The 144179-nt window shown below is 39.2% G+C and overlaps 1 protein-coding gene and 2 pseudogenes across 1 annotated transcript; 2 read left to right on the top strand and 1 right to left on the bottom strand.

Annotated features, from left to right (window-relative positions):
- The first annotated feature begins 21255 nt into the window (after positions 1–21255).
- Positions 21256–23036, top strand: LOC136328691 (microfibrillar-associated protein 1 pseudogene; annotated as a pseudogene).
- A 2856-nt stretch (positions 23037–25892) lies between these two features.
- On the bottom strand, positions 25893–139021 carry ACYP2 (acylphosphatase 2). The gene is made up of 4 exons (XM_066267133.1): positions 138355–139021; positions 128965–128981; positions 127407–127516; positions 25893–26718 (listed from the first exon to the last, which is right to left on the bottom strand). The coding sequence occupies exons 1-4, from the start codon at positions 138491–138493 to the stop codon at positions 26604–26606; spliced, it is 381 nt and encodes a 126-aa protein (XP_066123230.1). The 5' UTR covers positions 138494–139021; the 3' UTR covers positions 25893–26603.
- On the top strand, positions 37492–58145 carry LOC136328618 (small ribosomal subunit protein eS24 pseudogene; annotated as a pseudogene).
- Positions 139022–144179: the final 5158 nt, after the last annotated feature.

The following is a 144179-nucleotide window of genomic DNA, read 5'->3' as shown; positions in this document are numbered from 1 at the left end:
GTCTGCCTCCCCGTTTCCAACTACAGAGAAATACAAAAAAGAAAAAAAAAAACCCCGCTGCTCAGTGCAGAGAGAGACAGATCAGATTTGACTTTGTTGTGACAGATGACATGGAGCCTTAGCAAGAGCACATACAGGAAGTCATTGATCCTCTGAAAGTCTTCATTTCAACCTTGTTCTTCTTATGACAACAGCAATAAGGAAATTGGAGACTGCTATTTATGGACTGAATGTTCACTCCCACCAAAATGTCCTATGTAGAAGCCCTAACCCTCTGTGTGACAATATTTGGCGACAGGGACTTTGGGAGGTACTTAGGTTTAAATGAGGTCATGAGGGTGGGGCCACCATGGTGGGATTGTTGTCTTTATAAGAAAAGGAGCAGAGACCAGAGCTCACTCCCTCCTGCCCCGTGAGGACACAGCGAAATGGTGGGTGTCCTTGGAGAGGCCTTGCCAGGAACTGAAGGTGCCAGCACCTTGACCTTGGAGTTCCCACCTTCAGAACTGTGACAAATCAGTTTCTGTTTAAACCAGTGGTCCCCAACCCCTGGGCCATGGACCGATACCGGTCTGTGGGTCATTTGGTACCGGTCCGCAGAGAAAGAATAAATAACTTACATTATTTCCGTTTTATTTATATTTAAGTCTGAACGATGTTTTATTTTTAAAAAATGACCAGATTCCCTCTGTTACATCCATCTAAGACTCACTCTTGACGCTTGTCTCAGTCACATGATACATTTATCTGTCCCATCCTAAAGGCCGGTCTGTGAAAATATTTTCTGACATTAAACTGGTCCGTGGCCCAAAACAGGTTGGGGACCACTGGATTAGAGCATACATTTTAAACATTTTATTATGGAAAATATAAACAAGAGTAGGAAGTGGTCTAATGAGCTCATATGTACCCACTTTAGGAGTTGTCAAAGTGTGTTTTAATCTTCATTTATTTATACATCCATCCACTTTCTGCCATTCCCTTCCTCCCACTGGATTATTTTTAAGCAAATTCTGGATATTTGAAGGTAACAGGGCGTGAACACCAGAGAAAAGTCAAAGATGAACTTTTTTTTCCCCTGAGCATCTCAAAATGTGCTGCTCTCAGTGTAGGTGCAGAAGTCTGTAGGAGAAGCCATCAGCTGAAGTAGGGGAAATCTGTGGGAGGACCAAGTTTGGACCCAAGCAGCAGATGAACTCAGTTTGAGACATTAAAATTTGAGAGGCCTAATAGAAGTCTAATTGAAAACATCGAGAAGGCTGTTGGTTATATGAACCTGGAGTTGAGGGAATAAGCCTTGGTGGGAGATATAAAATTTGGAGTTGTCAACATGTATATAATATTTAAAGTTATGAGACTGGATAATATTGTCAAAGGGATGAGTATAGCTTAAGAAAAGAAGATGTCTGCAGCCTGTGCTCTGGGACCTTTTAATGTTAGGAGGGTAAGAGATGAATCATCAACCAAGACTGAGAAGGTATGAATAATGAGGTAGGAGGAAAATCAAGAGTGTGATGTCCGGGAAGCGAAGTGAAAAACGTGTTAATCCGTTAAAGTAAGAGGAAGACAGAGAATTGGCTGGTGTAGTTAACAGCAATAAAATGAAATCGTTAGGAATAGTAAGAGAGACAGGTCAGAGAGCAAAAACAATGAAATAGATTCAAGAAGAATGGAGCAATTGGATTACAGCACACATAGACAACTTTTTTGGAGAAGTTTATTCATCAAAGGAAGAGATTTGTGGTGGTAGCTGGAGGAATCAAGAGAGGGAGAAATTAATAGCATATTTGTAGACTGATGGAAAAGATAAATTCAATAGGAAACAGAAATTGATGATGTAAGAATGAGAATTGAGGATATGGGATCCAGGCACAGCCTTAATTGGAATCATAGATGGCTCATCTATGGTAATAGGCAGGAAGGTAGAGGAAATTCTTGGGCACAAATGTAGGCAGGTAGGTAGATGCAGTGTTGGAAGCTTGTGGAAGTTCTCTTCTGCTAGAAATAGGAGCCAAAATCCGGGCTGAGTGAAGAGGAATTAGTATGAAATGGTTATCTAGGAGGGTGGGGGAGTGAATGGATTAGTGAAACTAGAGTTGCTGGCCAGCCATTAGGTTCTTCTAGGTGAACGCTAGAGGGTTTCTTTTCTTGATAACTTATTTTTTAGCCAAGCTTTATATAAGAGCCTCTTTTCAGTAATTTTTGTTTAAAACTTAAGTCCTTCTTAGCTGTGTAACTTTATACTACATATTTATAGCTATATATTGTTTTAACTCAAGAAAGTTTTCTTCTATCATAACTGATTTTTCCTTCTGTTTCTATTATGGGTCCCCCCCCCCCCCAATGAACTTCTATTATTGATTTTTTAAAATTATTTTTATTTATTCATTTTAGAGGAGAGAGAGAGAGAGAGAGAGAGATAAAGAGAGAGAGAGAGAGACAGAGAGAGAGAGAGAAGGGAGGAGCAGGAAGCTTCAACTCCCATGTGTGCCTTGACCATGCAAGCCCAGGGTTTTGAACTGGCGACTTCAGAGTTCCAGGTCGACGCTTTATCCACTGCGCCACCACAGGTCAGGCCTATTATTAATTTATTGATGGTTTAGATATGTGTCCTCAATCCCCTAAATTAATCATTTTCTCACTCACATTTTCATTTCCTTGTTGTTCTACTTTCTTGATAAACTTTTTAATTTATTCTTTACCCTAGAGTTTCCTGAGCTTTGCAGATGTCAGAATCACCGGGGATATTTTTAAACATGCAGATTCAGGGACAGAAACCATGGAATATCTTATATCTTAGGTCTGGGGTGGGGCCTCCTCATAAGTATATTGAAAATGCTCTGTGGGTGATTCTCATGATCACCTGGATTTGTCAGCCACAGCTCTGCATCCCAGTTACCAACTGCGAAATGGGTTACAACTTTCCTATTGCCTTTTGAGTTTCCTATAACCTGTCCATAGCTAAGTGTGTGATGGTGTGTGTATGTTTGCTCCTCAGAATGTGATTATTCCGTATCTCAAATCATTTCCCTCAATCCATATATTTTATTTTAATCTGCTCATATTCTCCCCTGTGGCTCCCTGCTCTTCTTTCAAAGATCAACTTTTTTTTTTTTTTTTTCATTTTTCTGAAGCTGGAAACAGGGAGAGACAGTCAGACAGACTCCCGCATGCGCCCAACCGGGATCCACCCGGCACGCCCACCAGGGGCGACGCTCTGCCCATCCTGGGCGTCGCCATGTTGCGACCAGAGCCACTCTAGCGCCTGAGGCAGAGGCCACAGAGCCATCCCCAGCGCCCGGGCCATCTTTGCTCCAGTGGAGCCTTGGCTGCGGGAGGGGAAGAGAGAGACAGAGAGGAAAGCGCGGCGGAGGGGTGGAGAAGCAAATGGGCGCTTCTACTGTGTGCCCTGGCCGGGAATCGAACCCGGGTCCTCCGCACGCTAGGCCGACGCTCTACCGCTGAGCCAACCGGCCAGGGCCTCAAAGATCAACTTTTATTGCATGTTGTTGAGGACATAGCATGTTTTCTGAAATTTAATTTTTTCTTGCAACTTTTAGAGATATGTGCTTCCCCAGATTCTAAATCAAGGACAGTGTTTTATTATATTAGCTGTAGTGCCTTTTAATATATTTTTTTGCTTGTAGTGTCAACATAGATAAATAAATAAAATTAATACAAGAAAACTGTAGTTTGAGGATGAAAGAGGTATCTTGGACATCCAACCAAGAGTGCATACTGACCTTCAAGCAGAGGAGAAAGCACAAAGCATGCTCTTTAGAAGAAAAACTCACTTTCTATAGAAAAGCTTGCAAATGAGAATAAGCAGTAATTAGACTTTTTAATTCTAAATTTCAAAATTCTTGTCAGACTTCAGTTTTATTTAAAATCATTTGAGGCCCTGGCTGGTTGGCTCAGTGGTAGAGCGTCGGCCTGGCGTGCAGAAGTCCCAGTTTCGATTCCCGGCCAGGGCACACAGGAGAAGCGCCCATCTGCTTCTCCACCCCTCCCCCTCTCCTTCCTCTCTGTCTCTCTCTTCTCCTCCCGCAGCCAAGGCTCCATTGGAGAAAAGATGGCCCGGGCGCTGGGGATGGCTCCTTGGCCTCTGCCCCAGGCGCTAGAGTGGCTCTGGTCACGACAGAGTGACGCCCCGGAGGGGCAGAGCATCGCCCCCTGGTGGGCAGAGCGTAGCCCCTGGTGGGCGTGCCGGGTGGATCCCGGTAGGGCGCATGCAGGAGTCTGTCTGACTGTCTCTCCCCGTTTCCAGCTTCAGAAAAATACCAAAAAAACAAAAAAATAAAAAAATAAAATAAAATCATTTGAACCTGACCTGGTGGTGGTGCAGTGGACAGAGCATTGGACTGGGATGTGGAGGACCCAGGTTCGAGACCCTGAGCTCGCCAGCTTGAGCGCGGGTTCATCTGGTTTGAGCAAAGCTCACCAGCTTGAGCCCAAGGTCACTGGGTTGAGCAAGAGGTTATTCAGTCTGCTGTAGCCCCATGGTCAAGGCACATATGAGAAAGCAATCAATGAACTAAAGTGCCGCAACAAAGAATTGATGCTTCTCATCTCTCCCCCTTCCTGTCTGTCTGTCCCTGCCTATCCCTCTCTCTGTTAAAAAATAAAAAAAATAAAAAAATAAAATCATTTGAACCAGGTTTTTAAAGAAGGAAAATGGACTCTAACACATAATACCAAATGTTAGGTTCAAATCTGCAAGATATACTTATAAAATTTTTTGTCACTGATTATATATTTATATTTTGTTTTGCATATTTTTCATTTTGATAACATAAAAATAGAAACAAAAGAAAACAGAAAATCAATTTCAGAAAATTTTAGTTACCATGGACTCTTATAGAGACCACTATGAAAAATAAGAATCTATTTCCAATAGTACTTTTCACAAAGAATGCATGTTTCAATGCAAATGGCTAGAGGTAAAGTAGACATACTACACTGGCTTGACAGAAGTAATTAAGAGAACAGGAAATACATTTGAGTTTCACATATATAGAAATTTAGAGGTCTCCAGATACTAATTCAGTGTCTTTTGTTTTTCTTTGAGGCAGAGTTCATCTTAAAAGATGTCTTACAAAGTGTCCTAATATATGAAAGAGATGAGAGGAGGACTGTTCTGATTGGAGCAGGTGTTAGGGCCCTCGATTGTGCATCTTACTCATGGCCTTTCTGCAGCTGTCCTGGTGCCACTTCCTGGGAGGCCTCTGGCTTACTGGAATCCTGCAAAAGTCCCAATTTAATCCAAATTCTTGACTTTGCAATTCAGGGCACCTAAGCATACCGCAAATTAATGGATGGGCTGGGCCCAGAATGCAGAAAATATTCCTAGACCAGAATATTTTCTACCATACTGTGCAGCCTATTTTCAGTTCCCGAAATTAGTTCCAGACATGAAAATCTTTCCCTTTTAACCAATTAGTGTACATTCTCTATTAATGGAAGTCAGGGAGAGCTACTGTTTGAAATATATTTGCGGACTATATATTTTCAAATATGAACTCATTTTTGGAAGTGGATTCTGTTTTTCTTTCATCTCTAATTGTGAATATAGAGATACACGCTTCTGCAAAAAGCCTTTGGCAGACAAAGTTCAAAATATTTAATTGTAAAAATGGTGATCAGTTTCGAGCAGTCACATTCATGGTTCCTCACCCACCCTCACCTGTCAGATTTCTCCTTCAGAGCTTTCCTGCTTTTAGTTAACACAGCAGCTACCTTGGAAGCACAAGCATTTTTCGGGCTGCAGGGTATTCCTGGAAATTCCCAGTCTCAGATGAAATTTGGACTATGTCTGTAGAGCTCTGAAGCCCCTACCCATCCTAATAGAAAAACCTTATGTTTCTCCCACACCCCTGTTGCTTCTATGTACCCCACCTTGTAAACAGTCTGTCATTTGTATATTCCCTGCAGCCAAGAAAATTCTCCTGAGCTTTACTTCTTCAATTAGCTTTTTAAAGAGACAGGCTTTTTTATTTTTCATTTCATTGAAAAAAAGATTTTAATTAAAAAGATCTTTCAATACAGTTGATATACAATATCATGTTGGTGTCAGGTATACAACATACTAATTAGACATCTATATAACTATTAAGTGATCGCCCTGGTAAATCTAATACCCACCTGGCACCATTCATAGTTATTACAACACTATTGCCTATATTCCCTATGCTGGACTTTACATCTCATGACTGTTTTTATAACGGCAATTTACATTTCTTCATCCCTTCACCTTTCCCCCCATCCTCTAATCTCCTACCATCTATTTATTCTCTGTGTCTATGAGTCTGTTTGTTTTGTCTGTTCATTTATTTTGTTTTTGAGGTTCCATCTGTAAATGAAACCTTATGGTATTTGGCTTTCTCTGACATTTCATTTAGCATAATACCCTCTAGTCTAGGTACAGCCGTGCTGTTACAATGGCAAGATTTCATTCTTTCTTCTGGTGGAGTAGTATTCCACTATGTAAATGTACCACAGCTTCTTTATCCAATTGTCTGTCAGTGGGCACGCAGGTGACTTCCATATCTTGGCTATTGTAAATAATGCTGCAGTGAACTTAGGGGTATATAGATATATCTTTTGAATTCATGTTTAGGCCCTTTAAAAATAAATACCCAAAAGTGGAATCACTGGGTCCTAATAGTTCTATTTTTAAGTTTTTGAGAAAGCTCTACACCAGGGGTAGTCAATCATTTTATACCTACCACCCACTTTTGTATCTCTGTTAGTAGTAAAATTTTCTAACCGCCCACCGGTTCCACAGTAATGATGATTTATAAAGTAGGGAAGTAACTTTACTTTATAAAATTTATAAAGCAGAGTTACAGCAAGTTAAAGCATATAATAATAATTACTTGGATAAAGCATCGACCTGGAAATGCTGAGGTTGCCTGTTCGAAACCCTGGGCTTGCCTGGTCAAGGCACATATGGGAGTTGATACTTCCAGCTCCTCCCCCCTGTCTCTCTCTCCTCTCTCTTTCTCTCTCTCCTTCTCTCTCTCCTCTCTAAAATGAAGAAATAAAAAAAAAAGCCTGACCTGTGGTGGCGCAGTGGATAAAGCGTCGACCTGGAAATGCTGAGGTCGCCTGTTCGAAACCCTGGGCTTGCCTGGTCAAGGCACATATGGGAGTTGATGCTTCCAGCTCCTCCCCACCTTCTCTCTCTGTCTCTCTTTCCTCTCTCTCTCCCTCTCTGTCTCTCTCTCTTCCTTTTTTCTCTCCTCTCTAAAATGAATAAATAAAGTAAAATTAAAAATTAAAAAAAAAATTACTTACCAAGTACTTTATGTCGGATTTTCGCTGTTTGGCAGAATAAATCTTTATAAAAACAACTTACTATAGTTAAATCTATCTTTTTATTTATACTTTGGTTGCTCTGCTACCTCCCATCATGAAAGCTGGAATGCCCACTAGTGGGCTGTAGGGACCAGGTTGACTACCACTGCTCTGCACAGTTCTTAGCTTTTTCTGATTTACTTATTACACTCAGTATAATGTTCTCAAGATCCATCCATGTTGTCATAAATGTCATCATTTTTTATGGCTGAGTAGTATTCTCTTATATATATGTACCACATTATCTTTATCCAGTCCTCTATTGAAGGACACTTTTGTTGTTTCCATATCTTGGCCACTATGAATAATGCTGTGATGAACATAAGGGTGCATGTGTCCTTACGTACCCATATTTTCGAATTTTGGGGGTAGATACTAGTAGAAGGAATGCTGGGTCATATGGTAATTCTATTCTTAATTTTTTGTGGAACCACCATATTTTCTTCCATAATGGTTGTACTAAGGTGCATTCCCAACAGCAGTGGATGAGGGTTCCTTTTTCTCTACAGCCTCTACAACACTTGTTATTATGTGTCTTATTGATAATAGCCAATCTAACAGGTGTAGTTTTGATTTGCATTTCTCGAATAGCTAGTGAAGATGAGCATCTTTTCATATATCTGTTGGCCATTTGTATGTCCTCTTAGGAGAAGTGTCTGTTCAGGTCCTCTTCCCACTTTTAATTGGATTGTTTGCTTGTTTGTTGCTGAGCTTTGTGAGTTCTTTATAATTTTGGACATTAACCTCTTATCGGAGCTGTTGTTAGCAAATATCTCCCATTTGGTTGGCTGCCTATTTGTTTTGTTGCCAGTTTATTTTGCTGTGCAGAAGCCTTTTAGTTTGGTATAGTCCCATTCATTTATTTTTGCCTTTATTTCCCTTGCTTTTGGGGACAAACTCATAAATTGTTCTTTATGGGCAAGGCCCATGAGTTTAGTACCTATGTTTTCTTCTATGTAATTTATACTTTCAGGTCTTATATTTAGGTCCTTGATTCGTTTTGAATTAATTTTTGTGCTGGGGGACAAACTGTAATCAAGTTTTATTCTTTTGCATGTGGCTTTCCAATTTTCCCAGCACAATTTATTGAAGAGGCTCTCTTTTCTTCATTGTGTGTTTTTGGCTCCTTTGTCAAAGATGATCTGTCCATATACATGTGGTTTTATTTCTGGGCTCTCAATTCTGTTCCATTGGTCTGTGTGTCTGTTATCTTGTCAATACCGTGCTCTTTTGTTTATATTGGCTGTATAATATAATTTGAAGTTAGATAGTCTGGCTTCATTCTTTTTCCTCAGGATTCCTTTGGCCATTCAGGGTTTTTTATAGTTTCATACAAACCTGATAATTTTTTGTTCCATTTCTTTAAAAAAATGACATTGGGATTTCGATAGGGATTGCATTAAATTTGTATATTACTTTGGGTAAAATGATCATTTTAACTATGTTGATTCTTCCAATCCATGAACATAAAATATTTTTTCATTTCATTGTGTCTTTTTAAATTTCTTTCAGTAATGTTTTGTATTTTTCAGTATATAGGTCCTTCATATCCTTTGTTAAGTTTATTCCTAGGCACTTTATCATTTTAGTTGCAACTGTAAAAGGAATTGTTTTTTTGGGTTCATTTCCAAAGTTACACTATTGGCATATAGGAAAGCAGTGGACTTTTGTATATTGATTTTGTATCCTGTGACTTTACTGCATTGGTTTATTGTTTCTAATAGTTTTTTGGTGGAGTCTTTGGGGTTTTCTGTTGTGTATACAGGATCATGCCATCTGCAAAAAGTGATACTTTTACTTCTTATTTCCTGATATAAATGTCTTTTCTTTCTTCCTCTTACCGATCACTCTGGCTAAAACTTCCAGAACTATGTTGAATAAGTGTGGAGAGAATAGGCAGCCTTGTCTCATTTCTGATTTTAGAAGAGCCTTTATTTTTTCACCATTTAGTATATGATATTAGCTGATGGTTTGCCATATATGACCTTTATGTTATTGAGGTACTTTCCTTCTATTCTGATTTTATTGAGTGTTTTAAACATAAAGGGATGTTGTATCTTATCAAATGCCTTTTTCTGCATCTATTGATAGGATCATATGATTTTTGTTCTTTGTTTTGTTGATGAGGTGTATTATGTTGATTGATTTCCATATGTTGAACCATGTGCTCCTGGAATGAATCCCACTTGATTGTAATGTAATATTTTTTTAATGTGTTGTTGTATTTGATTTGCTAGTATTTTGTTTAGGATTTTTGCATCTGTATTCCTTAGAGGTACTGGTCTGTAGTTTTCTTTTTTTGTGTTGTTTTTCCAGGTTTTGGTATGAGGGTCATGTTGGCCTCATAAAATGTGTTGGGAAGTATTGCTTCTATTTTTTGAAAGACTTTGAGAAGGATAGATATCAAATCTTTGAATGTTTGGTAGAATTCACTAGAGTAACTATGTGGTCCTGGACTTTTGTTGTTGGGGAGGTGTTTTTTTTTTTTTTTAATATTAATATTTTTTTATTAAATTTAATGCAGTGACATTGATAAATCAGGGTACATATGTTGAGAGAAAATATCTCTAGATTATTTTGACATTTGATTGTGCTGTATACCCCTCCCGCAAAGTTAAATTGTCTTCTGTCACCTTCTATCTGGTTTTCTTTGTGCCCCTCCCCTCCCCTAACCCCTCTCTCCTTCTTCACCCCCTCCCCCCTCCCCCAACCCCCCCGCCCCTGTTGCCATCACATTCTTGTTCATGTCTCTGAGTCTCATTTTTATGTCCCTTCTATGTATGGATTCATCTCAGTTTTTTTTCTGATTTACTTATTTTACTCCGTATAATGTTATCAAGGTCCATCCATGTTATTGTAAATGATCCGATGTCATCATTTCTTATGGCTGAGTAGTATTCCATAGTATATATGTACCAAAGTTTTTTAATCCACTCGTCCTCTGACGGACACTTGGGCTGTTTCCAGATCTTCGCTATTGTGAACAATGCTGCCACAAACATGCGGGTGCATTTCTCCTTTTCGAGCCGTTCTATGGTGTCCTTGGGGTATATTCCTAAAAGTGGGATAGCTGGGTCAAAAGGCGGTTCGATTTTCAGTTTTTTGAGGAATCTCCATACTGTTTTCCACAGTGGCTGCACCAGTCTGCATTCCCACCAGCAGTGCAGGAGGGTTCGCTTTTCTCCACATCCTCGCCAGCACTTATTCTGTGTTGTTTTGTTGATAAGCGCCATTCTGACTGGTGTAAGGTGATATCTCATTGTGGTTTTAATTTGCATTTCTCTAATGATTAGTGATGTTGAGCATTTTTTCATATGCCTATTGGCCATCTGTATGTCCTCTTTGGAGAAGTGTCTATTCATCTCTTTTGTCCATTTTTGGATTGGGTTGTCTTACTGGTGTTGAGTTTTGCAAGTTCTTTATAAATTTTGGTTATTAACCCCTTATCAGACGTATTGTCAAATATGTTCTCCCATTGTGTAGTTTGTCTTTTTATTCTGTTCTTGTTGTCTTTAGCTGTGCAAAAGCTTTTTAGTTTGATATAGTCCCATTTGTTTATCCTGTCTTTTATTTCACTTCCCCGTGGAGATAAATCAGCAAATATATTGCTCCGAGAGATGTCGGAGAGCTTACTGCCTATGTTTTCTTCTAAGATGCTTATGGTTTCACGGCCTACATTCAAGTCTTTTATCCATTTTGAGTTTATTTTTGTGAGTGGTGTAAGCTGGTGATCTAGTTTCATTTTTTTGCAGGTAGCTGTCCAATTTTCCCAACACCATTTGTTAAAGAGGCTGTCTTTACTCCATTGTATTTCCTTACCTCCTTTGTCAAATATCAGTTGTCCATAGAACTGTGGGTTTATTTCTGGGTTCTCTGTTCTATTCCATTGATCTATATGCCTGTTCTTATGCCAGTACCAGGCTGTTTTGAGTACAATGGCCTTGTAGTATAACTTGATATCAGGAAGTGTGATACCTCCCACTTTATTCTTCTTTTTTAAGATTGCTGAGGCTATTCGTGTCCTTTTTTGGTTCCATATACATTTTTGGAATATGTGTTCTATATCTTTGAAGTATGTCATTGGTATTTTAATTGGTATTGCATTGAATTTATAAATTGCTTTGGGTAATATAGACATTTTAATGATGTTTATTCTTCCTAACCATGAGCACGGTATATGCTTCCACTTGTTAGTATCTTCCTTGATTTCTTTTATCAATGTTTTGTAATTTTCCGAGTACAAGTCTTTAGTCTCCTTGGTTAAGTTTACTCCTAGGTACTTTATTTTTTTAGTTGTAATTGTGAAGGGGATTGTTTCCTTAATTTCTCTTTCTGACTGTTCATTGTTGGTGTATAAAAATGCTTCTGATTTCTGAGTATTGATTTTATATCCTGCCACTTTGCTGAATTTATTTATCAGGTCCAGTAGTTTTTTGACTGAGACTTTAGGGTTTTCTATATACAATATCATATCATCTGCAAATAATGATAGTTTTACTTCTTCTTTTCCAACTTGAATGCCTTTTATTTCTTCTTCTTGTCTGATTGCTGTGGCTAGGACTTCCAGGACTATGTTAAATAAGAGTGGTGAAAGGGGGCACCCCTGCCTTGTTCCTGATCTTAAGTGTATTGCTTTTAATTTTTGCCCATTGAGTATGATGTTGGCTGTGGGTTTCTCATAGATGGCTTTTATCATGTTGAGGTATGTTCCCTGTATTCCCACTTTGCTGAGAGTTTTGATCATGAAAGGGTGCTGGATTTTATCAAATGCTTTTTCTGCATCTATTAAAATTATCATATGGTTTTTCTCCTTCTTTTTGTTTATGTGATGAATCACATTGATTGATTTACGAATATTGTACCAGCCTTGCCTCCCCAGAATAAATCCCACTTGATCATGGTGTATGATTTTTTCCATATATTGTTGGATCCGGTTTGCTAATATTTTGTTGAGGATTTTAGCATCTATATTCATCAGAGATATTGGCCTATAATTTTCTTTCTTTGTGTGGTCTTTGCCTGGTTTTGGAATCAGAATTATGCTCGCCTCATAAAAGGAGTTTGGAAGTCTTCCTTCCTCTTGAATTTTTTGAAATAGTTTGAGAAGGATAGGAGTTAGTTCTTCTTTGAATATTTGGTAGAATTCCGTTGTGAAGCCATTGAGCCCCGGACTTTTCTTTGTTGGGAGTTTTTTGATAACTGTTTCGATCTCCTTTGGTGTAATTGGTCTGTTTAAGTTTTCTGATTCTTCCAGATTGATTTTTGGAAGATTGTACGTTTCAAGGAATTTGTCCATTTCATCTAGGTTGTCTAGTTTTTTGGCATACAGTTCTTCATAGTATTTTCTTACAATATTTTGTATTTCTGTTGTGTCAGTTGTTATTTCTCCTCTCTCATTTCTAATTTTATTTATTTGAGTCCTCTCTCTCTTTTTCTTGGTGAGTCTACTTAAAGGTTCATCAATCTTGTTTACCTTTTCAAAGAACCAGCTCCTAGTTTCATTGATCCTCTGTATTGTTTCTTTAGCCTCTATGTCATTTATTTCTGCTCTGATCTTTATTATTTCCTTCCTTCTACTACATTTGGGCTTTACTTGCTGTTCTTTTTCTAATTCTTTTAGATGCAGGGTTAAGTTGTTTATTTGAGCTTTTTCTAGCTTCTGAAAGTGTGCCTGTAGTGCTATGAACTTCCCTCTCAGCACTGCTTTCGCTGTGTCCCATAAATTTTGAGTTGTTGTATGCTCATTGTCATTCGTTTCTAGGAATTTCTTTATTTCTTCTTTGATCTCATTCTTAATCCATTCATTATTTAACACCCTGCTATTTAGTTTCCATGTGTTTGAGAATTTTTGAGCTTTTCTGCTGTGATTCATTTCTAGTTTCATGCTGTTGTGATCGGAGAAAGTGCTTGATATGATTTCAGTCTTCTTAAATTTGTTGAGAGCACTTTTGTGCCCTAACATGTGGTCTATCCTAGAGAATGTACCATGAGCACTTGAAAAGAATGTATATTCTGCTGCTTTAGGGTGAAAGGTTCTGAAGATATCTATTAAATCGAGTTGATCTAGTGTTTCCAATAAGTCTGCTGTTTCTTTGTTAATTTTCTTTCTTGAGGATCTATCTAGTGATGTTAGTGGGGTATTGAAATCCCCTACTATTATAGTATTGCTGTTGATCTCGCCCTTTAAATCCATCAAAATCTGTTTTATATATTTGGGTGCTCCTATATTAGGTGCATAGATATTTATAATAGTTATATCTTCCTGTTGGATTACTCCCTTTATCATTATGTAGTGGCCTTCTTTATCTCTTACTATATCCTTTGTTTTAAAGTCCAATTTGTCTGATATAAGTATTGCTACCCCAGCTTTTTTTTCATTTCCATTTGCATGAAACATTTTTTTCCATCCTTTTACCTTCAATCTGTGTGTGTCTTTTGTTCTAAGGTGTGTCTCTTGTAGACAACATATGTATGGGTCCTGTTTTCTTATCCACGCAGCTACCCTATGTCTTTTGATTGGATCATTTAATCCATTTACATTTAAGGTTATTATTGATATGTAGTTGTTTATTGCCATTTTCTTCTTTAAAGGTGTATTCCTTTTTCTTTTTTTTTTTTCTGTATTCTTTTCCCACTTTATCTGTTTACACCAGGCCCCTTAATATTTCCTGCAGCATTGGTTTGGTTGTAATGAATTCCTTGAGTTGTTTTTTGTCTGGGAAGCTTTTTATTTCTCCTTCAATTTTAAACGATAGCCTTGCTGGATAAAGTAGTCTTGGTTGTAGGTTCTTGTTCTGCATTACTTTGAATATTTCTTGCCATTCCCTTCTGGCCTCAAGTGTTTCTGTTGAGAAGTCAGATGTCATCCTTATGGGGGCTCCTTTGTAGGTGATAACTTTTTTTTCTCTTGCAGCTTTTAATATTTTCTCTTTATCGCTTAGCTTTGGTATTTTAATTATGATGTGTCTTGGTGTAGGTTTCTTTGGGTTTCTCTTTAATGGAGTCCTCTGTGCTTCTTGGATTTGTGAGAGTTTCTCTTGCATTAATTTAGGGAAGTTTTCAGCTATGATATGATTGAACAAAGTCTCTATCCCTTGTTCTTTTTCTTCTTCTTCAGGAACCCCTATGATGCGGATGTTATTTCTCTTCATGTTGTCACAGAGCTCTCTAAGAGTTTCCTCTGACTTTTTGAGTCTTTTTTCTCTTTTCTTCTCTGCTTTCATGCCTTCATTCCAGTTGTCTTCTAACTCGCTGATTCGATCCTCTGCTCTATCTATCCTGTTTTTAATTCCTTCCATTGTGGTCTTTATTTCTGATATTGTATTTGTCGTCTCCAACTGATTCTTTTTTATACTTGCTATTTCTTTATTTAGGTTTTCAAACTCCCCCTCCATTGTTGTTCTAAGATCCCTAAACATCCTTACAATCATTATTTTGAACTCCGCATCTGGAAGTTTGATTATTTCCATATCACTCAGTTCATCTCTCGAAAGTGTCTCTTGTGGTTTCATTTGGATTGCACTCCTTTGTTTTCTCATCTTCTTCTTCTTTTTTTTTTTATTTGTAGAGTTGATTGAGTCTAGGCTTGGTGTTGTCTGCCTCCAGTTTTCAGTTGTGTTATTTTTAGGTCTTTGTGGGTTGGTATCAGCTATTATTTGTAATCCACTTTCGGATTTGGGCAGCTTTGAAGTCTTGATTTGTTTGTTTTCTTAACAGGTGATAGTCTTGTTAACTGATCTCAGCAGGGGGCTTCCTTGAAACTGTATCCAGGAATGCTGTGGGTGTAACCTGAGACGCTGAAGGTCTCTTCCTCCAACTAATCTCACTGGGGGCAGGGTTTTTTCTCTCAGCTTCAGTAGGGGGAGGGGTGTATCTCAGATCTCCATGGAGACCTGAGTTACTGCCCCTCCTCCCCACTTCTTGTTTTCAGCTGTGTCTTGTTGTGCTGATTGGAGCTGGATAGATGTCCGGAGATCTCTGATCTGGAAGCACTTCAACTCTGTTTTGTGAAAGGTTCAGTCCCTCCCCCAGCTATGGCCGCCTCCAGCACAAATGAGTCAGCTTTTTTATTTTGTTTCTTGCATACCTTAGCCCCTCACAGTCTGTCCCTCTCCCTGTCTTTTCCACTTGGGAGATAAGCTGGTCTTTTCAACCCACCTTGCTCCCTGGCCGCCAGGTAAGTGGCTGTGAGCAGTAGTTTCTGCTCTTTTTCCTCTGTGAAATCCTCTCTGGGCTCTCAGCCTCACCCCCCTCCTTCCCTTCCTGTAAGCAGAGGAGATTCAGGCACTCCTTACCAGGATTATTGTGGCTTCCTCTTTGCTCCTTGGTTTTTGAGAGCTGTTCTTGCAGTTCAGTGTTGGTTTTTCATGCTGATTTTTTCTAAATTGATTTGTATTCCAGTTTGGTGTTGAGAGCTGGGTGTCTGTGCATCCGCCTATGCCGCTGCCATCTTCCACCCATGTTGGGGAGGTTTTTAATAGCTGTTTCTATTTCCTCCATGCTTATAGTTCTACTTAGGGTTTTCACTTCTTCGTGGCTCAGTCTAGGAAGATTGTATAGTTCTAGGAATTTATCTATTTCCTCTAGGTTGTTGAATTTAGTGGCATGTAATCTTTCATAATATTCTACTATGATCCTTTGCATAATCTATGATATCTATAGTAATTTCTCCTCTTTCATTTTGAATTTTGTTTATATGAGTCCTTCCTCTTTTTTCCTTAGTGAGTCTAGCCAGTAGTTTGTGGATTTTATTGATCTTTTCAAAGAACCAGCTCTTTATATTAATTTTTTCTATAATTTTTATGTTCTCTATTTCATTTAGTTCTGCTCTAATTTTTACTATTTCCTTTCTTCTGCTGGCTTTGGTTTGCTTTGTTCTTCTGTATCTAGTTCCTTAAGTTGTGCTGTTAGGTTGTTTACTTGGGCTCTCTCGTTTCTTGATATAAACCTGTAATGATATAAACTTCCTTCTTATTACTACTTTTGCTGCATCCCAGAAATTTTGATATGTCATTTTCATTTGTCTATATATATCTTTTCATCTCTTCTTTTATTTCTTCTTTGACCCAGTCATTCTTTAGAATTTTTTAAATTTTGTTTAATTTCCACATTTTTGTGGATTTCTTTACTTCCTTTTTACAGTTGAATTCTAATTTCAAAGGCTTATGATCAGAAAATATGCTTAGAATAATTTCAATCTTCTTGAATTTGTTTATGTTAGGTTTGTGGCCCAACATATGGTTTATCCTTGAGAATGTTCCATGCACCCTGGAGGAGAATGTATAATCTGATGTTTTGGGATGAAATGTCCTATAAATGTCTATTAGGCCCATTTGGTCCAGAGTGTCATTTAAGGCTGATATTTCTTTATTGATTTTCTGTTTGGATGATTGATCTAGAGCCATCAATGGTGTGTTGAAATCTCCAAGTATGATTGTGTGTTTGTCTGCTTCAATTTTTAATCAGTTAGTAGATGTCTTATATATTTTGGTGCTCCCTGGTTTGGTGCATATATCTTAAGAAGTATCTTCTTGATCTAATGTTCTGTTTATCATTATGAAATGTTCATCTTTGTTTCTGGTTACTTTTATTGTCTTGAAGTCAGCATTGTCAGACATGAATATGGCTACACCTGCTTTTCTTGGGATATTATTTGCTTGGAGAATCATTTTCCAACCTTTCACTTTGAATCTACTTTTGTCCTTGCAGCTTAGATGTGTCACTTGAAGGCAGCATATGGTTGGGTTTTGCTTTTTGATCTAATCTGTGACTCTGTGCCTCTTTATTGGTGAGCTCAGTCCATTTATTTTAGGGTAATTATTGATACTTGAGGATTTCCTATAGCCATTTTATATTTTGTTTTCTGGTAGCTCTGTGTCTTATTTGGTTCTTCCCTTTTTTGTTTGTCAATTTCTGTTTGGTAGTTATCCATACTTCTTCCCCGTTTCTTCCTTTTTAAACTGTTTCTGTAGTGGCTTTTTTGTGTGTGGTTACCATTAGTTAAGAAAAAAAATGTTCATATATACAAGAGTCCTTTGTCATATGAATGCTCTTCTACATTCCATCCTCCTTTGCTACTGCAGATCTTTTTAAAATGTCTAATTCTGACAATCCTGACTGTATCACAGTTATCTAAAATATGATATATAAATTAAATTTTTTTGTGTAAGTTCCATATGAAATTTGACATATTAAATTTAATGTTATAATGCATCTGGCCTCCCTAACACATTTTAAAAATTGCTTTACCTTTTTTCTCTTACTTTCTACCCATTCATGAATACCTACTTTTAATCATTACTTACATTTTTTGTCCAGTAATAGAATTTAATTATATATTAATCATTAAGCAACCTTGACTAATGTGATTCAGTTTGTGCAGTTACAAGATTGTACCAGCAAAGTATGGTTTCCTTATAGTGAGAGCTGGAAAGGGAACTGTCAGAGGACAGCAGTATAATACAGACTGACAGATTGGTGTCACATATGAAATCATATTTTTTCTAAAATCACTTAGCCTTTTTATGTACAAAGGGATACAAAGTTTTCTCAAACTTGAGGGTGCAATAAGACTATTTTCTCTAAATCTAGTTGAGGCTGCTTCAAGCCCCACCTGTCTGGGAGGTGGGAAGTTAAACCTGTCATCCTGACTTTGCACCCTCTCTCAGAAGGACCATGTAAAGGTCCTTATGAAGAGAAAACATTCAGGAAAGACTTCTCTGTTCCCCAGTCCATATCAGCTACTATGACTGCTGTCCAAATCACCAGAGTCCTTTGTAACCAGGATACTTTGCAGCACTTTGGGGACAGGAATCTTGCTGGGGTTGGGATCGAGCTTCTCTGGATGCACCCCAGGTGCTTGCTTCTCAGGTTTAATCATCCCCCCGAGGTGCCACTGAGGAGAAAGGGACAGGCTTGCATCTCTTGGAAAATTCACAGCCTTTGGTTCCTTTCCAAAGTATTAGATAATCTCCTTGTCCCCTTGGCTGTTGTCACTTCTGCTCCTCTTTTACCTGCTAAAGGCCTACGCTTGTCTTTCTCCTCCATGTACAATGCAATGCCCTCTTAAAAGTGAAACCTTGGAAGGAAAGTTGTCTTCAGGGTATCTGGCACCAAAACCCTCCCTGAGGGAAGGGAACACAAAGACCTGTCTACCATCCTTGAAGCAGAGTGGGGAAATACAAGGAGAGCAAAACTCAAGTGCCTATCACAATAGATTCTCCTGTATAATGCTCGACACATAGAATACTTAACATGATGATGCTATGAAAATAATAGGAAAATTCTTTAATCCTTTAAGGTATGTGGAAAGTTTTTTAAAAAAATATATGTCATTCATTGATGTCACCCCATTAAAATAAAAATTTATTTATTAAAAAAAAATATATGTCATTCCCTGGTGTTGTGTTGTATTGTATATATTTGATATCAGTATTATCATTATCCATAGAGTTAATCTTTCAAGTGACCCAGGTCAGTCCACCTTTGATCTCCTTCCTTTAGTTCTCATCTGGCAGCAGGTGGAGGAGAGAGGCCTGACTGCTTGCTTCTTCCTGACCTGTAGTGCAGCGATGGAGATTTCTTCCATAGATAGAATGGAATTTTCTAACCTATATATTCAAGGTACTTAGAATTGGCCAAGGAGGGCAAGATGCACAAGGTGAAGTGAGACCAAGTGTGCAGGGTTCCAGGGACCCCACCCCCAGCTCAGTCATGCTGGTTGCGCTTTTCCACTTACTCTATGTATTAAATTCCAAGTAAGTTCTTGTTTTAATGAAGGATTTCATTGTTTTAAACATTTAGAAGTCATTGAAGGATATATGCTAGGTTATACCTACAATATTTGAAATTCCCCAGTGTTTTGAGTTAAAGTTTTTTTCAATAGTGTAATTCTAGAATATAGAAACTTCTCCCTTAAAATACACTGTTGCTTAAAAATCATTTACATGTAAAAATCCCCAAGTGATAGGCCAAGTTTAGGGGATAGTATGATTTATTTAGACTCACAGTTCCTTTTCAAGTTAAAGGGATGGTTGTTGATACATATCTTGCTGCTTTCTCTACTGAAACTGTGGGTTCTTATCAGTTGCCATCACTCATTTGTTCACTATACAGAACAATATATTACACAGAATGCATTAAGGAGCTCCAATCTAAGTCCTGAATCATGTTCTCACCTAATCAGAACTTTAAATTTTAACTCTTCATTGATATTATTTTATGTTTATACTAATCATCATATATATTCATATCTACTGGTTCTTTTTGAGTAATTAAAATTCTCAACTTTAATAAATTATTATCTGGAAGGTTTAGAATTCAATTCTGAAAATATTACATAAAAATATTTTAAATGAGAAGATGGTGATGGAATAGGCGGATGTTCTAACTACCACCTCCCAGGACCAAATTGAATTACAATTTAAGAACAATCATCTTGAAAAACCAACGTTGGACTAAATGAAGAGAAGTCTATAACCCTGGGTCACAGAAGAAACCACACCGAGACTGACAGGAAGGGTGGAGATGTGGAAAGGGCTGCCCTGCTCCCAGAAGCAAGTGGCTTTGGAGAGTCCACAGGGACTCTCGCTGTGGGGAGGGTCACCCTGAGAGGTGTGGATCCTCAGCGCCAGGCCTGGCACCCCAGCCTAGAGCCCCAGAGCCTAGCAGAGGTGCCCACACAGCATTTGGAGGTGAAAAGAGCCAAAGTTTCTGTCTGTGAGAAAGAGATGGAGCTCTCAGAGATACAGGCTACATCTTAAAGGGCCAGCACAGAAAATCTCATTCACAGACATTTACCTGGGGCTCCAGCAGAGGGAGGACTAGAGTTGTGTAAGGAGAGTGTGAAGTTGGTGACCTGAAGGGGACTGCCACCAGAACCCCTCTGCTGAGTCATTCTCCAATACTGCAGTCGCCATCCTTCTTGGGTAGAGCTGTCCCCTCTGTGTAGCATCAGCCTTGGGAAAGCAACTTTCCACCCTTGAGAATCCTTCTTGCCCCACTCTATAGGGACTGGGCTGTGCTGAGAAGTCAGCCAGGAAGCAGGGGGGATATCAGTGACTCAGTTTTCTGATGTTGAGGCCGGAGCTTTCCCCCACATGCTCCCAAGTCTATGACTGGTGCTTCCGCCTCACGGGAGACTCAGTAGAAACTGTCTTCACTGCCGGCAGACCACATCTCTGGGTCTCAGAGGCCACCCCCACTGGACTCCTGGGGGCACACCATCCTGCTGTCTGTGAGAAAAGTCTGAACAGACTGATACCTGGGGGTGAGGGGCAGAGCCACACCCACCATCCTTCCTAGTCCCTGAATTGCTGCAGGCTCTAGACTCTACCAGAGGCTTTTTTCAGTGGTCAAGCCTAACAAGCAGCCAACAGACAGAGGCTGCAGGAGGCAGAGCTCAGGGAACCTTGGCATTTTGTGGACCTTCCCCCAGGCTCAAAGTAGGTAAAAGCCAGCCTAGGAGGGTGGCTTGGTATTTCCATGAGCACCTGGGCCCAGCAGAGGCAACCACAAACTCTGGAGTGCTTGTAGCTCCAAGAAGGTTGCTGAGGGCCAGTCACGGGCAGTGTCTCCCACTGGTCTACTTCAGGTTCCCTCCAGAGAGGCCCAGGGCTGGCAAATCCAGTGGCCAGCTAAAGAGAGCATAGGTTCAGGATCTAATGACCCTTGCTGGCAGTGTGTCCTATGGGAGGGCTCATCAGACACAGGGCACAATTGAGGCGAGGTCTACTTTTTGTGATCAACACCAACACAGCAGCTCATGTCCATTGAGTAGTGTGGAGCTTTATAATCAGCCACCCTGGGTGCTGGATATCCTGCCCTGCTGGGCTAGATTCCACAGAGGGAAGGGAGAGAGGCTTGCAACACAGACATTTAAAGTGTGGGTCCCTTACAAGAGGATTTTCTGTTCTTCGACGTTGTAGCTGTTTACTATTTGGAATCAGTGAAGTTTCGGGAGTACCGCCGTGGCCATGAACATGTCAGTCCCAAGCGCACTCATGGAACAACCGCCCATTCAGTCCACGGCCAGTGCTGTCCCTGTTCGCAATGAGAAAGGTGAGATTTCGATGGAAAACGTGAAGGTAAAACGTTATGTATCTGGAAAGAGGCCAGACTATGCCCCTATGGAGTCCTCAGATGAGGAGGATGAAGAATTTCAGTTCATTAAGAAAGCCAAAGAACAAGAAGCAGAACCTGAGGAACAGGAGGAGGATTCCTAGCGACCCTCGGCTCCGGCGTTTACAGAACCGTATTAGTGAAGATGTGGAAGAGAGATTGGCTCGACATCGGAAAATAGTGGAACCTGAAGTGGTAGGAGAAAGTAACTCAGAAGTAGAAGGAGATGCTTGGCGCGTGGAGCGAGAAGACAGCAGTGAAGAAGAAGAGGAAGAAATTGATGATGAGGAAATAGAGCGGCGGCGTGGCATGATGCGTCAGCGAGCACAAGAGAGAAAAATGAAGAGATGGAAGTCATGGAAGTGGAAGATGAAGGACGGTCTGGGGAGGAATCAGAATCCGAGTCCGAGTATGAAGAGTACACAGACAGTGAAGATGAGATGTAGCCTCGTCTTAAGCCAGTCTTCATTCGAAAGAAGGATCGAGTAACAGTTCAAGAACGTGAAGCTAAAGCATTGAAACAGAAGGAGCTGGAGCAGTAGGCAAAACGCATGGCTGAGGAGAGGCGCAAGTACACACTCAAGACTGTAGAAGAGGATACCAAGAAAGAGCTGGAGGAAAACAAGCGATCCCTGGCTGCACTGGATGCACTGAATACTGATGATGAAATGATGAGGGGGAATACGAGGCATGGAAAGTTCGGGAGCTAAAGAGAATCAAGAGGGACAGAGAAGATAGAGAAGCGCTTGAGAAGGAGAGGCAGAAATCGAACGTGTGCGAAACCTAACCGAGGAAGAGAGGCGAGCTGAGCTTTGGGCGAATGGCAAAGTTATTACCAACAAAGCTGTTAAGGGCAAATACAAGTTCTTACAGAAGTATTATCACCGGGATGCTTTCTTCATGGATGAGGATGAAGAAGTATACAAGAGAGATTTCAGTGCACCTACCCTGGAGGATCATCTCAACAAAACCATTCTTCCCAAAGTCATGCAGGTCAAGAACTTTGGGCGCTCTGGTCGTACCAAATACACCCACCTTGTGGATCAAGACACCACCTCCTCTGACTCAGCATGGGGTCAAGAGAGTGCCCAGAACACGAAGTTCTTTAAACAAAAGGCAGCTGAGGTACAAGATGTATTTGAATGGCCATCTGCCATGAAGCGGAAAACTACTTAAAGTTCAACTACTAATTCTTCCAGTTGTGGGACACAAGGGGATGTCTCAGTGGCTAGCCCTTGATTTTTTTATTCACATGACCCATGTATCCTGTCTATTGGACTGCCAACTGTAACACTTGGGGAACCAAATTTTGGAAGGTGCTTTGTAAAGTTGGGACTCATGCTGATAAACCCACAGAAAAGCACTTTGAATCTAGGTAATTGAGAGAATATTCGTCCTATTTTGTTGTTATTAATTGATACTAGAGACAGGAAGGGAGAGCAAAGACATTGATATCAACTTCCAGGTAGGACTATCTTCACTTAAAACTATTTCTGAGAAATCTTAGGTTTCATCATTGATCTAGTTTCCCAAATTCACTTGGGACTATTCAAAGTTTCTTTTTCCAGCCTCTTAGCTTGTGTCAGAAACATGGGCATGTAAGTGTACAATACATTACTTCTACCGTATAGAAATCTACACTCATAAAACCTGTTTCTCAAAATAAATAAATAAATAAATAATAAATAAATAAATAAATAAATAAAGTGTGGGTCCCTGTGAGCTTATTGTTGGGTCCAGTTGAGAGGCTTAGCCACTCTGGGAGAGGGCACAGTCAGCCCCAGGGGAGGACTCTCTCAGTCTTCTTACCTGAGACCAGGGGCTCACCAGCTAGAAGGACTTCTGCAGAGGGAATGGTTAGCCTCATTCAGTCTGAACCTGCTAGTCATCTCACTAGGGAGAAATAGAATGGAATGTCCAGCAGTGTCTGAGGGATTAGGCTCTGGAGTAGGGGCCACTTTCCCTGTACTGAGATCCTGACCAAGAGACCCCTGAAGTAGGGGGTCCCACAAACATTGTATTCCCAACCTCAGCTGCCCTAACCCATCAAGCTTGCAACAAATGAAATTGAAACAGTTATCAATAACCTCCCAGCCAACAAAAGTCCTAGACCAGATGGCTTCACAGGCAAATTTTATCAAACATTCAAAGAACTAACTCCTATCCTTCTCAAGCTATTCCAAAAAATTCAAGAGCAGGGAAGACTTCCAAACTCATTTTGTGAGGCAAGCATTATCCTCATTCCAAAACCAGGTAAAGACACTACAAAGAAAGAAAACTATAGGCCAATATCCCTCACGAACATAGATGCTAAAATTCTCAACAAACATATACAAACCAGATACAGCCATACATTAAAAAGATCATACATCATGATCAAGAGGGATTTATTTAGGGGAGGCAAAGCTGATACAATATTTGCAAGTCAATAAATGTGATTCATCACATAAACAAAATGAAGGATAAAAATAACATGATTATATTAATAGATGCAGAAAAAGCTTTTGATAAAATCCAGCACCCATTCATGATCAAAACTCTCAGCAAAGTGGGAATACAGGGAACATATCTCAACATAATACAGACCATATATGACAAATCAACTGCCAACATCATACTCAATGGGCAAAAATGAAAAGCAATCCCTTTAAAATCAGGAACAAGACAGGGGTGCCCCCTTTCCCCACTATTATTCAACATAGTTCTGGAAGTCCTAGCCACAGCAATCAGACAAGAAGAAGAAATAAAAGGCATCCAAATTGGAAAATAAGAAGTAAAACTGTTATTTGCTAATGATATGATACTGTACATAGAAAATCCTAAAGTCTCAGTCAAAAATCTACTAGACTTGATAAATGAATTCGGCAAGGTGGCAGGGTATAAAATCAATATTCAGAAATCAGTTGCATTTTTATACACCAACAACAGACTGTCAGAGAAATTAAGGAAACAATCCCCTTAACTATTGCAACAAAAAAATATAAAGTACTTAAGAATAAATTTAACCAAGGAGGTAAAAGACCTGTACTCAGAAAATTATAAGACATTGTAAAAAGAAATTAAGGAAGATACAAACAAGTGGAAGCATATACTGTATTTATGGATAGGAAGAATAAACATCATTAAAATGTCTATACTACTCAAAGCAATCTATTTATTCAATGCAATTCCTATTAAAATACCAATGGCATACTTTACAGATCTAGAACCTATATTGCAAAAAATTTATATGGTATCAAAAGAGAACCTGAATAGCCTCAGCAGTCTTGAAAATGAAGAACAAAGTGAGGGGTACCACACTTCCTGATATCAAGTTATACTCCAAGGCCATTGTAATCAAAACAGCTTGGTACTGGCATAAGAACAGGCATATAGATCAATGGAACAGAACAGAGAACCCAGAAATAAACCCATGCCTTTATGGTCAATTGATATTTGACAAAGGAGGCAAGAGTATACAATGGAGTAAAGACAGTCTCTTTAATAAATGGTGTTGGGAAAATTGGACAGGTACATGCAAAAAAAAAACAACAACGCAACTAGATCACCAACTTACACCATTCACAAAAATAAACAAAATGGATAAAAGACTTAAATGTAAGTCACAAAACCATAAACATCTTGGAAGAAAACATAGGCAGTAAATTCTCTGATATCTCTCGTCGCAATATTTTTACCAGTATATCTCCTTAGGCAAGTGAAATAAAGGACAAAATAAACAAATGGGACTATATCAAACTAAAAAGCTTTTGCATAGAAAAAGATACCAATAACAGAATAAAAAGACAACCCACACAATGGGAAAACATATTTGCCAATACATCTAATAAGGGGTTAATAACCATAATTTATAAAGAACTTCTAAAACTCAACACCAGGAAGCTAAACAATCCAATTAAAAAATGGGCAAAGCACCTGAATAGACACTTCTCTAAAAAGGACTTACAGATGGCTAATAGGCATATGAAAAAAATATTCAAAGTCACTAATCATCAGAGAAATGCAAATTAAAACCACAGTGAGATACCACTTCACACCTGTCAGAATAGTGCTTATTAACAAATCAACCCACAATAAGTGTGAGAAAAGGGAACCCTCCTGCATTGCTGGTGGGAATGCAGACTGGTGCAGCCACTGTGGAAAACAGTAAGGTGTTTCTTCAAAAAATTAAAAATGGAACTGCCTTTTGACCCAGCTATCCCACTTTTAGGAATATATCCTAAGAATATGAAAACACTGGTTCAAAAGAAGATATACACCCCCATGTTTATTGCAGCATTGTTTACAATAGCCAAGACCTGGAAACAGCCCACGTGTCCATCAGTGGATGAGTGGATAAAGAAGCTGTGGTACATATACACAATGGAATACTATGCAGCCATGAAAAAGGAAGAGATCTTAGCTTTTGTGATGGCATGGATAGACCTGGTAATTATTATGAGTGAAATAAGCCAAGCAGAGAAAGACAAGTATCATATGATCTCACTTATATGTGGAATCTAATGAACAAAGAGAACTGAGGAACAGAATAGAGGCAGAGGTGGGGTCACAGGGAGCAGAGGGACAGCTGTCAGAGGGAAGGGGGATGAGGGGATGGGATCAGAGAAGGTGGAGGGATTAGTGAAATTCTATATACATAACACATAGATACAGATAACAGGACAGCAAATTCCAGAGGCAAGGCAGTAAGAGAGGGGGAGGGGGTGTAATGGGGAGCACCTTGTTGGGGGGGTGAGGTTGTTATATTGAGTGGGACACTTGAATCCATGTTAACATAATCAATTTTAAAAATTAAAAATATTTTTAATGGTTAACTTTATTATTTTATATCTAGCCTCGCCAAATAACATGTATGCTATAACATTTATTAAAATTAGTTTCTATGAGACCAGTTTAAATCAAATATTCATATTAAATATCTTATAGTGACATTTTTATTTTGGGATACTAATTTTTATCTGTTAAAATTTTAGTTCAGTAAAACTATTTCAGTGTAGACAGTTTTAGCAATACAGCTTTCAAGACAAAGTTCCTTTTTTCACCCCATTCTGCTACTATTAGCCTAGTACATAGACATAAGACTATATACTGTCTATCATGCAGTATAAACATTACACTTTTTATTTCTATTAGTATCGAATGCTAAAATTAGAATATTCAAGTTTAGAAATGGTTTTTTCATTAGAAAAGTCCGTGCGGTCAATGCGAGAACTAGGACTTCCAACCTTGCTCAGCCAGGACTTCCTGCAAAAAATAAACACAAACACAAAAATTAGCATGTATAGTATATATGGACTAGCTAAAAGGATCCCACAATGGAGTTTACTTTTACTAAGTAACTTGCATATAATGAAAATATAAATGTTTTTACATTGTATATATCACGTATATATCAAAATACCACAGTACATAATTAAATATGGACTGAGAAAAGTTAATAACAACTTATGCACAGTCAACTACTGATGATTTCATATTCAGGTTATTTTCTCCCTCTTAAAACATCCAAGGCCATTGTTACCTAGCTCTTGAGCAATACAAAAGGATTAAAATATTTTTATAAAGAGGAAAATAATAAAAACAATTCACCATTCTTTTTTGTCATTACTTAGCACATGGTAGATATGGTAGGTGATATATATATATATATGGAGAAAGAGGGAGAATGGGAGGATAGGGAAGTTGGGGAGGGAGAGAAGGGGAGAGAAAATGGATGAAAGAATAAATGTGATTCTCCACAAACATTAAAATTAGATGAACATTTTTTCTTCTTACCATATATATTAGCAAACTGGCTGCATTAAAGGGATGACTTAAATGTTCTAAAGTTATTTCTCTGTTAATATAATGCAATGGTCTTTCTTAATTTATTAGTGATATCCATGTGTCTCCTTATGCATTTGGGTACTTGCCCGAGGTGCTTCCTGTATAATTAAGACTTATTGTAATATAGGTAACAACTCAGATAATTAATACTGTTAGAGATTTTCCAGAAACTTTCTACCTATTAATAATTAGTTGGGATGACAGATTAAGTGGGACTAGGGGTTAATAACATGAAGCCGTTTTATACAAGTGATGGTGGTCATCCCAGCTTTTCTGGAAACATGCCATAACCTGCCTCATATCTCCAAAGTTCCTTCAAGTTGTGAAACTAGTGCTGTGTTAACACGCACATTAACAATCTCATATAACCTTGAATTAAAAAACATTTTTCTAGGCTAACGTTGTCTTTTTGGCTAAAAATTACTGCCCGGCAAGGGAAGAATTCCAATGCTTCAAATTGCCATTGTGTGATGCAACGCTTTTTTGGTTATTTGTGACAGTTTTCCTGGGAAAGGTGAATTTTCACTTTTCTTCTTTTTCAAAAGCTAAGCCATGAGCACGGCAGCACATTTTCTTCAACTCGTTTAAATTGAAATCTCAAAAATGGAAATTGCATGTGTTGAAGAATAAAATGTAGTTATTATGAAAAAGAGCTGATGATTCAATTTTATAAGTCAAATCTCCTTGAAACCTGCTAGAAAAGAACAGCCAGAAATAATAGAAGCTAACATTCATTGAGCATATCTGTGCTCAGTTCTTTCCATATGTAATTTCCTTTAGTCCACACATTAACCCTGTAAGTTAAGAGTCCATTACTACTCCTAAATCCTTGATAAGCAAAGAGACACACAGAAAAGTAACTGGTCCAGGGTAGTAGCAGTGGGGGTGACGAGTGATCAGATTCTGGATATATTTTGAAGGTAGAGTCAGATGTGCTGACAGACTGGATGTAGGTGAGAAAGAGAGGACTGAAGGATGATGACATCAGGGGTACTGGTTGGAAAAACTACTTGGATGGTGTTGTCCTTTACTGAATGGAGAGGCTGTGAGAAGAGCAGATTTGGGGGAAAGAGCAGAGGTTTAGTTTTGGAATGAAGTTTGAGATGTCTAGTAGAGCTACATGAGATGCTGACTAGGCTGTTGGATCTATGAGTCTGGCTGGAGGACATAAAATTTGGAATTTGCAGATATAATTGAAAGCCATAGATTGGATGGAGTCATCAAGAAAATGAATATAGACAGAAAAGGGGAGAGGTCCAAGGACTGTTCCTTAGGTCTACCCGGTGTCAAGAGCCCAGGAAGAAGAGGAAAAACCAGCCAGGGAGGAGAGGAAGGCATCCAGGGAGGCAAGAGAGAAGCTGGGAGAGCATCGTGTCCCGAGAGTCAAACGGAGCCCTCCGGGAGCAGGTAGGTCAGGGCTGCTCCCAGGTCAAGCAAGGCAAGGACTGAGAATTGACCGCTGCAGTTAGCAACCCAGGGGTCACTGATGGCCCTGACAAGAGCAGCTTTGATGGGTTGAAAGCCATATTTGAATGGGCTCAAGAGAGAATGAAGAGAGAGGAAATGAAAGCAGGAGTAGACAGGAGGCATAGAATCTGCAATGGACTAATTCACCTGAGCTGATAATGCAGTATATTTAACTAGCTGAGAACCTGTCTACCTAGCCGTAACTGGTCTTCAACACCATCAAGAACTTCACTGTCCAGACCTATGACCAAGGCAAAATCTATGCCACTGGTGGGGGCCGAATTGTGGTGTGTGTGTATGTGCGTGTGTTTGGGGGGGGCACCTCGTGCTATGGCTCCACACGTGCCAGCCCTGGTGCCAGGAACCATCTTGTCTGACCTGCCTCCTCGGGAGTGCTCTGGTCACCAGGCACTTCAAGCTCTAAGACCTCAGACTTCATGTGCTGCTCTTGCCGTCAGCCCTTGGTAGGTGTGGCGCCGGTCTGGACACGGCACCACAGTTCTTCTAAGCAAAAAATAACTAGTCACAAATTTCCACAAAATTTATATCTAATTAGTGAGGATTGGATATATAATATATAGAGATATATATACACATGTGCACATTCACCCTGAGTGTGAAAAAGAATCATATAATCAAAGAGTATCACCTAATTCAATTACATAAATATTTAAGCCCTGCATGCAAGACATATTCTAGATGCTGGAGTACGTACAAGATATTTGTAATGGGTTTTCTTCCCTCAGTTACTTACAATCTGTTTGTAAAACAGTTTGGAGAATAATAACTAATAATAAGGCAGGATGTGATGTGCAATGTGATTTTTATATAAAGGAAGAGAGGAATTGGGGGCTAACTTCTCAGTCAAGGTATTTAGGGACATCTTTGTGATAGCAAAGGCATTTGAGCCAAATTTATTTATTTGTTTGTTTTTAGTGAGAGGAAGGGAGGCAGACAGACTCCCACATATGCCCCAACCAGGATCCACCCAGGAAGCCCACAAGGGAAGGATGCTCTGCCCATCTGGGGCATTATTCCTTTGCAACCTGAGCCTTTTTTTTTTTTAGCGCCTGATGCAGAGGCCATGGAGCCATCCTCAGTGCCCAAAGCCAACTCACTTGAGCCAGTTGAGCCACGGCTACAGTAGGGGAAGAGAGAGAGAAAGAAGGAGGAGGGGTGGAGAAGCAATTCGCCTCTCCCGTGTGCCCTGACCGGTAGTCGAACCCAGGACGACCACACACTGGGCCTACGCTCTACTGCTGAGCCAACCGGCCAGGACCTTAAGCCAAGCTTTATAGAAAACACTACTGAATTTTTCAAATCTTAGAATGGGGAATGCTAATTTAAGCATGACAGGAAACCAAGAAACATATGAAGAATACTGATAACATTAACTAAAAATGTAAACCTTTTACATAGTCAAAAATGTCTTAAGGAGAGATGAAACAAATAACAAACTGGAAAACTTATTTGTAGTTTTCTTATTTTACAAAGCACTCAAGCATCAGGATGTAAAGATAGCCATCAATAGAAAAATGGGCAAAAAAACATAAGCAGATGAAAGGGAATTTTAAAAGGCTAATACGTGAAAATATTCTCACTCTTACTCATAATTTTAAAAATATGAAAAAGCAAGGAGACACCATCTGTTACTTATGACAGCAAGGATTTGAAAGTTTGATAATACCACATCTAGCAGGGCAGTTAGGGTGTTTGGGAAAACGAGGCACTTTTCTATATTTTTGATGGGAATGCAAATTTGTACAGTTTTTAGAAGGGCAACTTTAAAATTGTAAATGTCCCTAGCTTACAGACAGTCTGTCTCTGGAAGGGTGCCCTGGGGCACAGGCTCTGAGATAGAGATCGGCCTGCAGTGAGCCTTCCTGGGTAAACTGTGGGAGGCAAGGACAGGAGACAGGATTGGACCGAGGGCGAGGCGGGCAGAGAGGCAGCCTCAGGGTAGACCTCGGCCAGCGCAGGAGCTCTGCAGAAGTGGTCCAGAGCTGAGGTGAGAGGGCTGGGGCCGCATAGCCCCACATGAACCAGTCAGCAGAGAAAAGCTGCCCGGAGAAAAAGGTGTGACCTTTAGTGAGGTGACATCCTTCTACTGAGGCGATTCTGAACTGAGGGCCACCTTCCAGCAGCACTCCCAGCATCTGGGAAAGAAACGCTTCTGTCCTGAAAGGGAATGTGAGTGCACATCACTGAGCCCAGGGCACATGCTCTCACAGTGGGCAAAGGCAATGAGTGGAAGATGCAAGACAGAGGAATGGGAACGGTGTGACAAGGCCCCAGGGCAGGCTAGAGGAGACAGGATAAGACATAGGTAGACTCATTAGGTTTGGAAGAGGAAGAGGATGCACCTAATCTTTACAGAAGAGAAGACAATGGGGCCAAAAAAATTGGAGAGCAATTTGGATATGAAGAGGCATTCACATGAGATAGCCTCCATTTTCTGAATACAGGAAGAGGTCAGGTAAATTACTGAGGATAAGGGAGGTGGAGGTAGAGTTCAGTGATTAAAGAAAAGGAAAAGGATGTTAATAATTGCTGTAAGAGTTAACAAATGTTGACTGAAGTGAAAGAATTGATAAAGATCAATGAGGGACCTAAGGTTAGACTAGAGGGCCCTGGGGGTGGGGTGGGGGGTGGGGGGGTGGGGGTGGGGAGCTGCAAGCTTGCCTGCCTGCAGCAGTGTGCTTTCTTAGACGCCTGTCCTGCAAGTCTGGTCCAAACTCCTGGGGTAGGAGGTCAGTGCCCGGGCCAGTGGCTTCTCAATAGGGACAATCCATCTGAAGGATTCAATCATGTGTTTCCTGGCGTGAACAATGGAATGTGGGAGTCTCTGTCTGGAACGGACTTTTCTTTGGCCAGCTAACCAACCATGGTCTTACATTTACTAGGATGAGTTGAATGAACCATGTCATTGGGGACCCTCTGATTTTGGTATCTTCCTATCTTTCTCTTGAACTGGTCAGATCCTCCAGAGCAGACACACCCAACACCCTGCCTAGAATTGTACAAATCGGGCTGTGCATTTTCTAGGGCTGTGGGAGGTTAGGCCCTCAACATTCAGGGTGTAACTTGCACTGAATCCCTCTGCTTTCACCAGTGTAGCGTGTGCCTAAAAGGTCTCTCCAGAGCCTGAAACCCAGGCCTGCGGGACCGCTGCTCTCCAGTGTGGGATGGGGGAGTAACTGCTTATTTAACAGATTGCGAATCAGTTCACCTATTTTTAACCCCCTCTTTTTACCCACTTCCACCGCCTGGGCCTCGAGGGGTTTCCACTGTGTTAAATGGGCCATGTCTCTGCTCCCCCCCCCCCAGACCCCCGGCTTACAATTCAGGATTCCTTACCACTAGCTCAGCTGCTTTCCCATTTCCAAAACTAGCTTTCTTACCCATTCTTCTCGTAGATGTTTAAACAGCTTTTTAAAAAAGAATATTTATTCTTTTTTTACATTCTTTTACTGAGTCATCCAGCCAGGGTCTTATTTATTCATTTTAGAGAGGAGAGAGAGAGAAAAAAAAGGGGGGAGGAGCAGGAAGCATCAACTCCCATATGTGCCTTGACCGGCAAGCCCAGAGTTTCAAACTGGCGACCTCAGCGTTCCAGGTTGACACTTTATCCACTGCGCCACACCATCAGTTTTTAAAATAAATCCTTTTTACTCATACTTAGGTGGAGTTTATGAGGAGACAGGCTAACGCATATGATTCAAAATGGTAACATCTTTAACTGAAAGTATGGTTTTATCCTTTTTATTTAATCCATCTGGAATTATGTAATTACATTTATGAAACAGATGTTTTAATTTGAATGGACAGACATTTTCACCAGCACAACTATTACCGTGTACTAAATCTGTGTAGTTTTCTAGACATTCTATTTGGGTCCATTGAGAACTTTGGTTAATCCTTAAAACAGTACCAAACTATTTTAATTATAGCCTTAGCCTATAATTAAAGTGGTCCCTATACTCTCCCTCCACCCAACCACATTAGTATTTTATTTCTAAATTTCTCTGTTTGTCTCATATAGTCTATTAGATTTTGGTTTAATTTTTTCCAATCCCTTCAAATCCCCTTTTAAATCTTAAACTAATTCAGAGAAATCACACATTCTAACAAACATTTAATCTGGTCATTGAGAGTAACCATTTTCTCTACTTCTTTTAAGTTTAATATGTTCCTTATTAAAATTTTGTACTTTGCTTGGTCCTGTAGATTTCCTGATAAGTTTATATTTAGATATATTATATTTTTCTTGCTATTTTAAACAAGGTGCTTTTTATCATGTTCTTAAGCTTGTATATAGGAAAACTTGTGATCTGTTATCTTGTAAACAGATGCCTTACTGAACTTCCTTAGTAGTATTATAGTTGTTGTTTTTTCCTTTGGGGTTCCTAGGTAAACCACTTCTTGTGTTTTTCCTGAATTCATCCTGTCAGTCAATTGTTATCACAATGCCTGGATAATTTCAAATTGCTCTTTACTTAGGCTATCTAACCATGTTAGCTACTTACATGCCTTTCAGAAAATTGCCAAACTATGCAGAGAAGGAAACATTAACAGTGTGCACCCAGCCAGGGGCCAGCCAGCACCACCATAATACACTACTCTGGCTCCAACAAGTTTTACCTATCAGTTTAGTAGACTCAATAAATGTTAAATGATGGTTGGCTAGATGGGTGAGTTATATTCACTTGGAAGAGACCAGTCTAGTATTTCTGCTGTAAATCTGAATCTACTTTGTGTGCATGTATCTTTCAGGTATTTTTATTTAAGGAAACATGATCCACTGATAGGCTTTAAAAAATATATAAGAAAGCACAACTAATAAAAATGAAAGCGTAAGAATGTAAATTAGAAAATTTTATTGACAGAAGTCATGTTACTTGATAAACCATGTTCTCCCTTTAATATATTTTAAATGTCTTATGTAGAGATTTTAAAAATCAAACCAATTTTTATAGTCTCTTTTATTCCTTTACCAAAATCATGTTGCTTTTGCCAATTATACAGTAATAATATAAGAAAGAATTTCACTGTGGATGCATTTCTTACATATTTGATGAGGATTTTACACAATAGTGAAAACAATTTTTTATGGAATGCTAAAGGACAGTGATCTTGCATGTGTTACTTTTGGGTCTTCTTCAGGCCATCTTTGCATTAAAGAAATGAATAAAACACAGTACTGATAAATGTTAAATGACCAGGGAAAAATCTATGTGTTTGATAAATTAACTGTGCTGTGTTTTTCTGCTATTCAGGCAGTCACCAACTATATTGGTCCCCTCAGGGTTCCCACAGCATTCTAATTCTTTTTAGTGCAGATGGCACACATTTAGCCATCAAGTACAGTAACTGCCAATCATCTGTGGCCTTGGCAACCAGCAAAGAGGCCAGCTGTGGCCTTCTAAAATGCACTTAGGTTTCTGCCCTCCCAGAGGCCCTTCTTAGGCTCCCCTGTCGAAAAAGGACCCCGCCCTCAACCTGTTGTGTGCGTCATAGGAATTGTCAGGTTCTATAATTGCTATGTTTATGTAACTGTTTATGTAACCACTACATGCCCACTCCACATCAGGATGCACATTCTGAGGCGGCAGGGTTTGAAGTCTTATTCACTATTTCTCCCCGACATCTATCACTATGCCGAGTGATAGTGGGCACTCAGTAAATACATGCTGGATGAATGAATCTTTGCCACCTGCCTGCCTTCTTCCAGTCTATACCCTCCAGACATGGGAGGAACGAGCATTTCTAGGGTTTTACAGAGTTCACAAACAGAAAGGAACCCTGAGCATGACCTTTTAACTCTGATTTTACCTCACATGAAACAAAACCCTTCCGGAGCTTTTTTATATTTGTTGTTACACTCCTTGAAAGGTAATGAAATAGTTGCTCTTAATACAGAAAATAATATTTTACCAATGACAATTCCCTATGCAATAACACAAGTTATGATTATATTCATCCTCTTAAAGGAAGTTGGAGGCCCATAGGTCTGACCTAGCAACCTGAATATAAGCCTATAAACCCTGTTCATTTATAGAATCCGTTAATTTATTTTTGCGAGCCCCCAAATTTTACTCTATTTCTTGTGGTTGTGAGTTTACTCATTATATAAACAAGCATGGTAACTGGCTTCACCCGGAGTTCAGGGTGAGTACTGCACCACCAGAAAAGGGCCAAGTCCATCCTACAAGCCTAGTCACATGACATGCTGCTGGCTCAGTCAAGTTCCGTTTTTGTGGATGTTCAGACATTATGATTTAACAAAATAAATCCTTAGACACTTTTCTTACTATCACGAAGATGTACAAATACCTATTGTTATATTTATTGTATTAATTCAGGATTATTAAGCTTCTTAAGGAAAGGAATACTTTCTTCCAACATAATCTTGCTCAAAAGCTTAATGCTTTCAAAGTGAAAGGGAAGTGCTCTCTGAAGAAGGGAATGGTTGGGGGGCATGCAGCATCTCTGGGGAATCCCAAAGGCTCTGAGGAACTCAGCTGGAAAACTGCCCTCTCATAACCCCTCACTGAGCAAGGTTGTCAGGGAGTGGAAGACACGGAGAATCCACCATGCGTAGAAGTGAAGATGAACATAGGATGGTCTTTTCTATAATTCAAGTCAGTCAGTGTTTCCTACAAAACGTAGTAAGTTCCTGAAGCAATATAAAAAATTCCATTTAACTAATATCCTTCTCTGAAACAGAGAGGTGAAATTAAAGTACTAGAAAGCCACTATTAATAATTCATAGCCATTCTATTTCCTGGGACTAAAGTGGGGCAGCATAATCCTTTCAGATATCTCTGTAGCCCCAGTGTAAAATGTACAGCATAGCAAGAAAGCAGACAGTAGAAAAAGACAGCTAATAAATTAAAAGCTACGGTGGTGCATGCTGGAAAATACTGAGTTCCCTGCCTGTTTCAAGCTTTCCAACTTTCACTAATAATGGAAGGTTAGCACATAATATTTTTGCTCTCCTTTCTTTAGCAAATTTCCTTATTCAGTTACATGTGGGAAAATATATAATACCATTTACTTCTTTTATCAAGATAAACATTTTAATGGTGTTTGGATATAATGTCTAAAATTTCTATCAGCTATATAGCCCATGATTAGTGAAGAGTTCACGATGACCAAGGAATCCTGGGACATCCATAACTAATCTGAGAGTAGATGCCTTCCCTTTAAAACAGGGGTATAAAACCCATCTCACTGAGTTATTGAAAGGATTAAAGAGAATGTATGTAAATTGCCTAATGTCACATCTGACACACAGTAGGCCAGGCGTGGCCAACAGTTTTTGCCCCCGGGCCAGATTAGAAAGAAAACTTTTTTCACGGGCAGAACGAAATATTAAAATTTAAAAATGTTAAATACAAAAATGATTCATTTAAGTAAACAAAATTTTATTATGTAATTTATGAATAAATGTAAGTAATTTAGTACAACAAATTAAAAAATAATCTTTATAATGAAATTTTTTTAAAAAATAAAGAAGTATTGCAAATCCATTCGACCAATTATTGGAAGTTAACCCTTGATTAGTCACACGCGGAATTCTTTTCCGCGTATCACTATCTTCTTAAATATCTTGATTTCCAATAATCAAAGATGCTTCCGCTTCTGAGTAGCTGAGATTTTAACTTTCATTGTTGTACAATGGTTAGATATCGTAATTTATGTATAACGATTTAAAAGTACCACTTATTTCATTTCCACAGTGCGTCGCACAGAGAATATTAAAACTTTAACCTCGGGCTGTCTGTTGGCCACACCTGCAGTAGGCTCTTTTTTTTTTTTCATTTTTCTGAAGCTGGAAACAGGGAGAGACAGTCAGACAGACTCCCGCATGCGCCCAACCGGGATCCACCCGGCACGCCCACCAGAGGCAACGCTCTGCCCACCAGGGGGCGATGCTCTGCCCATCCTGGGCGTCGCCATGTTGCAACCAGAGCCACTCTAGTGCCTGGGGCAGAGGCCACAGAGCCATCCCCAGCGCCCGGGCCATCTTTGCTCCAATGGAGCCTTGGCTGCGGGAGGGGAAGAGAGAGACAGAGAGGGAAAGCGCGGCGGAGGGGTGGAGAAGCAAATGGGCGCTTCTCCTGTGTACCCTAGCCGGGAATCGAACCCGGGTCCTCCGCACGCTAGGCCGACGCTCTACCGCTGAGCCAACCGGCCAGGGCACCTGCAGTAGGCTCTTTACAGCAGTGGTCCCCAACCCCCGGGACGCGGACCAGTACCGGTCCATGGGCCATTTGGTACCAGTCTGCAGAGAAAGAATAAATAACTTACATTATTTCCATTTTATTTATATTTAAGTCTGAACGATGTTTTATTTTTAAAAAATGACCAGATTCCCTCTGTTACATCCGTCCAAGACTCACTCTTGATGCTTGTCTCAGTCACGTGATACATTTATCCATCCCACCCTAAAGGCCGGTCCGTGAAAATATTTTCTGACATTAAACCGGTCCGTGGCCCAAAAAAGGTTGGGGACCACTGCTTTAGAGCAGTTATTGCAGTGTAATTGTTCTTTGTGGGCAGTCTGTTTTGCAAACTCTGTGGTCCTTAAAGTCACACACTTGTAGTGCAATTCCACTAGTAATACCTCTTGGTCTTGGCAGAGCTACTTCTTGGCTGCCCTGGGAAATGGCACGCCATTAACCTCAGCTGGCAAAGAGTCTGGAAGAGCTACCACCCGGCATGAATTATGGCCAGGATTCTGAGAGCCTGCCAACTGAACCAAAGGGCCTGGGAGCAGAGAAGGCAGAAGTGAGAGCATGCCTGAAACCGCTAGCTTCCCTGCCACACCACAGTTTCCAGATCAACAAAGTGACATGTGCACTCTTCTGTATGCTTTATTTATAAAGTGGAAAGAAATGAGATGTTGGCACAGTGGTAATGTAAGTGGATTTGGGGATCATTCTGCTTGCATATGAATCCAGCTACCACTTCTTAACTGGTCACCGTGGGCAAGTTTCTTTTTTTTTTTTTCTTTTTATTTATGATTTTAATTTGTGTTTACATAGATTCAAGTGTCCCACCGAATATATCTCCCCCCACCCCCCTATTCCCCCTCGGCCGCCCCATGCCCCCTCCCCCCAATGCCTTCCCCCCTTCCCTCCAGGATTTGCTGTCCTGTTCTCTATAACAGTTATGTATATATAATTACATTAATCTCTTTCTCTTCTCTGATCCCATCTTCTCTTCTACTTTCCGTGGGCAAGTTTCTTAAACTCGGTGCCTCATTTGTAAAACAAGAGAATATGTCACTTATCTCATAGAGTTGTTATGAAATTAAATGAGATCTGTGCAAAATGTTTAACATTATCTAGAAAACAGTAAACACTCAATACTTTTTCACTATTCTGTCAATGAGAATGCAGGTAACGAAAATCACCCTACCTATTATAGAATGGAATTTCATTCCAGGAATTAGGTCCTTTCCAAGTCACTGAAAGGGTTGGAAGAACAGATTTATGTTGGGTCTGTTGGAGCAGCTGTAGAATTGGCTGCTAAAGCAGCAATTGTTGAAATTGTGATTTTCACATGAATGTGATGTCAAATATTTTAATTTAATGAATTAATTAATGAAGGAGCCTAGAGGATGTTATGTGTGCTTCAGAGAATTTAAATATACACACACGTATATATACACATACATACAATCAGAAATGCTAAACTCAACTTGCTAGTAGATACAGTACATCCATATAGAATCTGAAAATTCCTGAAAGTGCCACTAGCTGATACCCAGAACTTTTCTGAAATCTCTATTTGCAAGCCTTTGATGATTTTTGTTCTGATAAGTGCATTAGGGGAACTGCTGGGAATCAGGAGGCTGCCACCCAAGTCACTGCATTTATGAACATTCTACCATAACTGCAGTCCAGGCATCAGGAAGTCTCCTCCAAAACTGCTGGCTCCAGAGCCAGGCAGCGTCCACTAGATCCTCATGCCAGCTAAATGGGGGGTTCAGGCACTGCTGCTTCATGCCCACCTCAGGTCCAGGAAGACTTCTGATTGATGAAACCTAAATCATATTTGAAACTCTAGCTGCAAGAAAATCAGGAAAACAGTTCCTAGCTTTCCAGAGTCTGCAGTAAAGGAAAGGTACCAGAAAGAGCTTGGAACAGAGGCGGAGCAGGACAATAAATCATGTCTATTGCTGCTATTACTCACTTCACCAAACTTCTTAAAATTCTACACTATGAAAACCAGATAATTAGAAATGTTTTTTCCTGGTCTGTATCATGGCAACACTTTCATGGACTCTGTCAGATCGTGAGTTCTTCTCAGCACTAGAACAGAAATCCCCGCCACCCATACCAATATTGAAGTGTGAAGTAGAAAAGAAAGAGCAGACAGAGGAAGGGTAGAAAGAATGATCAGGGAAGAGCAGATAACACCAAATGTGGTGTTAGGAAAACTAAGGACACGGTGTTTTAAAGAGAGAGTGGTCAACTTCCAAATGCTGCTAAGACCCAAGTACAGTGTGAACTAAAAAGTGCTCTGGGGACTTCAGCAGGATCAGCTTCAGAGGAGGGGCGGGGGTGGGAGCCAGATCTGAACGGTTCAGGAGTGCGGGGGAAGGGCACAAATGGACACAGCATGAATAGATCAGTCTTGCAGGCTGCCTGGCAGTGAAGGAGAGGAGAGACCCTGAGCAGCTTTATACATCTTGAAGGTCCTGTTCTTGGCAAGCCATGCCTGTCTCGATCCTGAATCCAGTGCGTTCCAATATTTACAAGCACTGTGTCTCAGAAAAACAATATTTGAGGGAGATTGCTTTAAGGACACACAGTCTAAGATGTTTTCTCTTCCAGATATGTTGAATTCTGCTCCTGCATGAAGCCAAATGAAAAGGAGCTGGCCAGACTCCCCTGTATTATCCACCCCTCAGCCTGACCTCGTCCACATCCTCCCCAAATGCTCATAAACAAATTGAGTTTTTGAGGCGATGCCATTAGCTGATAGAGGCTACCAGAGGGTTTAGAGCCAAAGTGGGGCCCACCCTGAGCAGAGGTCATTATTTTAGACTCTTTTAAAGGCCCTGTTCCTGGCTCTATTTTATCGCCCATCCTTGTTTTTTTGTGTGTATTTTTTAATCCTTTTTCACTTTTAAATATTCACTCTCCTGTTAGTTTTACATAGCCTTACAAATCCTGTTAGCAACAAAGAGAGGTATAAACACATAGAGCTGCGAAGTTACTCTTTCCTGATACTGTTTCCTTGATTTTATAATGGAAATTAGAGATACTTTTTCCATTAAAGTGAGGCATGCATCATTCTGAGGTCATAAAGACATGTATCTTCAGTCCACCCTCCTGGCTACAGCTTTGAACTTGGGGACTGAAAGCTCTCAGCTGCAGCCCCTGCGCGGGGGATGTCTCAGGCTGGACGGCTCAGCCAAGCAGCGCAGGGAGGGCAGGTGGTCTTGGGCCTGTGCCGCGGCAGGGCGCATGCGCGCAGGGCTTTTCCCGAGAGTGCTGGGGGAGGGGTGGTTCCCAGGCCAGGGCAGGCTAGTCCCTGGGAAGCCCTGCAGAGAGCTGTGTGCACAGGCTTTAAGGACAAATTCATAAAGCATCTCTCTCCCACACCCACTTTGAAAATAATCTGTGCAGAAGTAAATCACAGACTAGTTTGAAGGCAGAATGGAGAGGTAGTTAATGACACAAGAACTACTAGAAAAACAAAAGATTCACTATAAATTCAATAGAAAAGGGGGAAAGAATAAAATAAAAATAAAAATATATATTTCATGACATGTCAAAAAGGAAAATCAGAAAAATATTGTAATGTGTCAAAGTCTGCTGGGCTGTGTGTTCAGGGGATTGATGGACAGAGCAGGTTGCTCGCAGGCTGACAACCCTGAAGAGGGGGCTCTCAGCCTTTCCATCCCCAACAAGAGCTCAAAATAATGAAACCCTTCCTCCTGGGCATGTCTCATGCTATGAGAAATGGCTTATCTTTGCAACCTGCCACGGTTTAAAAAAAATCATTCTTTTTAGATTCTCATTATCCCTTAAGGAGGGTATTTTTATCTTAAATCCAAGTATGTGACTATTCATAGGGAGGCTCCTGTTAGGAGCTAAGCATGCCTCCTGAAGTTTCAGCTCTTAAGTGGTCACTTATAATTAGGACTTGAATTTTATAGTATGAATATTTATTTTCAGCATTAATGTGTTCAATGCTCATAAATTTCAGTCTGTTATACAAATAGAGCTTTGGAAAATAGCCATTTCCCATCATAATGTTTATCTTTTTGTATTCATATAAATATATGCCAGCTTATTTCCTTCTTTTAATAAAAGTAAAGAATGAAATAGAAGGTGAAGAAAAAGTATATATCTTTCTAACAGTAATGACATTTTTTTTTTTTAGTAATGACATTTTTTGCAGGTGGTTAAGAAATAGTCATTGCTAAATCCCAATAAATGTGTTTTTGCCTAAACTTTGAAAACAAAAATTCAGTGTACTATTGTCACCCTAATAACAAAAATTTAAATAGTGTATGCTTATTGACTGACTTAAAACTGTTGTATTTTTCAGAAAGAAATCTAATTTATTAACAGCTTGATGAATCTCAGATAAATTAAAAAAAGACATCATCTATATATTTAAATTGCCTGTCTAGTGGGAGGTGACAATGCGAAAGAGGGAAGGATAAGAAGGAAAAAAAGGGAAAAGAGAGAAAAATCTTTAATTGAAGAGGTTGAGAAACATGTAATGATCCCCTCTAAGAAAAATTTTTCAAAATTGTATTCTAAGATATGCTCAGTTTCTTCTGACACCAGTAACAAAATGACCAAAGAATATCTAGTCACCAGAATCAAAATGCAATTTGATTAATCATATTACGTCTTCCTCTTTTGAACTGAAAGCTACTTCTATAGTAGATATTTGGAAAACTAAACATGGCAGCCATCTGACTTTCACATGAACGTGAACCCAAACTCACCAGAGTGATATGCTTGCGTTTGAATAGAATTCAAAGTCTGAGGTCTCAGAAGTTACAACAAAGTAGAGCTTAAGGCCAGAAGATGGATCCTACTGTGGAAGAAACTGAACTCCCTGACATCAGGTCTAGAAAGTGCTGTTTGGACCTAGCAATCACTCAGGTGAAGACATGCTTGGGAACCTCTTCTAATTACATACATTTCCTGCTATAGCTAAACCTGCATCAAAGAAAGAAACTCACTAGCAGCTTCCTGTAGACATCCTATGGGGCATCATTATACTGGTGGAAATGCCAGTGGTTTTCAGTGGTCTAGGAAATTGATCTTAAAAGCTTTCTATGCAATGATCAGGTTTAGGGGAACAAATGAATGCTAACCAAATCCACAGGAGATCAATATATAGAACAGAAGACCATGTGTTCATTTATATTGGGTACTGTACTTGTCAAGTATATCATCCATCTATTTATACACATGTTCCAGTTGAGGAAGGACACTGAGATGGAATGACATTAGCCTGCTCTTTCTCCACTCTGCATATTTGTCTGAGAGAATATATAATGGCAGCAACTTCTTCCCTAGAAAACATTGAAGAAGTGGTAATAAGGATCACCTTTTTACAAACTCTGCACTACCCACTGCTTTTCATTTAACACATCATCGCCTCCAACAGGTCAATGAGGAAAACAGGAGGTTTTCTTTACAGTTTCCTTGTCCTATATTGTGCCTAGTCACCCAGGTTATACTCCAGTCTGTTCTTATCTCCAAGGCAAAGATGTGGAAAAACCTATCACTTATCGTACCATACTATGAACCACAACTTAAGGAAGTGCGACTTGAAAGAGGTTATTTTATTTGCCTCAATGTTGGAAGGAAACATTTCTGATATTTCCCTGGATTAGGAAAAGGTAAAGAACTTAAGCCTTTTCTAAGCAGTGGCCACAGGAGTAGCAGGTGACTGTAAGAATGCCCTCTTCAAGATCATACAGTAGGTAAACACTGTGTTCATCTTCTCCCACAACCACATCAAAACCACAACTAAATTATAGAACAACCACACTGAGAACCACCTGAAGACCAGCCGAACAGAAGTCCTATAACTAAGGATATAAAGCAGAAGCCATGTCGAGACTGTTCAGAGGGGCAGAGACATGCGATGGGCAGGTCCCCACTGTGTGGTGAGTATAAATTCAGAGAAACATCTCCATTGCAGAGATCCTCCCTGAAGGGCGAGTGCTCCCAGTCCCACACCAGGTTCCCCAGTCTACAGCTACAATGCTAGGAAGGGAGTCCCCACAACATCTGGCTGTGAACCCCAGATTGCATCTGAGTGAGACAGAGGACTGCCAGAGACCTATTCATCCTTTTGAGGGGCCCAGCATGGACTTGCTCACCCCAACTCTCCCTAAGCTCCTGTGAAGGGACGGCAGCTTGAAAAGCACCAGAGATGGCCTGACCAGGCGGTGACACAGTGGATGGAGCATCAGACTGGGATCAGAGGACCCAGGTTCGAGACCCTGAGGTCGCCAGCTTGAGCGTGGGCTCATCTAGTTTGAGCAAAAGCTCACCAGCTTGGACCCAAGGTCGCTGGCTCGAGCAAGGGGTCACTCGGTCTGCTGAAGGCCCGTGGTCAAGGCACATATGAGAAAGCAATTGATGAAAAACTAAGGTGTCGCAACAAAAAAACTAAAAATTGATGCTTCTCATCTCTCCGTTCCTGTCTGTCCCTGTCTATCCCTCTCTCTGACTCTCTCTCTGTCTCTGTAAAAAAAAAAAAAAAAGAAAAGAAAAGAAAAGCACCAGAGACACAAGAGGGAATTAAATTGACTAAATTCAGGGTGAGGGCTAAGGGACAGGGGCTGAACACCTCTCTCTGGGATGGAAGTTCGTTTGTTGAGTCCCCCCCCCCAACACACACACACACACACACACACACACACACACACACACAGCCAACAGGTGCAGATGGGCACCAGATCTGTGTTCTCCATCAATCTGACTATCACCATTTATCCTGCCCTGGTGATTTCCTGAGCTCTCATCACACCCAACTCTCACTCCCCACTGAACCTCTTCCACCAGCTTTTCTACACAAGTAGCCTGCCTTGGCTCATAATGTGAATTTTCCTAAAATCTCTCAAAGGCCCACAAACCCACAAACAAACAGTGGCTGGCCTTGGTGTACCCTGTACCTCTTGCTAAGTGGCCCAAGCCTAGCACAAGCAGCAACAGGTCTCAACTTGCACTGTAACTCCTGTCCGGTGGTCCCAAGCATGACATAAGTGGTGGCCAGTCTTGGTTTGGAATGTAGCTTCAACTAAGCAGCCATAGCCTGGCACGGCGGCAGCTGCCTCAGCTCATATCATGGTGCCCTCCAAAGGATTCAAGGTCAGCACTAGTGGCAGCAAACCTTGGTTCTCAACATAGCCTGTGCCAAGCACCTCCGAGCCAAGCACAAGTGACAACTAACTGCAGATCACTTTGTAGCTCCTTTCAGGTGGCCACAAGCTGGGCACAAGCAGCAGCTGACTTGTCCTATACTGGAGCCCCTTCAGAGAGACTCCAGAACCAATACACCTAGTGGCTGGCTTCAGAACACACTGGAACACCGCCCAACCATCTCCACAAATGACACACCCTAAAGAAGGACTCAGCTGGCACCAAAGTCCTGCTAATGTGGCTCCACAGGGTCAGCCTGCATACAACAGCTCATCTGCTGTAGTCACAACCAGCCCTCACAGCCGGTTAGCCTGAGGGTCAGTCCCACCCACTGACGTACCAACAGCAATCCAGGCTCAACTACAACAGGAGGGCACACAACCCACACAAGAGACACCCCTGGATCAGCTGGCTCAGGTGACCAGAGAGACTGTGCCACGGGGTTCAACAACACACCTACTACATAAGGCCACTCTGTCAAGAGTTGGAAATGTAGCACAGCTACCTGATACACAGAAACAAACACAGGAGGCAGCCAAAATTAGGAGACAAAGAACCATGTTCCAAATGAAAGAACAGTACAAAACTGTAAAAAACAGCTCAACAAAATGGAGACAAGCAATCTGCCAGATACAGATTTCAAAACACTGGTTATAACGATGTTCAGTGAATTTAGGGGAAGAACAGATGAACTCAGTAGGAGCTTCGACAACAAAAAAAGAGCAGCCATAAAAAATGAAGAATATAGTAACTGAAATGAAGAATTCATTAGAAGGAAACAACAGCAGATTAAATGAATCAGATTGTTTTCGAATCAGCAATCTGAAAACAAGGTAGCGGGAAACACCCAATCAGAACAAAAAAAGAAAAAGCAATTTTTTTAAAAAAATGAGGATAGTTTAAGGACTCTGGCACAACAATGGAACTGAATAGTGAGTCCAGAAACAAATCCACGCCTATGTGGTCAATTAATCTATGACAAAGAGGCAAGAATAATACAACGGGGTCAAGACAGTCTCTTCAATAAGTGGTGTTGGGAAAACTGGTGAAAGTTTTCTTACACCATATGAAAAAATAAACTCAAAATACATTTAAGATTTAAATATAAGGCCCCAAACCATAAAGCTTCTAAAAGAAAACAAAGGCAGTAAACTCTTTAATATCTCTCTTAGTAATTTTTTTTTTTTTTTGCTATGTCTCATCAGCCATGGAAAAAAAATAAAATGGGACTCTAATCAAATGAAAATGTTTTTGCACAGTGAAGGAAGCCATAAACAAAATGAAAAGTAACCCACTAAAAGGGAGAATATATTCACCAAGGATACATCCAATAATATCTAAAATATATTTATATAAGGAACTCAAACAAAAAACGATCATTAAAAGATGGGCAGAATGGAGAAAAGAAAGCCTCTTCAATAAATGGTGCTGGGAAAACTGGAAAGCCACATGCAAAAGAATGAAACTGGACTACAGTCTCTCTCCCTGTACAAAAATTAACTCAAAATGGATCAAAGATCTAAACATAAGACCTGAAACAATTAAGTACATAGAAGAAGACATAGGTACTCAACTCATGGACCTGGGTTTTAAAGAGCATTTTATGAATTTGACTCCAATGGCAAGAGAAGTGAAGGCAAAAATTAATGAATGGGACTACATCAGACTAAGAAGTTTTTGCTCAGCAAGGGAAACTGATAACAAAATAAACAGAAAGCCAACTAAATGGGAAATGATATTTTCAAACAACAGCTCAGATAAGGGCCTAATATCCAAAATATACAAAGAACTCATAAAACTCAACAACAAACAAACAAACAATCCAATAAAAAAATGGGAAGAGGATATGAATAGACACTTCTCCCAGGAAGAAATACAAATGGCCAACAGATATATGAAAAGATGCTCATCTTCTTTAGCTATTAGAGAAATGCAAATCAAAACGGCAATGAGATACTACCTCACACCTGTTCGATTAGCTGTTATTAGCAAGTCAGGTAATAGTAAATGTTGGAGAGGCTGTGGAGAAAAAGGAACCCTCATCCACTGTTGGTGGGAATGTAAAGTAGTACAACCATTATGGAAGAAAGTATGGTAGTTCCTCAAAAAACTGAAAATAGAACTACCTTATGACCCAGCAATCCCTCTACTGGGTATATATCCCCAAAACTCAGAAACATTGATACGTAAAGACACATGCAGCCCCATGTTTATTGCAGCATTGTTCACAGTGGCCAGGACATGGAAACAACCAAAAAGCCCATCAATAGATGACTGGATAAAGAAGATGTGGCACATATACACTATGGAATACTACTCAGCCATAAGAAATGATGACATCGGAACATTTACAGCAAAATGGTGGGATCTTGATAACATGATACGAAGCGAAATAAGTAAATCAGAAAAAAACAGGAACTGTATTATTCCATACGTAGGTGGGACATAATAGTGAAACTAAGAGACATTGATAAGAGTGTGGTGGTTACGGGGGGGAGGGGGGAATGGGAGAGGGATAGGGGGTGGGAGGGGCACAAAGAAAACAAGATAGAAGGTGACAGAGGACAATCTGACTTTGGGTGGTGGGTATGCAACATAATTGAACGACAAGATAACCTGGACTTGTTATCTTTGAATATATGTATCCTGATTTATTGATGTCACCCCATTAAAAAAATAAAATTATAAAATAAAATAAAATAAAAAATAAAAAATAAAAAAAAAGGTGGGCAGAGACCTGAAATAGACATTTTTCCAAAGAAGCCATACAGATGGCCAATAGACATATGAAAAGATGTTCAACATCATTAATAATCAAAATAATGCAAATCAAAACCACAATGAGGTATCACTTCACTCCTGTCAGAATGGCTATCATCAATAAATCAACAAACAAGTGTTGGCAAGGATGCAGAGAAATGGAACCCTTGTGCAGTGTTGGTGGGATTGTAAACTGGTGCAGCCACTGTGGAGAACAGTATGCAGGTTCCTCAAAACCTTAAAAATAGAACTACTATTTAATCCAGCAATTCTATTCTGGGTAGTTCTTGGAAAAATCCAAACCACTAATTTGAAAAGATATATACGGCCCTATGTTCATTGCAGCATTATTTACAATAGCCAAGATATGGAAACAACCTAAGTTCCCATCTAAAGTTGAATGGATAAAGAAGATGTGGTATATACATTCAATGGAATATTATTCAGCCATAAAAAAGAATGAAATTTTGCCATTTGCAATAACACAGATGAACCTAGAAGGTATTATGCTAAGTGAAATAAGTCAGACACAAGAATAAAAATACCATACGATTTCATTTATATTTGGAATCTAAAAAATAAATGAACAGACCATACAGAAACAGACTCATAGGCACAGAAAGCAAATTGATGGTTGCCAGATGGAAAGGGGTTTGGGGAGATGGTTGAAAATGGTGAAAGGATTAAGAAGTACAAATTACCAGTTCTAAGAATAGCCATGGGATATAAAGTCCAGCATAGGGAATATAGTCAATCATATTGTAATCACTATGTATGGTGTCAGGCTGGTACTAGACTTATCAGGGTTATCACCGTGTAAGTTATATAAGTGTCTAATCACCATGTTGTATTCCTGAAACTAATATAATGTATGTCAAATGTAATTGAAAAAATATTAAGAATATAGATACCACTGTGTATATATATATAAAGATTGTCACCAATCTGGTTTTCTTATCCACCAAATACTCATTTCCAGTGGTCTCACTGGGAGTGACTCACTCAGTGTAGTTAGTTAATCACTTGAAAGCAAGTGAAATGTTTTGGTCTGTTAATAAGGAAGTATTCATTCATTGCTTTTTCTTAAACATTAATAGGGATATATATAATTCTGTTATAATCCATTCATTCTAAAGAAGACAATAATCAGATGGTAGAATATAATTACTATTTATATAACTCTTATTTGAAAAAATTTCATTGAATTTGTGTATTGGGAAACAAGTGGAACTTGGTAACACATTTTCTATAAACATCTAAATTCCATGTTACTTCAATCTATGTTTAACTCCTTAGAAAATGATCCCACAATCAATATCTTCCTGGTTCTCTCACCAGGAGTTATAACACTCATTTACAAGAATATGGTTTTGATTTTTGGCTTTTTAATTTTACTTTATAATACTAGAGCCTAGAATTAACTTCTATATCACAAAAAAATTGAGCATAAGGGTTTCACCAAATTCTAGCTCTGGTAACTCCTATCACATAATATCTTTGCTACCCTAACTCCAGGAAGATGAGGAGTCTTAACCAACTGAAGTTTGGTCTAGCCCCCAACATCAGCCTGTCTTAACCTTCTCTGGGCACCATTAGGCTAAAAACTTGCACCTCTCTGCCTACTGAGATATTGGTATCCACATTATAGCCACTGACAGTGCCCAGTATATATGCACTGTAGTAGCACCCTTGATTTACTTTGTACATGGTACTTAATTTGCTGACCTGAATTAAATAAGTTTTCTAACTATGATCCAGGAATCCCTTTTCTAGGAATTTTTTTTTCAAAAGGACTGAAATCAAGATCTCAAAGAGATATCTGTACTTTCATGATCATTGCAGCACTATTTGCAGTTGTCAAGATATGGAAACAACCAAAATGTCTATTGATAGATGAATGGATAAAGAAAACGTGAGAAATATATATACATATAGAGAGAGTGAGAGAGGGGAGGAGAGGGAGAGAGGAAGAGAAAGGGAGAGAGAGGAGGAGGAGAGAGAACGAGAGAGGAGAGAGGAGAGAGGAAGAGAGGAGAGGAGGAGAGAGGAAGAGAGGAGAGGAGGAGAGAGGAAGAGAAGGAGAGAAGAAGAGAAAGAGAGAAGGAGAGAAGAAGAGAGAAGGAGAGAAGAAGGGAGAAGGAGAGAAGAAGGGAGAAGGAGAGGGAGGGAGGGGACATTTATAATTGTCATTTCTTTAGAGGGATTTTTCCTAGCAAGGAAAAAAAGGGTAAATGTGTAAGCTATTTAAGTTTCAGCTTCAATTTTTTCCCCAAAAAAGGATGTATATGATATATATATATATACAACCCATAGCAACTATGTAACCTACTATTATATATATATATAATACACACACATATACACACACACAGTATAATTTGGAATATGCTTAGTATTGTATTTTATTATTTGACTAAATATTAACTAGTATAAAATTATATTAAATCAGAACTTATTTTGTTCTTAAGAAATGAGCAAATCTATTTGGCAAATCAGGGCCTCAATATTCATTATAAAACAATAAATGCCAACATTCCAAATTCACATAAATGTAATTCACTTAGTATGTTTAATTCTATAAATTGTCTTAATTTCTTAGAGCTTAATATTCTAAGCTTAAACTTTCGAAGGAAAGGGGGTTGTTAAATGCAAGGCTGACCTGCACTACGAGCAGTTTCTCCCTGTGAGAGCCTTGGGAAGCTCACCCCTGGGGTTGCAGAAATGAAGCCCTATTTCCCTCTTCCTATCTTATTCTAAGATTTTAGGGAAAATGTTATAAGATGGTTTTCTTTCCTAACCTAATACCAGAAGCTAGAAATAGTCAAGCAGTACTAGTATCTTTTCAAAATTAAAAACGTACTTATGAGATTTTCACACCTGTCCAAGGGTCCTCCTGCAGAGCTAGTGCCCCGTCCCCTGTGGCTGGGAGTGACACACCGACTCACACGGCAGATAAGGAGATCCCGCAGTCAGGCGTTTCCAAACAGTGTACTTGGATTTAGTTCGCGTTGGTCTGGCTCTCTTTTAGAGAATGTGTTGAGCCCATACAAGTCAAGGGCTCATATAAAATTGAACAGGAATAAGTGCAGAACAGCAGCCCCCATAGAGTCATCCAGTAGGGCTGGGTCATTTGAACTCCAAGACAAAATAAACTTTATTGGGGCATTTACTAAGACCAAGGTTATATAGGTGAGGAGGTTTTCCTTTTCCATATCTTACCTCGCACAGAACTTGAACACAATTTTAGGACGCCTGAAGCACAGTTCAGGACCGTCTCGGTTCAGGTTGCCGTGACATTTTCTGTAACCAAGCCCTGTACCTTCTCAGGCAAACTAAAATAACACTGAGAATATCAAATCATCCACACAAAGAACGACTTTATTACCAAAATGTAATTAACATGATGTTTTTCTTTTCCTGTTCTGGGACAATAAAGCTGAATGCTATCACAAAGTGGTCCAAAAAATTGGAAGTCAAGCTATTGTGTGCCTTTATTGCCTGTTTCTCTGGTTGAAACTGAAGGTGGATATTGGGTTTCGGTCAAGGGCACGGAGAGCAGCCTGGTCTTCACTGGGGCAGCACGAGCCCGCTGCTGCGGTCACGCCTCCTCCTTCGAATCCACCTCACAGAGACTGGTTTGGGTTTATGTAACGTTTCCTTTTCCTGCGCAGACACCGGCTCACAAACACAGTTTGAATCCTTATGGCTTCCCTAACCCGACCTGCCTTTTACAAAAAAACTTAGTCGAAAATTTTTGACATTCTAAGTTTAAGTAATTTTCAACAACAACAAAAAATAACATTTAACTTCCCCAGGTTTTTCTTTCCGTTTCAGAAAACAATCATTTTATCCTTTCAATGTGATGCTGGTCTTTGTGAAACTCAAGAGACAAAACCAGACCCCAGTGCATGTTGCAAATTCCTGTGTTTATTCCAAAAATAACCTTTGTAACTATTGTCAGAGCAGGTCTTCGGCTGGGGATGGCGGAGGGGGCAGGAAGGTTGTGGGATATCCGCTGGGAGGTTTTCAGGCATAAAGATTTAAAAATGTTAACTAATGACTTCAATGAGATTTTAAGTTATTTAACTACAAAATCCACTGATTCTATGCCTCCTGAGGACTGTGAACCTTTCTTTGAATATTTTTTTTTTTTGGCATAAAAGAGAACACTACTAAATAATGCACAAGAAATTGTATTCTATCTTCCAAGGGTACATTTAAAACACTGTATGTTTAAATTCTAGACAGGAATATAAGATTTAGCAGTTCTCTATCACATGCCCAAATAGAGATGTTAAGGCATGCTCTCCTTAATTCCTCACGTATTCAAAATTCGGTTTGGACAGGCTCTAGTTTTATGAGATTGGAATAGTCAGTTTTGTCATTTTGTTGCCATAACAGCAGCACAAAGATAAAAATAGCCCAAACAGCTTTGTTAGAGAGATGTCTACCTACCACAGCTCCCACCTTGATCCTTTCTAGGATTCCTGCTTTCCTAACCTCAATTCTTTGTCCTTTTCAGATGAGAACAAGCTGACCCTTGCGAAGTATCTTCTTGTGAAAAGGCTCACGACAAATGCAATCTTTATAAAAAAAAAAAGTCTCCACAGCTGAATTGTGAAGCTGTGAGATTTTAGGGGCCCTCACGGGTGCTTTTGTTCTAGCCCTGAAAATCTGTTATAGAAAAAAGCATTAAGACTATTTTCTTTGTTTCACAGATTCAATCATTCACTCATTCTCCATCAACAAATGTTCACTGAGCCCTTGTTAATTCATAAAGCAGTTTGAGTGATTCAAAAGTATGGAAAGTGTAGTGTCTGTCTTTGAGAAATTTGCAATCCTGAAGAAAACAAACAAATCCTGTAATAATGCATTCAATGGAGTCAGCCTGGATCATTTATTTACTCCTTCATGGTACAGATGAGGGCACTACAGCACAGAGAGGTACAGTGACCTGCCCAAAACGCATTGCTGCTGCAGACATCCCTGGGAGAAAGGAAAGACCACTGGCTGTTGAACAACAAGCCACTTACTCCATCACTCACTATCTATACGATCTTGGACAAATTACTTAGCCCACCGAGCTAAACCAGACGTCAAAGGACTAATCTGGGTTGAAAGGATTTATGAGAATGAGAACAGACTGCCCTCAGCAGGAATCAGGAAGCATACATGAGACAAGGAACAAGTGAACGGATGCAGCTTCTTGATGCCTCCCTAGTTTCTCCCAGAGCCTTGACCAAAGTTCAGGGGTCAGTGCAGCCCTCAGGGAGTGACAGACCTGCCAGGTCCAGGACTCCAGAGCCGCAGGCCCACGGCCTCTCATACACAGACTGCCAAGGCTGGGCACGTCAGTGTTCCATTTCTTATTGCTTCTTTAGACAGCGTGGAACAGCTTTGCCCTGCTATACCTGCTCACCTTCCGTTTCCTCGCCTATGATAGCCAATACACATACTCTGTGGTCTTACGCGAAGCCGTGGGCAGGGTGATGGTGCAAAGCACCCAGCACAGTGCCTGTTCAGAGGCTTTCTGGTGGCTCTCTCAGGGAGGAACTGAGAGCAGGATTCAGGTCCCCTGACCCTCCAGCCCCATGCTCTTTTCAATACTCCAATAATGGCAACGACCCCAAGATAAAACTAGGATAACTTGCAGAAAACATTGCATGTCTAGAAATTCTAAAAAGTCTGTTTAAATATACTGGCCTCTGAGTTTATCAAAGTGACCAGGTTTATAATGAATTTACCATAAGTAGGGGCTTTTGTTATCATGGTAACAAGCAGCTCAATAATATAATGAAAAGGGAAGAAATTCCATTCAAAATAGCAAAAACAAAACAAAAAACCCAAAACAAAACAAAAAAGGGGAGGAAGAAACAGGAACTAGTGAGGTAATCACAGTGTGAGGTATAAAAATGTCAACTCGCTATACTGTACACCTGAAACTAATATTACTAATACAATATTGTCTACCATCTATACTTAAAAAAAAAATTTTTTTTTAAGGAGAAATTCTCTTATTTTTCTGGCCTGTATTGCCTTTTCAAAGATGCCTTGAATCCTTTATGGAATGGAATTATGAATAAATAAGTAGATATATCAAATTCCTTAATCATAGCACCTAAATAAAATTTTCATCTACTAAAATGGTAAGAAAACACGGAGGAAAACACACGGACTCAGTCGTGGCTCTATGACTTTATAGGCCACAGCCTCATCTCAACTACAGATGCCTGCAGAACGATCAAAACCAAAGCACACAAGCATTTGATATCGTTCACATTTAAACTTCGGGAAACTGAAATGCGTCTCGGTTGAGAAGTTCGGGTGGGGAGGAAGGGGCATTTTAAAGGGACTACACGTGGCTGAGGCTCAGAGGAACCAGGGGCGGCAGACAACCGGGCCTTCCACGTTGTGTCTCAGGTCCCGTCAGAGCTTTCTGTAGGCGTGTTTTTAAAACACTCCTTGAAATCAAATAAGTGTAATATGAGCATCACTTGGACTTTATTTGAATTTATTTTTATTGCAACAGCTACCAACAAATGTGCTTAGGATGAATAGGGCCCCGATTCCCAAACAGCACAGTAATTCAAATCTATTTCAGACTCTGAAATGAGAACCTACAGCAGGAAGACAGCCCTGAACCTTTTCCCCAGCTGCAGAAATAGCTCCTCTCGCCGCCCCTCTGACTTCCAGCAAGGGAAGCTGCATGAGAAACGGTCACTTGCCAATAATCATTTCACCATGTAAGCCACAAATGGAAAAATAAACTGTTGGCTCCTCTTCAGAAAACCTATTCTCACATCCCCAAGAATGAGGTAGAAAAATAAAAACCATAGAGTTCTTTTAATTCCTTTCTCATTTTCCCATATGATTTTTGATATTTTTTATTACTTCAGTGAGCTTATAAAACAGGGCTTATCTATTAACAAGTAAGTCACTATTAACCTTCTCCAAAAGAATTCATTCAAGGTTCTGGAGCTGTTCCCCTCTTTACCCCTGCCAATTTCTTGGGACTTTGCTCCTTTGGTTAATTCCCTCCTGCCTAAATCAGTTCATCCTCCCTGCCTCTGGTTTCTGCCCTTCACTTTAGGATGTACCAAACCTTCTCATTGGAAAGTGAAAACCTCTAACCTGAATTCACCTCCAGCTATTGCCCTATTTCTTCCCTTCACACCCAAGCTTAGGGAGCTGACAAATCCCTATTAAGTCAAATGGAAACTCTGACTTTGCTGTCAGACATAATAACAATGACTTTATTAGGTGCCTCTCTGTGGCAGGCACTCTTATAGGTCTTAACGTTTTTTCTTGATTAAAAAGTACATGAATAATTCATGTTCATTATAACAAATCAAATAATACAGAAACAGATAAAGACAGCATCAAAGCCTCCTCTGCCCAAGCTCCGTATCTCATCTGTCACAACCACCATGAGAGTTAATACTGACCCTATTTTATAGATGAGACAGTTGAGCCTGAAAAAGGCTCAGAGTTTAGACCCTGCAGTGTTTAAGAGGAAGCGTTTTGGGGTCTGATTGCCTGGGTTTGTTTCTTGACTTTGTCATTTACTCTGTGTCCATGAGCAAATTATTATTTCTGCATCTCAGTTTTCATATCTATCAAGTGGGGCAATGATAATACCTATTCATAGGGTGTAGTGGGAATGTAATGGGACAAACATAAAAACATTGCCCTTTCTAAAGAAAAAAAAGGATTATTTTAAAATGACAGCTGAGAAGAAAAATACTAGCAATCAGGAAAAAACTCTCTTCACCATTCTGCCACTACTGTAGAGTCTGAAAGAGCCATTAAAGCAGCTGGAAAAATTTGCTCAAAAATAAGCTCTTACTGCAAATGATGACACCATCGATGCACTCTGTTTTTAGAGAACACACTATTTATTTATTTATTTATTTTTTTTTTTGTGACAGAGACCAAGAGAGAGTCAGAGAGGACAGACAGGAAGGGAGTGAGATGAGAAGCATCAATTCTTCCTTGCAGCACCTTCGTTGTTCATTGATTGCTTTCTTGTTTGTGCCTTGACAGGGGTTAGGGGCGGCTCCAGCAGAGCAAGTGACCCCTTGCTCAAGCCAGCGACCATGGGGTCATGTCTATGATCTCACACTCAAGCCAGTGACCCTGTGCTCAAGCTGGTGAGCCCGCACTCAGGCCAGCGACTTCGGGTTTTGAACCTGGGTCCTCTGTGTCCTAGTCCGACAATCTACCCACTGTGCCACTGCCTGGTCAGGCAGAGAACACACTATATTTTATTTATTTATTTATTTATTTTTAAAGATTTTATTTATTCATTATGAGGGGGGAGAGAGAGAGAGAGAGAGAAGGGGGGAGGAGCAGGAAGCATCAACTCCCATATGTGCCTTGACCAGGCAAGCCCAGGGTTTTGAACCGGCAACCTCAGCGTTTCCAGGTTGATGCTTTATCCACTGCGCCACCACAGGTCAGGCCGAGAACACACTATATTTTAAAGATTCAATAATATTATTTCAATTTTTTATTAAATTTCACTCATTTGATATAGTATCAATTTCATTGTTTCTAATAATTTTATCTTAATTATGCTAGAATGAATATGTATAACATTTAGATATTATACTTATAAACATATTTTACATAATGTCTTGTACAATATTGAAGGATGTTTGTAAAGGCTCCGTGTCACCCTGGATGATCTGGGTCACCCCTGCCATCTGGCTCTGTCATCACCATGTCATCTGCCCAGCCAGCACCCTACACAGTCATATAGTCTCTTATAGTTTCAATAGGGACTGTAATGTATATTTGCTTCCATGAGTGATATATTAGTAGAAAATTATTAAATATTAGGTATTAACTTTCCCAGGGTAAATCCTTACCCACACCCAATAATGAATCTTTTCTTCCCACTTTTCTCTATGGTATTTCTAAGAGGCAGCAGAGATGACTGCTGATGTAAAGCTACGTGGTTAATTCCTCAAAGCCTCTTTTTTTTTTTACCATTCCCTTTCCAAACACAGATGCAAAGTCCAAATGGCCTTTCTATGGGAAACAGAGGAAAGTAACAAAGTGTACATTTTCTCTTATCTATCAATATGAAAAAGTGACATTGCACTGAGGCCCTCAGCTTTCTAAACTAGGCGGCCTGGTCCAAAGAACAATAGCTCTGTATGCTAAATCACTAAACAAACATACTTGTTTAAAGAATTTAAGTCAAGAGAAAGACATTCCTTTCAAAACAAGTAAGAAATGAACAATAATATTTGAGAAGTCAAAGGAAAATAAGGCTATACAATTCATAGGCTGTCTTCATTCATCTTGTATTGTTTATCTTTTAAACCATCATGCTTTTCCTGTTTCCCAGAGAACTTAAACATGTCACAATTCTATGATGAGCAGATTTGTGGGTAAATTAAACTTTTCCCAAGAAGAGAACATTTTCTTTTCTGTCTTTCCTTTTTCTTTCTCTTTCTCTCCCTCCTCCCTTCTCTCTCTTTCTGTCTTTTTATAATTATTTCTGCCTCTGGTTGACTAGACATTTCAGAGATTTTATATTCTCTTTATTCCCCTTAAAAAACTTTTTTTATAGCAAGAATGTTTCAAGTCCCAGGTTAAATTCATATTTTGTTCTTTTCAGTAGTTTCTAGTCTATATTCTAGGACACAAGCAGAATGGCAGATGCCAAAAGAAAATAGCATTTCACACTGAACTCAAAGATACTATCACTATTTACTTTCCAATTTTTAAAAATGTATAAATTCCTTATTTTTCACCAGCTTATATGTGAGTAATCTTTTAAGCACTCTGAGAAAGAAAAATAATAGTATGATGCAGGATCCATGACATTAAGCAATATGAAATTCTGAAGGCGTCTGCTTTCTTACGAATTTTAGCCAAAGGTGGCATTGCTCTATAATTAACCTTGGCCCTAGAGTTCGGACCCAGTGTTAAATCTCCTGTCATCAGTTTACATTACCTCATGCCCTGCACTGTCACTACTCCCACATCATCTCACAAGGATTTTATCTCCTGACTCATTCTCATTTCTTTTTCGTCTTATCTTTCAGTGATTTCAATATACAAAAAGGTGATCTTTCCCTCCCTGGCCTCTTGATTCACTGACCTCTTCCCCTGCAATTATCTCATTCTCAGTTTGCCTCCCTAGAGCCCAATTTGGATGAATGAATAGTATTCTGACCAATCCCTTGCAGTCTACTCTCAGACCACTATCTCTCATCCTTCCAGCTCACTCTGGTATGTGACCCCAAGTGACCCTTCAACTTCCTGGGTCTTCCAATTAATTGATAAGTCCACCATTTCACTACCCCTCATCCCCCTATGTCCTCTATTCCTCCAGCTTTAATTCTAAGATCAATGATTGTGATCAATCTCTTGTCGTTCTCATTTCAGGCTCTAAATCCAACTGCCTACTCATTCTGCACCTGTACACTGAATGTGGCTGAAAAAAAATCCACAGACATGCTTATGCGTCTCACTTCAAATTCATTACTTTAATGCTGTTTGACAATCATACTATGTGTCATAGTCCAGTCACTCTTCTATTCTCTGGACAAGTATTCCATACTTCTTTCTCCTTGGAAACACACTGCCTCTCCTTATCTTCACTCTCACTTGATAATCTTGCTTTCTACTTTGAGAACCCTGAAGCAATCAGAAGAGAATTTTACAGATTCCACTATCACTTTGACCCACTGACCAGAGCACACACACCCTCATACGTGGCCTTCCTGCTGGTTCCCATAGATTAAGTGGTCAAGCTCCTATCTAAAGCCAACTCCTGCTTTTTTCCTCCCTGGCTGCTTGAAGATCAGCTGCCATCATTAAGGACACAGTAACTATCTGGACCAGGAAGTTTGTGATCAACAGAATATTTCTGCAGAAACAAATGATCATTGAGGTCCATCACCCTGGTAAGGCAAGTACCCAACACAAAATGTATAAGACCGCACCAGACGTTATCTCTGTGTTTGGATTCAGGAGCCATTTTGGTGATGACAGGACAACTGGCTTTGGCATAATATTATTCCTTGGATTACAGAGAAAAATGAACTCAGACATAGACTGGTAAGACACAGCCTGTATGAGAAGAAGAGGACCTCAAGAGAACAGAAGAGGGAGTGCAAGAACTTAATGAAGAAAGCCAGGGGGGCTGCAAAGGCCAGTGCAGGTGCTGGCACAAAGAAATGATGTGTGGCAGTGAGCTGGAGTATAGACAACAAAAGGGATAAAGATTCTTCAGTGACTTTATCTGTGGTGATTATGTAGATTTTTCATGAGAGGATTAATAAATTGAGAACTTAAAAATTTTTTTTAACAAAAATACAATAAAATAAAGCCACTCTCCTGCCACTCAGGCACAGGATTCCGCCTGCTCTCAACTATGGCAGGACATTCCTCCAATGAGTCTCCTTAACTTTTGCTCCCTACTGAACCATCTATATAAGCAAGCACACATACTCCTTTTCCTCCCAGTTTAAAAACATTTCTTTTTATCACTTTCTCCATCAGCCACCATCCCATTTCTTTCAGAGCAAAAGTCCTCAAGAATCAGGTATACTGGCTGTTTTCATTTGCTTCCTTCCCATTTTTTCTTAAACTTATTACAGCCAAACTGTCACCCTACCACTCCTCTAAAACTGTTCTTGTCAAGTGATGACTTTATTTATTTCCTTTTGGAGCAAATTCCTCAAAAGAATTGTTGATATTCACTGCCTCCAATTTCTTGCCTCCCATTCCCTTTGAAACCTATTCTAACCCCACCACTCCACTGAAAGTGCTCTTATTGAGTCACCAGTGACTCTTTTCTTGTAAAATCCAATGGTCAATTCTCAGATCTCGTTTTACTTGAGCCATCAGCACATCACACAGTTGAACCCTTTACACATCTGACTTCCAGCCCATTGCATACTCTCAAATTCCCTCCTACCTCATTGGCCTCTTCTTAGTTTCCTTTGCTGGTTCTTCTTCTTCTGCCTGACCTTGTAACTTTGGAGGACCTCAATCTGTCAACTCACACCCTTGGTGATTTCATCCAGCCCTCTGGCCTTAAATATCATGTACATATACTGATTATTCCAAAGTCCAGATCTCTGTCCTAGACTCTCCTGAGCTTCAGACTCATCAGGCCTACTCCAGTATCTCAACTCTGTTGTCTACCAGTCATCCCAAACTTAAATGTCCAAAAGCAAACTCCTGGTTTTTCCGCAACGATCTGCTCCATCACAACCTTTCCTATTTCCGCTTTTGGCAACTCCATCCTACTAGCTACTGTGGTCAAAAATCCATGGAATCATGCTCAAAGAACTCTCTTTCATCCCATATCCAATTCATCATGAAATCATGCTGGCTCTGCCATCATACTATATCTGGCAATAATATCACCTGGTGTAAGATATATCAACTTTCACCACGGTTACTTTGATAGCCTCCTTAAAAGATCTCTCTACATCTACCATCCTTACCCCCTACACCACACACAATTTATTCTTTACCTAGGAGCCAGAGTAATCCATATCTAGAACATAAGTCAGATTTTGAGTCTTCTGCTCAAAGTCCTGTAATGGTTTCCCATTTTACCAATAATAAAATGCAAACTTGGTACAATATCTTTCTTATAAGACCCTACTTGATCTGGCCTCTCTCACTTACTCTGCTCCTATTCCTTGAACACCACAGGCATACTCCTATCTTAGAACTTCTGCTTAACTCTTCTCTCGTCTAGCATGCTCTTCTCCAAAATATCCACTTAGCTAACTCTCTCATCTTCTTTGAATCTTTGCCAAAAACTTCCCTTTTCAACAAGGCTTCCTCTGACCACCTTATTTAAAACGACAATCTCTTCCTTACTCCCTACCTCCATTATCCTCCGTTCCCTTACTCAACTCTACCTATTGTTTTTTCCATAATACTTATCACTTTCTATTGTGTTTTATTGTTTACTTGTTATTATTTATTGTATTTCTCCTCTGCTAGAAACTCTAAGAGGGAAGAAGTCTTTGTTTTACTCACCAATATATCCTAAGGGTCTAGAACAGTGCCAGCAATACTACAGGTATACAATAAATCTTTGTTGAACATTTAAATAATAGGTTATGTGTTCCTTGAAGGTATGGTAGCTTTTGTCTCCAAACTATTTAAGCCTTATGTTATCTTTGTGGAAAGAGTTGGGTTTTTTTTCCAAACTGATTCACTGTATTTGCTTTTACGTCCATTTAGTTTTCTGCCACATTTCATCAACATTGATGAGTTACACACATGTATAAAGGATTTCAACAAATCAATATAAAAATATAGAATACTCAATGGAAAAATGGGGATAGTACTTCAGAAAAAGAAGATATACAAATGTCCCAAGAACACATAAAAAGGTTCTCAATTTGTTAGACATTGGGTAAAGGCAAAATAAAACCATCATTTGATAACATCACACACCCACCAGACTGGTTAAAGAAAGAATGAGGGAGGCCATGGAAACAGACTCTGCTGAGACTAAAGACTGGATATGACAAGACAGAAGGGTAAATATTGCGGAATGGAAGGGTGGGTGTCGCGAGACTGAAGGCGGGTGATGCACCTGCTGGTTTGCGTGAGTTCATCTTTTGTGAGGAAAATGGATGGTAAGGAACTGTGGGGTCGAGAGAATCCCTCCCCCAAACCCGCAGCCTCACTTTTCCCGGACCATGCCCTGGGAGACCCAGACCCACACCAGTGCCGGAAGCTCCGAGAGGAAACGGAGGCCACACAACGATAACGAAGACAGACGAGGGCAGCTTGGAGACCGCTGCATGCTCCCTGCCCAGCTTCCCGCAGAGGGGCGCACCAGAGGACCCCAAGGACTGTGGCTGTATGCTCCAGATCCTAGTTGAGGGGGGTCACAGTCATGCAGTGGCCGAAGCAGGGCAGGAGGAGGCCATCCACAGAGGGCCTGGAAGCAGCGTCTGCCTCTGTGGCCACTGCTAGCGGCCTGAAAAGGGGCTTTCAGCGTGAAGAGCCACTAGCCCTGGCGGGGAGCAGGCCCTCGAAACCTGTGGCGCAGAGAGGTCGGGGTTTGAGATGATGGCCGAGGCAACGGCAAGGAAGCAAAGGCTGGCTGGCGGGCAGCGGGTGAGGAAGAGAGGGCTGAGGTGGTGGAGGTGAAGAAACGGAAGTGGTGGAGGAAAAGAGATAGAGGAGCGACCGGACAGGGGAGGGCCTGGCCTCTGAATGTGGATCTCTACACGCACGCCTGGAGGCCATCCAATGAACTGGGCACCGAATGCGTAGGCTGACGGGGCCTTTCTCCAGCAGCAAGTTTGGGCCGATGTGCCAATAGTACCCAGAGCAAGAAACTACATCGTTCAAAATATGCCTGGCTTCGGGGCTACTGCCTTCCAGAACCACACACAACTGTCTGCCCTGATTACAGGCTGAGACGCAGAGGTGTTAAAGTACATACAATTTGGAGGTAAGGAGCTCAGACACCCAAGAACTGGCTGCAAGTCCAAGTTCTTCTTTCGAAGAAACCCATAGTTCAGAAACAAGCTGACTGTCTCCTTCTACTCTGATCATGTGGCACCTGAGCCATGAACCCCAGTCCTTCAAAGCAGGAACCAAGATGCCACCTGTTTTTCAGACCACAGCCTTCCACAGCACGACAGCATTTCTGAGATTATCAAAGAGCAAAATGCACTGCAATACTGCCTGTTAGGTGAAAGGGCCCATAGAGCTAGACCTCGCCAGATAAGAAAGCCGGTGGAGATCCCCAGGACCTGTGAGTTCAATCAGGCTAGCCTGTGCCCTTGGGAATCCTCCCACACAAGGTCCCCTACCACCTCCTGCAGGACCTGTGCTTTGGCACCAGCACTGGGTACGCCTCTTATTTTTTGTGGGTGTGGATGTTTCTGCACCCTCCTTGCTCTGATCATTTCAGTTCTCTCAACTTCAAGATTAACACCCTCCTGGACATGCTGCTCCACTTCCACATGGTCTTTGTGTGGTTCTGCACTAACCTCACATGCTGCACGGCCTTGGTTCACATTTCTCTAAGCCAAACAAATGATACTATACATTGCACTGCCTTTACCTGCACTGCTCGGACCCTGTTTGGGTTCTATTCTGGTTACTATCACCTGGATTTCTAGCTATGTTTAAGAAGAGCTTATTTTACTCACTCTGCTCTGCACATGGCCTGTGGACAATTGCTGGGCATTAGTAAAGTTAAAAGGGAGACCAGCGCTGGGCCACTTGGTCTCTGTGATTTATGCAACTCCACTGCTCTTTCTTCTTTTCTGGTCACCTATTGCTGCCTGCAACTGGCTATGCCCCACCCCTTAGGCTACGGCCTGCTGGATGAACATCTTCAGGTCCACTGTCAGCTCCATTTACTGGTGATGGACCCAGGTTTCTGCCAGCACATAAAAGACCTTTCTATCCCTCCCTTAAAAGACCTCAACTCCTCCCCACCACTACCACCGCCTTCACTCAGGAACCCTATGGGTTAACCGAGAGCCTGCAAGGCAGGGTACTTACTCTGTCGGTGGTAATGGGAGGAGGAAGACTTTTCTGAGCATTGGGATGGGAAAATTGAAGATGGCTGAAATGTTAATTATGTTGCCTAGAGAAGGATGCTTTAAACAAACAAGGAGACTTTAGATGTTTTCTCTCATTTTCATCTGACCTTGTTTATGTGGAAGATTAATACTGTGCCCTAATTTCACTCGTGTTTAGTAAAAATCCCTTTGCCTTCTCTGTTTCTGCTTCCTGGGAAGATTCAGCTGGATAGGTTTTCATTTGCTTTCAATCGGGAACATTTGGAAGAATTATCAGTCTCTTTTCTGTACAATATAGACATGCAAATGGTCTTTTTCTAAAAAGTTTTTGAAGTTTATTTCATTGATTTCAGAGAGAGGAAGAAAGAAAGAGGGAGAGAGACAGAAACATATATCTGTTCCCGTATGGTGCCCTGGCCAGGGATCAAACTGGCAACCACTGTGCTTTGGGGTGATGCTCTCTAGCCAACCGCATTATCTGGCCGGGGTGCAAATATTCGTAACAGAATCTTGAGAAATATAATTCAAATAACCTTGTATTGTTAGACTCTGAACACTTTGGAAATCGTCTCCATGGAAAAATAACACAAAAGAAATCGTGGCTCTAATTGTCGTGACAATTTACTCTTTTCCTAAATAGCAAAGATCCCTGGGAGAGTCTGCTGTAAAGCGGGTAGTGTACCACTGGCATGCTTCTCTTTCTTGATAGGCACAACAGCAAAATAAAAGCATGTCAGTCGGAAAATATACATAAATGAAGAGATGGAAAATAACAAGGGCCGGAAAGAACAAGGAAAAACCAGACTGTTCATGCACTGCTGGTGGGAAAGTCGTTTGGTACCAACTTTAGGAAATTGCTTGCCAGTATCTGTGCACATCCTCCGATCCAGCTCTGGAGATGCCCCCTACAGAAATACATATATACAAAGACATGCATAAAAGTGTTTATAACAGCACGATTCTAACAGCCAACACAGGGGAGTGCCCCAACATCCATCAGTAGTAGAAAAAAATAAGCAAGTTTTTAAATATTCACTCAATGATGAGAAATAAAGCACTGTACCTACGTGCAACAACAGGAATGAATCACACACACATGATGCTGGATGACAGGAGCCTGACACAAGAGGCATGCCATGTAATTCCACTCGTATGTAAAGTTTAAGAACAGGTAAAATGACTCTTTGGTGGTAGAAGTCAGAATAGTGACTTCTTGAGCCCTCATTCCCGATTCTGCGATGGAGAGGGAGCCAGGTGACACCCGCACCCACAGTGGGTGGTGTTCCAGGAGGGGAACCCTGGCCTGGGAACCTGACTTTCGTAAGGGAAGCAGCATGCCTGCCCTTTGCTGTGCAGGGAGACTTTATTATACTGAGCAGTGAGCAAACCTTACTTTGCTCCACAAGAGACACAATCTTTTTTTTTTCAAGGCTATAAGTAAGCCTGCCCTTTGCTCTGAAGGGAAACGCTATGTCTGTCTTCCAAGGCTACTCACGGATGTCCTTGTAAAGATACTCTGAACAAAGACAGTCTCTCTGCTCGCAAGCTGTGCAGAAACACCAGAGCACATGAGGACTGCCCCTCAACAGTCTGGCGTGCGGGGGCGAAAGGGGGGTGTCCCTATTTACTGGGACTCTGAGGGTGGATTCTACAGGGCTACTGATGTTCTGTGTGTTGAACTGGGTGCTGAATACACAGGGGTATTTAATTTGTGAAGTGCTTCTATGTGTTAATAAAATATGCTTAAGAAAAATAAAAGTTAAAAAGAAACCCAAAGTTACCAATGAAAAATTAAAAAACAAACAAACAAACAAAAAATTCATTATTTTCCTGGACTCTGTGCCAGAAAATGACTGGCCAATTTCAAAATAGGTTTGGGCTATTTTGGGCTAGGCAATGAGTCCATGTATAAGAATTCTAATAGGATAATTTACTATGCCACATTCACATGGCTAAAATCCATCTTCTGAAAATAAAGAAATGTTCAGTTGTCTAGGTATAGGCCATCAACATTTAGTATTTAGTGCTCCTGCTCATTAAAAAGAAAAAATCAAGTGGGAGTCAGGGAAGCAGAGAGACAGACTCTTGCATGTGCCCCGACCAGGGCCCACCCAGCAACCCCCTTCTGAGGATGATGCTCCGCCCAGCTAGGGTCGCTGCTTCATTGCTAGGCAACCAAGCTATTTTAGTGCCTGAAGCAAGGCCATGGGGCCAACTTGCTTACTCGAGCCCTGGCTGCAGGAGGAAACAAGAAAGAGACAGACAGACAGACAGACAAAGGGGGTGGGGGAGAGTGGGAGAGGGGTGGAGAAGCAGATGGTCGCTTCTCCTGTGTGCCCTGACCAGGAATTGAACCTGGGACTTCCACACAGTGGGCCAGCCAGCCAGGGCCAGTGCTCCTGCTCATTTTACCAAGACCTTTATCTGAATTTTTTGGTTATAAACAGTCCATTAATCATGGCTCATAATGGTTCATTTTCAAAGCTCAGTTATTTCAGCCAAATAGAGGATAAAAGGCACATATTATTTAATTCTGTTGTTCAGCAAGGATGATGCTATTCTGAGAATTGGCCCCATCATACAGTACTTACTTTTGAAAATGTATCAAAGTTTCATATCTTTTTTTTTTTAGGCCTCCCACTTTGAGGTATAAATATTTCACTTGATAATTAAGAGTTAAAAGTAGAATTTCAAGCCATACATTTGGGACATAGCATTGAAGACTACAGTATTAATAGCAACAGAAGCTGTAAAACCTTTGTAATGAAATCATTTGTTTTAGGCTTATTTGAGCAAAATCTTTCCATTTTTGTATATAGCAAGTTATCTGGGGACAATATAGGTAATGCAGTGTTGAAAATGCAGGGGATTTTTTTTTCTTTTTGTGACAGAGACAGAGAGAGGGACAGATAGGGACAAACAGACAGGAAGGGAGAGAGATGAGAAGCATCAGTTCTTTGTTGTGGCACCTTAGTTTTTCATTGATTGCTTTCTCATATGTGCCTTGACCAGGGGGCTACAGCAGACTGTGACATCCTTGCTCAAGCCAGCAACCTCGGGCTCAAGCTGGTGAGCCTTGCTCAAACCAGAAGCCCACACTCAAGCCGGCGACCTCGGGGTTTCGAACCTGGGTCCTCCACGTCCCAGTACGACACTCTATCCACTGCACCACCACCTGGTCAGGTGCAGGGGATTTTTTTTTTTACATAAAGGATATATAACAATTAGAAAAAGATAACTTATTGCCTTTGAAACATAAGGTAGATTTAATTGTTTTTTACAATTCCTACTATCAATTCATGTAGTACATTATAATTTTAAATGGTGTCCATATAGATGGCTTGCCCCATAGTGTTCAATGGGCACATTTTCTTTGCTACTGGTAGAAGCATAGGAAATATAGGATACTTCCTTTTATATAAAGGGGTCCAAAACCCAAGTTTTTAGTCTGTCGTACCAAGATAGGTGAGAATAGGAAAGGTGGAAGTGTGGTTTTCAATGTTAGCATTAAAGTAGGTTAGAGCTTTAAACTAATAGTGCTCTGAGTGACAAGCTGGGGTACCTGAGTTTTAAGAGGGATCTGCCTTAAACTGTAGGCAAACCACTTAATTGCAAAGACCGTTTTCCTCATCTTTTTAATAAAAGGTTTAAACCATCACTTCTAAATCTGAAGATCTACCTTCCCCTTAAATACATTTAAGCTTTCCACAAGGTTCTGTGGCCTCCACTGGCTTGTTTGCTCTGTCCTCTTCCTGGGAGACCTTTGCCACTGCCAGAACTCCTGCCATCAGCTTTGAGATAAAACTCTTAAACTGGAATCTCGGATCCTACTCCAGATTGGGGGCTGGCGTGTCCATTTGCATGTTCCCAGAATTGCTCTCCATATCTATGTCTATTGTCCATACCTACTGTTACTTCCACAGCTCTTGCCTACATTACTGGAAATTTCCAGACTGCCCTTCCGGAATCTGATCTTTCTCCTCCTATCATCCACATTGTTCACAAAGTGATCAAGTCCCTTTTGCACAAAGATCCTCGTCAAGGCACCGCTGTCTGCAGAGGAGAATCTGAACACCCTCGTTTCGCTCCCAAGCTCAGCCACCGCCCAGCCCCTGCCTGGCATGCTTGCTGGAGTCCACTCGCTTGCCACTCCTCCCCATTCACTCCTCAAGCAACCCATCTTTTGTTCTGCTTTTGTTCATGATGTTCCCTTGCCTCAGATTCTCCAGATTCTCGTCCCTACATCCTAATCTATGGAAATCCTGCCCTTCCTTCTAAAGTCAATTTAAATGCCAGCTCCTCTAACTAACTTGTAAAACCTCCTACCTGCCATATCATACACTTCGTAGCATTTGTTTCATGCAAATTTATGTTGAAGTTCTATATGTTAATAGTTTGTACATGTCTTTGTCCATTGTAGGTTATTAAAGAGTCAAGATCATGTTTTAGTTATCTTTTTCTTCTGGATAAATAAGACCCAGTCCCTGTTGTCAGGAAGCCTAGCGCAGGCGACAACCGATGTAGCGTGAGAAATGCTATAATAAGTGCAAGCATAGGGTGCTATGGGATGCATAAGACCCCTCACCTGAGGGCTAGGGCTATCAGGGAAAGCTTACACTATTACAAGAGGTGGCTTTTAAGTACCTCTCTATAGATACTGTACTAGATTGTAAACCTCTTCAGACTAGGGATCTAGCTTTTGACTTATGTATATCTAGGGCATGAGCACTGTATCTAGCACAGAACAGACACTCCAAAATTACCTAATGAATGTGTAAAGAAAAGATGCCCAAGTCCTTTATAGCTCTAAATATACAGAGCATGAATCAGAGTGGTCTTTTGTAGTACTCTTATATTATACTTATTAAATAACTGCCTGATGCAAACTTAATTTAAAATAAGTTAACATATATTTAGGCTTGAGGTTTTAGATCAGTGTTAATTGGCATGACTGCCCGAGTAATTCCTAAGAAACAGCCAGAGCAGAGACTTCAGTCAAATCCCTATAAATACCTTGGTTCCATCTCTCAGAAAGGAGAAAATGTGGATAAATAAGCTGTTTTGCAATTATAGATCCAAATTGTATCAAAACTGTGATAGCTGTTTGTTAATTTCTAAATTCATATAAGCTAAAGAAAAACCAAGTATTTATTATAGCCCTTAACAACAGGCTATACTAATAATAACTTTCATTTATTAGGGCCCTACATCATAGTACCATTGTGCTGAGCACTTTCTATGCAATATTCTCTTAATTCTCACATAACTCTATATTTTGCAGATAAGGAAAGTGAGGCTGTGCTGAGATTATGTTACTTGTATCCAGTCACTCAGCCAGGCAATGAATGGTAAAGCCAGGATTGAAACCCAAGTCTGACTTCATAGTTCGATAACTATACATGAATGGAAATGCTATCTTTTGTTTTGCAGTAGAAAATCATTAATGAGAATAAGTTGCCAAATGGCTTAGATTCTTCCCATTTATATACAAAATGTCTAAGCATATAAACCATTTGCTAATTTTGATGTTTATTAATGAAAGTTATGACACAAAGAATAAATACAAAGCTAGAAGTCTAGGACTAATAATAATTGCTTGTATTTTTTCCTTAAAATACTGTAAACATGATCTAATTTCTTTTGAGATCCAAGTACCACCCACAAATCAATATAAGATGCAATGGCATTAATGACACATCTACTGTTGGTTCAAATGGCTTTGCTATAGGCACCAACACAGCTGAGGCATAGTTTCAGGTGCTCAGTGGCTCCAATAAGCTTTCAGCTTTAATTCCAGAAGTAACTAGCAGAAGACATTGCACTTTGGAAGACCAAATGGCAGAAGTGTTTTGAGGTGGAAAAGGGATTATGTCACTGTCTAGAAATCTTTGATAAACTTGGCTCCTCAGCAGGGGCCAGCTGGGGAGGAATGCACAGCCAAGCAGTGCAGGGAGGTCCCGGAGTGCGACGGGAAGAGAGCATAAAACGGGGGAATCTCAAGGAGAACGCACAGTGAAAAAGAAAAATAGTCAGAAGAGAAATTTTCGATGTTAGTTTAGTATACCTAAAGGAACACTGGTGTGAGACCTAAGAGACAGTCATTTTTTTAGTTACAGATTGTTTTCTAAAATAATTTTGGGACTGCTAGGGGGAACTGCAATCTCCCTGTGGCTGGAATGTTTCACTCAAGATGGAAGGGAGGCAGACTAGAAAGTCTTGGGTTTCCTTTAAGAGCTTTGATCCTGTCATCCTAGGGAGGCTGCAGATACCCCTGAGGCTTTGCTGTTATTTAGAAATATGGTTAAACTTAATAAAGAAGAAATAGATAGATGTCGTCTTGACTTGATAAAATACACTCTAAGTCCTAAGTGACCATCACACTTACTGGGGCAACAGTAGGCAACATTCCCAGTAAAGTAAGGAACAAAGAAGGATGCTCATATGTCACTACTAATACTTCACAGTAATGGATGTTAGATAATTAGTAAGAAAAAGAAACTAGAGGCACAGAAATATACAGAAGAAAATAAAACTATCCCCATTTGTGATTGTTATGGGAACCTGAGATATTCAACTGAAAATGCACTACAAACAATAAGAAAATTTAGTCAGGTAGCCTGACACAGAATTACTATATATCAATAAATTTCAGAGGAACAAACATAGTGAGTTAGAAGATGAAGTAGGGGAAGACTTTATTTACAATAGAAACACCCAAATATGAAATATATAAGAAGAAAATTTTAGAAATAGGCAAGATTTATTAATACAATTTTAAAGCATTCCTGAAAGACACAAAGACTTGTACAAAGAACATGGCATTCTAAGTTCTCCTACAGCAAGTCTCAACCTCAGAAAGCTGTCAGTTTCTCCTAAGCGAATTTAGAAATTTATTGTGATTACAGTAACAAAGCCAACAAGTAAAGGGTGGGGTAGAGAATTAGAGAAGCAACTTCTAAACTACATATTAAAAAGTATACAAAAAAAAGAATTTCAAGAAAACCTCCAAAAAAAAATAGAAATGAGGGGAATGTTCCTAATGCTCACTATAAAATTACATAAAATAACAATAATTAAAAGCATAGTCCAGCCTGACCAGTGGTAGTGCAGTGGATAGAGCTTTTACCTGGGACACTGAGGTCCCAGTTTTGAAGCCCCAAGGTTGTTGGCTTGAGTACAGGATCATCCACATGATCCCAGGATCCACTGGCTTGAGCCCAAACATCACTGGCTTCAGCCCCGGGTCTCTGGCTTCAGCAAGGGGTCACTGGCTCAGCTTGAGCCCCCTGATCAAGGCACATGAGAAGCAATCAATGAACAACTAAAGTGATACAACCACAAGTTGATGTTTCTCATCTCTCTCCCTTCCTGTTACTCTCTGTGTCTTAAAAATAAGATTTTCTTAAATTAAAAAAAAAAAGAGCAATCCAGACACAAGAATAGACAGGAATAAATGGAACAGAACAAGATCCCAATGCATAGAGAATTTTGTGTATGATAAACATGGCATCTGAAATCAGTGAAGGAAAAATGGGGAACTAAAAAAAAATTGTTGGCCCTGGCCGGTTGGCTCAGCGGTAGAGTGTCAGCCTGGTGCATGGAAGTCCCAGGTTTGATTCTCGACCAGGGCACACAGGAGAAGCGCCTACCTGCTTAACCACCCTTCCCCCTCTCCTTCCTTTCTCTCTATTCCCCTCCCGCAGCCAAGGCTCCATTGGAGCAAAGTTGGCCCGGGCAGTGAGGACAGCTCCATGGCCTCTGCCTCAGGTGCTAGAATGGCTCCAGCCACTAGAATGGCTCCAGCAGCAATGGAGCAATGCCCCAGATGGGCAGAACATTGCCCCCTGGTGGGCATGCCGGGTGGATTCTAGTCGGGAGCATGCGGGAGTCTGTCTGACTGCCTCCCTGCTTCTAACTTCGGAAAAATACAAAAAAAAAAAATTGTCTTTAGATATTTGGAGATGCATTTTTAATACAATTAAGTTGGATTCATTCCTTATGCTGTATACCAGATATATTCCAAAGGAGCAAGTATTTAAATTTAAAATATAAAATCATAAAAATATTAAAAAAATGCAAGGGAGAACTTTTTATTAACTTGAGGTGAGAAGGCCTTTCTATTTGAAATCTGGAGGCATAAGGGAAGAGATTGATAAATACAAATGCATGGAAAAAATTTAAATATACATAGTAAAAAAAATTCCATAGAAGAGTTAAAGGAAAAATGACAACCTGAGAATATATAAATTGATATCAAGCAAATTCTTAGAATGATGAGAAAGGATGTTTCTTAAGGCTGCAATTCACTGATCCAGGGATTTACCAAAGAAGGATGTTAATTTCATGTTATTTATTTTACCTAAGGTGCCAAGTACATGTTTATTCTACCAATTATAACCCTATTTTCTACTTTAATGGAGGAAACCAATAATCACCACAACACTAGCACAAAATTAGTAAGACAAATCTGAAATTGTCTCACAGGACATCAGTGACAGGCAAGGTCACCTTGGGATTACTAAATTCTGGAAGGCTCCTCTATTTGCCAGCCTGGTCATTTCCATCTTGCTTGATGCTGTGTTGTTATTGCTGCAGAATGCAGAGCCTGCACCATGGCAGTCATTTCTGCAGTGGTGTACGTGGGTTTGCACAGATGAACTCTGATGTTACAAATATGGCAAACCTACTGGTACTCTCACTGACCATGCAATAGTCATGACATCTGCATTTTTATTAGGCCCTTTAGAACTAATTTCTCCTGAATACTGTTATTTCACCTGAAATATCTTCATACTCTCCACAGCAATACATTTGTTGAGTAAATCTGGTACTACTGGACTACAGTTCATCTCTTCAATAAGAACTTTATTGATCACTCAAGAGAAGAATATGATTACCTCCACTCCTCCGAACATAGATAAATCTCTATCTCATAGAGGAAAAAAAAAACAACTGCAAAACTTTTTAGCAATCTCATCCAATGTTTAACTTGAGATAGAAACAGCACACAATATCAGAGATTTTGATTAAAGAAGTTTGAGAGAAAGCTTAGAGTTACTGCACCTTTTCAGTGAATTGTTTCAGGGTAAGCTTACTATCCTGAGTACCTGAGTACATACTTCAAATAGATTTTGTTAGTAGAAGGTCTCTTTTTTAGATTCTATTGCACTTAAAGCAGCTGGATATTTTAGAATAGTCCAAGAACATACTTTGTTATAAGACTGATATTTCCATGAAAATTTGGATAAGGATCAGCCAGCATATATTACAGTTTCCCAAGATAAGCCTAAATTAGAGGTTAACCCAACTTTTATAATAATTGAATTGACTTAAATTTGAAATGTTTTTCATGGCTTGTCATTCAGAGGCATTTGGAGAGGGGTTGGAGTACTCCACTATAATACCCACTCCCCTCCACCTTGCTCTAAAGGTAAAAAGAACATACCCTTTGGACCATGTCAGTGGCACTTAATCTCCAGCTAATGAAAGGAAAAGAACAAAAATAAAGGCTTCCAGATGAAAAGTGAAGAGGTTGCCAAGAAAAATATAATGGTACAAAACCTCAGAGGACAGAGGTCCATCCCTCAGCCTGAACGGATTCTCTCCAGAATTACCAAAATAAAATAAAGTGCTAAGTCTGGGCTACATGTCAAAGGTGGAAGGGATCTTATTTTGCAGCATAAGCCACAGAAGCCAGAAAAACACACTCAAGGTCAGACTGTTAGGTAATGGAAGGCCTAGTTCTAGCCCCCAGGTTTTCTGACTCCTGCATCCCTGTTATCCTCTCCTCATCTGCTGGAGAGCTGCTCATCTCATGAGAAAATTGCTCTTTTAAAATGCACCCTTTGTAATATAAGCCTCAGTCTTGGGAATTTTGTCCTGGGTATGCTGAGGCAGGAGATGCTACAGTGACAAACTTCTGAGGACCAATAAGAACGGGAAAATGGAAAGCTGGGGAAAGTTACTGATGTCCTTAGGTATGGTAGAGGTGTTCAGACCAAAGACAACCTTTTCAAGGTTTTAGAAAAATAAACATCTCCAAAGTGGAGAAGAGTGAGTTCTCCAGGCCACAGAAGCTTGATGTGTTACTTTCTGAAACAAGGCAATTTTCTTTTCTGATTTGCTGCTTGCCAAGAAAGTTTCAGCACATATGCAGACTGATTCCTGAATGGGGTACACTTTCTACTCTAATTTAATAAACTGATATCTAGAGTATTTATCATTTTCTTCTTAAAGTATTGTGACTTCGTGCCTCACCTAACATTTAGTTTTTAAAAATGCAACACTGATCATGGTGACCCTCCCTCCCCACTCGCTGGTCAGCCCTGTGGGCACTTCCAATCCTACCCGCCTTCATTACAGGGACCCCAGATCGCTCTCAGCCATCCACTTGGCCACATAGGGAGGAGCACACCTTTAACTTCCTTCTGAGAAGAAATTCCCACCTCTGAGGATGGAACTCTCAGCCCCTGGACCACTGGAGTCATACTTCCCTCTAGGGAACACTTGTTTTTTTAATTGATTATTGAGAAAGGGAAAGAGAGAGAGAGATCAATTTGTTGTTCCTCTTATTTCTGCATTCATTAGTTGATGCTTGTATGTGCCCAACTGGGGATCAAACCTGTAACCTTGGACTATCAGGATGATGCTCTAACCAACTGAGCTACCTGCCAGAACCTTTATTTGGTGAGTATATGTACAATTTTTATTATAATTACTTTAAATTTAAGGATTATTTATAAAGTGCTTAGTTCTCACAAGATGAAGTCTAAAAACAAAGAAATGAATGAGTTTATATAAAACATATGACATGTAGAAACATTTACCAGTATCTTCTTCCCTACTCCACCATGAAAACAACATGTTTGGCTCTTTGGGGAGCCATGACTGAGCCCCTCTATTTAAAGCTTGTCTGCCATACAAGCTTCTTAAGTCACCATGGGTGGTAAAGTAAGAATCACATTAAATTTTAGTTCAGCTATGATAAGCTATGCCCTTTACAACCTTGGTGGCTTAGACCAGTGGTCCCCAACCTTTAATGTCAGAAAATATTTTCACAGACCGGCCTTTAGGGTGGGACGGATAAATGTATCACATGACCAAGACAAGCGTCAAGAGTGAGTCTTAGACGGATGTAACAGAGGGAATTTGGTCATTTTTTAAAAAATAAAACATCGTTCAGACTTAAATATAAATAAAACAGAAATAATGTAAGTTATTTATTCTTCTCTGTGGACAGGTACCAAATGGCCTACAGACTGGTACCAGTCCGCGGCCCGGGGGTTGGGGACCACTGGCTTAGACAACCCCCAAAGTTTCTTAGTCATAATAAGTTCAGTGTTTCTAACAGGGACATATGGCACAACCTCAAATACTACTCTAGTTTGTATCGGATGCTAACCATCCTATTTCAGGGGTGAGGAATGGGAAGAGCAGTGGGACGTAGTTGCTTTCTTCCTTAGCCTTTCCAGGAAGTATTTATTTATATCTTTAGCTTCATTCTAGACAAGAAACTACACGGGCAGTGGGGGGAGGCTACAAGTTGATGACTTGATCAATTCCATTTCTGTTTTTAAGCTAACTTTGTTTTAAGCTGACTGAAAGAATAAGACAGAAGCCATTCTTGTTCTCTCTATAGGTAGTGAAATATTACATTACAACATCTTTGTTTCAGGCAGGATCCCTGAGAGACATTCCTGGAAAAGCAGCACCATCCATGAACAGCAGGAAGGCGTGCTGACCTCAGGCAATATAGCCAATCACTGCTGGTGCCAGGGAGACAACCAGGGAGGCAGACACCTTCCCATCAGGGAAGTCAAGTCTCTCCAGCCACGTAGCTTTGACTTACACTCCAGATTCTGAGTAGCAATAATGACTGCATATTGTAGTAGGTCTAGGCATGACAGGTGGATTTATGATTTATTTAGGGGGAAAAAAGACATTTAGAAGATCAGAGTTAGGCTTTTTGCTCATAAAAATGATGTATTCATGTGAGTCCCTAAATAGCTACACACTAGATATACATTCAAACAGCAACTAAAATAAATCAGGCAGTACCCAGAGGCTGGTCAATTTAGCCTTTGTACTTATAAGCATTCACAATATTTTGCAAAAATAATCTAACAAATTTGTATGTGCAATCACAGTAATTAAACCCTATGAAAAACAATGCACATGTTTATTAATTCATTGGAAAATAATGCATTTTATTTAGTAGGTACTATGGACTGAATTGTGTATCTCAAAATTTGAATGTTGAAACTCTAACTCCAATGTGATGGTATTAGGAGATGGGACCTTTGGGAGATAATTAGATTTAGATGAGGCCATGAGTGTGGGGGCCCTATGATGGGATTAGTGCCCTTGTAAGAAGAGGTGACACCAGAGCTCTCTCCCTGCTGTGTGAGGACACAGCAAGGCAGCAGCCATCTGCAAGCCAGGAAGACAGTCCGTACTGGAACGTAATCATGCTGGCACCCACACCTCTGATTTCTAGCTTCTAGAACTGCAAGAAGATATCTCTGTGGTTTAAGCCCCCAGTCTGCAGTATTTTGTTATGGTAATCCAAGCTGGCTAATTCAGTAGGTTTAATTTTTTTTTAATTACTGTTAAATAACTTTAAAAAGTTATGAGGCACATATCTAAACTAAATGATGAGATGCCAGTTAACTCAAACTAATGAAAGCAATATTTTCAAACACATTAATGTTTCATTTGCTATTTTAGGATAAAAATATGATCAATAATGTAATCTTTATATACAAAAGAACAAAATATAGATAACAAAAATTAAAAGCCTTGCTTAGTTTATTTTTCCTTGTCTTCTTTATGCATTTTCTATAGAGAACTCGATCTTCCCATATTTGTTACCTGCTAATCATTCATTCATCCCACAAATTATCATTAAGCACCAAACTCTGGTGCAGGCATTATTCCAGGGGTTGGGGTATAGCTCTGAGCACAAAAGTCTCTTCCCTCATGGAGTTTATATTCTAATGGAGAGAGACAGACAATAATCAAATAAAAATTAAATATACAGTGTGTCATATTGTAATAGGGCTGTGAAGAGACAGAACACCAGGTAAAGGGTTAGACTACAATATGGGAGAGGAGGCATCTGGGTAATAATTTTGAAAAAGTGATGAGGGAAAGTGTCTCTGGTAAGGCCACACTTGAGCAGAGACCTGAATCATGTAAAGGAATGAGTCTAAGACAGATCTGAAAACAGTATTCCAGGCTAAGGAATCAATATTTTCAAAAGCCCTTAGGCAAGTGCGTGCTTGGCTTGTTAGCAAATCAGCAAGGTAGTTTGGAACACATAAGAGAATAAGACAGGGTATAGCAGGAGTCCAGTATGTTACCAGGGATGCATTCCTGCATGCCCAGACAGTTAGATCCTGAGGAAGTCCCCAGGACGGAGGAAACAGAGAATGAGAAAGCAGCAATATTGGAGAAGATAACAGCTGAGACTTTCCCCAAATTGACAAAGGTCATAGATTCTAATAGCTTTCTGAACCCACAGCAAGATACAAAGAAAAACACACTGTGGGGCATCATAGTAAAAATGTTGAAAATCAACATTAAAGAGAGAATATTAAAATTGATAATAAAAAAAGAGAGAGAGAGAGATTAACATGAAAGGAAAAAATATTAGACTGGCAACTGACTTCTCAAAAGAATCAAGAGAACCAGGAGAAAATGGGATGTTATCTTCAAAGTGCTGAAAGCATATAACCGGAAACCTAGACTTCCCTACCAGTGAACTTATTCCTCAGTAATGAAGTGGGAAATGGGCATTTTCATGGGGAAAGGGCACAAAGATTTTCACCAACAGTCTAGAGAAAATATTAAAGGGATTCAGTTTCCAGATGGGAGCTCAAAGATGCAAGAAGGAATAAAAGACAAAAAGGACAAACATACGGATAAACCTAGATTAATTTTAACTGAATATAGCAATAGTTACAATTATTTTTAAAATTGATTTTAGAGAGAGGAAAGAGAGAAAGGGGGTAGACAGAAGTATCAACTCATTGTAGTTGCTTCTTGTATGTTCCTTGACCAGGCAAGCCCAGGGTTTTGAACTGGAGACCTCAGCATTCCAGGTCGACGCTTTATCCACTGTGCCACCACAGGTCAGGCAGTTACAATAATTTATTAGGGGTTTTAAGTATATCTAAAATGAAAATGCATGAACAATAGTATACAAACTACACTTGTATCAAAGGAGGCTTTAAGGCAAAAACCATTACTAGAAATTATATACTTCAAAATGACAAAAGTTTAAGTTCTTTAGTAAAATATAATTCTACATTTTTATGCACCTAATAACAGCCCAAAATTACATATTAATATTTATAAAACAAAAATAAATTTAAAAATCAGAGAGATTTTAACAATTTATACAAGATTTAAATAGTACAATTTACATATCTGTCCTAATAGTCACACATAAAACACTATACCCCAAAACTGTAGAAAACACATACTTTCAAATATGCATGGGTCATTATGAAAATCAATCATATGGCCTGACCAGGTGGTGGCGCAGTGGATAAAGCGTGGGACTGGGACGCGGCAGGACCAAGGTTCGAGACCCCGAGGTTGCCAGCTTGAGCGCAGGCCCATCTGGCTTGAGCAAAAAGCTCACCAGCTTGGACCCAAGGTCGCTGGCTCAAGCAAGGGGTTACTCAGGTCTGCTGAAGGCCCGTGGTCAAGGCACATATGAGAAAGCAATCGATGAACAACTAAGGTGTCACAATGAAAAACTAATGATTGATGCTTCTCATCTCTCTCCATTCCTATCTGTCCCTATCTATCCCTCTCTCTCTCTCCTGTCCTTGTAAAAAAAGAAAAAGAAAAAAAAAAGAAAATCGATCATATGTACAAGCAACTTCCTAATAATACATGGCTCAAAGGAGAAATCATAATAGAAATTAGAACATATTTTGAAGTGAATGTTCATGAAAATTTATGATATATTAAGCCCATTTTAAAAGAAAAATTTATGTCCCCAAATATACATAATAGAAAAAAGCTAGAAAGCAAAAAACTAAATATCTATAATAAAAAATAATAAAAAGAACAGCTTAAATCTAAAAAAAATAAAAATACAAAAATAAAAAATAAGCAACAACTAAAATGGAAAACTAACATACAATGGAGAATATTGACAGCGATAAAACTTGGTTCTTAGAAGTGACAAGTAGGTCTGACCTATGGTGGCGCAGTGGATAAAGCATTGACTGGAATACTGAGGTCATGAGTTTGAAACGATGGGCTTTTCTGGTCAAGGCGCGTATGCGAAGCAACTACTCTGAATTGATGCTTCCTGCTTCCCAACCCCCTCACTCTCCTCTCTCTAAAAAATCAATAAATAAAATTTTAAAAAAAGAAGTGACAAATAAGTTTATAATCTCACCCCCATGGAGAATAATAAAGAAATACAGAGTAAGCTTAACTAACCAATATCAGGAATAAAAGAGGGGATATCATTACAGAGTCTACTAGTACAGAGGTTAAAAGATAAGAGAATATTATAATCAGCTGTCCATCAATAAATTGTGCATTTGTAAAAAAATCATCAAGTTTTATTCATATTATATTCCTGTTATATTTCAATTAAAAGATCAAGAAAATATGCATCTTACAGAATCTGACAGCACGAGAAAAAACAGTATGTGAGCAGCTCTGTACCTAGTTTTAAATGGAATCAATAATTAAAAACCCTCCCACAAAGAAAACTCTAGGCCCAGTTACTTTCGCTGGTTGATTCAAATCAAATACTTAAGGAAAAAATAACATCTATCTTACACAAATTCTTGTAGGGAATAGAAAAGAGGAGAACAGAAAACACCCTCCAGTCCACTCTTTGAGACCAGCATATCCTTGATATTGAAATATGGCAAGGGCACTGGTAGGAAGAAAAATTGCAGCCCAAGTGCATTTATAAACATACATGCAAAAATCCTAGGCAAAATGTTAGATAAAGGAATACAGAAATATGTAAGAAAGAGAGCTAATGTGTAATGATTAAGGTGGGTTTATTTCAGACATGGAAGGTTAGCTGGACATTCAAAACTCAATCCGTTATGCAACTAATTTGTAGTGACAGAAAATAGATCAGCAGTCGCCTGGAGGCCGGCGTGGAGGGAGGGGGGGGGTGGCAGGAGGGGGACAGTAGAGAGGACCACAGAGGAGAATGAGGAACCTTTCAGAGGGGAGGGATAAATATGTTCATTACTCTGATTTCAGTGATGGTTTCACAGCTAGATACATATAAGAAAATGATCAAAATATACAACAATTTGTGCAGCTTATTATATACTATCATACCTCATTAAAGTCATTTTAAAAATCAGTGTAATTTGTTACATTTACAGAATTAAGAATCTACATGATTATCTCAACAAATTTAGACAAAACATTTGATAAAAGTCAACATCCATTTGTTATTTTTTAAAAATAACTCTTAGCTGTGAAAGTAATTTCATTAAACTGATAAAGAATGTCTTTTTAAAAACTCCTATGGCAAAATATCATAATTCAAGGTAAAACACTGAGAACTTTCCATGGGAGACCACTCCACCTTCTGCTCCATTAGGCCCCTCTGTGATTTGAGTGACATTGACCATGGCATCAGGTCTAGGTTTGAACTAATCAGATTAACACCATTCCTTTTGTCCAGCATATGATTCAGGAAGGGGCAGGGATAAGCCAGTCAATGCATTCTCACCCCTTGCTCCCAGTGACTGTGTCAGTGGCAGTGCAAGATTTAAACTGGTCCAGTCAAAGGAGGCCAAGAGTTTTGTCTGGAATAATAGAAGCTCTGCATTCCTATGGAGGGTGTAGTGCAAGGCTGTCACGTCGAAAACTGCTGCAGCCTTTTCTAACCAGTGAGGGGAGCCATGGAAGGAAACAGAGTGGAAACAATCACAGAGAAATACAGCCCAGTGAAGAATTACTCGGTAGTGTATGTGAAAAAAATACTGCATTTTTTTGAGCCAGGCTGGTTCTGATTCTCTTATACCTGCATCCCCAAGGCTCCTAATTGGCTACCTAAAGCGCCATAGTTAGTACACAGCAGTGGAGAGAATGCGGGAGACAAAAGTAAAAAGAGTACACGTTCTAAAATAACATACAGGTAGTAGAAAGTCATGGTAGAAAGTCAGACCAAAAATTTCCTGAAAGGATTACTGTTACGATCGCATGAAATAATATATGTAAATTATTTAGCACAGAGCCGGAGGCACACCAAACTATCATCACTAACTGCAGATAGCAAGAGCTAATGGTGCAGCGGGCTGTGTGGAGTGCCCAGGGCGGCAGGAAACAGTCTTTTATAGCAACAGCATGTTCTTATGATTTGAAATGATATAACTCTCTTAAGCAGATAGTCTTAAAGTTCAGGTGCCAAGAAGTGATTACAGCTAGCTTTCAGTGAAAACCTACATTGGCACCTTCATATATTTATACATTTGTTTTTCACAAGGACCCTGGCAGATAGCTATAATTCTCAACTGCCCAATCAGGAAATACAGTCAGAGAGGTAAACTGACTTAGCGGTATTTATATGGTGATACCTACGCTTTGACCACAGGTCCCACCTCAATCCCAGGCTCACTCTCTAACTCCAGCTGACTCTATCATGAGACAAGACTCAAAGATGCACATGAATCACATCAGTTAAGAGAATTTCCATAGTAGAAAGTAACTGCATTTCCTGGGTACATCCTATATTTCAGCATTTTTTTCTTTTCTACATCTTGGACCCATTTTAAAATAACAAAGCTACTCACTGAACAGAACGTGACAAATGCACAGATTATGCAAGAAAAATACTTTTGGGTTGAAACCACCCTATATTATTTCAGTCATCTGGAGAACAGCTTCCCAGCACAAATGAAACTAATCTGGGTTCTTAAAAACATTTTTGCGAGATTTTTAACAGCACTTACAACTAGATCTAGGAAAACACAAGTTTTAGAAGGAACAGATAATTAGACAGTCTTTAGAGCAGTTGTAAGATAAAATATGGAAACAGTTGGATAAACACCACATAAACACAGAATAGAGGACTGAACTAGCAAATGAAAACTATTTAAATGACTCTCCTGAGTACCGCTATCTTGAAGGTTTAGCTTTTAAGGACACAAATCACTAGCTCCTCAAACCACACATAGTCCCCAAAAGTCATTATAAGACAGAATAAACAAGCGATGTGCATAATTAACGATTTATATATAATTATTTTTTCTATGACATTCCAAGTGGCTTAGTGAACTCTACAATCAGTACATTACATAACTATGCTTTTTAAAAAATAAGAGAATAACAACTTAATCTGGGCCATAAGATATATATGAAAGGATGCTATTGAATTATGTAAATTATAGCATAAAAATTCACCTGCCATTCCATACTCTTTGGATATCGAATGCCAGTGTTACATGATGCCACCTCCCACAGAAGCAGGGGCTGCCACGGTGAAAAAATGTTAGTAAAATTAGTAAAACTAGCCCTTGCCTGGAACTCTCACGCAGTTGGGTTAGTCTGTAATGGCCCACCTGGCACAGTGCCCTTGCTTCTCCTTCCTTCTGAGTTGAATCTATTAAATTAACCCTGACTTATAGTTATGCGTCTGATTCTGGGGCCACCTCCAGCCCTCAGCAGGGGAGATAACATAAGAAATCCTTTGTCAAGATATTCCCGCCTCTGCTCTGAATTTCTGTTCCTCTGATTTCACTACCATCACCATGACTGGGCTCCTTGCCTTATATATATATATACATACATTTCCAATGGCTGGGTTTCTTACTGTGACATTTCCCCTTATTATGGTTCCCTAATACCTAATGGGACATTCCGACAATATCAAATACCTAATTACTGTTGGAATGAATTATTTTTAAGGATTATCTTGCTATTTTCAGCCACCTGCTAAATAACTTGCAACTTGGCCATTGTTAGGACCATATTCCACCAGTCCACACCATCCCCTCCCCCACAACGCCAACTGATGAACTATGGCTCTACTTTTCAAACTCATGGGAGGCAGTATGGCATACTGGTAAAGAGTATGGTTTCTGCAATCTGGTTCCCTGGGTGTGAATGGCAACCCAGCTACGTATCACCTTGACTAACAGTCTTAATCTCTGCATGCCTTGACTTCTCCATCTCCAAAATAGAGACAAAGATAGCACCTGCCTTACATTTGAATAATCCATAGATAATATATAATAAATACTGTGTCTAGTAACAAACACTTCATAAATATTAGCTTTTGCTTTTATTATTATGGTTTCCATCTTCCCACCTAGAGAAGAATAGGCTGCATTGCTATCTGTAGACCTTGTTTAAGGTTCAAGATTTGCCTGATCCCATATGTCTATGCCTTTCTGATTTGCTTCCATACTTGTGTGTAAAGTCTTCCTTCCTTATTTATTGTATATGTGATCACTTACCCATCCCCCCAAAAAAGTAATAAGGGGGCCCTGGAAGATTGGCTTAGGGGTAGGGCATCAGCCCAGCGTGTGGATGTCCCGGGTTCAAGTCTTGGTCAGGGCACAGCAGAAGCGGCTATCTGCTTCTACTATCCTCTTCTATTATCTTCTACTATCTGCTTCTACTATCCTGCTTCTACTATCCTCTCCCTCCCCTTCTCTCTCTCTCTCTCTCTCTCTCTCTCTCTCTCAATCTTACCCTCCCACAGCTATGGCTCAATTGATTCTAGTTCACTGGCCCTGAACACTGAGGATGGCTTCCTGGAGCTTCCTCCTCAGGTGCTAAAAATAGCTCAGTTGTGAGCATGGTCCCAGATGGCCAGAGGTCTGGCCCCTGGTGGGGCTTGCCGGGTGGATCCTGGTCAGGTTGCATACAGAAGTCTGTCTCTCTATCTCCCCTCCTGTCACTTAAATAAAAATTTTAAAAAGGATTAAGGGATTGAAATTCATTACTTGCATCTCTCTTCCTTTCGTTTCCAAGAGACAGGGGCTATTCAACCTGCCTGACCTATTTATAGTTCTCTACATCTATGAATGCTACTTTTATAGCCACTCTGCCATCATGGCTTATATTGAAGAGCAGCTGAGATTTAGCTTTCTGAAAATGTAATTTGAAAATTTTGGAACTTCTGGTCAAGATAGTGGCATAGGTAAAGGCAGTACTCAAATCTTCCCAAAACCACATCAAAATTACAATTAAACTACAGAACAACTGTCACTCAGAACCACCTGAAACCTATCTAAATGGAAGTCCTACAACAAGAGATTTAAAGAAGAAGCTACACAGAGACTGGTAGGAGGGGTGCAAATGCAAAACAGGCAGGTCCCACACCCACATAAGGTTTTGCAGGTGTCTCTGTGAGCCCAGGTCAGATTCCTTCACAGTGTTATAGTTGTTCAATTTGTTGAAATTTCAAGGGGAGAGTTCAGGAGTATCTCTCACGCCACCATTACTCTGACTTTATTGGACGTTCAACATTTGTACCTAATGGCTTGCAAACAGATCTTCAGAAAATATGTTATCTTCACCACAATAACAAGCTCTTATCCAGTTTTATAGACTCAGGTACCTTATCATTATCCCAGCCAAAGGTATTATTAAACATTTTAAATTGGTTAAGAAAAAAACTTTTATCATATTCATTTTAAGCATCAAAATGAGTGTGCTGTAAAGAGTTAACCTGGGTCATAGAAATGCTATATAATTTTCAATGTCATTTCTGAAACTCTAACTTAGGAATAATTTTTTTCCTGTGCTTCTGTGGTTTCATAGGTGTTGATTCACTGTAAGAGAGAATGAGGGCCTGGTGGGGGGGGGGGGGTACAGCTGTTGCCAAATCTAAACCTGGGCAAGAAAGTCAAATCGTAAAAGACTCTGTGTTCCACTCCCAGGGCTGAACTCTGTCACCGCGTCTAGTATTTACTTCTCCTTGGTTTCACTTAGGGATTGATTACTCAAACTCATCTTGTGACCTACAGCCCATGAATTACCCTGCTGTTACTTTACAAGAGTAAATCACAGAAAGTACATTCACAGCTGTTTAAAATTAACACTTCTTTCTTATCAGAAATGGCTCCACTCTTTTCCTGACATCAATACATTATTAAAAGTCCTGCACTGTAAATGCTCTGTCCTTCCTCACTCTGCCCTTTCTTACTGACTGAAGCTGGCAACCACAACACATCGTTAGAGGAAGCTGTGGCCTCACACACACACATAGAAATTCCAGACGTCCAGTATCTTTAAAAGATGAATCCAGACAGCTCTAGAAGAATCTGTTTTTACTCACTTGGGTAATGAATTTTTGTTTTGTTTTGTTTTGAATTTTGAATGTGGGGTTGGCCACCATCTCCCAAAGCCTCAGTACATCACATGAATTGATGGTAACTGAGTGTTTGGGCCACACCGGTGCCACTCTGGGATTTCTGCAGTAAATACAAACAATTAAGACCAGCCTGTGTATATAAGACTTAATTTCCTCACAAATTTTCCCACACTTTCTCTAAATATTTAAGTTAAAGTAGGCACCAGAGTAGTACCTCCACTGGAGTAAAGCATTAGTTAGATAACAGTAGAGAATTTAATTCAACACCAAACTACCCCCCACACCCTGGGTTTTTTGCAGTGAGTTTTTAATCCTGGGCTAGCTTCCTTATATTTCTTGGCATCTTCTGGAATGTCTCCCCTCCCTGTTATATATTCAGAAAATAAATGCTTATTTTATTATTTGTCTAAGAAAGAAAGAGAAAAGAAATCCTTAAGGTATTCAAAAAACAAAAATGATGACCACTAATTAAGAATAATTTTTGTCATTGGGTCCTTATTAGTATGAATAATATAGTATCCACTTATTTCCTTTTAAAACTGTCAAAGATAAAGATCACTAGCAATTTAACTTTTGAATACAAAAGATGAAGTTAAAAATGATGCCTGAAGGTTTAGTGTCCTAAAACAAGAACACAAACAAGCAAAATAGCCATTGTGATAATGTTCCTGAAACCCAAAAAGAACATAAGACACCCGAAACATGACAAAACTGTAAAGAAGGTGCCAGTCCTGTCCCTCTTTATCTATTAAAAGGAAAAAAAAGTGTTATTATGGGTATTTTTTTGTAACCAACCTTTTAAAATACCCTTATTAGTTTTCTTCTCTGTATGATCTCAACAATCAAAAATATGATGGATTGCCCTGGCCAGTTGCCTCAGTGGTGGTATCTGCCCAGTGTGTGGATGTCCTGGGTTTGATTTGTGTTCAGGGCACACAGGAGAAGCAACCATCTGTTTCTCCACAGCCCTCCCTTCCTTTCTTTCTCTCTCTCTCTCTTCCCCTCCCACAGCCATGCCTCAATTGATTCGACTGGTTCGCATGAGCCCAGGTCCTGAAGATGGCTCCTTGGAGCCTCTACCTCAGGTGCTAAAAATAGCTTGGTGGCGAGCATGGCCCCAGATGGGCAGAGTACCTGGATCCTGGTTGGGAAGCATGCATGAGTCTGTCTGTCTATCTCCCCTGCCCTCACTTGGAAAAAGAAGAAGAAAAAAATACATGGTGGATTATTTTTAAATCCTCCTATTTAATCATGGAAAAAAAACCATGCAAGACCCAATCACAATAACTGGCTTATCTTCTGCTCCAATCCCTCTGCCCAGCCTTTTTCCCAGCTTACCCTCATCTCTGCTAGACATGCACAGCTGTGTTGTCCACAGCTGGGCTGAAAACTGCTAGAGGGAAAGCACCGTATCCTGCCATTGTGTATATCTCTAGTAACTAACATGGTGCCCAGCACACTGTAGATATTCAGATATTGCCTGAAAGGATTGGAATCAACTTTTATGGGGCCATTTAAAGAGCCCTGTCATTGCTGTGCCATCAAGCTAGTAGTCCCTTCCCTGGCCATCTTTCAACCACTTAGGATTTGAGGAATATCCTTTTCAACCTCACTGCAGGAATGAATTTAAGAGCAAACTTGCATTTTCTCCTCTATCCCGCCTACTTTTTTGCCCACAAACATAATCACTAAAGTCTATAATGACTACTATACAATACAAAATACTTTTATAGATGTTGTTATCTGACCCTCACAACACCTTTCAGTTAGGTAAGGCAATAATACTAACACCTATTTAACACACAAGGAACAAGAGAGGTAGGCAAGTTAAAGAATTTGGTCAAGGTCACACAAAGATAAAATACTTTTTGCAATCTTAGTATTAAGACCAGACTAATGGTAACAGGATCTTAATACCAATGTTACCATGTGAAATCTTGAGATAACCCACCTTCAAATGCATCTCACATTCAGGATCTGCCTTGTGGTTTACTCACTCTTTTTGTATTGCTTACATTTGAAACATACTAAATGTAATGCTTTGTTTAATCAAGAAAATAATTTGACTTTGGGTGATGGCCACATAACACAACCAACAGTTCAAATGCTATAAAAATATTTACCTGAAACCTATATACTCTTATTGATCAATGTCACCCCATTAAATTTAGTTTTCTAAATAAAAGTTAAAAATATATTTAAAAACTTTTTAATAATGTTTGTTAAATAAAAAACAGCACCACTATAATCATGGAATGTAAGAAAACAGAAGCTCCTCAAAACACTATTAATAGTAAGGTTTTATCTAAAGGAACTAACGTCTACCAGATTACTAGGAAAATCGCTTCCTAGATGAAAGATGAACCAATTAAAATTATATTAGAAATGAGTAAGAACTAACGTTCCTTTGGTCACAGGCCTTAAACTTTCTCCATTTAAAAATAATTCTGACGGGAGTTAAAATTTTGGTGGCAAATCATGCAAGACAAGTCAGTAGTCTGAGCTTACTCAGACGCAGGAAGCAGACATGCAACCATTTCTAACACAGTGTTGTAGAAGCAAGCGCTTCAGACTATTTAAATTTGTACCACCATCTAAATTCTAGGCTCATACACAAACCAAGCTATCAAACTCCTGAAAAGCGCTCTGAATAGCAAATAGGAAAAGTGGTCTGGAAAGAGTCCAGAAAAAGCTCACAGCCAGATTCATTCTGCGGTTTTTGTAAATCACATTTTTGGAAATAGGTGGGACATAAGTAAAATTCTAAAGATGGGCTTTTTCTTAGTTATGGGTTTTATTTCTAATCTAAGAAGAGTAGCTTTTGCTTATATTAGATGTTTTTAGTTCTAACCATTTAAAGTTAGTTGAACAAAATCTTTGATGTTGAAAATTCAAATGAAATTTGACTTGAAAAAATTAAAATTGGGCCGTCAGACTAATGGAACTGATTCTAATTTTTGATGTTTTCCCAATAGAACCTCACTATTTTTGCTTTTAATGAGACGGAGACAGGAAGGCACACACTGATAATCCAGCTTGGGGGTTGAGATGTGACTCCCAAAGTTGCGGGTGCCTGTGCTATCCAGGCATAAAGGAAGAGGAAAGCTATCCTGCAAAACAGAAGAGTTGGGGGAAGGGTAGTTAACCTACAAATCTGAGAGGAAAAGAAGAGTGAAAACCTTGGGTTTACATGCATGCTGTAGAAACCAGAAAGGGCGGAGCTTTACACCAGACTGACATGGCAAATCAAGGTAGCCTCCAGAGACACAGGAAGGGGGACCTCAAAAGCTTAAGGTGGAAGAATTAGAGATAGTGGGGAGAGCTTCAGACTTTCATGCACGGTAAAACCATTAGGGCCCACACTAACTATATATAGACTTCTAAAAGCTGAGAAGACATCTGGGTTAAATGTCAAATGATTATTAGGGATAGCACACCCTCGCAAATGTTAGGTAAAGCAGTTTGTAAATTCTATCTTTTCTCCTACTTTCACCACCCTTCCAAACATTAATACAATGATAATAATAGTATGATCTTCAAAGTCAGACCGACCTCAAGTCTAATCCTAGCTCTGCCCTGTTCTAGCTGTGAGACTTGAATTGGTCACTTAACTTTTCTGAGCCTTACTTTGATCATTTATCAGAAATGGAATAATACACCCCTTGTAATACCTGGCATATAGTAGGTGTTCAATAAATATTTACTGACTGATTGGCAGGCTTGCTATGAAAAAATGTGATAAGGATGCTAAGCAAATATGTGGCCGAGCACTCAACAAATGTTAGCCAGGGCTCCTATGCCATTCCATTTTATGATTAAAGTACCAACCAGGTTAATTTAAAAAACAAAAACCCACTTCTTATTCCTCACGTTTCACTTCAGGCATTTTACTCAATAAAACTTGCATGCCCACTAGCCAAAAGAAACTCTCAATTAATGAATGTATTGTGCTATCACTTTTCATCTAATAAAGCAGGGAGTCGATAGTTTAAAAATGAACAATTAATTGTTCTTAATAAAACTTTTTATTAATAAAAATGTAGAGACTTGTTTTTTTAGACTGTAGTAGTTAGCTATTGCCATAGTAATCCTACAGAACAAAGCATCCCAAACTCGTGGCTTATAAGAAACATTCTCAGGCTCGTGGGTCTGTATGTTAACTAAAGTTTGGCTGGTCTAGGCAGGCTTGGTTGGGTGGCTCTGCTACATGCTGTGGGTTGGCTCAAGGTTTACTCCACCTGTGTGAATTCTGGGACCTAAGCTGAAGGGGTAGCAGCTGCCCAGGAAAAGCTCTTCCTGTGACAAATTACGAGAGCGAAAAACCTAAGGCAAAGCATGCAAGTGTATTTAAAGCTTTATGTCACATCCACTAACAGTTCCATCACCGAAGCAGTCCCATGGCCAAACTGAACATCAGTGGGATGGGGGCGGAACAATAATCCAAAAGTACTCAATAATGAATACTGAAATTTTAATTAGTTGGATGTAATTGTATTGTTTCTACATGGAGTTAAATTCACATTAATGAGACTGAAAAGAAAGATCTTAGAGTAATTAAGGAGGAGATTGTGAAGAGATGAAATTTCTAATATTGTAATTAGTAAGTAAAAGAGGTAACAGTCTTTAGATATTATTTGTAATTACGTAGGAAATAATTTCAAGTGTGTTTTATGTGTTCCAATGGAATCAGACTGTCTCTTTCCTCAAACTATGTCAAACCATGAAAAGTAATTGCTCTCATTATTAAAATAGAAAATAACAACTCTTTGCTATTTTGTGAGATTTTCAGTTGAATAGATATCTATTGTTTAAAAAATTCATCAGTGTATTTAGGAAAAGCTCTAACATACTTCATTTATTTAAAAAGAAACTTTATGTATTAAGACTGATTTTAAAAAGAAATGTAAGTGTTTTGAAGTTTAAGCATTTTCAACAAATTTGAAATTCTAGGTTGAGAAAGTAACAGACACCAAAAGTACATTTAATCAAAAGTGCACCAGTCTGTTTTCAATCGCTTTATAAATTATTCAGTGCAAGCTTAGAGAAATGATTTTAAGAAAGATTACACTAGGGTATTAATATGATAAAATATGCTGACGTAATATTTAAAATCTCTGTGGTGATAACAGAAACAAAAAATTTATTGGCAATATAAAAAATAAGTTTAACAGATAATTTGATTTCTGGAATTTTGTTGTTCTATAACTTAGGGCCTCAATTCTTACAATATCAAATATCTATTTTAAATACTAGAGACTCCTTATGAACTATCTTAACTACGAAGTAGAAGTTACACCATTAGATATTGATTAATTCTAATTAAATAATCTGTGATTAACATACTAATTTTAAAGCTAACATATTATCATTTGTATTCCACTTCCCTATTTTATGCCATTTTTCAGAAACCTACAGTATAGATCTGCTGATAAGAGCAAGTCTCTAATCCAAACTCACTGCAAGGGCATTCACAAGCCTCCATTAGCCTATCCCAACTTATTTTCTATTGCTCCATAATGTGAGAACATTCCTCTTGCTAAGCTGCGTATCTTAGCAGAAACATACCTTCAGCATGTTATGCCTCACTTGTAAAACAGGCATCCAAGCCCTCTGTAAAACACTTGTCCCATCTTTTCAGGCTCTGTTCAAGCCCTACCTCTTACACTGAAGATTTCCTAGTCGACTCCATCTACCAGGAAGCTCTTCTATCTCTAATCTTTGATAGCATGAACTGTCTGACTCTGGGTAGGGAATTTATCATACAATTGTCTTGGATTGTTGAACTTTTCACATGTATCTTATCATCCCCTGGTAGATTCCAATGGCTTTACGTATAAATTCCATCTCCAAAGGACATACTCCACGTTGTCCATCCAAGATTCATTCTCCTTTTGCTCCTTAGGATTAGAATCCAAATTTTGCTTAGATGGCAATGCACCCAGTTAAAAATACCCCAAATTCTCTGGCAGACAGAATGCCCATGTGACCCTAGTTCTGACTAAAGAGATAAAAGCAGAAAACTATTTGTAGAAACCTCTAGAAAAACTGTTTCTGAAAGAAAGGGAGAGCTGTATGCAGTGTTTGGAAGAAGAGTCTCATATGATCAGAAAAACAAAAGCCATATGTTAAGGACAAAAACACCTAAGACATTGATGACATCATAATACCTCTGTACCAGCCCTAGACTGTCTACTTCTAGATTTGTTTTCTTCTCAGAAAAGTGACTCTGGTTGATTAAGCTACTTAAATTGAATTTCTATTACAACAGAGCAAAATGGCAAACCTTAGTGTTATGTCTTAACACTGTTATTATGAATAAAGTTTAGAATTACCAAACAATTGTTCAATATTTAGCCCTGTGTTAGTATGCAGAAAATACAAAAATACATATGCTCTCTGCTTTCCCAAAGTTATCAATTGAAGAAAAGACATACCAAACATAAACAATTAATATAAGTTGGGTTACGATTTCTTTAAAAAATATTTACTGAGTCCGTGTGTGTGTGTGTGTGTGTGTGTGTGTGTGTGTGCGTGCGCGCACACAGCATACCAAGCAGACAGGCCCTACAGGGACTCTACAGGATAGAAAGAAAAATCAGTCAAGGATTATTTTTTCAAAGAGCTTACAATAGATATATATAGCTATTATGATATTTATTATAAAACCTATCTATAAAGTAGTTATGTATCTAATAGTATGCATATCTATTGTAATATTTACAATATCTATTGTAAAACCTATCTAAATAGGTATAGAATAGATCTGATAGATATGTTCATAAATAGCTGTAAGACAGTGTGTAGAACTGTTATTTAAAAAAGCAAAAATTTAATACTCGTTTAAATGAAGACAAACCTACTAATTGACAAGATCAAGAAAGGGTTCTTTCGTCAGAAGGTATACCTGTGAAGGACACTGAAGAATGGGTATAATGTTGGCTTATGGAAATAGGGAATGGGTGAAGGAGCATTTGGATATTAGGAGATAAGAAAGAGAAGACTAAAAAAATGTAATAAGGTTTGGGACTAGAATAATAGTGGCTTTATTAACAGAAATATGTAACATAGAAGGTACATATTTGGAAGATAACTAAAGGGTTGGAGACCATACTTAAACAGATGAAAGCAAGCTTTCCTTCAACTCTCATCTCTCTCCAGTTATTACTCTATTCTCTACTCTCTTTTACATCCTGCTAAAGGCATGTGTTTCACAATTATCTACATGATAATTTCACTTTTAACCCATCATGTTTACTCTAAGTTGGCCTCACCTGTCAAAGAGCCATCTGATATAACTATTACTTGACATAATTAACAATGGAAACCTAGCTGTCCAATATGGCACTGTCTAAATTTAATTAAAATCAAATAAAATTAAAATTCAGTTCAGTTTCTTAGCCACACTTTAAGTGCCCAATAGCCACATGTATTGGACAATGAGAGAATACTTCCATAATTGTAGAAAGATCTATTGAACAGTAATCACCTAGAGTCTTTCTCTTTCAAGGTCAGGGATAAGGCAAGAAAACCCTATTATCATCACAATTTTCAATACTTTGCTAGACTAGTTTTGAACCTATAAAATGAGTCAATAAAGGGAAATGAGATCTAAATAGTGTAATGGAATGACTGTCTCTGGCAAATAAAAATCTACTAAAAATGATTAAAATTAGGATATAAAACAAATACAATCACATTCATATATATTTGTACTTGCAATAATCAGAAAACATGAGAAAAAGCTCCCATTCATACTAGTAGCAAAGGGTAAAATACTTTGAAATAAACTTAAAAATATATAATAGCTAAATGAATTTAAAATGTCAGAAAGAGATTTTAAAAAGATGAATAGAGATAAATTTATATTGCTTTTTCCAGATTTACTGCAAAATTATTGACATAACATTATATAACTTTAAAGTGTCCAACATGGTGATTTATGTATATATTGTGAAATGATTAATACAGTAAGGTTAGCTAACACATCCAATATCTCACCTAGTTACCATTTTGTGTGTGTGTGTGTGTGTGTGTGTGTGTGTGTGTGGTGAGAACATTTAAGATCTATTCTCTTAATAACTTTTAAGTATACCATAGTTAACTACAGGCACCATATTTTATATTACCTAGTGAGTATATATTTATCAATCTCACCAAACTAATCTTTACATTTAACATAAGTCCAATAAAAAATCAAGTTGCGCCTGACCTGTGGTGGCGCAGTGGATAAAGCGTTGACCTGGAAATGCTGAGGTCGCCGGGTTCGAAACCCTGGGCTTGCCTGGTCAAGGCACATATGGGAGTTGATGCTTCCAGCTCCTCCCCCCTTCTCTGTCTCTGTCTCTCTCTCCTCTCTCTCCCTTTCTGTCTCTCTCTCTCTCTCCTCTCTAAAAATGAATAAAATAAAAATAAAATTTATAAAGTGTAACACCTACCCCATAGAATTATGAGATAAATAATATGTGGAAACCACTTAGCACCTCAGCACTCTGTTGTCTGCTCCACAAAAACCTTCAACTATTTCACCCTCTTTGCTCTCTCCCTTCTCTAACTTCTTAAAAAAAAAAATCAAGTTGCAAAAAAAAAATTGCAACTTGAAAAATTATTCTCCAGTTTATCTGGAAGCTTACCAGCTGACAGACTAGCCAAAAAACTTGAGGTTTTGCTCAACCAGACATCATATGAATCAAGTTACAAACACTCAATTAAAACAGTATGAATCTTGCACACAAATAGAGAAACTGATGAAACTAAATTTAAAAGTCTAGAAACAAACCCACTATTTACATTTGTTTATGATTATTGTTTATGATAAAACTAGCATTTCAAAATAGTGGAGAATGACTACTTAAGGGGTTTTAGAAATACACAGAGTTAGATTCCTGACTCATAATTTGTAAGATAAATTCTCTATTGGTTAAAATTGTCAGTGTTAAAACAGAAACCATCAAAGTACTAGAAAAAAACAGAGCTAAATAGTAAAAATATTTGTATAGGGAAGAAAATTCCTAACCATATCATGATCCTGTAGGAGACCATAATGACACCGAGAGACAGACTGAACCCATAAGAATGTAAAACTGTGTATGGCACAACCTCACAATAAACAATTATAAAAGGATTTTTGAAATGACCTAATTTTCATCATCATAAGCTTTGTCGAATAAATTTATTTGTCTTATATATTGATGCAATGGAATGTTACATAGCCGTGGGAATATTGATAAGAAAATAGATTCACAAAAAATCTTATACCTATGTATGGTGTGCTTCCAATCTTATTAAAAATTATGTTTAATAAGTTTACATAATTTATTGTTCAATTAAAAGTCTGAAGTAATAGAAACCAAAATCTCAATATCAGCTACCTCTACATGATCTTATGATGGATTTTTTTTTACTTAATCTATATTTTTTAATTTTTCTAGAAGCAAATATGTAATACATGGGTAATAACTAACAAATATTTTTAAGTTCTTGTAGTGAAAATAGACAAGACATAAAAAAAAGGTAAAGATAGCTTCAATTAAAATGTGGTCATTTCTATGTGGTAGGATTACAGTTGACATAAATTTTCTTCTTTGCATAAAGTTTGAAAATATTCTGTATAGGAATATATTAACTTTTTCAGTCAAAGTGAAATAAACTTGATTTATCAAATGTACCTGGCTGCTGTGCAGCTACAAATTCTACAACTACATTATAAAAGGAAGAGGAAGTAACGCTGACCCCATGGGTGAGCTGTCCAATGAGGGATGCCCATGAGCTCTTCTGTTTCACACCTTTATTGCCTAGGTCACATATAATAAGCTATATGCAATGTCAGAAACAAAGCCATTTATTCTGTTAGTGTTTTCACTCCTATTTTGATTCTGGGATCAGGGAAGCAGATAATAAAGGCCTGAAAGACAGACCACTACTAATGTGCTCATCTTTAGGTCAGTCCAGGACCAGTAAAGCAGAGGGAAATGCATTCTTAGTCATGAGGCAGGAAAAAGGAGATTACATCCAAGGTTCCAACATGGCAGGTGAGCTCAAACTAAAATTAAAAAGCCAAAGTAGAAATTCTATGTACAATTTGAAGTTTGATCTATAACACTGTTTCCTGTAATTTGAAAGGCAGTCCCATCCACATGGTTATCCAAAGATCATGCTCATCCTAAGTGCATTAGCCAGAGGAATCAACAAATTTTCCAAAAGATTCCTGCATTTCCCAAAATAAATAAAAGTTTAGGCTACACGAAGACCAGTAAGACAATGTCTCCACAATCTAAAATGTGCCTGTGCTAAAAACTACCACGGCAACACCATCAACACTACTACTGCACCAAATTTATTCACTCACTCACTCATTCATTCATTCATTCACCTACAATGAATACCTACCATGTGCCAAGCACTATGACAAGCAGTGTATGAAGCCTACAATCAGCACCTTATCAAATGTAAACATGTTGTTCCCTGATTGAAATCCTGCCAGATATAAATTAGCTAAAGATAAATTTTAAAAAATAATAATAAAGCAGAGTTTCCAGCATCATGAAGGATCCAGCTTTGCTATGCTTGCATTTTCAAGCACTGAATATGTCCTACCCTTTTGGTCCATCAGAGATGAAAATACAAGTCTTAAAGTTGTAGAAGAAAGAGTACACAGTAATGTAATACATAGAGAAATGATAGATATCATTTCAATACTTAAAACACAAAAAGAGTAGGAGAAAACATTGATGAGACAAGTTAAATTTATTCTTTGGTAAGTGAATTACTTCTAATGTTTAGACATTAAACATAACCAGTAATACATGAAAATGTGAACATCATAGTTCTCAAAGTAAAATAAAATAAATATAATGAACCCAAATATAAAACAACACTGCCTATAGACAGAACTAGATATAGAAGATATCAAAGCTGGGCTTCCTGATCATTTCAGCCCAGTTAAGTAGGTCAGGATTGTCATAGTCTCAGTAGAGCAAGGACTAACAGCAGATAGGTTTGACTCTTAAAACCTAGGACATATCTAAATTATTTATAATATATTTCATAACAGGTCCTGGACAACAGATTTAAATATCACTATAATGCTATATGTTAATAGTGCATCTGGAATTGCAAAAGTATTTACAAATTTATTTAAATAGGTAAAATTTAAATTTAGAGCCCAAGTCTCTTTTTCACCATCAAGAAACTACTGCATCTCCTATAGCAACATTTCTCAAATTAAGATATAGTATTAAAGGTCTTCAAATTCTTCATGATGCATTTTAAAATATTTTTTTAGTTTTAGGATAATCTTTTAAAAATAAACTTAAAAATAGTGTGCATCATTAGGATGGCCCCATGCAACTGCATAGTTAAACAATATTTTTATGCAGTAGTTTATATGTACAACTGAGTTTATGTCAGTTGACATCGGGAAAGTTGTGACTGCAAGGCCCTGTGATCCAAATGAGCAGAGTGGTGGGAGATCCAGTATCAATTTATTGGAGAGAAGTAAGGTCATGACATGCAAAATTTTTTCTATTCCTGATTATAGCAATAATTCTATCAAATACCTGTTGAATGAAGGCTAACCTTAATTCAGTTAGGCAAACTTTATCTTCAAGTGATGAAGCTTTAAGAGATGCCAAGTGATATGTCCTTAACATACTTATCCAAAACTATTCAGTTTTATTAAAGATGAGGCTTTATTAGCCTAACTTCCAATTAGAGACCTAAAGATATTAATATTGTTTGAATAGCATACTTATGTAAACAGGCATTTGTTGAGTAAGTGTTTTCATAATTCAAATACAGAAACAGATGAACCACACAACTGGGCTTGTAGTAACATTTTTCTGTAATTCCCCAAATCAACAGGTATTTCAGCAAAGCGGTACCACCCATCCTACTGAATCCATGTTGATCTGAATTGAATTGTTATGCTCATTCGAATTGTAATGGTTTTGTAGTCCTATTTATATTTCATTTGTCAATTTGTTTTGGTTTTATTTAGTATAAGAGTTACAAGCACAAAATATTATATGTAGCTTCATGTTTGTGCATATTAAGTAAAATAAGCAATATTGGTAAAGTAAGATATTTAAGTAATGTTATAACAATGTCAGTCAACCCTAGAAGTCCACAGAGATTTTTTTTTTCTTCAAGAGGTAGGGATACATCCCTCAACTTAAGAAACTCTGCTTTATATATCATTAGTTTTATCTAGGATTTATGAAAAAACAAAATGTATTAACATGGTTCTCTGTTGGCAGCTTCAATTTTACTTAATTTGAAAGTAAGTCTCTCTGCATCCTTGCTTCTGCTCTATTCCCCAACTTCAAAGCTCAATTTGGAAGGCCATCTGCAGATGGCCCAGAATGGTAGGACACAGTCAGGAAAAGAAACCCCTTTGTAACAGTCACTATAGTGAATTTTAATTGCTTTCAATGTTTGCCTAAACTATCAGTTTCTATAGAGACAGGACAACATCAAATCTGGGTGGCTTAATAAATGTCTGACAAATGAAGAAATGAACTGTTCCAGATAATTTTCTCAACTCGTCTTACTCCAGTCTGGTTCAAAGAAGATGCATCAGAACAATGTCAGATATTTTAACTACAAGAAATACTCCACAAGAAGTGTAATTGATGTTGACTGATCAAATAGTAACAACTGATTACTCATTATCAATATCCTTGGAGACTAGCCTCTGTGAGAGGCTAAATTCTAAAGTGACACGAACAGTATATTCAAATTTACTGAAGAAGATAAAGGCAAGCAATTCTTATCTTATATCCATAAAAATCATTAACTATAAAATAAAGAATATATCAACCCAAGGCAAGAGTCAAAAAGAATATAGAATTAAAATATGGTGTATATTAAAAAGCAGCATTAAAATGTATTATTTAAATAGATTTTTAAAAAGCTACTAGTTCACACAAATGAAAAGCTTCTCTACCTCCCCCAAATATTGCATTTTAAGAAAACGGATTTTTTTTTTAAATTTCTGGGTGGTACTAATCTAGAAGCCAGCAAACATTCCTAACTTCATTCTTAAGAACTGATGAAATACAGCTGCAAAAATAAACAGCCTGAAAGAGCTGAGTTTGCCAAAAAACAAACAAACTGTCATTTCCTCAATACTTTCTTTTAATAAAGTAGAAATCAGAGAAAAACTATAAACTTTTAGGGACTGCCTCAGTGAACATATATGATCCCCACCCCACATACACACAATCACACAATAGGGGTCAGGACACAATCTAACAAATGATTAATTCTATAAAGTTTGATTTATGACACATAATATTGCTCAACACTACAGGCAAGTAACAGTTTCTCTTCTTACTTTTTTCTGTAACTGTGACCTATACAGAGACCTGAAAAAATATTTCCCTTTCCTTCCAAAGTCTAAACATAAATTGTTGTCAGCAGGCTGTCTAATGAGTTAAGTCAATCACTAAGCCACTATTTCCCTTTGTGCTCCTGCAGCAAAGAGGCTTTGGAGCTAAGAAAATCATTTCTGTTGTATCCTGCTATTCTGGACAAAAACTAATTTCCTGCTCAACCCTAGAGGTCACATGATGATGTCAAGCTAATGGAAAGTCACGTAGAGATCAAGCTCCCACAATTAAAGACACACAAATATGCTCACAATTTATGCATGCACCCGCGCACACACACACACACACACACTCTAAACACCGTTCTAGGATGTAAAAAGTAAATTGTAATAACCTTAGGGAAGAAAATATAGATGAAGACTGTTACATAAATTGAAAATAAGAAATTCAAGATAAAGAACAGTATGTTATTGCCTGACCTGTGGTGGCGCAGTGGATAAAGCGTCGACATGGAGATGCTGAGGTTGCCAGTTCGAAACCCTGGGCTTGCCTGGTCAAGGCACATATGGGAGTTGATGCTTCCAGCTCCTCCCCCCCTTCTCTCTCTGTCTCTCCTCTCTCTCTCTCTCTCTCTCTCTCTCTCTCTCTGTCTCTCCTTCTCCTCTCTAAAATGAATAAATAAAAAATTTTTTAAAAATTAAAAATTAAAAAAATAAAAAAAAAGAACAGTATGTTATTAACATCAGAATCAGAACTGAGAGGGAGAGAGAGAAGACAGAGGAGAGAAAGAAGACGGGGGGGGGGGAGAAAAAAGGGAAAGTGAGAACCACTGTAGGGGGAAGATAACTAAAATGATTTTTTTAAAACATGAAGACAAGAAAAAGAAACGATGAAGAATAAGAATTATAGGGTAAGGGTAACTAGAAGACATCCAAGCTTGACATCTCCTTGAACTGGAAGCTTACACAAAACTAATGAGGAACATAACCCAGAAGATACATTTTATGGATCTTTGTGAGGTCCCGGAACATTCTGTGTTATAACAAGCTTAGGATTTAGAAATTCCACAGGATAGCAAGTTGATTAGCTTTCTCTCTTTAATCCACATTTTGGCCACTGTTCTAATTATGTGTTCAAGTTTGCCCAATATCGAATGTGCACAAAGAACATGAAAGCTAAGTTTCAAAGAACAAACTAAAACAATATATTATAGGAGATTGACCCAAAAAAATATTTTGGAAAAAATCCAAACTGACAAGAAGTATGATTTATGGACTATATGTTTCATGTCCTACACATTTGACTTTGCAGTAGTATGGTATAAAGTAACAACTTTATTACTGCAGACTTGTACTAAATATTAAAGCCAAGCTACACAAAACCTAGCAGCCATTATCTTTAGTTTAGGTTTATGCCTAAATTAATATAAATGTATGCAAGATGCCAGTGGTGATTCATTTTACATAGTGCTCAGTTGTTTGATCAAATACTAATCTAGATGTTGCTTTAAAGCTATTTTAAAGATGCAATCAATATTTACAATCAGAAGATTTTAGTAAACAGATTATTCTCCATAATGTGGGTGAACCTCATCCAATCAATTGATGGATGCAAAAACTGAAGTTTCTAAAATAAAAAGGAATTCTGCCTTCAGACTGCAACTTAGAAATTCTGCCTGAGTTTTCAGCCTTCAGACTCAAGACTGCAAAATTTATATAAATTTAAATGTATATACATATAAGTAAAAATATATCATATATACATACTATTGGTTCTGCTTCTCGGGACAATCCTGGTTAAGACAATGCCCAAAACTATAACAAAAAAATAAACATATTGCTTTTATCCAAACATTATTCAAATTTCATAACTTGAGGAATGCACCGGCTATCACGAGATTTACATGGTTTTCAAATCACTTAAAAAAATCTGTGGCCTGACCAGGTGGTGGCTCAGTGGACAGTGTCGGACTGGGACACAGAGGACCCAGGTTCGAAACCCCAAGGTCACCAGCTTAAGCGCAGGCTCACCAGCTTGAATGTGGGGTCACTGGCTTGAGTGTGGGATTATAGACATAACCCCATGGTCGCTAGCTTGAGCCCAAAGGTCACTGGCTTGAAGCCAAGGTTGTCAGCTTGAGCAAGGGGTCACTGGCTCAGCTGTAGTCCCTGCCCCCCGCCCTGCCCCTGGCCAAAGCACATATGAGAAAGCAATCAATGAACAACTAAGATGCCACAATGAGGTATTGGTGTTTCTTATCTCTCTCCTTCCTGTCTGTTTGTCCCTGTCTGTCCCTCTCTCTGTCTCTCCTGCTGGAAAAAAAAATCTGCATTATTACAGAATGACTATGAATATTCCCTCTGGTTTACAGCTTTTATTACACATATTAAGTGTTCAAAACAGATTGCACCCCCTACAGGGGAACATTTAATTTGCATTTCTAAATTATATTTTGAAATAAGTAAGTAAATTTTATTAATCTATAATTATGAGAAAGGTCACAAAGAGGACTTGATTGAACGAAAGTGAAATAAGGGGTACACCTGTTTTAGGAACTAAAGAAGAGGCCATGATGCCACGGAGAATTCACAGAGCGCTAACAGGCACCTGGAATAAACAAAGGATGCCATCTGTGAAAACTAGGAGACTCAGGTCTGTCAAGGCATAAAGAATAAATTACCTTGTTTTCAAAGTGCCTTTTAGTATATTAGTTTTGAATCAAACACAATAGAGATATCACTAATTATACCTTTAGCAACGTGACAGGCAACCCAATTAAATGAAAACATATAACACGTTTTGGATAGACACATTTTAGAAACATCACATAGGACTTGTAAAAAAAAACTTTTTAATTGGATAGGAAAACAATTCAGTCATTCTCTAGGCACAGCCAACAATGGCAGTAAATAACAAATTTAAATTGCAAATCATGACATGTGCCTCTAATTCACAACATCATCCATTATAAATATTTAAGCAAGCTATTTGCAAGCAAATAAATTACCATGACATTTTGAGCCCAAGGTCCCAAACTTAAACCCAAATGCCTTCAAGGATAGGTGAGTTAACAAAAATGTGGTAGTCCCAGGTGTAAGTAAGAGAGGCAGGGTGTGCACAGCCCATCAGAAGATAAGTTTACACTAAAACCACACAATAACAACTTTAATCCATCTCAACAGGAGATAGCAACCTCAAGTTGAATTCAACACACAGCTGCCAGTTTGTGATCCTTGAACTAGACAACAGAAGTAAATTAGAAGAGTAAATACACGAATTAGTAAAAGAGAAGATAGCCATAAATATCTAAAAAATACAAATACTCTATAAAGGGGTTTGTGTTTGATAAGTGCATTACTTGTAATTATTGGTCTACATTTAACCCTAAAGCAAAGCCTATATCATATGCAAAGTGCAAAATTAGTGCAGGTGAATACCCCTGACCCAATTATGTGAGACACGCTGGTATATCTGTATAGATTAAAGTCTCTAGGAAGAGAGTTAAACGTTGAGAAGTGAAGGAGAATTTTAGGAAAAGGGATTTAGGAAAGGAATGAAATTATTTGGAAGAGATTACTGAAAAGGAGATACCTGGTGAGGTAAACAGAAAGAATGCTGACGTGGTGGGTCACGTAGTGGGTCCCCACTACGTCCTGAGCCCTGCGTGGGGATGAAAGCATCCCACAGCAGCAGTGGTGTGTGGCTGCTGCCTGAGTGGGGAAGAGAGACCAACCCAAGAATGGGGTGGAGGGCCTCTCTGTGAAGAACCAAGTCTTCTCTTCCTCACAGTTTGCCTGTGTGCTTATCTCTGGAAGTTCTCTCTTCATTGCCTGTTTCCTCTGGTTCTTCACCTTGCCTTTGACTAAAAAGGTCTCTCCAAGCCCACATGCTGTCTCACAATTTTTTACCTCAGCTCCATGGGTTATTGCCAATATCCACCATAGCCCAGTAGACTTCACCTACCACACTTACACAGTGCTTGGTAGAACACACTCCCTGACCCAAGGCAGGAAAGAAACTTCATAGATATCAAAGGGACTTAGTTCAAACTAGGGAAACCAGAATAGACGGAATAGGCATCTTCTACCAAGACCAAGTTAATGGAAGAAACAGAATGCAATAATGTTTAAGGGGCTATGCATAGAAAATGACTACAAAAATTCGAGGTAGGGCTAAAAGACACTTGAAATCTGGGGTTAAAATACCAACAAAGGATGAAAAATGGTTAATATTGAAAACCAAACTAGTAAACAGGAAGATGAAGGAAAAAACCTATCACATCACAAAGCAATAATTACAAAAAAATGTAAATTATTGGTGAAAATATAAGAGGCATGGAGGACAGATACAGGAGGCTTAATATGCAAATGCCAGGATTTACAGAAAGAGAGAGAGAACTGAAGCAATGATCAAATAGGAAAACTTCCGAGCTGAAGAAAGGAGCTTTCAGATCAAAGGAGTTCACCAAGTACTAATCAGTTATAATGGAAAAATATACACACAGTTGACACATTATGGTGATGTTTTTGAATTCCAAGAAGATCAAGTTTTATAGACTTCAAGAGAGTACAAACAGGATACTTAAAAAGGTAAAATAATCAGACTGACAATGGATCTTTCATATACTACACTGAAACCTGAAAGACATACACAGACTTTAAAAATAAAATAACTGCATTCCAAGAATCCTGTCTCCAGGCAAGATACAATCTATGACTTGAGTAAGAGAAATTTCAGGTTCATAAGGATTCAGAAAATGAATCATTCATTTACCCCTTTTAGAAGGAAAAGGGAGTATCAGAAGAGAACTCCAGGTTCAAAATATTTTAAAAATTCAATAATATACCATATGAAAGAAGGAAAAACAAAGCATCTAATTCAGCAGATGCAAAAAAAAAAAATTGGACAAACTCTAGCACCCTTTCATGACTTAAAACCACTCAACATGGGAATAAAAGGGAACATCCCCAACCTGACAAAGGATATCTACAAGAAACCCACAGCTAACATCATAGTTAGTGATGAAAGAAAGATTTTCTTTTAAGATTGGAAACAAGGGTATCCATACTTCTGTTCAATATTGTACTGGAGGTTCTAGCCAGAGCAATTAGGCAACAAAAAGAAATAAAAGGGATCCGGCTTAGAAAGGAAGAAGTGAAACTTATCTGTATTTGCAGACGACATAATTTTGAATATGAACTAAGGAATCCACTGACAAACTATTAAAATTAACAAATGGATTCAGCTAGATTGTAGGATGCAAGATCAAATACAAAAACTATTTCTTTACACTAGCAGTGAAAATTTTCAAATTAAATTAAAACATTTCCATTTGTAATAGAATCAAAAGGAATAAAATAGGAATAAATTTAACAAAAGAAGTGTAAAACTGATCACCAGAAACTATAAAACATTATTGAAAGAAACTAAATAAATGGAAAGATGTAAGACCTAAATAAATGTTCACAAATTGGAAAACTTACTATTGTTGGGCTGTCGATACTCCCAAAATTGATCTACAGTTTCAGTGAAACCTTTATTAAAATTCCTTTTTTTGCAGAAATGGACAAGCTGATCCTAAAATGCATATGGAATTGCAAGGAACCATGAATAGCCAAAAGGAGAGAAAAATCTTGAAAAAGAAAACAAGTTGAAGAGATTCCACTTTCCAACTTCAAAACTCATTACATCACTATAGTAATCAAGACTGTGGCACTGGCATATGGATAGATATGCAGGTCACTGGAATGGAATTGAAAGTTTAGAAATATGCCTCTATATGTATGGTCTGTTGATTTTATACAAGGGTACAAGATTATTCAATAGTCTCTTTAACAAATGGCACTGAGACAATTGGATGTCTAACTGCAAAAAATTGAAGATGAACTCCAAACCTTAGACCATAAGTAAAAATTAACTCAAAATGAATCAAAGACCTGAATATGAGTTTAAAAGAAGAAAAAAATAGGTGTAAATCTTTGTAAAATTGTATTAAGCAATATTTCTTATATATGACATCAAAAGCATGACTAAAAGAAACACGGGCATTTTCAAATTTTAAAATTTTCTACTTCAATGGACACCATCGAGAAAACAAAAAGACCCACAAAAAGAGAAAATTTCTACAAATTCTATATCTGATAGGGCTCTACTACTCAGAATATATAAAGAAGTTTTACAACTCAACAATAAAAAGATAAATAATGCAATTTTTAAAAAATGGGCAAAGGGCCTGACCAGGCAGTGGCACAGTGGGTAGAGCATCTGACTAAGATATGGAGGACTCAGGTTCAAGACCCCAAGGTTGCCAGCTTGAGCATGGGCTCATCTGGTTTGAGCAAGGCTCACCAGCTTGAGCGCAAGGTCGCTGGCTTGAGCAAGGGGTCACTCGGTCTGCTGTGGCCCCACAGTCAAGTCATACATGAAAAAGCAATCAATGAACAACTAAGATGCTGCAACAAAGAATTGATGCTTCTCATCTCTCTCCCTTCCTGTCTATCTGTCCCTATCTGTCCCTCTCTCCATCTGTCTCTCTGTCACACACACACACACACACACACACACACACACACACACACAAATGGGCAAAGGATTTGGATATTTTCCCAAAGAATATATACAAGTGGCTAATAAACACATGAAAATAATATTCATAATATATAAAATTATGTAAAATTCAGATTTCAGTGTCCATAAATAAAGCTTTATTGGGACACAGCTTCATTTATTTGTTTACATATTGTCTGTGGCTCTGTTGTGCTAAGATGGCAGAGTTGAGAGTAGTTTTGACAAAGACTATTTGGCCAGTGAAGCCTAAAATGTTTGCTATTGGTCCTTCACGTAAAAGGAAGGGCTGAATCCTGTCTCTTGATGATGGAATAGACAAGTCATTAGTAGGCCCAATTCTCATGGCACACAGATTTCAGAGGGAGAACAAATAAATATAAAAATATTCAACGGCAACAATTGCTATGGTTAAAAATAAGGTGATATGACAGGGAGTGACAATAAGCCTACTCTGATGGAGTGAGCAACAAAATCATCTCTGAGTGTGATATTTGAGTGAATAACTGAATGACAAGGAGACAGCCATGTGAAGATGGTGACTCCCCTAGCTTAGAGCATTAGGGAGGAAGAAGATGGCGCATGGAGCAGGTGCATGGCAATGGCAGGAGAGTGGAGAAGAGTATAATACTCTTCACGCCTTTACAGAGTGTTAAGGCCATTAAGAGTCTCCCTGGAATTTGGTGACAGCAGCTGAAGAGTCATTAATAACCACGTGGTCAATGTGAAAGGCTGTATCAGCAGGGAAGACAAGCTGAGGGATTGTACCATTTCCCTTGGTTCACAGCCCCAAAAGAGCACCTAATCTGCAACATTTTCCTCTCCTCTTATATATCATCCCTCAAGTTATCTTGGAAAAGATGTACAAAACCAAGTGGAAGTCAGCCACATAGTCCTTGCGACAGGAGCTGAGAGATGACCGCAGCTCAATTTCCCTACCGTACCTCCCCCCTGCTCTCATCCTGTTCCTGCTTCTACTCCGGTGTGGAAGCTAACTCTGCCTCCACCCCCAGTCACTGTCGGGGTTTACACACATACTTGTGAAATAGTCATTGTAGCTGATGATCTGCTGAGATGAAGAAAATTCAAACCAGGACATCGCTTCAATTGCTACAAATGTGTTCACAAATAAAACCATGTGACCACACTAAACAACTTCAATTTCCAAAGCTTTGCTTAAAGCACCGGACTTTTTTTGTGCTATACCTTTGCCAGGATTTAGATGTATATATATTTTTAATGACTATGGTTAGAGAAAGTATAAAATTTTAAAGCCAATTATTTTCATTGGTACAAGTAAAGAATTCAGTAAATTTTAAAATAAAAACAAGCTTCAAGAAAGGAGAAAAAATATAATTAGAAATGTATTAGCTGCTTTTAACTTGTTTCTAAGAAACTAAAAATGGAACTGATAAGTACAGTATCCAGAGCTTATATCTACTTACTCTATTATTAAATTTTCCAGTTCATATATTTTAGAATTACTAATTTGAGGGGTGAAAAAAGCTCACATGAAAAAAATTAAGTTCCCCAGCTAACTTTGTTTGTAATCCTTCTGCTAGTGAAAATTGACCTTCATGAACAAAAATTGCCAGGTTTTCTCTCAAACAGGTTAATAATGTATTTAGCAACCAACAACAAACATAACTCTTATATAATCATAACTGCCACCAAAGGCAGCTAAATTTACTTAATAAAAATTATGTAAATTCAGTCATCGGGAATTAAAATTCTTAGTACAAAGAAAATAGTTAACTCATTCTTCTATAACATTTCCCTTATTCTACTCAAAACCTTTTAGTACTGGGAAGAAATCTGACTGGAAACTGAGCTCCTCTCCTGTATTTCCTTCTAGAAGATTCCTTTACCCAGGGTCCAAGGGGCACTGAGTTTCCCTTGGGGTGGGGCAGGGAAGGGAACCTCTTTGGAAGACTAGATCAGAGTACTCTCCTGGTATCAAGCCGCCTCTGCAGCCTGAGAACACACAGCTCTGTGAACCATGTATCATGGACAGGGCACAGTGATACATGGCACTGACTTCAAGTGTAGCTTTGTTCTGCCTCAAGTCCTAGAGGACTTTTTGTAGAGGGAGGGAGAGAGGGGAATGGAGAGGGATGGAGAGGGATGGAGAGGGAAGGAGAGGGAAGGAGGGGGATGGAGAGGGATGGAGAGAGATGGAGGGGGATGGAGAGGGAAGGAGAGGGATGGAGAGGGATGGAGAGGGATGGAGAGGGAAGGAGAGGAAAGGAGAGGGATGGAGAGGGAAGGAGAGGGAAGGAGGGGATGGAGAGGGATGGAGAGGGAAGGAGAGGGAAGGAGGGGGATGGAGAGGGATGGAGAGGGAAGGAGAGGGATGGAGAGGGAAGGAGAGGGATGGAGAGGGAAGGAGAGGGATGAAGAGGGATGGAAGGGGATGGAGGGGGATGGAGGGGGATGGAGAGGGATGGAGAGGGATGGAGGGGGATGGAGAGGGATGGAGAGGGATGGAGGGGGAAGGAGGGGATGGAGAGGGATGGAGAGGGATGGAGAGGGATGGAGAGGGAAGGAGAGGGATGGAGGGGATGGAGAGGGATGGAGAGGGATGGAGGGGGATGGAGAGGGATGGAGAGGGATGGAGAGGGAAGGAGAAGTAGGGAGAGGGAAGGAGGGGGATGGAGAGGGAAGGAGAAGTAGGGAGGGAGGGAGAGGGAAGGAGGGGGATGGAGAGGGAAGGAGAGGTATGGAGAGGGAAGGAGAGGGAAGGAGGGGGATGGAGAGGGAAGGAGGGGGATGGAGAGGGATGGAGAGGGAAGGAGAGGGAAGGAGGGGGATGGAGAGGGATGGAGAGGGAAGGAGGGGGATGGAGAGGGAAGGAGGGGGATGGAGAGGGAAGGAGCGGGATGGAGAGGGATGGAGAGGGATGAAGAGGGAAGGAGGGGATGGAGATGGATGGAGAGGGATGGAGAGGGAAGGAGAGGGAAGGAGAGGGATGGAGAGGGATGGAGGGGGATGGAGAGGGATGGAGAGGGAAGGAGGGGGATGGAGAGGGATGGAGGGGGATGGAGAGGGATGGAGGGGGAAGGAGGGGGATGGAGAGGGATGGAGAGGGATGGAGAGGGAAGGAGAGGGAAGGAGAGGGATGGAGAGGGATGGAGGGGGATGGAGAGGAATGGAGAGGAAAGGAGAGAAAAGGAGAGGGCAGGAGAGGGAAGGAGAGGGGGAGGAACTTCTCAAGTCCCTTCTAAATCTAAAATCTTAGGATGACTGTCTTGTTTTGAAAGTACTACCTAACAACAGATTTCCAGCTTTGGAATTTGTGACCAGCAGTATTCAAAACATATTGATGACTTCAGAAAATAAGGCAGAAGACCATAAAGGCAGATATAAAACCATAAAGGTAAATGTGGAATAATAAATTGCAAACCACTAGAGAAATACCATTTAACCTACCTAGTCAATACAGTCTCTCCAAGGTGGTTAGTTGAAGAAAAGGCTGTTTGCCACAAGGGGTACACACCAAAAGGATAGACATATAGTCCTAAATGTCCCTACTTTACCTTTCCATCTCTTTAATCCACTTATATTTTCAGTTTACCTTTACCAACTCTCTTCATTATTGTACTTTCTGAAGTTTTTTTCTTGCCTACTGCCAAGGCCACTTAATGCAATGGCCTTCCAACAAGTGTTTCTGCCTCAGTCTTTGCCATTTCAGTTTATCCTGAACATTCCATTAATGACTCTTCCTAAATCCTCATGATTGGGTCATTCACTCTCTAGTTCAAAGCCTTCATCAATGGCTCCTCAGTGCACAAAGAATTAAGTCAAAACTCATGTGCCTAGCAGTTAAATCCTTACCAGCCTGTCTGGGGCTCACTTTCATACTTTCCTGCACAGGAAGGCTGAGCTTTATGCAGTCACTCTGAACTATTCCCCATTCCCATGTGCATCTGTGGTTCACCTTTCGAAACTGCACCTTGGCCCATGCCCATGCCACCTCGTCCTGTATGGATCCCCCTTCCTTCACTCTCCTCTGAATATCCAAATTCTTCCCACTCTCAGAGCCCAAGTCAGACTCCACAGTTTTAACCCCCTCAAGCAGAGAGCCATCCTTTAGTCTTTTGAGGTTCTACCACAGTTCTTTTTTATTATTATTATTCATTTGGGGTGGGGAGCAGGAAGCATCAACTCCCATCTGTGGGCATGGCCGATTGCACAGAAGTATTTTTTATGTAGGCGCCAGTGAGTACAGGCAAGCCCAGGGTTTCAAACTGGAGACCTCAGTGATCTAGATCAACGTTTTATCCACTGCGCCATCACAGGTCAGGCTCTACCACAGTCTTTACCATATGATGGAATACTCTCTAAGTTTATTAGTTAACTTTTACAGGTATTTTATTTTCTCAGGTAAATTGTCATCTCAAGGTCAAGGACTTTACCTATTTTTTAAATTTCCTGAAGTGCCTAGCACAATGCTTCACATGGCAGGTGCTCAATAAACAGTGAAGACTCAAGGAACAGATCTAAACATTTATGAACCATTTCTTTCTATATGAAATTATTTTGTCTGAAAATATTACCAAGCTTCAGAATGTTCTCTAGCTTCACCATACCACAAATGAATTAGTTTCTCAATTAAATAATGCAGTCTTCAAGTATGCCCACTGCTGATGAAAATACAGGGTCTCAGAGACAGATTCTGATAAACAATACATTCTTGTAGCATTTAATAAGGGTGAGTCATTTTCAATGAAACAAGAGAGCATTATATCCCAGTAACTGTCTCTTCCCACTGTGATTGAAAAGGAAAACCTCATTGACTCTAGGAATACTAAACCAAAATTATACAGTCATAGACCCTAGATAACTCTCATAGGTGGGCATGAGTATGGTCTTAATATATGCTATCTGGCTGGCCAGTATCCTCCCTACTCAAAATGTCATCCATGGACAAGCAAAATCTACATCCCTTGGGAGCTTATTAAAAATGAAGAGTACCAGGCTCCACCTCAAATTTACTGAGTGAGAATTCTGCTTTTTAACTAAATCCTAGGTGGTTAAAAAGGCACTGGCCAACCCCAAAATGGGCATGGCCGATTGCACAGAAGTATTTTTTATGTAGGCGCCAGTGAGTACAGGAGTTTTATCCTTTCAAGATAGCCTATGCCAGGGATTCAGCACAGACTGCTGGACCCTACCCCCAGGGTTTCTGGTTCAGCAGGTCTAGGAGGGCCCTGAGAATCTGCATGTCTGACAGACTTTCAGGTGATAGTGAGTGAAGCTGCTGGTCCCGGAACTACAACCGCTGGCTTACACTATCTAAAAAGAACACGCTGGGCCCTGGCCGGTTGGCTCAGTGGTAGAGCGTTGGCCTGGCGTTCAGGGGTCCTGGTTCAATTCCCAGCCAGGGCACACAGGAGAAGCACCCATCTGCTTCTCCATCCCTCCCCCTCTCCTTCCTCTCTGTCTCTCTCTTCCCCTCCCGCAGCTGAGGCTCCATTGGAGCAAAGATGGCCCGGGCGCTGGGGATGGCTCCTTGGCCTCTGCCCCAGGCGCTGGAGTGGCTCTGGTCGCGGCAGAGCATCGCCCCCTGGTGGGCAGAGCGTCGCCCCCTGGTGGGCGTGCCGGGTGGATCCCGGTGGGGCGCATGTGGGAGTCTGTCTGACTGTCTCTCCCCGTTTCCAGCTTCAGAAAAATGCACACAAAAAAATAAATAATAAAAATAAAAAATAAAAAGAACACGCTGCACGTTTCTGGGAGTGTTGTCTCCAGGGCACTCCCAGTAGAAGGGAGAATACTGAGCTAGGAAAGAGGAAAGAGAAAAAGAGATGCTTCATCTATGTTACAGCGAACTAGCTGGTAACACTCCTTTTTGTACACAATGGGGTAAAAAGAGCTGAAGAAATTATTACAGCAACAACTGTGTAATCTGCAAAGTCTTTCTCTATCAACATTATTAAAGGAAACCATCTTATAGAAATTCTGATTCAACATTGAGACTTACAAGAAACAGAAAACATGGGAAGCTTAACCCATTAGTAAACACTATACCATAACTTTACAGATTTAAGACATTTGAAAATAACTTTCAGATGCCTGGATTTGGATTTTGGGTTTTTGGTCAAGCAATAAAATAAATATATGAATTTGTACCTAAGTGACTCTATAACCAGGAAAAAAAAGAGAGCTTAGAAATGCTGAAAATACTATATTTAATTTTTTTAAATCTAAATAGCTTATTTTTAAGACTTTCAAAATTATGTATAAAACTATAGGTATATAAACCAAAGAGCTCCACCTAGAGTTTGAAAAAGGGGTTATTTCTTACACCACACTTAACAAAGCACTATTATTCAGGTGACCAACATTTTACAATGAAAAGGAGGACAAAAATAAATATCGTAAAAAAAGAAAGATTTTATTCATTGTAACAATAATACACTATAATATGATAAATGCATAATAAAAACATTTGTAATATTTTATATTGTAATTGTGCTTACATGCCTATTAATTTTTAATAAGAATTGTAAGAAAAATGTATTCATTTAGATACAAATATGTCACATCCCACGCAATGGATTGACTCTGCATCGATCAAATACAGACATTTACAGATTAGTCTTCCAATATCAAAAAAGAGGACATGTAGGAGGACACTTTTCGAGGGAAGATGGCACTTAGAAAAGAAAGGCTGTCCTCCCTATTGGAGGACGATTGGTCACCTTACTATTATCCATATCTTGTCTGTTAAATAAAAATACACATTTTTACATAATCTTTAAAAAGGATAACTTTCTAAAGTGTGAAATACTATTAACTAAAGGAGAACTGTGTTTTTCATAACATTGCCTGTAACCTATTTTCCTTCTAAAATTTTGGCAGTTATATTCGTCACTATGAATGATTTAGAAGCCATTATCTTAAGGCAAATTATCACAAAGTTGGGATAGTATTTAAAGCATCGTGGAGAAGACAGCTTCAAAAGTTGATTCTCACCTGAACTTGCAGTATGACCTTGAGCAACTCATCTTCCAGCCCTGAGTTTTCTCATCAAAGGGGGTTAAACAAGTCAGTGACTCAGCTCTGGTTGCACATTGGAATCACCAAGGAGCAGTGGAAATAAATTGATGCCTGGATCCCACTCCTAGAGAGCTGATTTTCATCGTTCTGCTGTGGGGCTCAACCTAGTTGCCATGGAAAAGCGCCCCAGGTGATTCTAACATGCAGATTGGTTGCATCAGATCAGATCTCCAAACTCTCTTCCACCCATGTTATTGCTCTAGTTAGGGATTCTCAAGCTTCCAGTACTTCAGGGTCACCTGGAGGGCTTGCTAAAGGTCTGGAGTGGGCCCCAACAATCTACATTTTTAACAAGTTGCCATAATGCAGAGACTACTGGTTCAGTATCATACTTTGAGAATAACTGTTCTAGAGGATGACTTCAAAATTACATTTTCCAAAGTCTCCAAATTATTCTTTCTCTACTTCATCAAACCATAGCATGATATTATTAGTCTCCCTGATCCCAATCTCTCTTCCTCCGGTTCCTAGCCCACACTACCAGCACAGTTAACATTAACACACAAACTCTGTGTCACTTCTTTGCCTGAAACTATTCAATGCCTCCCCAGAGCTGACAAAAGAGAACAAATTGACGAGATATGCAAGGTGTTTTACCATTTGATCCCAAACTACCTTTTCAGCCTCAATTTCCAGCAGCCCCTGCCATCTGTCTAGGCTCTAATCCCTTGTCCCCAAACACACAGTGGAGATTTTCTCAGCTCAGTGCCTTTGAACCTGACGTTTCCTTCTCCCACATGACCTTGATTTGCTTTCATTTTTCTCACACACATCCATTCATTCTGTGTGCCATGTAGTCCGCTAGGCATTGGGAATTCAAGGAAGAACAGGACAAATCCCTTCCCTTAAGGAATCTTAAGAGGTATGGTAGACATTGTTGAGTGGTGAACCCAACACCAGTCTTAATTACTCTTCTCTCCCTCAATGTATATTGTTTTGATATCTAAAAATAAAAATAAAAAATAACCCGTTCCGGCTGTGGAAAGACTGTCCTTCCTGGGTTAGCAAATTCCTGAGGATAGAAAAGAGCTCAGCCCTGAGCATGACGTTAATATGCAAACTAATGAATCCAGAGCCCTCCTCTATCAGGCCTGTGCATCCCAGAATGCAATATTCCTCTCTCAAACATCCCAAGGCCGGGTACCAGGCACCCAGGGACCATCCCTGTAGCCCAAAGCCTTCCAGAATTACTCAAGCTAGCCCGTCCTAAACTGCTTACCCTGCCCAACCCTGATCTGCCTTTCCCCCCAGAAACCCCAATAAAGGATCTGGTCTAAACCTTCTCCCTCGCTTCCTTCTGAGCACCCTGGTGTTTTCCTGTGACCCTGTGTGATAGGCTGTGCCTTCTGTCTCCAGGACCTGTGAGTATAATAAACTTGTTTATTCCTGAGTCCTTCTCTCTCCTCTTGCAGCTGTACCTGACCATCTGATAAAAGAATACAAAACACCCACCTTCCTTACTAGTAGCTGGAAAAGCTGATTAGAGCTAGAAACAGCCAGTAGCACATATATGGAGTATGCTGCAGTTTCTGGAATGTTTTCTTTCAAGATAAAAGGGAACAGACCCAGAGCCACCCCTTTCTCCAGCCTTGAGTGTGAGTGTGATACTAGAAGCTGGAGCAGTCATTTTACAACTATGAGGAACAGGACAAACAGGATCCTATGTGCCCGCATCCTGACAGTGATAATCAGCTGACCAAGTGCCACATCCACTGACCTCCAGCCCCCTTTACACCTAAGAAGAGCAAAGCCGCATCTGCTTAAGCCACTTGTTCATTAGGTTTTCTGTTACAGCTGAAGCCATTCTCTGGGGTGGAGGTAGAGGCTATTGAGTAATTCTTCATAACAGCTGTGCTAACTGCTAACGGACATGAAGAAGCAGAGCAGGCGGCAAAAGGATGCAACGGGTAAGTGGGGAACAATCTCGAGGTTTGGAGAGAGAAACCGGCATCCATCCCAGGCAGAGGGTGGAGCTTCTGCAAAAGTTGTAAAGGAGGAAGGGCACGAGGTGGAGGAGGGCCTGAAAGGCAGTGAGAGGGAGAGCAGCAGAAGAGGACAGGGGGGAGCACCCTTCCACTGTGCTCGTGCACACGCACGCGCACATGCACACACTTTTCACTTTACCCAATACTGTTTCGACTTTTTACAATATCATTAATCATCTTTGTACTCCAGCACCTAGCAGAGGGACATGGAAAGACACATACTAAATATTTGCTGAGTGAAAAAAATTTCATGATAAAATATTTAAACTAGAGAAAAATCATCCCAGAAATCATAAAGGGGCTGATTTATGGCTTCTGAGACCTAGTTCTACAACTGAGTCTCACCACCAACCCAGGATGACCTCCTCGCATGATTGAATGAGATGCCTGTTCCAGTAGAACTTTATTGGGGTTAAAACATTAGGTGACCTTTGATGAGTGTGAAAGCTCAACAATCTCCTGGTTTTGAGTTAAAATCACAAGGAGCTTGACTTAACCCCCGCGAGAAAGAGAGAAACAGAAAGTTCTATTATGGATCAAAATATTACCTGTATTTGTTTTTCAATGGTGGGTTAATGGGTGATTTCATTTAATTTCCATTTCTTAATTTTTTATAAGTGGCTTGATCACTTTAATAACCTAAATTGATCCAATTGTTTATTTACAAAAGTACACAAGAGAATAAAATTTCCTCATCCACGAGTCCTTGGTATACACAGTAATTATTTGAAAAACACTTCATGATTTTTTAATTAAAAATAAATTGGCGGGTTTAAATGTAAAATGCACATAGCTTTGACTCATCTCCAGGAATCAACACTTGAAAAATACTGGGGAAAGAACACAATTTCAGTGTCCGGGTTGGGGTTGGGGAAACGGAGCACTGTTTGTTACTGGTTAGAATTGTTGGCACGTGTGGTAATAGAAAGTGGGCTGATTTTAGTTGGTTTTCTTTTCAGATTCCCTACACCCATGAGCCCTTATTGTCTATGCTGGGCAGACCCTCCCATGGCCAGACTCAATGCCCGGCAGCCTCCCCTTCACGCAGCTCCCAGCTCAGACGTTACCTCCGGAAGCCCTGTCCTGACGATCCCAGCTACGGTAGGAAACCGACACTCCCTTCACAGCGTTTACCACTGTCTGAAAATACCCAGCTTACTGGCTGACTGTTGGTGGGCCTCCAACAATCACAAGAAACTGCAAAAGTTCTGAAGGAGGAAGAGCAGGGGGTGGAGGAGGGAGAAAAAAGGCAGTGAGAGAGAAATGAACCTTCTCTCGGCCTCTCTGTGCCTGGCACATATAATAGGCACCAAATAATTGTGGAATAAATGAGAAAGATATATATTGATATGTATGTGTGTGCAAGGATGCTCATTACAACAAGCTTCATAATGGGGGGGACAAACAAAAAACAACAATAACCCTGCAACAACCTGAGTGTCCAGTAATAGGTAGATAATTAAATAAATTATGATTTATCTGAACAATGGAATACAGTCTAAAGTGACTTAAGAAAACATTTACCACCATGTACTGTAAAACTTTTTGAACTTGCAGAACAATACGTGTAACATAACTGCATCTTTGTAAATGATAAAGAGATAAATGCAACTATATAAGTAGATATTGTATTTTTTCATAAGAATAGAGTTATATTATATGTATTTATAACATACACATAATAAAAATGTGTAGGACTATGGTATTATGAGGACAGGCAGGGCTTACATATTTTATTTCATATGAATGTTTGGAACAACCATATAAACCTTTTGCAAATTAAAAAAGATCCTGACCTGTGGTGGTACAGTGAATAAAGTGTTGACTTGGAATGCTGAAGTCACCGGTTCAAAACCCAGGGTTTGCCCAGTTAAGGCACATACAAGATGCAAATGCTACGAGTTGATGCTTCTTGCTCCTCCCCTGTAACCTCTCTCTCTCTCTCTCTCGCCTCTCTCTAAAACAAAAAAATCTTTTTTTAAGAAAAGAATAATCAGCCTGACCAGGCGATGGCACAGTGGATAGATAGAGAGTCGGGCTGGGATGTGGAGGACCCACGTCTGAAACCTGAGGTTGCCCGCTTGAACACAGGCTCATCTGGCCTGAGCATGGGATCATAGACATGACCCATGGTCACTGGTTTGAGCCCAAGGTCGCTGGCTTGAGCAAGGGTTCACTCAGTCTGCTGGAGCCCTCACCCCCAGTCAAGGCACACATGAGAAAGCAATCAATAAACAGCTAAGGTGCTGTAACAAAGAATTGATGTTTCTCATCTCTCTCCTTCCTGTCTATCTGTCCCTGTCTGACTCTCAGTCTGTGTCAAAAAAAAGAAAAAAGAAGAATCAGGTCTGATCTGTGGTGGATAAAACATTGACCTGGAATGCTGAGGTCACTGGTTTAAAACTCCAGGCTTGCCTGGTCAAGGCACATATGGGAGTTGAAGCTTCCTGCTCCTCCCCCCTTCTCTAAAATGAATAAATAAAAATCTAAAATATGAATAAATAAAATGAATAAATATTTTTCATTTTTTTGAAAAAGAAAAAAAGAATAATCATATTTGTTTTGTAGTGAATACACTGAAACAGGTATAAAGCTTTTGGAAAATTAAGATACCTTTTTTAAAAATAGTTTGTGCTCATGCAGCCCCATGTTTATTGCAGCATTGTTCACAGTGGCCAGGACATGGAAACAACCAAAAAGCCCATCAATAGATGACTGGATAAAGAAGATGTGGCACATATACACTATGGAATACTACTCAGCCATAAGAAATGATGAATCGGAACATTTACAGCAAAATGGTGGGATCTTGATAACATGATATGAAGCGAAATAAGTAAATCAGAAAAAATCAGGAACTGTATTATTCCATACGTAGGTGGGACATAATAGTGAAACTAAGAGACATTGATAAGAGTGTGGTGGTTACGGGGGGAGGGGGGAATGGGAGAGGGAAAGGGGGTGGGGAGGGGCACAAAGAAAACAAGATAGAAGGTGACAGAGGACAATCTGACTTTGGGTGGTGGGTATGCAACATAATTGAACGACAAGATAACCTGGACTTGTTATCTTTGAATATATGTATCCTGATTTATTGATGTCACCCCATTAAAAAAATAAAATTATTATAAAAAAAAATAGTTTGTGCTCACATTTGTGTAGTGTAGGTTAACTTTAAGAAACATAAAATAATACTAAAACATAAAAGTAAATACTAAAAACCGTATCTTATTTATAATATCAACTTTTAAAAAATTAATTAGTTTAATAACTGCTGAAACATGGAAGCAACTGAGATGTCCTTCAGTAGTTGAATGGATAAACTGTGCTACATCTATACGATGAAATATTATTCAGCAATAAAAAGAAATGAACCAAGGTAGCTGTCCAATTTTCCCAACACCATTTGTTAAAGAGACTGTCTTTACTCCACTGTATGCTCTTATCTCCTTTGTCAAATATCAGTTGTCCATATAGGTGTGGGTTTATTTCTGGGTTCTCTGTTCTGTTCCATTGGTCTGTATGCCTGTTCTTATGCCATTACCAAGCTGTTTTGAGTACAATGGCCTTGTAGTATAACTTGATATCAGGAAGTGTGATACCTCCCACTTTATTCTTCTTTTTCAAGATTGCTGAGGCTATTCGTGTTCTTTTTTGATTCCATATAAATTTTTGGAATATGTGTTCTAATGAACCAAACCCATAGAATGTTCAAAATAGAGAGTGAACCTTAATGTAAACTATGGACTTTAATTAATAATAGCCTATCAATATTGTCTTATCAGTTGTAACAAATTTACCACACTATTTCAAGATGTTATAATAGAGGAAACAGTGGGGAAGGGAAGAGCAAGTGTGAGGGGATATATAGGAACACTGTACTTTCTATTTCTGTAAACCTAAAACTGCTCTGAAAAATAAATCCCATTAGCCCTGGCTGGCTGACTCAGTAGTAGAGCGTCGGCCCAGCCTGTGGATGTCCCTGGTTTGATTCCCAATCAGGGCACACAGGAGAAGTGCTCATCTGCTTCTCTACCCCTCCCCCTCTCGCTTCTCTCTCTCTTCTCCCGCAGTCATGGCTCACTGGAGCGAGTTGGTCCGGGTACAGAAGATGGCTCCATGGCCTCCACCTCAGGTGCTAAGAAGAACTAGGTCACTGAGCAACGGGGTAATGGCCCCAGATGAGCAGAGCATTGCCCCTAGTGGGCTTGGTGGGTGGATTAGGGTCGAGTGCATGCAGGAATCTGTCTTTCTGCCTCCCTGCCTCTCACTGAATAAAAAAATAAATAAATCCCATTAATTTTTGTTCTGAAAAATAAGTAATTAGTGTTGCATTATGCATTTCTTTTATTAAATATTATCTTACAAAATTAACATATATAAAATATAAATTTTAAAGCAAAAAACATGCTTTTAAGTAATTTTGATAAAAATATTATATTCCAAAGGAAAATAAATGACTTAGTAGTTGAGGTCTAAAACCTGATGTTAGAACTGAACTCTACTATATGCTATGACATAATTGATCAACCTCTTTTATACCTATCTAATAATTTGAATTTTAGAATTTGGCTCACTGTCTCCAAATACAAATGTTTTTAATTTTAGTTTTTTCTGTTCTTTTATTTTTTCTTTGCAATATTACCATTTAGTCTTTAGAAAAAATATATTGTGTGTAGATTTAGTCAAAGGTTTTCACTATATCATAACTCCATAGATTAATTTAAAATGACTGCCAAGAAACAAAATATTTTTTGTTTAATTTTGAAAAGGAAAAGAGGTTTAATAAAACAATAGATTCAAAATGGTTTTTATGCATCAAAAAATGTTGGTAGAACTAACCTCTACAATTAGAATCATATAATACAAATTGCTAAAGAAAGCCATCAGTTAGTCTTTCTGAGAGAATAAAACACAGATGGGGAAGAAAATCCACATGCACACACTCACACACACACCTCTGTAGTGTGTCCTCTGATGACGCTGGCTCATTAGCAGAAACAGAGCAGGGCTGCCATAATCACTGCCAGACTGCCTCCAAATGATGGGCCCTGTTGAATTCCACATTTCAATAACTTGGAAAGAATCCCCACCTGTATTTTTAAAGACAATTTAACTCTAATTTCTGTGACTTATTGTCACACCATTCTAAAAAATAAAAAAGTTGTTTATAATAACTAGGAGAAAACAAGGCAATATTAAATAGCTACAAATGAACCATGTTTAGTCTGACTTTACAACCTCTTTCTGTAATTTCTCTTACTGTGGTTTAATTTTTTTGATAATTCAGTACCCTAAACAGTAAGGCACAAAGTAGATGCTAGAAGAATAAATTCATTCTTTAAAATCTAAATCTTTTTCATTGTCATGATATTTTCTAATATTTGTTAAGCTTGACTTGCACTCTCTGGTGTCTGGTTCTGCCTGCTGGTCATCACACCAGCTCTCCCCGCACAGTCCCACCCATGGACATGGCTTCAAACACTAGCCACACACTGATGACAACCAAATTTAGTTCTCTAGCCCAGTTTCTCTGCAGGGATGACCCATATATCTAAGAGCTTAGTGGCATTTCCACCTGGACCGTCCAACTGCCACTAACACAACATGGGCAAAGACAGAACATGGGTCAGATAATGACAGCAAATGTTTACTGATTACTTAATGCATAAGGCACTTTATGGAGATCTTCTCAATCTCCATGGTACAATTAAACATGAAGAGTTTATCTCTCTTTACTTGAAACCCCATTAAAATGATAGCATCAAAATATAAAAGATGTAACAAACGTTGTTCATTGACTACCTAGTACCCATTCCTCTTCTTTTTCCTGGCCAAGAGAACACCAATTTTGTCCAGAGTATCAATATGCCAAACCAATTTCCCAGTCTTCTTATAGCAAAGGGTAACTACATAAGCCTATATGAGCCAACGAAACACAAGTAGATGTCTGTTTTAGGAAGTTCAGGGAAAACAACACAATCCTTATCCCTTCCTGCCTTCCACTGCCTTAATTGTGGATATCACATAGCTGCACTGTTCCACCTTGTCCCATGAGGGAAAGGCCAAGAGAATCACAGAGACTGGTCCTGATATAACTGAGCTACGGAACCAAGGCCCGTAACCACCTTCCCCAGGACTTCTTGTTACTGATAAAAAAAACAAAAAACGAAAAACCCTACATGTTTTATCCATTTTAAGTCTGGGTTTCTATTAACTCACAGCTGAAACTATTCTTCGCTGATATAAAAATATTGTTTGAAAAAGAGATTGAGCCTAACTAGGCGGTAGCTCAGTGGATAGAGCATCAGCCTGGGACACAGAAGACCCAGGTTCAGGACCCCAAGGTCACCAGCTTGAACGCGGGTTCACCAGCTTGAGTGTGGGGTCGCTGGCTTGAGTGTGAAATTGTAGACATGACCTCATGGTTGCTGGCTTAAGCTCAAGGTCGCTGGCTTGAGCAAGGGGTCACTGGCTCAGATGGAGCCCCCCCCCCCATCAAGACACATAAGAGAAAGCAATCAATGAACAACTAAGGTGCTGCAACTATGAGTTGATGCTTCTCATCTCTCTCCCATCCTGTCTGTCTGTCCCTATCTGTCCCTCCCACTCTCTCTCACTAAAAATAAAAGAGAGAGAGAGATTGAAACAAATCAGAAGGAAAACAGAGAAAGACTAAACAACACAGAAAAACAAAGGATACTACATCCCCAAGTACCTACAGAAGCAAAAACCTGTGAGAAGCAAGGCAGCTCACCCCATGGAACCCACAGAAGACTGAAGATCTGAAGGGACCGGGAATGCAGACGACAAGACCTATTGATTTAGCATTTGGAGGTTCCCCAACAAGAAGGCCCGTTCTCCATCAGTCACCACCATTCCTCAAGCCAACAAGACTACAATTACAGGTTGGAAAATTTCCTTAAAAGTTTGTTTATTCTTGGCTGGCTGTTCATATTTACGAATAAGTTACTGAAAATATCATTGCAAGGAAAGCCTGTGGTGTGAAAGGAGCAATACATGGAAACAGAAAACAAAGAAAAGGCAAGGAGAGGCGAAGGAAAAGGAAGTTAGAGGAAACAGAAACAATGCAGAAAGCAGAGGAAAACTTCAGGAAGAAAAACACATACATCCTCAGCGAGATATGAAAAAACAAGACGCTAGGAAGTAGAAAAATTAAAATATAGCAGTAGAAACAAACAAAAAAATCATAGGAAGGGTGGAGGACAAAGCTGAAGTGATTTCCCAGATAGTAAACTTTAGAAACTAGTGAGAAAAGTTGAAAATAAGAGGATCCGGTCCACACAGAAGTTCTGAAAGAGGAGAGCCAAAAATAAAGAGGGAAAGAAATTGTCAAAAAAAAAGACAATTCTCCTCTTCCAAGGGTCCATCATTTAAAATGAAATTAAAACCTAGACAAAGGTAGAGGATTGTGAAAATGCAGAAATAGAAATAAAATGAGTACCTATGGACCTATGCCTTTAAAATTCTGAGTGGGAGATTTTTTTTGGCATAGAATTTTATAACTCAAACAATCAAGTATGAGGGCAAATGAAGGCAGGCAAAATAACAATATTTTTGTCTCTCATGCACCTTTCCTTGGGAAGTTTATAGAGAATTATGTTTCAACAAAACAAGAGAATAAATCAAGAAGGATGAAAACATATGACTGAGGAAACAGGAGTCCACTCCAGGTGTGGAACAGACTTGGACCAAGACCACGAGGAAGACGAGTTTCCAGGGAAAGTGTAACTGTTACGGGCTGTACTTGGACATTTGATGATAGATCTGCTGTGGTGTTTAGAAAAATATATTGATAGGTATACAGAGTTTCTATTAGAGGAAAACAGTAAGGTATTAGATTAAACAATGTGAAAAGTGCCATTTTGTAGGTAAAAGTTTTGTCAAATGTTGGCAGTTCCATACTGTTCAAGCTGACTTACAGGTGAACAATATGATGCAGAAAATCTGCGGTAAATACTCCAATGGGAACAACAACAAAAAGTTGGAAGAATATAGGAAACAAGAAAGTCAGAAATTGTTATTGAAACTGGGTAACAGACACATAGGGTTCATTGTCCTGTTCTTTCTGTTCATGTATATGTTTGAACATCCCATAATAAAAAGCTGTAATAAAAAGAAAACCATGATAATACCAAAATATGAAAAAATTTCAGTATCTTTCAGGAGGAATTTCTATTTGGCAATGCTCAGATGAAGTCCACTAATAGACTCATTGGACACAGGTGTAAAAAAATGTCAGTGAAAGAGTTCATCTACACTGGGCTCTTATGCACAGCAGAGCAGGAAACATCAGGGAAGTTTCACAGCCGCTGTTCCAGCCCTTCCCTCCTGCATGGACTCCCCTGGTTCTAAGACAACATTACATAATGAAACAGTACTCCTGAGCCCTGTTACAGATCTTTACATCCAAAGCCCAATAAGGCAACCATTTCTCATTGCCTATCAATTTACTACCAGTTCGTTTCTCTTCTTGTCCAAAGTTCCAAATTCATCATTATAGCCACCTCCTTGCAAACACCCTGAAGTCCCTGCTCTCTCACCTCTACTCTTTGTATCAATAGTTGCCAATAACCAGTCCTGGATGAACCCTGCTTCATGCCTTCTCGACATCTGTACTATGAGAACTAAACATTACTGAAGAAAATAAACCTAAACCAACTGACAGGCTTAACGTTGTTTTTATTATCGCAAATTGTAAACTGGCAATTTTACTAATGTTGCCATCTTCAATGAAGCCAAATTACTTTGAAGAAACAAAATGGGAAACTGATAGCCAACTTTAAAACAAAACAATAGATTTCAGAATACTAAACGGTATATCCACAGAATATTGGAGGGGGAAAAGCTACCATGTTAGAATTCTATGCACAGCAAAGATATTTTTTCAAGAATGAAGGTAAAATAAAAACATGTAGAGACCAACAAAAACTGAGGTAAACACATCACCAGCAGGCCCATATTAAAGAAAATACTTAAAGAACATTCCTTTAGCAGAATGGAATTATTCCTACACAGAAGCCCAAAGAATTAGGAGGAAGAAATAGCAACAAAAATGTCAAATATATAGAGGTTCTCCCCCCCCCCAAATACTGACTTACAAAAAACACTAATGTTTTATCAGGTTTAAAATACATAATTAAAATATACAACAGTAGCATCTAAATAAATAGGGAGATGAACGGACTTACACCAGAGCTCCACCCAACTAACCACACAAAGAGCACAGCCTAAGGGGCACTCGGTAGGTACCAGAACCTGCAGGAGTAACTCCGCCTGGGGGAAGGGAGCCCCTGAACAGCAACTCAGACGCGGTGAATAAGGTCTACCCATACAGTCAGCCAGCCTGGGGGCTAACTCCACCCACAAACGGGCCAAGAGCACTCAAGACTCAACTACAACAGGAGGGGGCGCATGACCCACACAAGAAGCATTTCTGGAGATTGTGCCACTGAGACCCACAAGGCACCTACATCAGAAAGCTTGGGAGTCATAGCAGATCTACCAAATACACACAGTCAAAAACAAAAAGGCAGATAAAATGGGGAGACACAGACAGCAGCATGGTGATAGTCAGAGGAAAGGGGGCCGGGAGAGGTGGAAGAGGGCAACGAGGGGGATAAGTGGGGATGGAAGAGACTTTACTTTCAGCGGTGGGTGCACGTTGCAGTGTGCAGATGATGTTTTGTTGACTTGTATACTCGAAATCTGTATAGTTTTGTTAACTAATGTCACCCCAATAAACTAAATAAAAATAGTAATTCCAATATTATTTAAATTATTCCCAAATAAAGGATGACAAACTTTCTCAATACATATTATGAAGCCAAAACGATTTTAACACCAAAACTTGATATAGTACCCCTTCAAAAGGAAACCATTTAATAAATATAGATGCAAAAACCCTAAATAAAATATTGGCTAGCAATATTCAGCAATGATTCAAAAGACTAGCATAATGTGACCAATCAGGGTTTAATTCAAGGAATGCAACAGTGAATTCAATGTGATGAAGTATATTTACCAAAATCAACAACAAACATTATTCTACTTGTAAAACAATAAAACTATTTCAAATAAAATCAGAAACCAGCCAGGGATTCTTTCTATTGCTATTATTATTCAGTATTGTCTTGATAATTCTAGAAAATAAACACTGAAAAAAATATTTTTTCTAATTATATAATTGTATACTTAAAAAATCTAATAGACTATAGTTTACAAAGAAAAAACCCCAGTAAAATTAATGAGAATACTTGATAAGGTACTCTACAATATAAAATCTTTTTTTTTAAAGATTTTATTTATTCCCTTCAGAGAGAAGAGAGAAAAAAAGGGGGGAGGAGCAGGAAGCATCAACTCCCATATGTGCCTTGACCAGACAAGCCCAGGGCTTTGAACAGGGCACCTCAGCATTCCAAGTCGATGTTTTATCCACTGCACCACCACAGGTCAGGCTTATACAGATACCTAAAAAGTCATTATGCTTTCCTTATTCTAGCATAAGTACCTAGAAACATAAATGGGAAAGGTATTCCATACACAACGGTAAAACAACAACAACAATATAATATTGTGATGGACTAAAATGTTTGCATCCTCCTCAAAATTCATTTTGTTGACATCTAATCACCAGTATGGTTTTTGAGGATGGAATCTCTGGGAGGTAATGAAATCATAAAAGTAGAACCTCATGAATGGGATTAGAGCCCTTATGAGAAGAGGCCAGAGAGATAGCTAGCTCTCTTTCTGCCACGTGAGGATAGAGTGAGAATTGACAGTCTGGTACAAATAAGTTAGGTAAAAGCCCATCAGAGGGCTTTACCAGTACCTGCCCTGGCTGGCACCCTGATCTCAGACTTCCAGCCTCCAGAACTATGGAGAAATAAATTTCTGCTGTTGATAAACCACCAGTCTACAATACTTTGTTATAGCAGCCCAAACTGACTAAGACAAATATTTAAGAATAAATTCAGCAAGAAAAGCATGTGACAATTATAAAATCATATTGAAGGGTAAATTAAAAAATCTGAGCTAATGAAAAGACATCCATATTCTTAGATGGGAGGATTTAATATCAAGTCTTTTAATATCATAAAAATGTAGACTTAAAAAGCAAGTAAAATATGAGTTCCTAAAAGAGAAAAGGAACATTAGATAAAAGTTGAGGAAATCTGAATGAACTACAGATTTTAGTTAATACCAATGCATCAATATGGATTCATTAACTGTAACATATGTATCATACTAATGTAAAATGTTAATGAAAAATTGAGTAAAGAGTACATGGAGCCTGACCAGGCGGTGGCTCAGTGGATAGAGCGAAGGCCTGGGACACTGAGGACCCAGCTTGAGCATGGGCTCATCCAGCTTGAGCGCAGGCTCACCAGTTTAAGCACAGCATCACTGGCTTGAGCGTGGGATCATAGACATGACCCCATGGTCGCTGGCTTGAGCCCCAAAGGTCGAAGGCTTGAGAAGGGGTCACTGGCTTGGCTGGAGCCCCTCCAGTCAAGGAACATATGAGAAAGCAATCAATGAAAAACTAAGGTGCCACAACTATGAGTTGATGCTTCTCATCTCTTTCCCTTCCTATCTGTCTGTCTGTCCCTCCCTCTCTCTCACTAAAAAAAATAATAATAATAATAAATTTTTTAAAAAGAGTATATGGAAACTCTGTTCACAATTTTTCTGTAAATCTAAAACTTCTAAAAATAAAGTTTATTTTAAAAAAGCATATTTGTAAGACAATCAAGTTTTTTTTTAAATATATATAATTCCAACTAAATAGATAAAAGTATCTTAAAGTTTAGAGATAAAAGTATCTTAAAGTTTAAATACCCAATAAAACAAATAAATGAACAAAAAAGAATAGTAAAAGGAAATATATACTATAAAACCACTTTAATTAAATCAATATGGAATATAGAGTATTAGTCTAGGAATATATAAGTAGATCAATCAGTAGAACAGGGAATCCGGAAATAAAATCCAATTGATATGAAGTTTTAATATATGACAAAAATGTATTTCAAGCCAATGGGAAAATAGTGATTATTTAATAAACAGTGCTGGCACAACTGGCTATCCACCTGGCAGAATGCAGTCAGTCCCCAATCTCATATTATAAAATAAAAAAAAATTTCAGAGGAGTAAATAAGTAATGTAATAAATAAAGCATCAAAAAGTTAGAAGGAAACCTAGGAAACAGCACTCATAGTCTACTTATTAACCAGAAAGAAAGATAACTATATTTGAGTTTATAAAAATTAAAAATGCAAATTACAGTGAAAAATTATATCACTCTACCCTCAATCAGATAAAAAAAAAATTAGAGAGCAATAATACCAATTGCTGACAGAATGAAGAGGGAAAAAATGTAATTTGTTTACAACTCTTTTGAAAGCAGTCTGACAAATATTTTTAAATTAATAGCACACAGACACTTCAACCAACAAATCACACTCCTTGGAATCTCTACCATTAAAATAAAGTCACCAATAAAATGTTTATTATAGCATTGCTCTTACTGCCAAAAAAAAAACAAAAAAAACCCAAAACACCAGGAAACAAAATGAGTTCCCAGCAATAATGTGATAAATAATGATACATTTATATTATGGAATACTAAGCAGACATTAAATAGAATAAATCAGAGCTATACCACTTAACTTGGAGGAATGCTTCTCGATGTATTTTTGAATGATAAAAGTGAGATGCAGATTAGTGCATACACCATATTCCCATTTTTAAAAAGCAAACATTGATCACAACCCAAAACTGTATGTGCCCCCATGTGTATGCGTGCGCCCATGCACACACACACAAACACACATACACACGGGAAAGGTGAACACGGAGACAAATACAGAAGGAAATGTACTAGGTTGCTAACACAGATGACTGGAGGCGTGAGGGAGGAGGCGTGAGAGAGGTTGGGAAGAAAAAAGGGGCAGAAGTATGCTACCGTTGCACTGATGTCAATCAGAAACCTCCTACCACATGCATTAGGACATAACATGCCTGGGGTGGGCATCCCCCCCAGAGTCCCCATTCTCAATCTCCCTCCTTGTTATCCGGCACTTCCTCGTGCATGGAAGCATGAGTCCTGCACAACAGTAAGTCTCACAACCTTTCCTTTTGTGCACGTTGCGTCAGTCCTACCAAAAAATATTGTTTTCCATTAACATTTCATGAAATTGATTTTATGGAGCCCACTTTTCAGGTTGGGGTGCAGTTTTACACACAAACCCAAGTAAGTATCTACACACAATGAAATCAGAAAAAAGGAAGTTATCGGTAGTTATATATTTATTGATTGTTGAAATGTCCATCAAATAACAAAACTAGTTACAGAAAAATACGCATATTCTATTGCAGTAAAAACAAGTGAAACCTTAATTATAAATGTATACTTTTAAATGAAAGAGAAAGGTTGGGAAAGTTGGCCCAGGCTGCATAAAGGGATAGAGGAAGGGGAGGGGAGGTTACTAGCTTAGCTTTTATACTGCTCTGCATCTTATTACTTGAGTTAATATAATAAACAAAAAGTATTACTTTTTAAATCTGAAAACATTAAGTAGTGAAAACAAAGATAAATTGCAAACAATAAAATAAAATAAATTGGGTATTAGCACCTACCTCATAAAATCCTTGTAAAGGTTACATGAGATAATCAATGTAAAGTGTTTAGCTTATTGCCTAACATGTTGCATATACTCAATAAATGTTAGCTTTTTTTTTTTTTTAAGACTACAGACAACAGTGGAATTTACAAAGCTGAAAAGAGAAGGCCTTTAAAAATGACAGGGCAATGTTTTCTATATTTCTAAATCAGGTCTCCTTTGGTGTTCAAGGACTCATGGTAACCATACCATTAAACACACTTTCACTGACAGTACAAATAAAATTAAAATTAAATAAAAGAATATTTAAACAATAAAAGGGAGATAGCAATCTGTTTGCCTTGAAGGCTTTGTGAAGAACTTCAAAAACCATCCTAAGGCATGAGAGACACGTGGACCCCAGATAGTTCCCCCATGTTAGAGGAGAACTAAAACACAATTCATAGAGATTAGAGAGCGATGCCATGGATTTGATCTTCCTGAGGGCTGTCCACATGGGAAATCCATTCCCAAGCACAGAAATCCCATTCCCAATTCTGAGAATTTTTTTGCTGGCCTATCTAAAACAGGGGTCAGGAACCTTTTTGGCTAAGAGCCATGAACGCCACATATTTTAAAATGTAATTCCATGAGAGCCATACAACAACCTGTGTACGTTACGCATTATCCAATAAAAATTTGGTGTTGTCCTGGAGGACAGCTGTGATTGGCTCCAGCCACCTGCAACCATGAACATGAGCAGTAGGAAATGAATGGATTGTAATACATGAGAATGTTTTATATTTTTAACGTTATTTTTTTTTTATTAAAGATTTGTCTGCGAGCCAGATGCAGCCATCAAAAGAGCCACATCTGGCTCGCAAGCCATAAGTTCCCAACCCCTCGCCTAAAAGCTTGTTATTTAGTTATAATCTACAAACAAAATTTGGTACATCAATACTATGCCTGTTATCCAATGAAACATTAAAATAAGTTAATAAATTGCATGAGTGTGTTATTAGTCTTGCTACTTACATGGAATTGACTTTCTCTTCAGAGCCTTGCACTTGGCCTGTCACAGTGCCTTTGCTGGTATTCTTCACCCAGCCAACCACTCCTAGTTTCTTAGCCTCACCTTCTGTGTACTGGTTTCATTAAAAAAAAAAAAAAAAAGGGAAAGAAAGTTCATCATCAAAAGTCTGATTTCATGACATATTTGAGTCTAACATTCAAAAGGTACTAAGTAGATCGTTTTTTCCCTATGCCAAAAAAGAAAGAAAACTATGCAGCTGACCTACAGTTGTAGCTCTATTTACAAGAACCTTCACTTAAATGAAATTTTTTGTTAAATTCCACTTTCAGTAAAGACAAGCATGATATGATAGAATAAACTGGTACTGGAATTACTTCAAAAAAAAAAACAGTTTCCATGATATATTTTGGGATTCGTACAATTCAGCTGCATTGCCCTCACATCAGCGAACAATAAATTACATTGTTAATCTGGGTTCCAAATGATGATCACTCTGAAATTCTTAGTCACTAAGGAAAAATTTCCAGTTATGCTCAACAGAAAGTACTGGATTAATATATTTAAAATATTCTATTGTTTTCTGTTGGCTCTGGATTTCTCCTGTTATTCATAATAGATTTTTAAAAATTATCTTCCTGGTTCCAAATTCAGTTACACTATTGGCAAATAAAAACCTAGCAACATTTAGATTTTGACTTATTTTAACTACATCATACTAAAATTCTTGTGGACCTGGTCTACTAGAACTTTTTAATAACATGCTCTTTTATTTGACAGCCAGGGGAACCAAGATCTCTATACTCCACATTCCAAACAATAGGAAGAGACACAAACTGAGATGGCGAGAGTTCAGTGGTTACAACTAGGGTTGATGTATGAGCTGGTTCTGAAAACAAGTCAAGCTCTCAGAGGTAATAATGAAAAAGGAGACAATCTGAACTGCAGAGGATGCAACAATCTCAAGATACAGAGACTTTATGGATGGGAACATATTAACAGAGACCTAATCTAGGGACTGCCTGCTAAAATAGTAGGTGAAAATCCAAGTTACATTTAACATTTAAGAAAGAAATAAAGTAACAAAATAAAAACTTTGAAGACAACAAGAAGTTTTAACTTCTATAAACCTGGGAACCACTACCTTATGCAACATGAATATTTTTAGTTATGCAATTTGAGACACATTTAAAAAAACAGAGAGACATACCCTTGCTAGAGGGTTTCTTCTATCCAGAACAAGTGAAAGATCCCATATTTTTGTATTTAATATACCTAATCAAAATGTTTAATGTGTTCACCTCAAAAGAGGTATTTTGAAATTCATAGAAAACATTAAAGGCTAAGAAGGCTATAATGTTTTTAAGATTACTTTGTAAAGACAGCTCTAACAAAAATCTCAACTAGTATTTGTATTTGAAGAAATATGTTTTTATTTGTTGTCAAGGATGAGAAGTAAGCAGTAGACCAGCACTAAGTGGAACACTGCTCTGTCTTTGTGATTAGAATTAACTATGGGGGGAAAAATGGCAAAAAAATTAGACACTGATTGTATTAACTTACCATTCTGAAGCAGACACCTGTACAAAAGAAAGATGAAAAATGTCAGCTTGTCTACCTTTAAAAAAAAAAGCATATATTTCCTAACTTAACTTTATCTGTTTTATTAAATAGTAAGTAAATGAAATGAACAAATCTTTTAATATCTGAATATATTCTAAAATATTTTTTAATTATTTTCTTTTAGAATAAAAAGAGAAAGGGAAGATTACTTTTGGAGAAAATTAGTAATATGACTATTTCATTTTATCTGAATATTTAATTCAAAATATAGTAAAATGCCAGACTGTATTTATTCTATTTCAGCGATTTAGAATTTTTCAGCTGCAAGAATTTTTAAAGTATGTAATACCCGATTATTTCATCAGAAGTACTGACTTCTTTTCCCCTAGATTGTCAACTTTAAAAAAAAAAATGACAACAGCCAACACAATAACCGCCCAATGTGAATGAACCAAAATTAGACCTACTTTTTGTCAGGTGAGCAAAAAATATATATATTTTGATGTGCCACAGAATTTTATTGATTAGTGTGTGTGCCATGAGATGAAAAGGGTTGAAAATTACTGGTCTATTTTACTTTATTTTTCCATTGATTTGAAAGAAAGGGGGAGTAAGGGAGAGAGAGAGAGAGAGAGAAAAGTATCAACTCGTTCCACTTAGTCTTTCCATTTAGTTGTGCTCTCATTGGTTGCTTCTCACATGTGCCCTGACCAGGGATTGAAGCCATGACTTTGACATGCCAGGAGGATATGCTATCCACTGAACAACCTGGCCAGGGCCTTGCTATTCTATTTTAAAATGCTAAGTAAAATAAAATGCTCATTATAAGGGCAGTTGAGCAGATCTGATATAAAATCGACCTATCCTCAGCTTTTTTTTTTTTTTTTTTTTTTTTTTTTTGTATTTTTCTGAAGCTGGAAACGGGGAGAGACAGACAGACTCTCGCATGCGCCCTACCCGGATCCACTCGGCATGCCCACCAGGGGGCGACGCTCTGCCCATCAGGGGGGCTATGCTCTGCCCCTCCGGGGCATCGCTCTGCCGTGACTAGAGCCACTCTAGCGCCTGGGGCGGAGGCCAAGGAGCCATCCCCAGCGCCCGAACCATCTTTGCTCCAATGGAGCCTCGCTGCGGGAGGGGAAGAGAGAGACAGAGAGAAAGGAGAGGGGGAGGGGTAGAGAGGCAGGTGGGCGCCTCTCCTGTGTGCCCTGGCCGGGAATCGAACCAGGGACCTCTGCACACCAGGCCAACGCTCTACCACTAAGCCAACCGGCTAGGGCTTATCCTCAGCGTTTAAATACAAGGACTAGCCTGGCCAGTGGTGGTGCAGTAGATAAAGCATTGACCCAGAATGCTGAAGTCACCAGTTCAAAACCCCAAGGTTGCTGGCTCTGAGCACAGATTCATCAGTGTGAGGTTGCTGGCTTTAGCAGGGGAATCATCCATATAATCCCAAAGTTAACCAGCTTGAGTCCAAAGATTGCTGGCATAAAAAAAGTCCCAGGTTACCTGACCAGGTGGTGGCGCATCAGCCTGGGACGCTGAGGACCCAGGTTTAAAACTCCGAGGTCGCTGGCTCTAGTGGGCTCATCTGGCTTAAGCATGAGCTCATCAACTTGAGCCTGGGGTCGCTGGCTTAGGCATGGGATCATAGACATGACCCCATGGTCACTGGCTTTATCCCAGAGGTCACTGGCTTAAGCAAGGGATCATTTGCTCAGCTGGAGCCCCCACTCCCACCTCTCCACCCCTGGTCAAAGCACATATGAGAAAGCAATCAATGAACAATTAGAGTGCTGCAACTATGAGTTGATACTTCTCATCTCTCTCCCTTCCTGTCTGTCTGTCTGTCTGTCCCTCCCTCTCTAAAAAAAAAAAAAAAAAAGCTCCAGGTCACTGGCTTGAGCAAGGGGACACTGGCAGGGCCCCGAGGCACACATGAGAAGCAATCAATGCACAACTAAAGTGAAAGCAACTACATGTTGATGTTTCTCACCCTCCCTTCCTATCTCTCTCTCTCACACACACAAGGACTAAATCCACTTTAAATGTAATAAAACATTTTTGTTCTAATTTTAATTTTACATCTGGAAAAGGCAAAACTACAGGACAGGAGACTAATCAGTGGTTGCCAAGGGCTGGGAGGGGAGAGAGGAGTGCTGCACGGGCCCCAGGGGCTCTTAGGGACGATGACACTGTTCTGCATGTCAGCTGTGGGAGTGGGTTCCTGACTATGCATTCTCTAAACTCACTGAACTGCACACTAAAAAAGGGTGAATGTTACTGAATTTAAATTATACCCCATCTGAAAAAAAAAATCAGGAACTCAGAGGGGATAAATCAGGCAAGAGATATTGTTCCCCTTTACAGCAATTAAGCCTAGTTTTAAAAAAAAATTACAGAGGAAGGAACCAGTGGTTAGGTGATTGTAATTTTGTAAGTGGATTTACAATAATAAGAAATATCATTTATTTCCTGATGATTGTGTATTTTGGTACCAAAATAATGTGAAGCAAAAAGTAATTAAGCAATAAAGACAGGATAATATCACAAAATTTTTGTAGGGCTATAAAAACATTTTAAATGCTACCTGTAAAAGGTGGAGGATTGATGAGTGGAAGTATTGGTCTGAAAGGGATCAGAAAGGCAATCTGTAGTTGGAGGGAAAGACATTAGCTAGCAGATATAAAGAAAGCAGAAAAACCAAGAAATTTTTCAGTTAAGCCAGACCATGTAGAAGAGAGAGACAAAACAGAAGAGAAAACAGGCAGAACTGTGGGCAAATGTGCCGTCGTTTATAGTAAGAGTGAGGAGGTCCCAGAAGACCCAAGTGTTGAAGGTTTTGGTCAGGGTTGCATTGTGCGTATTCCCCTCTGAGTTCCTCAACGGTGAACAGCCCTGTCTGATGTGAGCATCGTGAAAAGTGCAAGCCACTGAGGTCAAGAGAAACCAGAAACATCTGGTCCTGCTCTTTCCTACTCAAAGAGTGGCCCATGGACCAGTAGCACCAGCAGCACCTGAGAGTATTTTGCTTTCTTTATTTACATTTTTTATGACATTTCAAAAAACTGACATACAGTTCACATAATATTAAATACACTCCTTAGAAGTATTCAAAGTACACTAGTATAGTTTGTATATTCACAGTTTTGCAACCATCACCACGAGCTAATTCCAGAACATTTCCATCACCCTCCCTCACATTCCCCTGCTCCGCCATGGGGGAGGCCCGCCTGAGCTCAGGTGGGTGTGTTTCACTTGCCAGTACAGATTATTATACTGTCCACTTACCTGAAGGAACATACCTTATCCCCCCCAAACTCTGTTTTATTCTTTGTTTCACTTGTCGGTCAATAAAATGAAGAGGGGTGTTACTTATTCAGTCCCTCAACCACAACCTCTATTTTAAAGCATAAGAAGGAATGTGCATCGAGAGGCATCAGGACCACCAGCCCATTAACTCCGTGAAGCATGGGCCATGCGGGAATTAACATTCAAAGCTCCATAATCCACTAGGAATTTTTTTAGAAACTTTCAGCGAGTCCTGATCCCGAGTTTGAAGCATACTGTGCAACAGAAGGAGGGAAATAGAGAAAAAAAAAGAAGCCAAGAAGCCAACATGGAGACAGATTTTCTGCATTTTATGGGCCCTGGCTGGAACACAGCACCCCTGGGGCACAGCCTGGGTTGGAGAACATGCTCTGAGGACTTCTGTGGTCTCTCTGCATTGCTTCCACCTCGTCTGCTAAAGAGAAGGGAAGCTGATGTGACACATGTAGGTTTTTTGCAGACACACTGCTCTGAAAACTGGGACAGACAAGCAGCCCCTTCAGTTATGAAAGACTCGAGCACAATGAGCTGCTCAGGCAAGGCTCAGTCAGCGGCTACTGAGCCTCACTTTGTGGAAAGATATGTCAGGGAGAAACAGACGGAAATATTTACAAAGGAAATCATACTTTAATCTACAAAGAAGTATTGGTATTTAAGAAATCATATGATGAATTTTAAACATCAGCCTCCTTTCATGCAAAAATCAAATTTTCCCTTTGTCCTGAGATCTGACTGCCTGTGCCAATTTTGAGTGCAGAAAGTCAGCCAGTTACCACTGTATAAAGCAGCCCTTGATGATGATAAACATCTTGAATGGTCAGAAAGGCCTTCTTTATATAGAATAAAATTATGCATCATTTTAACCTTTCTTCATACTTCCAAGGTCTGTCCCCTGGAGCCACACACCAAGGCATCTTTCAAAGAGTTGAAACAGACATCATTCTACTGTTTTTCCTTCAAGCCAACTATCCCCAACCACTTCAATTTGACACAGTTTTTAAGTCCTCACCAGAAGCACAACCTGTAGGGGATATAAAAACAAGCTATCAGCTTGACCTTCAAAATACTATCTGTATTGTTTAATGAGACACAGACATAAGTACATAAATAATTGCAGTGAAAAGGAAAATGGATCGAAGAGAAATAAAAACAAGAAGTAGATCAGAGATATAAATGAAATGCTATAGGAATAAAGATGAGAAAAAGAATTAGAAGCTACTCCTATTCTAAAACTAAGTTAATGCTGCCAAAAATACAAACTTGAATGTCCAAAGCACAGGTAAACCAATAGATTGTCATAACCCATTGCCACAGATGTCATTTAGTATTTGCCTGAGATCTGGTAAAACATCGAAGAATCCATATACAACTTAATCAATTTCCCTTTCAAACTTTCAGAATATATTATTCTAGATATAACTGTAATGAAACATTTATAGGAACATCATATACCATGCCATAGTTACAATGTTCTAAAAACGTAGGTGGTCATTCCCCTGATCCTCATCTCAAAACCCCCAGGGCAACAGAAGTTGGTGGGAAAAAAACATGGAGTTTAAAAAGTAGAGAATGGTGGGGGGGGAGAAGAGTAACTTTACTGGGAGAAATCTGACAAACTCGATCTCAGTCAGGTGATCCAGGTCAACATCAATAGTGATAAGTCATATTGATAGTATGTACCCTTTTGATATGGTGTGATGAGAGTGGAACCTTACTTCTGTGGTTTTCCTCCCAAACTCATAACCTCAGTCTTAGCATGATAAAAATATCAGACAAATCCCAATGGGGGAGCATTCTACAAAGTACCTAACCTCAAAGTACTCCTCAAAACGGTCAAGGTCATGGAAAACAAGGCATGTCTGAGAAACTGTCACAGCCTACCAGCCTACAGCAGCCTATGGGGATAAGATGACTAAATATAGTGTGATATCCTGGAAGAAGTCTAGAACAGAAAAAGAACTTCAGGTAAAAACTAAGGAAATACGAATAAAGTATAGACCGTAGTTAATAATAATGTATAGACATTGGCTCAACAGTCATTACAAATGTTATCATGCTAATATCAGATAACATTTATCTGGTATCAGAAACTCTTCACAACTTTTCTATAAATCTAAAACTAGTCTAAAACAAACAAACAAACAAAAATATTTTATTTAAAAACAAAGTAGAGGAAGAGACACAGCAACGAAAAGGAGCAGCATCCTGAGGCTCTAAACGTAAGCTGTGCAGACGGAGCTGGAAGCAAATCTACTATTTGTAATATTATTTCTATAAGTGTATTTTCCTGAATTTCAAACAACCAATTTATTGACTAATTCTTGGAATGCAATGTTTGCAAATTAGAATGTGCGTATTTGAGAACAATGCAGGGTACATTTGACCTCTAGAACATACTGACTGCCATTTTGTCACCACCAAGGATGTTTTAAATTCAAACATTCTATATAGAAATATAACAACACCCTTTTGGAAAATATTTTGTCATAAACTTCATAAAACCAATTTAATTTATTGATAAGTAAGGACAGTTAAACTATTCAGGATAGGACAGTTAAACTATTTTCCAAATAATTCATTTTTATGTCATTGAAACCATTTTCATTGGGAATATTTCCCATTTAAATATTTTTATGATAATTTTATTTATCACTTCATATTTTATCCATATTAAATGTTGCCAATCATAGCTTCTTCCATTGCAAATTTACTTTCATAGCCATTACTTCTATCAAGCCAGTTTTCTCTAAGATTTAATTATTCCATATTTTTAAATTAAGTCAATTTTATGTTCCCCTTAATTGTTCTTTATTTTATAGTATTAAAATTAATTTTTTTATTATTTAATGTCAATTATTTCTATGTAATCATTATGACTTGGCTAAAAGACTAATGGCTTGTATTTGTTTCTTAGGCAATCCATGATAAAATTGTGAGATACAGTATGAGATACAGAAATAGTGACAGTGTGAGCAAGTGACAGAGAGTCAGAGGCTGTAGCTTTTGAATGTGCTGATTGCTTACTGACTAGGTCAAACTTCCATGGGACCAAAAATATCATAAAAATGTCCTCAAGGACATCTAAGAAATAATCTAAATCAGGGGGCAGCATGCAGCCCCCTGAGGCCATTTATCCAGCCCACGTCGCACTTCTGGAAGGGGCACCTCTTTCGCTGGTAGTCAGTGAGAGGAGTACTATATGCAAAGCGCGGTGTTGCTCACATACAGTACTACTTCCATTTTGTTTTTTTTTACTTTAAAATAACATATGTGCAGTGTGCATAGGGATTTGTTCATAGTTTTTTTTATAGTCCAGCCCTCCAGCGGTCTGAGGGACAGTGAACTGGCCCCCTGTGTAAAAAGTTTGGGGACCCTTGATCTAAATAGTTGGATCCAAATGTCCTGCATTAGTGTATATATGTATTCAGTACATAAGTTAGGAGAAAGGCAAAATACAAGTGGAAAGGGTATTAAAAGGAGAATCAATATAATGATCAATAGCGTGGTATCAGATTATCAAGGTTCAAATCCCAGCATTGCCACTTAACTCACTCTGCAACCGGGGAAATTTACTCTCTATGCCTCAATTTCTCCATCTGTTAAATGAGGAAATAGTTGAGGGTACAAGGTTGAGAACTGAATGTATGTGAGACAAAGCATGTGAACTATGAAGTACAGAGCTTCGCAAATTGGCCTAAGTTCTCAGCCAATGTTGGTGTACGTATGTGGGAATACATGATTGGGAATCGTCCCACATATTTTGCCTTGATAAATCAATAGCATGCATGTACTCTCTTCCACTTAACAAACTGAAAACTATAGAACTTAGTGCCTAGAGCTCATTTTTAAACCCCACTGTTCATATATAGTACTTTTGTCTTTCCTGTATTTGTACTGTCACCCAGAATTAATCTTCATATACCATGTAACCATCATTTGCACAAAAGTGCAATTAAACAGTTAAAATCAATCTAAATACATTATATATTAACAGAAAACACTGTATAATAGAAAAGTGCAGGTTTTAGAGTTAAACTGATGCAGGATCAAATCCCATTTGTCAGCTCAGGGTTTGTCCATGTTACTGAACCTCTCTGTACCTGTTTTTTCACTGTTAAAATAAGAATGAAATATATATATCAAAAAATTGTGATAAGGATTAAGTAAATAATAATAAAATGCTTGGCCCATGGAACGCTTCCAGTAAGTGTCACCCATGTGCGCACTGCAGCCATCTCTGTCCAGTAGACCAAATATTTTGTCAGGTAATCTTTGCCACCATTTTCATACTTTATGTGTAATGTCTCAGTGACTTATTGTAGCAGTTTCCAATCCAGAGTATCATATTCCTGGATGTACCCAAAGACTTCCTACAGGGTGCAAAGCCATGGCTAATTTTAAAGGAATTGATTTCCAGATCCTCAACTTTCCATACGTACACTTTTCTAAGACTGTCTGAGAAAGCACCCGTGCTGCTCCTGCTCTTCCTCTTTCCATACTCCTCGAAAGGCCAGTCCTTACAAAGGGCACAGTCTCACCCATCCTTAATCTGACCCTGGTGCAAAGTGTAAAAACCTCTAGGGTACCAAAATAAAACGATAATTCAACCCTTACTGTAGTCAAGATTTCTCTTGATGAAATAAATTTCCAATATAAATTTATCATACTTTTAAAGTATCTATATTAATTTCATCAATTTTGTTCTAATAATATTTGCAATAATAACTCAAGCCATAAGAAAAAAATTAATAGAAGCATAGACAACAATGTGGAAATTGCAGGAGGAAAAGGGGGTGGAGGAAAAGGGTAGAGGGGGAACAGATGGTGATGGAGGGAGACTCGCCTTGGAGTAGTGAACACACAGTACAACATGTATACAGATGATCTGCTATAGAATTGTACACCTGAAACCTGTATAATTTTATTAACCAATGTCACCCCAATGCATTAAAAAAATTTTAATATAGTTTAAAATATTTTTAAAAGAAAAAATTAATACAGATTTATGGTCAAAGGAAATTAAGAAAATATACACATATATTACAGAAAAATTTGACAGGTGATCAATAAGACTCTCAAGCATAACAGCACAATAAAATTCTGTGGGGGAAGTGGAATGGAAATCAAATTCCAAAAGGAAAAGAAATGATGTAAAATTTCCCACTGTTAAAAAGCTTTATTTCAAATGAAATGATGGCAAATATTAAACCACTAACATATTAACATTCCGTTCTACAAATTTCAGTGATTTAACATTTTAATTTAGAAATAACCAGTTACAATAAACCACTTATTACATCCCTTTCAAGTACTTGAGTTTATGATGAAACAAAAATTAGATATCAATTTAACAATTCTTTTAAGAGTTACAGTTTTTAAAATTATAATATCTGACAAAGGGAACCCTCCAACATCATCTAGGTGTCTTTCCTGAAGCTGAGATGGAACCCAGCAGCGAACAACAGATAACTATACTTCTCACAAAAATTAGGGGGTCAGGGAACGTGCAGATAAGATACTCCAACACTTTCACACTTTTGTATAGGGCATTTTCACCAATGAAGTAAAAGATGAGTTTGCATCTCATTTGCATAATTGAACTTTTTTAGACTTGTTTGCTTTTCTGATGTTCTTTTTTAATAAAAAATAATCAAATGCTTTTCTTTATCACTTCATATTCATTCTGAAATATCGCCTAGTTCAGAGACCCTCCTTTCCCTACCAACTTCATTTTTCCCTCTCATCTGCCTCCTTAGCAAACCCCCCAGGGCACGCAAGGGTCCCTCCTTTCTCCCCGCCCCCTCCCTTTTCTCCCGGTTCCGCTCCCTCTCCCCGCCTCCCCCGCCTCCCCCGCCCAGCCCCGCTCTCCAGCGCCTGCGCGTTGGGCCTCCTTCCTACTTGAGGCTGCTGTGTCATGGCCCAGCGGAAGTCCCGGGCCACGCAGGGGAAAGGGACCCGTAAGAGGGAAGCCGGTCTCTCAGCCTTCTCCTCTTTCTCCCCTAATACGTCTTTGGTCTCCCGCGGGGTGGAAGGGGGTAAGGGGGGGAGGGGGTCCCATACCCTGCACTCTCCCGAACACCTCGTAGTCCACGGACTTGAGGGGCCCGGCGGTAGACATGGCGGCGAGCCCTGTGCCGAGGAGCCGGAGCGAGGTTCGGGGCGCGGCGACTGCGGCGGCCGCGAGAAGGGGGAGGCACATGGCACCGCTCGGCGCACCCCGCGCCCGTCGCCGGCCCGGGACGCGAGCGCGCCGGGGTCACGCGTTGGGAAGCGGCAAATGAGATTGCGGGGCCTGGGAGCGAGGGCAGCCGGGGACACCCGAGGGAAGAAGCGGCTCGGCCGGCGCCCGTCCCTGCCTTCCCGCTGGTGGGATCCGCCTGGCGTCGCGGGGAGGGTGCGCTTCTCAGTGTCTGTTAATAAAAGCCGGTTCTGTGCCCAGATGTCAACAATAGTTCGGTTCTCCAAAATGAGTGCTTCTGAAGTGAAAGATCTGCTAGCTTGGTGGTGTATTTGGTTAGTTTTTATTAAATGTCGAAGCGACTGCCAAATCTTGGATTTTTGAGCCAAAATTCTTAAGGTGAGATCTGCACCCTCTCCATCTCTCAAATCAGAAAGGCTTTGGCCCTGAATCCATAGTCTACCTAGATTCTGGTATTTCTGGGACAAAATTTTTAAAACCTAAACCATTTTATGCTAGTGGAAACAGAAAAATAAACTTTACCTCTTGTTCACCATTATAACATTTTTATAGTTTTGATTATTGTTCAGCAACATCCCAGTCGCCTAAAGGTTAAAACAGTTTATACTTAGAAACTTTTACTTCCTGGTGAGCTAATAAGTCTTCATTTAAAGCAACCCACCAGTCCAAAAGATCTGGATACAGCTATTGATAATCTGCCTTCTAGAATTCCAAATCGTTTGACTCATGAGAATTTGCATTTCTCAGCCTATTTGTTGCCCTCAATTATGTCTCTGCATCTGGCCATAGAGTTTAATCCTCTGCAATCTGATTCAATATTATATGCCAATTCTATTAGAGAACACCAGAAACCATCTAAAACTTGGTTAGAATGTGGTTAAATAATTTTATGTAATGAGGTTCCTGGTTTATTACAGACACCTCACAATATGTCTTCCTCTCATCTTCCAGTTCAATGCATGCAAACTCTAGAATCAACAGATTTTTTTCTTTTAAATTAAATGAGAGCTGGGAGGCAGGGAGGCAGAGACAGACTCCTGCATGGGCCTGACTGAGATCCACCCAGCAAACCTACAGGGGATGCACTGCCCACCTGGGGCCGCTGCTCCATTGCTGTGCAACTGAGCTATTTCATTGAGAGGAGGCCATGGAGACATCCTCAGCGCCAGGGGCCAAGGTACTGGAACCATTTGAACCATTGGAGTCATGGCTGCTGGAGTAAAGGAGGTCAAGAAAGAAGGGGGAGGGGTGGAGAAGCAAACGGTCACTTCTGTGTGTCCTGACCAGCAGTCAAACCTGGGACTTCCATATGCCAGGCCAACGCTCCATCGCTGAGCCACCTGGACAGGGCTTAGAATCAACATAGATTTTATGTCATTCTTTCAATAACACATCTTCAAAACTCTTTATACTGCATTACAAATAAAACCAGAGGTCTGCAGCCTTCACTAACTTCTGATTACCAGTTTATCCCTATCCTATAAGTTATAGGTAACCCATAGTTAGACACTTTGAATTATCCTGCTCTCTGAACACACCCTGACCTTATTTTTAGAAAATATTTGCTCTTGGATCTACTTTATTTAGAATACCTCCTCCTACTCCCAAACCTTCCTCTATCCTGTTCAGTCACCTGTGCAAGTATTTACCGGATTTCATCCTAATTATTAATGTCTTTCGCACCCATACTGTGCCTTCCAAGAAGTATAACTGGATTGAGGTCCTGTAACTATCACTAATCCTGTCACTGCCTGGAAAGGTTGCCATTTTCTTTTTCTTAATCTTTGACTTTTCACCACATTTACGGAAGAGTACCCCTGTCAGTTATTATGTAGCTTTATTGTAATTTTAGAAGTGCCATAGCAACGATTGACATTTGCTTAGCTAATATATTCACTCTGCCAATAGCAGTACATTAGCAAACAGAAATTTTTATGGACCACTTAAGTATGGATAGCCAACGATACATGATTTTAAGACTTTAGAAATTTTAAGCAAATGTTACTAATATTTAAGCTAATTTTAAATAACAGAAACATCTATGTATAATCAAAGAAATTTTTAAAAATAGAAGGAAAAAATTATAACCCTAACACAATCTATCATTTTTTATTCTCTTCATTTTTAAGTAGTTAAAATCATAGTATAAATTTAATTTTTTTCTTCTTTTTCCATGTTATAGCCTTTCCAATTAATATTTTAGTAATTTCATGATATTCTGTTAAGTGAATATAACCATAAACTTACCTACTAAGTCCCTATTATACACTCAGGTTGCTTCTAATTTTTCACTGCCATAAAATACATTGTGAATGAAATATTCATATTCATGTTGCTTCCTTTTTATATTTTTTTATTATTTAGGATAGAAGTCAGAAAAACAAAGGGTATAAGCATGTATTATTCTTGATATATATGGCCAAATTGTTTTTCAAAGGGCTATGCTAATTTACGTATATCACTACAGACATCATATGAGTGTATGATTTTTGCTTCTAATGCAAACAAATATAAGCGGGCTCTTCACATACAATATAAGATGATATTGATAAAGTTTTTATTTCGTAACCTAAGCAACAGCTTTGGAATAACTAGACTTTATGTTATACTGCTGGTTAAAATGAAAACCTAGTCAAATCATTCCCTTCCTGAATCCTATAAAACAATTTGTGTGTGACAAAGGATGATGTTGAAGGTAATACACAGAAGAGGAAAACCTTGCCTATATTATATGGGTATAGAAAGTAACCAGGCCACAGTACCTGTGAAATATGTACAAAGACAGTCTCTGTGTCCAAATGACATTGAACTAAGCAGGTGCCACCTGGAAACCTCTAATTCGTCACCACAAAAGGTCAGTCAGGAATGATTTCTGAAGAGATAGCTCAGAAATTTGATATTAAGGTACATTTGATTTTAGGGACAAACAAAATTACATTATCCATCAACATATTTCTCCCCCTGAAATATTTTTGTAACCATTAATTATGTCAAAAGAGCAGGACTCAACAGAAAACAAGTTGTTAACTTCCACAATTGAAGAGGCCTAAACAAACCAATTCAATGTTTCCTTCATGGAAGGAATTCTTCATAGGTACAGAAATGGTTAGATAATTATTACTAAACTGGATCCAAGATCATTAGACACCCAACTGTTAGCTGACAAAGTAAGCTGGTTTCCCAGAAGAGGCTTTAATCTCATTATAATTTATCAGAAAATTGCTTAAGCATTTTTATCAGGAAAGCTTATTTCTTCCCAGAAGGAGATTATGTCCCAGGTTTGAACCAATTTTTCTTCATCACAGTTCAATTTGATTTTCAAAACATATTTAACATTAAAGCTTTTTTCCTCTCTCCCAGCTTGATACTGTTCAGGCTAGAGTGGGGAGATGACATGGTTGATTCTTTCCCTTGCCTTATTTCCCCTTCTAGATGAAAGTTGAAAGAAACAGATACTTTTGTAATCCAGTTTGGTTCTCTGGGATTGGTAAACATTCAAAGCTGAATAGTTCTTTTGTAGGATCCTTTGGGGGTGTAGGGGGTGACTCAGAGCATTTCCCTACCAGGACTTCCTGTCTGCTGCTTCCTGGATAGACAATGCCTATACTCACACCTGCATCCCAGCCTCTGCTTTCAATACTACACCTCCAGCCTCTCCCTGGTGAAAGAGACGAACCTGCAGCAACAAGGCTGCGTGGATGGGATCTCTTATAAAATGGCCACAGGACCAGACCCTACCCTCCTGTCATATATAATTGTGAGGACTCATATTTCTGCCCTACCATTGATGGAAGTCAGAAGTTGCAATTTGCTTTGAATGGGCAGGCATTATTCATGTATCTCCAGACACAGCTTTGCCTCTCTACTTTTTACAGAGATATCAGTCAAATACCAGTCTCTTCCAGCTCCAAAGAATAAATAATAAGCTCTCAAAGGGGTTCTTTTTTTTTTTTTTCTTACAGAGACAGAGTCAGAGAGAGGGATAGATAGGGACAGACAGAAACAGAGAGAAATGAGAAGCATCAATCATTAGTTTTTTATTGCAACACCTTAGTTGTTCATTGATTGCTTTCTCATATATGCCTTGACCATGGGGCTACAGCAGACCAAGTAACCTCTTGCTTGAGCCAGCAACCTTGGGTCCAAGCTGGTGAGCTTTGCTCAAACCAGATGAGCCCGTGCTCAAGCTGGCGACCTTGGGGTCTCGAACCTGGGTCCTCCGCATCCCAGTCCGATGCTCTATCCACTGCACCACCACCTGGTCAGGTTCAAAGTGGTTTTTTTAAAGACCTTCTTAGTAGGCATGTGTTGAAGGGGAAACACCTCATTTCTCTCTCCCATGGTGGGAGAGAGGCAAGGAAGGAAAAGTCATAGGTCTCCAGTAACTTTACCCAAAGGAATCCTCTTGAGCAGGGGTCCCCAAATTACGGCCCCGCGGGCCACATGCGGCCCCCTGAGGCCATTTATCTGGCCCCCGCCGCACTTCCGGAAGGGGCACCTCTTTCATTGGTGGTCAGTGAGAGGAGCATAGTTCCCATTGAAATACTGGTCAGTTTGTTGATTTAAATTTACTTGTTCTTTATTTTAAATATTGTATTTGTTCCCGTTTTGTTTTTTTACTTTAAAATAAGATATGTGCAGTGTGCATAGGGATTTGTTCATAGTTTTTTTTATAGTCCGGCCCTCCAATGGTCTGAGGGACAGTGAACGACCCCCTGTGTAAAAAGTTTGGGGACCCCTGCTCTTGAGCCTAAGGTAGGTGTTCGGCTAAAGAACTTAAAACTGGTTTCAAACACCCCCTTTAACCAACATCACTAGTCTATCATCTCATCTTGAAATCTAGGTATAGCCTGACCAGGTAGTGGTGCAGTGAATAGAGCATTAGCCAGGGACGCTGAGGACCCAGGGTCAAAACCCTGAGGTCACTGCTTTGAGTGCCAGATTATAAACATGACCCCATGGTCACTGGCTTGAGGCCAAAGGTTGCTGGCTTGAGCAAGGGGTCACTGGCTTGGCTGGAGCTTCCCGGTCAAGGTGCCACAATGAAGAATTGATGCTTCTCATCTCCTTTTCTGTCTCCCTCTTGTGCGTGTGCACAAAAAAAATAAAATTTAGGTACAAGTATTGTTTAGTTTTCAGTCTCAGGTCTCAACTAAAACAACAAAATTCCCATTTTTCAAATCAACAGAATTCAATATACACTTTACAAACTTTGTTTGAATCCTTATTTGAATATGTAAATTGAGAAGACACTTTTAAGACCTTTGGGGACATTTGAACACAAGTTGACTATTAAATATTATTTATAGAATTATCTTGAACTTTGTTACATGATAATAGAATTATAGGTTTTTTTGTTTTTTTAAAAGGCCTTTTCTGTTAGAGGTGTATACTCAAACATAAAAGGGTGTTATAATATATTTGGGGTTTGCTTTAAAGTCCTCTGGAGATGAGGGCAGAACAGTTTATCTAGAACAGGGGTCGGGAACCTTTTTGGCTGAGAGAGCCATGAACGCCACATATTTTAAAATGTAATTCCATGAGAGCCATACAATGACCCGTGTACATTAAGCATTATCCAATAAAAATTTGGTGTTATCACGGAGGACAGCTGTGATTGGCTCCAGCCATCCGCAACCATGAACATGAGCGGTAGGAAATGAATCGATTATAATACATGAGAATG

Source organism: Saccopteryx bilineata, chromosome 3 (assembly GCF_036850765.1).
Source record: "Saccopteryx bilineata isolate mSacBil1 chromosome 3, mSacBil1_pri_phased_curated, whole genome shotgun sequence".
NCBI lineage: Eukaryota > Metazoa > Chordata > Mammalia > Chiroptera > Emballonuridae > Saccopteryx > Saccopteryx bilineata.
Note: the sequence above shows the minus strand (reverse complement) of the source record. Positions and strands in the feature narration are given on the sequence as shown.

Coding starts and splice junctions, on each gene's coding strand:
- ACYP2 (XM_066267133.1), bottom strand. CDS start 138,493: ATGTGCCTCCCCCTTCTCGCGGCCGCCGCAGTCGCCGCGCCCCGAACC. Junction 26,719..127,406: donor GAAGAGAAAGTCAATTCCAT/GTAAGTAGCAAG, acceptor TATTTTTTGCAG/GAAGTCCTGGCTGAGCAAGG.